Source organism: Nematostella vectensis, chromosome 6 (assembly GCF_932526225.1).
Source record: "Nematostella vectensis chromosome 6, jaNemVect1.1, whole genome shotgun sequence".
NCBI lineage: Eukaryota > Metazoa > Cnidaria > Anthozoa > Actiniaria > Edwardsiidae > Nematostella > Nematostella vectensis.
The window spans coordinates 14,455,123-14,587,944 of NC_064039.1; the positions used below are offsets into that span (position 1 = coordinate 14,455,123).

Here is a 132,822-nt window from a genome sequence, read left to right on the forward strand (position 1 = left end):
CGAACAGCACTATGATTCTTCCCTCGACAAGCGTGCCATACAATACAACGCTTATACCAGCGCCGAATGCAACAAGTACTGCAGCAACAACGATGTCACCATCATATGTAGCCAATATGACGACACTGGATTCTTCTGTTAGCTTGACGAGATCTTCATTGTCAACCACATTGATCCCAAGCATTAGCACGTCTATTTTGCCTTACAATACAACCGTCATCGCAACACCAAACACAACAAGATTGGTGACTTCAACGATCTCATCGTCTACTGTAAATGTGAGTGCTATCTCGACGACATCTTCGATTGAAAGCACAATCATGGCAAGCGTTGCTTCTTCTATCCAACTCAACATCACTTCAAACACAACGATGGCAGTTAACGACACGTTGAGGACGACATCGACAAGTGCGGTTTTCCCAACAACGATCACACCATCACCCAATATTACAAGCTACCCTTCATTGATGACGTCGGCAGTGGGTAATTTTACAAGCGCAACAAGTGTTGTCTTTGACTCGACTACTCCAAATGCAACTACGCCCGTACCAAGCATCAGTGCCTCTATCTCACCAAACGTCACAATAAACATGACTAGAGGAGCGAACAGCACTATGATTCTTCCCTCGACAAGCGTGCCATACAATACAACGCTTATACCAGCGCCGAATGCAACAAGTACTGCAGCAACAACGATGTCACCATCATATGTAGCCAATATGACGACACTGGATTCTTCTGTTAGCTTGACGAGATCTTCATTGTCAACCACATTGATCCCAAGCATTAGCACGTCTATTTTGCCTTACAATACAACCGTCATCGCAACACCAAACACAACAAGATTGGTGACTTCAACGATCTCATCGTCTACTGTAAATGTGAGTGCTATCTCGACGACATCTTTGATTGAAAGCACAATCATGGCAAGCGTTGCTTCTTCTATCCAACTCAACATCACTTCAAACACAACGATGGCAGTTAACGACACGTTGAGGACGACATCGACAAGTGCGGTTTTCCCAACAACGATCACACCATCACCCAATATTACAAGCTACCCTTCATTGATGACGTCGGCAGTGGGTAATTTTACAAGCGCAACAAGTGTTGTCTTTGACTCGACAACTCCAAATGCAACTACGCTCGTACCAAGCATCAGTGCCTCTATCTCACCAAACGTCACAACAAACATGACTAGAGAAGCGAACAGCACTATGATTCTTCCCTTGACAAGCGTGCCATACAATACAACGCTCATACCAGCGCCGAATGCAACAAGTACTGCAGCAACAACGATGTCACCATCATATGTAGCCAATATGACGACACTGGATTCTTCTGTTAGCTTGACGAGATCTTCATTGTCAACCACATTGATCCCAAGCATTAGCACGTCTATTTTGCCTTACAATACAACCGTCATCGCAACACCAAACACAACAAGATTGGTGACTTCAACGATCTCATCGTCTACTGTAAATGTGAGTGCTATCTCGACGACATCTTCGATTGAAAGCACAATCATGGCAAGCGTTGCTTCTTCTATCCAACTCAACATCACTTCAAACACAACGATGGCAGTTAACGACACGTTGAGGACGACATCGACAAGTGCGGTTTTCCCAACAACGATCACACCATCACCCAATATTACAAGCTACCCTTCATTGATGACGTCGGCAGTGGGTAATTTTACAAGCGCAACAAGTGTTGTCTTTGACTCGACTACTCCAAATGCAACTACGCCCGTACCAAGCATCAGTGCCTCTATCTCACCAAACGTCACAATAAACATGACTAGAGGAGCGAACAGCACTATGATTCTTCCCTCGACAAGCGTGCCATACAATACAACGCTTATACCAGCGCCGAATGCAACAAGTACTGCAGCAACAACGATGTCACCATCATATGTAGCCAATATGACGACACTGGATTCTTCTGTTAGCTTGACGAGATCTTCATTGTCAACCACATTGATCCCAAGCATTAGCACGTCTATTTTGCCTTACAATACAACCGTCATCGCAACACCAAACACAACAAGATTGGTGACTTCAACGATCTCATCGTCTACTGTAAATGTGAGTGCTATCTCGACGACATCTTCGATTGAAAGCACAATCATGGCAAGCGTTGCTTCTTCTATCCAACTCAACATCACTTCAAACACAACGATGGCAGTTAACGACACGTTGAGGACGACATCGACAAGTGCGGTTTTCCCAACAACGATCACACCATCACCCAATATTACAAGCTACCCTTCATTGATGACGTCGGCAGTGGGTAATTTTACAAGCGCAACAAGTGTTGTCTTTGACTCGACTACTCCAAATGCAACTACGCCCGTACCAAGCATCAGTGCCTCTATCTCACCAAACGTCACAATAAACATGACTAGAGGAGCGAACAGCACTATGATTCTTCCCTCGACAAGCGTGCCATACAATACAACGCTTATACCAGCGCCGAATGCAACAAGTACTGCAGCAACAACGATGTCACCATCATATGTAGCCAATATGACGACACTGGATTCTTCTGTTAGCTTGACGAGATCTTCATTGTCAACCACATTGATCCCAAGCATTAGCACGTCTATTTTGCCTTACAATACAACCGTCATCGCAACACCAAACACAACAAGATTGGTGACTTCAACGATCTCATCGTCTACTGTAAATGTGAGTGCTATCTCGACGACATCTTTGATTGAAAGCACAATCATGGCAAGCGTTGCTTCTTCTATCCAACTCAACATCACTTCAAACACAACGATGGCAGTTAACGACACGTTGAGGACGACATCGACAAGTGCGGTTTTCCCAACAACGATCACACCATCACCCAATATTACAAGCTACCCTTCATTGATGACGTCGGCAGTGGGTAATTTTACAAGCGCAACAAGTGTTGTCTTTGACTCGACAACTCCAAATGCAACTACGCTCGTACCAAGCATCAGTGCCTCTATCTCACCAAACGTCACAACAAACATGACTAGAGAAGCGAACAGCACTATGATTCTTCCCTTGACAAGCGTGCCATACAATACAACGCTCATACCAGCGCCGAATGCAACAAGTACTGCAGCAACAACGATGTCACCATCATATGTAGCCAATATGACGACACTGGATTCTTCTGTTAGCTTGACGAGATCTTCATTGTCAACCACATTGATCCCAAGCATTAGCACGTCTATTTTGCCTTACAATACAACCGTCATCGCAACACCAAACACAACAAGAATGGTGACTTCATCGATCTCATCGTCTACTGTAAATGTGAGTGCTATCTCGACGACATCATGGATTGAAAGCACAATCATGGCAAGCGTTGCTTCTTCTATCCAACTCAACATCACTTCAAACACAACTATAGCAGTTAACGACACGTTGAGGACGACATCGACAAGTGCGGTTTTCCCAACAACGATCACACCATCACCCAATATTACAAGCTACCCTTCATTGATGACGTCGGCAGTGGGTAATTTTACAAGCGCAACAAGTGTTGTCTTTGACTCGACTACTCCAAATGCAACTACGCCCGTACCAAGCATCAGTGCCTCTATCTCACCAAACGTCACAATAAACATGACTAGAGGAGCGAACAGCACTATGATTCTTCCCTCGACAAGCGTGCCATACAATACAACGCTTATACCAGCGCAGAATGCAACAAGTACTGCAGCAACAACGATGTCACCATCATATGTAGCCAATATGACGACACTGGATTCTTCTGTTAGCTTGACGAGATCTTCATTTTCAACCACATTGATCCCAAGCATTAGCACGTCTATTTTGCCTTACAATACAACCGTCATCGCAACACCAAACACAACAAGATTGGTGACTTCAACGATCTCTTCGTCTACTGTAAATGTGAGTGCTATCTCGACGACATCTTCGATTGAAAGCACAATCATGGCAAGCGTTGCTTCTTCTATACAACTCAACATCACTTCAAACACAACGATGGCAGTTAACGACACGTTGAGGACGACATCGACAAGTGCGGTTTTCCCAACAACGATCACACCATCACCCAATATTACAAGCTACCCTTCATTGATGACGTCGGCAGTGGGTAATTTTACAAGCGCAACAAGTGTTGTCTTTGACTCGACTACTCCAAATGCAACTACGCTCGTACCAAGCATCAGTGCCTCTATCTCACCAAACGTCACAATAAACATGACTAGAGAAGCGAACAGCACTATGATTCTTCCCTCGACAAGAGTGCCATACAATACAACGCTTATACTAGCGCCGAATGCAACAAGTACTGTAGCAACAACGATGTCACCATCATATGTAGCCAATATGACGACACTGGATTCTTCTGTTAGCTTGACAAAATCTTCATTGTCAACCACATCGATCCAAAGCATTAGCACGTCTATTTTGCCTTACAATACAACCGTCATCGCAACACCAAACACAACAAGATTGGTGACTTCAACGATCTCTTCGTCTACTGTAAATGTGAGTGCTATCTCGACGACATCTTCGATTGAAAGCACAATCATGGCAAGCGTTGCTTCTTCTATACAACTCAACATCACTTCAAACACAACGATGGCAGTTAACGACACGTTGAGGACGACATCGACAAGTGCGGTTTTCCCAACAACGATCACACCATCACCCAATATTACAAGCTACCCTTCATTGATGACGTCGGCAGTGGGTAATTTTACAAGCGCAACAAGTGTTGTCTTTGACTCGACTACTCCAAATGCAACTACGCTCGTACCAAGCATCAGTGCCTCTATCTCACCAAACGTCACAATAAACATGACTAGAGAAGCGAACAGCACTATGATTCTTCCCTCGACAAGAGTGCCATACAATACAACGCTTATACTAGCGCCGAATGCAACAAGTACTGTAGCAACAACGATGTCACCATCATATGTAGCCAATATGACGACACTGGATTCTTCTGTTAGCTTGACAAAATCTTCATTGTCAACCACATTGATCCAAAGCATTAGCACGTCTATTTTGCCTTACAATACAACCGTCATCGCAACACCAAACACAACAAGATTGGTGACTTCATCGATCTCATCGTCTACTGTAAATGTGAGTGCTATCTCGACGACATCATGGATTGAAAGCACAATCATGGCAAGCGTTGCTTCTTCTATCCAACTCAACATCACTTCAAACACAACTATAGCAGTTAACGACACGTTGAGGACGACATCGACAAGTGCGGTTTTCCCAACAACGATCACACCATCACCCAATATTACAAGCTACCCTTCATTGATGACGTCGGCAGTGGGTAATTTTACAAGCGCAACAAGTGTTGTCTTTGACTCGACTACTCCAAATGCAACTACGCCCGTACCAAGCATCAGTGCCTCTATCTCACCAAACGTCACAATAAACATGACTAGAGGAGCGAACAGCACTATGATTCTTCCCTCGACAAGCGTGCCATACAATACAACGCTTATACCAGCGCAGAATGCAACAAGTACTGCAGCAACAACGATGTCACCATCATATGTAGCCAATATGACGACACTGGATTCTTCTGTTAGCTTGACGAGATCTTCATTTTCAACCACATTGATCCCAAGCATTAGCACGTCTATTTTGCCTTACAATACAACCGTCATCGCAACACCAAACACAACAAGATTGGTGACTTCAACGATCTCTTCGTCTACTGTAAATGTGAGTGCTATCTCGACGACATCTTCGATTGAAAGCACAATCATGGCAAGCGTTGCTTCTTCTATACAACTCAACATCACTTCAAACACAACGATGGCAGTTAACGACACGTTGAGGACGACATCGACAAGTGCGGTTTTCCCAACAACGATCACACCATCACCCAATATTACAAGCTACCCCTCATTGATGACGTCGGCAGTGGGTAATTTTACAAGCGCAACAAGTGTTGTCTTTGACTCGACTACTCCAAATGCAACTACGCTCGTACCAAGCATCAGTGCCTCTATCTCACCAAACGTCACAATAAACATGACTAGAGAAGCGAACAGCACTATGATTCTTCCCTCGACAAGCGTGCCATACAATACAACGCTTATACTAGCGCCGAATGCAACAAGTACTGCAGCATTAACGATGTCACCATCATATGTAGCCAATATGACGACACTGGATTCTTCTGTTAGCTTGACGAGATCTTCATTGTCAACCACATTGATCCCAAGCATTAGCACATCTATTTTGCCTTACAATACAACCGTCATCGAAACACCAAACACAAGATTGGTGACTTCAACGATCTCATCGTCTACTGTAAATGTGAGTGCTATCTCGAAGACATCAACGATTGAAAGCACGATCATGGCAAGTGTTGCTTCTTCTATCCAACTCAACATCACCTCAAACACAAAGATGGCTGTTAACGACACCTTGAGGACGACATCAACAAGTACGGTTTTCCCAACAACGATCACACCATCACCCAATATTACAAGCTACCCCTCAATGATGACGTCGGCAGTGGGTAATTTTACAAGCGCAACAAGTGTTGTCTTTGACTCGACTACTCCAAATGCAACTACGCTCGTACCAAGCATCAGTGCCTCTATCTCACCAAACGTCACAATAAACATGACTAGAGAAGCGAACAGCACTATGATTCTTACCTCGACAAGCGTGCCATACAATACAACGCTCATACCAGCGCCGAATGCAACAAGTACTGCAGCAACAACGATGTCACCATCATATGTAGCCAATATGACGACACTGGATTCTTCTGTTAGCTTGACGAGATCTTCATTGTCAACCACATTGATCCAAAGCATTAGCACGTCTATTTTGCCTCACAATACAACTGTCATCGCAACACCAAACACAACAAGATTGGTGACTTCAACGATCTCATCCTCCACTGTAAATGTGAGTGCTATCTCGACGACATCATCGATTGAAAGCACAATCATGGCAAGCGTTGCTTCTTCTATCCAACTCAACGTCACCTCAAACACAACGATGGCAGTTAACGACACCTTGAGGACGACATCAACAAGTACGGTTTTCCCAACAACGATCACACCATCACCCAATATTACAAGCTACCCCTCAATGATGACGTCGGCAGTGGGTAATTTTACAAGCGCAACAAGTGTTGTCTTTGACTCGACTACTCCAAATGCAACTACGCTCGTACCAAGCATCATTGCCTCTATCTCACCAAACGTCACAATAAACGTGACTAGAGAAGCGAACAGCACTATGAATCTTCCCTCGACAAGAGTGCCATACAATACAACGCTCATACCAGCGCCGAATGCAACAAGTACTGCAGCAACAACGATGTCACCATCATATGTAGCCAATATGACGACACTGGATTCTTCTGTTAGCTTGACGAGATCTTCATTGTCAACCACATTGATCCCAAGCATTAGCACGTCTATTTTGCCTTACAATACAACCGTCATCGCAACACCAAACACAACAAGATTGGTGACTTCAACGATCTCATCGTCTACTGTAAATGTGAGTGCTATCTCGACGACATCTTCGATTGAAAGCACAATCATGGCAAGCGTTGCTTCTTCTATCCAACTCAACATCACTTCAAACACAACGATGGCAGTTAACGACACCTTGAGGACGACATCAACAAGTACGGTTTTCCCAACAACGATCACACCATCACCCAATATTACAAGCTACCCCTCATTGATGACGTCGGCAGTGGGTAATTTTACAAGCGCAACAAGTGTTGTCTTTGACTCGACTACTCCAAATGCAACTACGCTCGTACCAAGCATCAGTGCCTCTATCTCACCAAACGTCACAATAAACATGACTAGAGAAGCGAACAGCACTATGATTCTTCCCTCGACAAGAGTGCCATACAATACAACGCTCATACCAGCGCCGAATGCAACAAGTACTGCAGCAACAACGATGTCACCATCATATGTAGCCAATATGACGACACTGGATTCTTCTGTTAGCTTGACGAGATCTTCATTGTCAACCACATTGATCCCAAGCATTAGCACGTCTATTTTGCCTTACAATACAACCGTCATCGCAACACCAAACACAACAAGATTGGTGACTTCAACGATCTCATCGTCTACTGTAAATGTGAGTGCTATCTCGACGACATCATCGATTGAAAGCACAATCATGGCAAGCGTTGCTTCTTCTATCCAACTCAACATCACCTCAAACACAACGATGGCAGTTAACGACACCTTGAGGAAGACATCAACAAGTGCGGTTTTCCCAACAACGATCACACCATCACCCAATATTACAAGCTACCCCTCATTGATGACGTCGGCAGTGGGTAATTTTACAAGCGCAAAAAGTGTTGTCTTTGACTCGACTACTCTAAATGCAACTACGCTCGTACCAAGCATCAGTGCCTCTATCTCACCAAACGTCACAATAAACATGACTAGAGAAGCGAACAGCACTATGATTCTTCCCTCGACAAGCGTGCCATACAATACAACGCTCATACCAGCGCCGAATGCAACAAGTACTGCAGCAACAACGATGTCACCATCATATGTAGCCAATATGACGACACTGGATTCTTCTGTTAGCTTGACGAGATCTTTATTGTCAACCACATTGATCCCAAGCATTAGCACGTCTATTTTGCCTTACAATACAACCGTCATCGCAACACCAAACACAACAAGATTGGTGACTTCAACGATCTCATCGTCTACTGTAAATGTGAGTGCTATTTCGACGACATCTTCGATTGAAAGCACAATCATGGCAAGCGTTGCTTCTTCTATCCAACTCAACGTCACCTCAAACACAACGATGGCAGTTAACGACACCTTGAGGACGACATCAACAAGTACGGTTTTCCCAACAACGATCACACCATCACCCAATATTACAAGCTACCCCTCAATGATGACGTCGGCAGTGGGTAATTTTACAAGCGCAACAAGTGTTGTCTTTGACTCGACTACTCCAAATGCAACTACGCTCGTACCAAGCATCACTGCCTCTATCTCACCAAACGTCACAATAAACGTGACTAGAGAAGCGAACAGCACTATGATTCTTCCCTCGACAAGAGTGCCATACAATACAACGCTCATACCAGCAACGAATGCAACAAGTACTGCAGCAACAACGATGTCACCATCATATGTAGACAATATGACGACACTGGATTCTTCTGTTAGCTTGACGAGATCTTCATTGTCAACCACATTGATCCCAAGCATTAGCACGTCTATTTTGCCTTACAATACAACCGTCATCGCAACACGAAACACAACAAGATTGGTGACTTCAACGATCTCATCGTCTACTGTAAATGTGAGTGCTATCTCGACGACATCTTCGATTGAAAGCACAATCATGGCAAGCGTTGCTTCTTCTATCCAACTCAACATCACTTCAAACACAACGATGGCAGTTAACGACACCTTGAGGACGACATCAACAAGTACGGTTTTCCCAACAACGATCACACCATCACCCAATATTACAAGCTACCCTTCATTGATGACGTCGGCAGTGGGTAATTTTACAAGCGCAACAAGTGTTGTCTTTGACTCGACTACTCCAAATGCAACTACGCTCGTACCAAGCATCAGTGCCTCTATCTCACCAAACGTCACAATAAACATGACTAGAGAAGCGAACAGCACTATGATTCTTCCCTCGACAAGAGTGCCATACAATACAACGCTCATACCAGCGTCGAATGCAACAAGTACTGCAGCAACAACGATGTCACCATCATATGTAGCCAATATGACGACACTGGATTCTTCTGTTAGCTTGACGAGATCTTCATTGTCAACCACATTGATCCCAAGCATTAGCACGTCTATTTTGCCTTACAATACAACCGTCATCGCAACACCAAACACAACAAGATTGGTGACTTCAACGATCTCATCGTCTACTGTAAATGTGAGTGCTATCTCGACGACATCATCGATTGAAAGCACAATCATGGCAAGCGTTGCTTCTTCTATCCAACGCAACATCACCTCAAACATAACGATGGCAGTTAACGACACCTTGAGGACGACATCAACAAGTGCGGTTTTCAAAACAACGATCACACCATCACCCAATATTACAAGCTACCCCTCATTGATGACGTCGGCAGTGGGTAATTTTACAAGCGCAACAAGTGTTGTCTTTGACTCGACTACTCCAAATGCAACTTCGCTAGTACCAAGCATCAGTGCCTCTATCTCACCAAACGTCACAATAAACATGACTAAAGAAGCGAAGAGCACTATGATTTTTCCCTCGACAAGCGTGCCATACAATACAACGCTTATACTAGCGCCGAATGCAACAAGTACTGCAGCAACAACGATGTCACCATCATATGTAGCCAATATGACGACACTGGATTCTTCTGTTAGCTTGACGAGATCTTCATTGTCAACCACATTGATCCCAAGCATTAGCACGTCTATTTTGCCTTACAATACAACCGTCATCGCAACACCAAACACAACAAGATTGGTGACTTCAACGATCTCATCGTCTACTGTAAATGTGAGTGCTATCTCGACGACATCTTCGATTGAAAGCACAATCATGGCAAGCGTTGCTTCTTCTATCCAACTCAACATCACTTCAAACACAACGATGGCAGTTAACGACACGTTGAGGACGACATCGACAAGTGCGGTTTTCCCAACAACGATCACACCATCACCCAATATTACAAGCTACCCTTCATTGATGACGTCGGCAGTGGGTAATTTTACAAGCGCAACAAGTGTTGTCTTTGACTCGACTACTCCAAATGCAACTACGCCCGTACCAAGCATCAGTGCCTCTATCTCACCAAACGTCACAATAAACATGACTAGAGGAGCGAACAGCACTATGATTCTTCCCTCGACAAGCGTGCCATACAATACAACGCTTATACCAGCGCCGAATGCAACAAGTACTGCAGCAACAACGATGTCACCATCATATGTAGCCAATATGACGACACTGGATTCTTCTGTTAGCTTGACGAGATCTTCATTGTCAACCACATTGATCCCAAGCATTAGCACGTCTATTTTGCCTTACAATACAACCGTCATCGCAACACCAAACACAACAAGATTGGTGACTTCAACGATCTCATCGTCTACTGTAAATGTGAGTGCTATCTCGACGACATCTTCGATTGAAAGCACAATCATGGCAAGCGTTGCTTCTTCTATCCAACTCAACATCACTTCAAACACAACGATGGCAGTTCACGACACGTTGAGGACGACATCGACAAGTGCGGTTTTCCCAACAACGATCACACCATCACCCAATATTACAAGCTACCCTTCATTGATGACGTCGGCAGTGGGTAATTTTACAAGCGCAACAAGTGTTGTCTTTGACTCGACTACTCCAAATGCAACTACGCCCGTACCAAGCATCAGTGCCTCTATCTCACCAAACGTCACAATAAACATGACTAGAGGAGCGAACAGCACTATGATTCTTCCCTCGACAAGCGTGCCATACAATACAACGCTTATACCAGCGCCGAATGCAACAAGTACTGCAGCAACAACGATGTCACCATCATATGTAGCCAATATGACGACACTGGATTCTTCTGTTAGCTTGACGAGATCTTCATTGTCAACCACATTGATCCCAAGCATTAGCACGTCTATTTTGCCTTACAATACAACCGTCATCGCAACACCAAACACAACAAGATTGGTGACTTCAACGATCTCATCGTCTACTGTAAATGTGAGTGCTATCTCGACGACATCTTTGATTGAAAGCACAATCATGGCAAGCGTTGCTTCTTCTATCCAACTCAACATCACTTCAAACACAACGATGGCAGTTAACGACACGTTGAGGACGACATCGACAAGTGCGGTTTTCCCAACAACGATCACACCATCACCCAATATTACAAGCTACCCTTCATTGATGACGTCGGCAGTGGGTAATTTTACAAGCGCAACAAGTGTTGTCTTTGACTCGACAACTCCAAATGCAACTACGCTCGTACCAAGCATCAGTGCCTCTATCTCACCAAACGTCACAACAAACATGACTAGAGAAGCGAACAGCACTATGATTCTTCCCTTGACAAGCGTGCCATACAATACAACGCTCATACCAGCGCCGAATGCAACAAGTACTGCAGCAACAACGATGTCACCATCATATGTAGCCAATATGACGACACTGGATTCTTCTGTTAGCTTGACGAGATCTTCATTGTCAACCACATTGATCCCAAGCATTAGCACGTCTATTTTGCCTTACAATACAACCGTCATCGCAACACCAAACACAACAAGATTGGTGACTTCAACGATCTCATCGTCTACTGTAAATGTGAGTGCTATCTCGACGACATCTTCGATTGAAAGCACAATCATGGCAAGCGTTGCTTCTTCTATCCAACTCAACATCACTTCAAACACAACGATGGCAGTTAACGACACGTTGAGGACGACATCGACAAGTGCGGTTTTCCCAACAACGATCACACCATCACCCAATATTACAAGCTACCCTTCATTGATGACGTCGGCAGTGGGTAATTTTACAAGCGCAACAAGTGTTGTCTTTGACTCGACTACTCCAAATGCAACTACGCCCGTACCAAGCATCAGTGCCTCTATCTCACCAAACGTCACAATAAACATGACTAGAGGAGCGAACAGCACTATGATTCTTCCCTCGACAAGCGTGCCATACAATACAACGCTTATACCAGCGCCGAATGCAACAAGTACTGCAGCAACAACGATGTCACCATCATATGTAGCCAATATGACGACACTGGATTCTTCTGTTAGCTTGACGAGATCTTCATTGTCAACCACATTGATCCCAAGCATTAGCACGTCTATTTTGCCTTACAATACAACCGTCATCGCAACACCAAACACAACAAGATTGGTGACTTCAACGATCTCATCGTCTACTGTAAATGTGAGTGCTATCTCGACGACATCTTCGATTGAAAGCACAATCATGGCAAGCGTTGCTTCTTCTATCCAACTCAACATCACTTCAAACACAACGATGGCAGTTAACGACACGTTGAGGACGACATCGACAAGTGCGGTTTTCCCAACAACGATCACACCATCACCCAATATTACAAGCTACCCTTCATTGATGACGTCGGCAGTGGGTAATTTTACAAGCGCAACAAGTGTTGTCTTTGACTCGACTACTCCAAATGCAACTACGCCCGTACCAAGCATCAGTGCCTCTATCTCACCAAACGTCACAATAAACATGACTAGAGGAGCGAACAGCACTATGATTCTTCCCTCGACAAGCGTGCCATACAATACAACGCTTATACCAGCGCCGAATGCAACAAGTACTGCAGCAACAACGATGTCACCATCATATGTAGCCAATATGACGACACTGGATTCTTCTGTTAGCTTGACGAGATCTTCATTGTCAACCACATTGATCCCAAGCATTAGCACGTCTATTTTGCCTTACAATACAACCGTCATCGCAACACCAAACACAACAAGATTGGTGACTTCAACGATCTCATCGTCTACTGTAAATGTGAGTGCTATCTCGACGACATCTTTGATTGAAAGCACAATCATGGCAAGCGTTGCTTCTTCTATCCAACTCAACATCACTTCAAACACAACGATGGCAGTTAACGACACGTTGAGGACGACATCGACAAGTGCGGTTTTCCCAACAACGATCACACCATCACCCAATATTACAAGCTACCCTTCATTGATGACGTCGGCAGTGGGTAATTTTACAAGCGCAACAAGTGTTGTCTTTGACTCGACAACTCCAAATGCAACTACGCTCGTACCAAGCATCAGTGCCTCTATCTCACCAAACGTCACAACAAACATGACTAGAGAAGCGAACAGCACTATGATTCTTCCCTTGACAAGCGTGCCATACAATACAACGCTCATACCAGCGCCGAATGCAACAAGTACTGCAGCAACAACGATGTCACCATCATATGTAGCCAATATGACGACACTGGATTCTTCTGTTAGCTTGACGAGATCTTCATTGTCAACCACATTGATCCCAAGCATTAGCACGTCTATTTTGCCTTACAATACAACCGTCATCGCAACACCAAACACAACAAGAATGGTGACTTCATCGATCTCATCGTCTACTGTAAATGTGAGTGCTATCTCGACGACATCATGGATTGAAAGCACAATCATGGCAAGCGTTGCTTCTTCTATCCAACTCAACATCACTTCAAACACAACTATAGCAGTTAACGACACGTTGAGGACGACATCGACAAGTGCGGTTTTCCCAACAACGATCACACCATCACCCAATATTACAAGCTACCCTTCATTGATGACGTCGGCAGTGGGTAATTTTACAAGCGCAACAAGTGTTGTCTTTGACTCGACTACTCCAAATGCAACTACGCCCGTACCAAGCATCAGTGCCTCTATCTCACCAAACGTCACAATAAACATGACTAGAGGAGCGAACAGCACTATGATTCTTCCCTCGACAAGCGTGCCATACAATACAACGCTTATACCAGCGCAGAATGCAACAAGTACTGCAGCAACAACGATGTCACCATCATATGTAGCCAATATGACGACACTGGATTCTTCTGTTAGCTTGACGAGATCTTCATTTTCAACCACATTGATCCCAAGCATTAGCACGTCTATTTTGCCTTACAATACAACCGTCATCGCAACACCAAACACAACAAGATTGGTGACTTCAACGATCTCTTCGTCTACTGTAAATGTGAGTGCTATCTCGACGACATCTTCGATTGAAAGCACAATCATGGCAAGCGTTGCTTCTTCTATACAACTCAACATCACTTCAAACACAACGATGGCAGTTAACGACACGTTGAGGACGACATCGACAAGTGCGGTTTTCCCAACAACGATCACACCATCACCCAATATTACAAGCTACCCTTCATTGATGACGTCGGCAGTGGGTAATTTTACAAGCGCAACAAGTGTTGTCTTTGACTCGACTACTCCAAATGCAACTACGCTCGTACCAAGCATCAGTGCCTCTATCTCACCAAACGTCACAATAAACATGACTAGAGAAGCGAACAGCACTATGATTCTTCCCTCGACAAGAGTGCCATACAATACAACGCTTATACTAGCGCCGAATGCAACAAGTACTGTAGCAACAACGATGTCACCATCATATGTAGCCAATATGACGACACTGGATTCTTCTGTTAGCTTGACAAAATCTTCATTGTCAACCACATTGATCCAAAGCATTAGCACGTCTATTTTGCCTTACAATACAACCGTCATCGCAACACCAAACACAACAAGATTGGTGACTTCATCGATCTCATCGTCTACTGTAAATGTGAGTGCTATCTCGACGACATCATGGATTGAAAGCACAATCATGGCAAGCGTTGCTTCTTCTATCCAACTCAACATCACTTCAAACACAACTATAGCAGTTAACGACACGTTGAGGACGACATCGACAAGTGCGGTTTTCCCAACAACGATCACACCATCACCCAATATTACAAGCTACCCTTCATTGATGACGTCGGCAGTGGGTAATTTTACAAGCGCAACAAGTGTTGTCTTTGACTCGACTACTCCAAATGCAACTACGCCCGTACCAAGCATCAGTGCCTCTATCTCACCAAACGTCACAATAAACATGACTAGAGGAGCGAACAGCACTATGATTCTTCCCTCGACAAGCGTGCCATACAATACAACGCTTATACCAGCGCAGAATGCAACAAGTACTGCAGCAACAACGATGTCACCATCATATGTAGCCAATATGACGACACTGGATTCTTCTGTTAGCTTGACGAGATCTTCATTTTCAACCACATTGATCCCAAGCATTAGCACGTCTATTTTGCCTTACAATACAACCGTCATCGCAACACCAAACACAACAAGATTGGTGACTTCAACGATCTCTTCGTCTACTGTAAATGTGAGTGCTATCTCGACGACATCTTCGATTGAAAGCACAATCATGGCAAGCGTTGCTTCTTCTATCCAACTCAACATCACTTCAAACACAACGATGGCAGTTAACGACACGTTGAGGACGACATCGACAAGTGCGGTTTTCCCAACAACGATCACACCATCACCCAATATTACAAGCTACCCTTCATTGATGACGTCGGCAGTGGGTAATTTTACAAGCGCAACAAGTGTTGTCTTTGACTCGACTACTCCAAATGCAACTACGCCCGTACCAAGCATCAGTGCCTCTATCTCACCAAACGTCACAATAAACATGACTAGAGGAGCGAACAGCACTATGATTCTTCCCTCGACAAGCGTGCCATACAATACAACGCTTATACCAGCGCCGAATGCAACAAGTACTGCAGCAACAACGATGTCACCATCATATGTAGCCAATATGACGACACTGGATTCTTCTGTTAGCTTGACGAGATCTTCATTGTCAACCACATTGATCCCAAGCATTAGCACGTCTATTTTGCCTTACAATACAACCGTCATCGCAACACCAAACACAACAAGATTGGTGACTTCAACGATCTCATCGTCTACTGTAAATGTGAGTGCTATCTCGACGACATCTTCGATTGAAAGCACAATCATGGCAAGCGTTGCTTCTTCTATCCAACTCAACATCACTTCAAACACAACGATGGCAGTTAACGACACGTTGAGGACGACATCGACAAGTGCGGTTTTCCCAACAACGATCACACCATCACCCAATATTACAAGCTACCCTTCATTGATGACGTCGGCAGTGGGTAATTTTACAAGCGCAACAAGTGTTGTCTTTGACTCGACTACTCCAAATGCAACTACGCCCGTACCAAGCATCAGTGCCTCTATCTCACCAAACGTCACAATAAACATGACTAGAGGAGCGAACAGCACTATGATTCTTCCCTCGACAAGCGTGCCATACAATACAACGCTTATACCAGCGCCGAATGCAACAAGTACTGCAGCAACAACGATGTCACCATCATATGTAGCCAATATGACGACACTGGATTCTTCTGTTAGCTTGACGAGATCTTCATTGTCAACCACATTGATCCCAAGCATTAGCACGTCTATTTTGCCTTACAATACAACCGTCATCGCAACACCAAACACAACAAGATTGGTGACTTCAACGATCTCATCGTCTACTGTAAATGTGAGTGCTATCTCGACGACATCTTTGATTGAAAGCACAATCATGGCAAGCGTTGCTTCTTCTATCCAACTCAACATCACTTCAAACACAACGATGGCAGTTAACGACACGTTGAGGACGACATCGACAAGTGCGGTTTTCCCAACAACGATCACACCATCACCCAATATTACAAGCTACCCTTCATTGATGACGTCGGCAGTGGGTAATTTTACAAGCGCAACAAGTGTTGTCTTTGACTCGACAACTCCAAATGCAACTACGCTCGTACCAAGCATCAGTGCCTCTATCTCACCAAACGTCACAACAAACATGACTAGAGAAGCGAACAGCACTATGATTCTTCCCTTGACAAGCGTGCCATACAATACAACGCTCATACCAGCGCCGAATGCAACAAGTACTGCAGCAACAACGATGTCACCATCATATGTAGCCAATATGACGACACTGGATTCTTCTGTTAGCTTGACGAGATCTTCATTGTCAACCACATTGATCCCAAGCATTAGCACGTCTATTTTGCCTTACAATACAACCGTCATCGCAACACCAAACACAACAAGATTGGTGACTTCAACGATCTCATCGTCTACTGTAAATGTGAGTGCTATCTCGACGACATCTTCGATTGAAAGCACAATCATGGCAAGCGTTGCTTCTTCTATCCAACTCAACATCACTTCAAACACAACGATGGCAGTTAACGACACGTTGAGGACGACATCGACAAGTGCGGTTTTCCCAACAACGATCACACCATCACCCAATATTACAAGCTACCCTTCATTGATGACGTCGGCAGTGGGTAATTTTACAAGCGCAACAAGTGTTGTCTTTGACTCGACTACTCCAAATGCAACTACGCCCGTACCAAGCATCAGTGCCTCTATCTCACCAAACGTCACAATAAACATGACTAGAGGAGCGAACAGCACTATGATTCTTCCCTCGACAAGCGTGCCATACAATACAACGCTTATACCAGCGCCGAATGCAACAAGTACTGCAGCAACAACGATGTCACCATCATATGTAGCCAATATGACGACACTGGATTCTTCTGTTAGCTTGACGAGATCTTCATTGTCAACCACATTGATCCCAAGCATTAGCACGTCTATTTTGCCTTACAATACAACCGTCATCGCAACACCAAACACAACAAGATTGGTGACTTCAACGATCTCATCGTCTACTGTAAATGTGAGTGCTATCTCGACGACATCTTCGATTGAAAGCACAATCATGGCAAGCGTTGCTTCTTCTATCCAACTCAACATCACTTCAAACACAACGATGGCAGTTAACGACACGTTGAGGACGACATCGACAAGTGCGGTTTTCCCAACAACGATCACACCATCACCCAATATTACAAGCTACCCTTCATTGATGACGTCGGCAGTGGGTAATTTTACAAGCGCAACAAGTGTTGTCTTTGACTCGACTACTCCAAATGCAACTACGCCCGTACCAAGCATCAGTGCCTCTATCTCACCAAACGTCACAATAAACATGACTAGAGGAGCGAACAGCACTATGATTCTTCCCTCGACAAGCGTGCCATACAATACAACGCTTATACCAGCGCCGAATGCAACAAGTACTGCAGCAACAACGATGTCACCATCATATGTAGCCAATATGACGACACTGGATTCTTCTGTTAGCTTGACGAGATCTTCATTGTCAACCACATTGATCCCAAGCATTAGCACGTCTATTTTGCCTTACAATACAACCGTCATCGCAACACCAAACACAACAAGATTGGTGACTTCAACGATCTCATCGTCTACTGTAAATGTGAGTGCTATCTCGACGACATCTTTGATTGAAAGCACAATCATGGCAAGCGTTGCTTCTTCTATCCAACTCAACATCACTTCAAACACAACGATGGCAGTTAACGACACGTTGAGGACGACATCGACAAGTGCGGTTTTCCCAACAACGATCACACCATCACCCAATATTACAAGCTACCCTTCATTGATGACGTCGGCAGTGGGTAATTTTACAAGCGCAACAAGTGTTGTCTTTGACTCGACAACTCCAAATGCAACTACGCTCGTACCAAGCATCAGTGCCTCTATCTCACCAAACGTCACAACAAACATGACTAGAGAAGCGAACAGCACTATGATTCTTCCCTTGACAAGCGTGCCATACAATACAACGCTCATACCAGCGCCGAATGCAACAAGTACTGCAGCAACAACGATGTCACCATCATATGTAGCCAATATGACGACACTGGATTCTTCTGTTAGCTTGACGAGATCTTCATTGTCAACCACATTGATCCCAAGCATTAGCACGTCTATTTTGCCTTACAATACAACCGTCATCGCAACACCAAACACAACAAGAATGGTGACTTCATCGATCTCATCGTCTACTGTAAATGTGAGTGCTATCTCGACGACATCATGGATTGAAAGCACAATCATGGCAAGCGTTGCTTCTTCTATCCAACTCAACATCACTTCAAACACAACTATAGCAGTTAACGACACGTTGAGGACGACATCGACAAGTGCGGTTTTCCCAACAACGATCACACCATCACCCAATATTACAAGCTACCCTTCATTGATGACGTCGGCAGTGGGTAATTTTACAAGCGCAACAAGTGTTGTCTTTGACTCGACTACTCCAAATGCAACTACGCCCGTACCAAGCATCAGTGCCTCTATCTCACCAAACGTCACAATAAACATGACTAGAGGAGCGAACAGCACTATGATTCTTCCCTCGACAAGCGTGCCATACAATACAACGCTTATACCAGCGCAGAATGCAACAAGTACTGCAGCAACAACGATGTCACCATCATATGTAGCCAATATGACGACACTGGATTCTTCTGTTAGCTTGACGAGATCTTCATTTTCAACCACATTGATCCCAAGCATTAGCACGTCTATTTTGCCTTACAATACAACCGTCATCGCAACACCAAACACAACAAGATTGGTGACTTCAACGATCTCTTCGTCTACTGTAAATGTGAGTGCTATCTCGACGACATCTTCGATTGAAAGCACAATCATGGCAAGCGTTGCTTCTTCTATACAACTCAACATCACTTCAAACACAACGATGGCAGTTAACGACACGTTGAGGACGACATCGACAAGTGCGGTTTTCCCAACAACGATCACACCATCACCCAATATTACAAGCTACCCTTCATTGATGACGTCGGCAGTGGGTAATTTTACAAGCGCAACAAGTGTTGTCTTTGACTCGACTACTCCAAATGCAACTACGCTCGTACCAAGCATCAGTGCCTCTATCTCACCAAACGTCACAATAAACATGACTAGAGAAGCGAACAGCACTATGATTCTTCCCTCGACAAGAGTGCCATACAATACAACGCTTATACTAGCGCCGAATGCAACAAGTACTGTAGCAACAACGATGTCACCATCATATGTAGCCAATATGACGACACTGGATTCTTCTGTTAGCTTGACAAAATCTTCATTGTCAACCACATCGATCCAAAGCATTAGCACGTCTATTTTGCCTTACAATACAACCGTCATCGCAACACCAAACACAACAAGATTGGTGACTTCAACGATCTCTTCGTCTACTGTAAATGTGAGTGCTATCTCGACGACATCTTCGATTGAAAGCACAATCATGGCAAGCGTTGCTTCTTCTATACAACTCAACATCACTTCAAACACAACGATGGCAGTTAACGACACGTTGAGGACGACATCGACAAGTGCGGTTTTCCCAACAACGATCACACCATCACCCAATATTACAAGCTACCCTTCATTGATGACGTCGGCAGTGGGTAATTTTACAAGCGCAACAAGTGTTGTCTTTGACTCGACTACTCCAAATGCAACTACGCTCGTACCAAGCATCAGTGCCTCTATCTCACCAAACGTCACAATAAACATGACTAGAGAAGCGAACAGCACTATGATTCTTCCCTCGACAAGAGTGCCATACAATACAACGCTTATACTAGCGCCGAATGCAACAAGTACTGTAGCAACAACGATGTCACCATCATATGTAGCCAATATGACGACACTGGATTCTTCTGTTAGCTTGACAAAATCTTCATTGTCAACCACATTGATCCAAAGCATTAGCACGTCTATTTTGCCTTACAATACAACCGTCATCGCAACACCAAACACAACAAGATTGGTGACTTCATCGATCTCATCGTCTACTGTAAATGTGAGTGCTATCTCGACGACATCATGGATTGAAAGCACAATCATGGCAAGCGTTGCTTCTTCTATCCAACTCAACATCACTTCAAACACAACTATAGCAGTTAACGACACGTTGAGGACGACATCGACAAGTGCGGTTTTCCCAACAACGATCACACCATCACCCAATATTACAAGCTACCCTTCATTGATGACGTCGGCAGTGGGTAATTTTACAAGCGCAACAAGTGTTGTCTTTGACTCGACTACTCCAAATGCAACTACGCCCGTACCAAGCATCAGTGCCTCTATCTCACCAAACGTCACAATAAACATGACTAGAGGAGCGAACAGCACTATGATTCTTCCCTCGACAAGCGTGCCATACAATACAACGCTTATACCAGCGCAGAATGCAACAAGTACTGCAGCAACAACGATGTCACCATCATATGTAGCCAATATGACGACACTGGATTCTTCTGTTAGCTTGACGAGATCTTCATTTTCAACCACATTGATCCCAAGCATTAGCACGTCTATTTTGCCTTACAATACAACCGTCATCGCAACACCAAACACAACAAGATTGGTGACTTCAACGATCTCTTCGTCTACTGTAAATGTGAGTGCTATCTCGACGACATCTTCGATTGAAAGCACAATCATGGCAAGCGTTGCTTCTTCTATCCAACTCAACATCACTTCAAACACAACGATGGCAGTTAACGACACGTTGAGGACGACATCGACAAGTGCGGTTTTCCCAACAACGATCACACCATCACCCAATATTACAAGCTACCCTTCATTGATGACGTCGGCAGTGGGTAATTTTACAAGCGCAACAAGTGTTGTCTTTGACTCGACTACTCCAAATGCAACTACGCTCGTACCAAGCATCACTGCCTCTATCTCACCAAACGTCACAATAAACTTGACTAGAGAAGCGAACAGCACTATGATTCTTCCCTCGACAAGCGTGCCATACAATACAACGCTCATACCAGCGCCGAATGCAACAAGTACTGCAGCAACAACGATGTCACCATCATATGTAGCCAATATGACGACACTGGATTCTTCTGTTAGCTTGACGAGATCTTCATTGTCAACCACATTGATCCCAAGCATTAGCACGTCTATTTTGCCTTACAATACAACCGTCATCGCAACACCAAACACAACAAGATTGGTGACTTCAACGATCTCATCCTCCACTGTAAATGTGAGTGCTATCTCGACGACATCATCGATTGAAAGCACAATCATGGCAAGCGTTGCTTCTTCTATCCAACTCAACATCACTTCAAACACAACGATGGCAGTTAACGACACGTTGAGGACGACATCGACAAGTGCGGTTTTCCCAACAACGATCACACCATCACCCAATATTACAAGCTACCCTTCATTGATGACGTCGGCAGTGGGTAATTTTACAAGCGCAACAAGTGTTGTCTTTGACTCGACTACTCCAAATGCAACTACGCCCGTACCAAGCATCAGTGCCTCTATCTCACCAAACGTCACAATAAACATGACTAGAGGAGCGAACAGCACTATGATTCTTCCCTCGACAAGCGTGCCATACAATACAACGCTTATACCAGCGCCGAATGCAACAAGTACTGCAGCAACAACGATGTCACCATCATATGTAGCCAATATGACGACACTGGATTCTTCTGTTAGCTTGACGAGATCTTCATTGTCAACCACATTGATCCCAAGCATTAGCACGTCTATTTTGCCTTACAATACAACCGTCATCGCAACACCAAACACAACAAGATTGGTGACTTCAACAATCTCATCGTCTACTGTAAATGTGAGTGCTATCTCGACGACATCTTCGATTGAAAGCACAATCATGGCAAGCGTTGCTTCTTCTATCCAACTCAACATCACTTCAAACACAACGATGGCAGTTAACGACACGTTGAGGACGACATCGACAAGTGCGGTTTTCCCAACAACGATCACACCATCACCCAATATTACAAGCTACCCTTCATTGATGACGTCGGCAGTGGGTAATTTTACAAGCGCAACAAGTGTTGTCTTTGACTCGACTACTCCAATTGCAACTACGCTCCTACCAAGCATCAGTGCCTCTATCTCACCAAACGTCACAATAAACTTGAATAGAGGAGCGAACAGCACTATGATTCTTCCCTCGACAAGCGTGCCATACAATACAACGCTTATACCAGCGCCGAATGCAACAAGTACTGCAGCAACAACGATGTCACCATCATATGTAGCCAATATGACGACACTGGATTCTTCTGTTAGCTTGACGAGATCTTCATTGTCAACCACATTGATCCCAAGCATTAGCACGTCTATTTTGCCTTACAATACAACCGTCATCGCAACACCAAACACAACAAGAATGGTGACTTCATCGATCTCATCCTCAACTGTAAATGTGAGTGCTATCTCGACGACATCATCGATTGAAAGCACAATCATGGCAAGCGTTGCTTCTTCTATCCAACTCAACATCACTTCAAACACAACGATGGCAGTTAACGACACGTTGAGGACGACATCGACAAGTGCGGTTTTCCCAACAACGATCACACCATCACCCAATATTACAAGCTACCCTTCATTGATGACGTCGGCAGTGGGTAATTTTACAAGCGCAACAAGTGTTGTCTTTGACTCGACTACTCCAAATGCAACTACGCCCGTACCAAGCATCAGTGCCTCTATCTCACCAAACGTCACAATAAACATGACTAGAGGAGCGAACAGCACTATGATTCTTCCCTCGACAAGCGTGCCATACAATACAACGCTTATACCAGCGCCGAATGCAACAAGTACTGCAGCAACAACGATGTCACCATCATATGTAGCCAATATGACGACACTGGATTCTTCTGTTAGCTTGACGAGATCTTCATTGTCAACCACATTGATCCCAAGCATTAGCACGTCTATTTTGCCTTACAATACAACCGTCATCGCAACACCAAACACAACAAGATTGGTGACTTCAACGATCTCATCGTCCACTGTAAATGTGAGTGCTATCTCGACGACATCTTTGATTGAAAGCACAATCATGGCAAGCGTTGCTTCTTCTATCCAACTCAACATCACTTCAAACACAACGATGGCAGTTAACGACACGTTGAGGACGACATCGACAAGTGCGGTTTTCCCAACAACGATCACACCATCACCCAATATTACAAGCTACCCTTCATTGATGACGTCGGCAGTGGGTAATTTTACAAGCGCAACAAGTGTTGTCTTTGACTCGACTACTCCAAATGCAACTACGCTCGTACCAAGCATCAGTGCCTCTATCTCACCAAACGTCACAACAAACATGACTAGAGAAGCGAACAGCACTATGATTCTTCCCTTGACAAGCGTGCCATACAATACAACGCTCATACCAGCGCCGAATGCAACAAGTACTGCAGCAACAACGATGTCACCATCATATGTAGCCAATATGACGACACTGGATTCTTCTGTTAGCTTGACGAGATCTTCATTGTCAACCACATTGATCCCAAGCATTAGCACGTCTATTTTGCCTTACAATACAACCGTCATCGCAACACCAAACACAACAAGATTGGTGACTTCAACGATCTCATCGTCTACTGTAAATGTGAGTGCTATCTCGACGACATCTTTGATTGAAAGCACAATCATGGCAAGCGTTGCTTCTTCTATCCAACTCAACATCACTTCAAACACAACGATGGCAGTTAACGACACGTTGAGGACGACATCGACAAGTGCGGTTTTCCCAACAACGATCACACCATCACCCAATATTACAAGCTACCCTTCATTGATGACGTCGGCAGTGGGTAATTTTACAAGCGCAACAAGTGTTGTCTTTGACTCGACTACTCCAAATGCAACTACGCTCGTACCAAGCATCAGTGCCTCTATCTCACCAAACGTCACAACAAACATGACTAGAGAAGCGAACAGCACTATGATTCTTCCCTTGACAAGCGTGCCATACAATACAACGCTCATACCAGCGCCGAATGCAACAAGTACTGCAGCAACAACGATGTCACCATCATATGTAGCCAATATGACGACACTGGATTCTTCTGTTAGCTTGACGAGATCTTCATTGTCAACCACATTGATCCCAAGCATTAGCACGTCTATTTTGCCTTACAATACAACCGTCATCGCAACACCAAACACAACAAGAATGGTGACTTCATCGATCTCATCGTCTACTGTAAATGTGAGTGCTATCTCGACGACATCATGGATTGAAAGCACAATCATGGCAAGCGTTGCTTCTTCTATCCAACTCAACATCACTTCAAACACAACGATGGCAGTTAACGACACGTTGAGGACGACATCGACAAGTGCGGTTTTCCCAACAACGATCACACCATCACCCAATATTACAAGCTACCCTTCATTGATGACGTCGGCAGTGGGTAATTTTACAAGCGCAACAAGTGTTGTCTTTGACTCGACTACTCCAAATGCAACTACGCTCGTACCAAGCATCAGTGCCTCTATCTCACCAAACGTCACAACAAACATGACTAGAGAAGCGAACAGCACTATGATTCTTCCCTTGACAAGCGTGCCATACAATACAAGGCTCATACCAGCGCCGAATGCAACAAGTACTGCAGCAACAACGATGTCACCATCATATGTAGCCAATATGACGACACTGGATTCTTCTGTTAGCTTGACGAGATCTTCATTGTCAACCACATTGATCCCAAGCATTAGCACGTCTATTTTGCCTTACAATACAACCGTCATCGCAACACCAAACACAACAAGAATGGTGACTTCATCGATCTCATCCTCAACTGTAAATGTGAGTGCTATCTCGACGACATCATCGATTGAAAGCACAATCATGGCAAGCGTTGCTTCTTCTATCCAACTCAACATCACTTCAAACACAACGATGGCAGTTAACGACACGTTGAGGACGACATCGACAAGTGCGGTTTTCCCAACAACGATCACACCATCACCCAATATTACAAGCTACCCTTCATTGATGACGTCGGCAGTGGGTAATTTTACAAGCGCAACAAGTGTTGTCTTTGACTCGACTACTCCAAATGCAACTACGCCCGTACCAAGCATCAGTGCCTCTATCTCACCAAACGTCACAATAAACATGACTAGAGGAGCGAACAGCACTATGATTCTTCCCTCGACAAGCGTGCCATACAATACAACGCTTATACCAGCGCCGAATGCAACAAGTACTGCAGCAACAACGATGTCACCATCATATGTAGCCAATATGACGACACTGGATTCTTCTGTTAGCTTGACGAGATCTTTATTGTCGACCACATTGATCCCAAGCATTAGCACGTCTATTTTGCCTTACAATACAACCGTCATCGCAACACCAAACAAAACAAGATTGGTGACTTCAACGATCTCATCGTCTACTGTAAATGTGAGTGCTATCTCGACGACATCATTGATTGAAAGCACAATCATGGCAAGCGTTGCTTCTTCTATCCAACTCAACATCACCTCAAACACAACGATGGCAGTTAACGACACGTTGAGGACGACATCAACAAGTGCGGTATTTCCAACAACGATCACACCATCACCCAATATTACAAGCTACCCCTCATTGATGACGTCGGCAGTGGGTAATTTTACAAGCTCAACAAGTGTTGTCTTTGACTTGACTACTCCAAATGCAACTACGCCCGTACCAAGCATCAGTGCCTCTATCTCACCAAACGTCACAATAAACATGACTAGAGGAGCGAACAGCACTATGATTCTTCCCTCGACAAGCGTGCCATACAATACAACGCTTATACCAGCGCCGAATGCAACAAGAACTGCAGCAACAACGATGTCACCATCGTATGTAGCCAATATGACGACACTGGATTCTTCTGTTAGCTTGACGAGATCTTCATTGTCAACCACATTGATCCCAAGCATTAGCACGTCTATTTTGCCTTACAATACAACCGTCATCGCAACACCAAACACAACAAGAATGGTGACTTCATCGATCTCATCCTCAACTGTAAATGTGAGTGCTATCTCGACGACATCATCGATTGAAAGCACAATCATGGCAAGCGTTGCTTCTTCTATCCAACTCATCATCACTTCAAACACAACGATGGCAGTTAACGACACGTTGAGGACGACATCGACAAGTGCGGTTTTCCCAACAACGATCACACCATCACCCAATATTACAAGCTACCCTTCATTGATGACGTCGGCAGTGGGTATTTTTACAAGCGCAACAAGTGTTGTCTTTGACTCGACTACTCCAAATGCAACTACGCCCGTACCAAGCATCAGTGCCTCTATCTCACCAAACGTCACAATAAACATGACTAGAGGAGCGAACAGCACTATGATTCTTCCCTCGACAAGCGTGCCATACAATACAACGCTTATACCAGCGCCAAATGCAACAAGTACTGCAGCAACAACGATGTCACCATCATATGTAGCCAATATGACGACACTGGATTCTTCTGTTAGCTTGACGAGATCTTCATTGTCAACCACATTGATCCCAAGCATTAGCACGTCTATTTTGCCTTACAATACAACCGTTATCGCAACACCAAACACAACAAAATTGGTGACTTTAACGATCTCATCGTCTACTGTAAATGTGAGTGCTATCTCGACGACATCTTCGATTGAAAGCACAATCATGGCAAGCGTTGCTTCTTCTATCCAACTCAACATCACTTCAAACACAACGATGGCAGTTAACGACACGTTGAGGACGACATCGACAAGTGCGGTTTTCCCAACAACGATCACACCATCACCCAATATTACAAGCTACCCTTCATTGATGACGTCGGCAGTGGGTAATTTTACAAGCGCAACAAGTGTTGTCTTTGACTCGACTACTCCAAATGCAACTACGCTCGTACCAAGCATCAGTGCCTCTATCTCACCAAACGTCACAACAAACATGACTAGAGAAGCGAACAGCACTATGATTCTTCCCTTGACAAGCGTGCCATACAATACAACGCTCATACCAGCGCCGAATGCAACAAGTACTGCAGCAACAACGATGTCACCATCATATGTAGCCAATATGACGACACTGGATTCTTCTGTTAGCTTGACGAGATCTTCATTGTCAACCACATTGATCCCAAGCATTAGCACGTCTATTTTGCCTTACAATACAACCGTCATCGCAACACCAAACACAACAAGAATGGTGACTTCATCGATCTCATCGTCTACTGTAAATGTGAGTGCTATCTCGACGACATCATGGATTGAAAGCACAATCATGGCAAGCGTTGCTTCTTCTATCCAACTCAACATCACTTCAAACACAACGATGGCAGTTAACGACACGTTGAGGACGACATCGACAAGTGCGGTTTTCCCAACAACGATCACACCATCACCCAATATTACAAGCTACCCTTCATTGATGACGTCGGCAGTGGGTAATTTTACAAGCGCAACAAGTGTTGTCTTTGACTCGACTACTCCAAATGCAACTACGCCCGTACCAAGCATCAGTGCCTCTATCTCACCAAACGTCACAATAAACATGACTAGGGGAGCGAACAGCACTATGATTCTTCCCTCGACAAGCGTGCCATACAATACAACGCTTATACCAGCGCCGAATGCAACAAGTACTGCAGCAACAACGATGTCACCATCATATGTAGCCAATATGACGACACTGGATTCTTCTGTTAGCTTGACGAGATCTTCATTTTCAACCACATTGATCCCAAGCATTAGCACGTCTATTTTGCCTTACAATACAACCGTCATCGCAACACCAAACAAAACAAGATTGGTGACTTCAACGATCTCATCGTCTACTGTAAATGTGAGTGCTATCTCGACGACATCATTGATTGAAAGCACAATCATGGCAAGCGTTGCTTCTTCTATCCAACTCAACATCACCTCAAACACAACGATGGCAGTTAACGACACGTTGAGGACGACATCAACAAGTGCGGTATTTCCAACAACGATCACACCATCACCCAATATTACAAGCTACCCCTCATTGATGACGTCGGCAGTGGGTAATTTTACAAGCTCAACAAGTGTTGTCTTTGACTTGACTACTCCAAATGCAACTACGCCCGTACCAAGCATCAGTGCCTCTATCTCACCAAACGTCACAATAAACATGACTAGAGAAGCGAACAGCACTATGATTCTTCCCTCGACAAGCGTGCCATACAATACAACGCTTATACCAGCGCCGAATGCAACAAGTACTGCAGCAACAACGATGTCACCATCGTATGTAGCCAATATGACGACACTGGATTCTTCTGTTAGCTTGACGAGATCTTCATTGTCAACCACATTGATCCCAAGCATTAGCACGTCTTTTTTGCCTTACAATACAACCGTCATCGCAACACCAAACACAACAAGAATGGTGACTTCATCGATCTCATCCTCAACTGTAAATGTGAGTGCTATCTCGACGACATCATCGATTGAAAGCACAATCATGGCAAGCGTTGCTTCTTCTATCCAACTCAACATCACTTCAAACACAACGATGGCAGTTAACGACACGTTGAGGACGACATCGACAAGTGCGGTTTTCCCAACAACGATCACACCATCACCCAATATTACAAGCTACCCTTCATTGATGACGTCGGCAGTGGGTATTTTTACAAGCGCAACAAGTGTTGTCTTTGACTCGACTACTCCAAATGCAACTACGCCCGTACCAAGCATCAGTGCCTCTATCTCACCAAACGTCACAATAAACATGACTAGAGGAGCGAACAGCACTATGATTCTTCCCTCGACAAGCGTGCCATACAATACAACGCTTATACCAGCGCCAAATGCAACAAGTACAGCAGCAACAACGATGTCACCATCATATGTAGCCAATATGACGACACTGGATTCTTCTGTTAGCTTGACGAGATCTTCATTGTCAACCACATTGATCCCAAGCATTAGCACGTCTATTTTGCCTTACAATACAACCGTCATCGCAACACCAAACACAACAAAATTGGTGACTTCAACGATCTCATCGTCTACTGTAAATGTGAGTGCTATCTCGACGACATCATCGATTGAAAGCACAATCATGGCAAGCGTTGCTTCTTCTATCCAACTCAACATCACTTCAAACACAACGATGGCAGTTAACGACACGTTGAGGACGACATCGACAAGTGCGGTTTTCCCAACAACGATCACACCATCACCCAATATTACAAGCTACCCTTCATTGATGACGTCGGCAGTGGGTAATTTTACAAGCGCAACAAGTGTTGTCTTTGACTTGACTACTCCAAATGCAACTACGCCCGTACCAAGCATCAGTGCCTCTATCTCACCAAACGTCACAATAAACATGACTAGAGGAGCGAACAGCACTATGATTCTTCCCTCGACAAGCGTGCCATACAATACAACGCTTATACCAGCGCCGAATGCAACAAGTACTGCAGCAACAACGATGTCACCATCGTATGTAGCCAATATGACGACACTGGATTCTTCTGTTAGCTTGACGAGATCTTCATTGTCAACCACATTGATCCCAAGCATTAGCACGTCTATTTTGCCTTACAATACAACCGTCATCGCAACACCAAACACAACAAGATTGGTGACTTCAACCATCTCATCGTCTACTGTAAATGTGAGTGCTATCTCGACGACATCATCGATTGAAAGCACAATCATGGCAAGCGTTGCTTCTTCTATCCAACTCAACATCACTTCAAACACAACGATGGCAGTTAACGACACGTTGAGGACGACATCGACAAGTGCGGTTTTCCCAACAACGATCACACCATCACCCAATATTACAAGCTACCCTTTATTGATGACGTCGGCAGTGGGTAATTTTACAAGCGCAACAAGTGTTGTCTTTGACTCGACTACTCCAAATGCAACTACGCTCGTACCAAGCATCACTGCCTCTATCTCACCAAACGTCACAATAAACATGACTAGAGAAGCGAACAGCACTATGATTCTTCCCTCGACAAGCGTGCCATACAATACAACGCTCATACCAGCGCCGAATGCAACAAGTACTACAGCAACAACGATGTCACCATCATATGTAGCCAATATGACGACACTGGATTCTTCTGTTAGCTTGACGAGATCTTTATTGTCAACCACATTGATCCCAAGCATTAGCACGTCTATTTTGCCATACAATACAACCGTCATCGCAACACCAAACAAAACAAGATTGGTGACTTCAACGATCTCATCGTCTACTGTAAATGTGAGTGCTATCTCGACGACATCATTGATTGAAAGCACAATCATGGCAAGCGTTGCTTCTTCTATCCAACTCAACATCACCTCAAACACAACGATGGCAGTTAACGACACGTTGAGGACGACATCAACAAGTGCGGTATTTCCAACAACGATACCACCATCACCCAATATTACAAGCTACCCCTCATTGATGACGTCGGCAGTGGGTAATTTTACAAGCGCAACAAGTGTTGTCTTTGACTCGACTACTCCAAATGCAACTAGGCTCGTACCAAGCAGCAGTGCCTCTATCTCACCAAACGTCACAATAAACATGACTAGAGAAGCGAACAGCACTATGATTCTTCCCTCGACAAGCGTGCCATACAATACAACGCTTATACCAGCGCCGAATGCAACAAGTACTGCAGCAACAACGATGTCACCATCATATGTAGCCAATATGACGACACTGGATTCTTCTGTTAGCTTGACGAGATCTTCATTGTCAACCACATTGATCTCAAGCATTAGCACGTCTATTTTGCCTTACAATACAACCGTCATCGCAACACCAAACACAACAAGAATGGTGACTTCATCGATCTCATCGTCTACTGTAAATGTGAGTGCTATCTCTACGACATCATCGATTGAAAGCACAATCATGGCAAGCGTTGCTTCTTCTATCCAACTCAACATCACTTCAAACACAACGATGGCAGTTAACGACACGTTGAGGACGACATCGACAAGTGCGGTTTTCCCAACAACGATCACACCATCACCCAATATTACAAGCTACCCTTCATTGATGACGTCGGCAGTGGGTAATTTTACAAGCGCAACAAGTGTTGTCTTTGACTCGACTACTCCAAATGCAACTACGCCCGTACCAAGCATCAGTGCCTCTATCTCACCAAACGTCACAATAAACATGACTAGAGGAGCGAACAGCACTATGATTCTTCCCTCGACAAGCGTGCCATACAATACAACGCTTATACCAGCGCAGAATGCAACAAGTACTGCAGCAACAACGATGTCACCATCATATGTAGCCAATATGACGACACTGGATTCTTCTGTTAGCTTGACGAGATCTTCATTTTCAACCACATTGATCCCAAGCATTAGCACGTCTATTTTGCCTTACAATACAACCGTCATCGCAACACCAAACACAACAAGATTGGTGACTTCAACGATCTCTTCGTCTACTGTAAATGTGAGTGCTATCTCGACGACATCTTCGATTGAAAGCACAATCATGGCAAGCGTTGCTTCTTCTATCCAACTCAACATCACTTCAAACACAACGATGGCAGTTAACGACACGTTGAGGACGACATCGACAAGTGCGGTTTTCCCAACAACGATCACACCATCACCCAATATTACAAGCTACCCTTCATTGATGACGTCGGCAGTGGGTAATTTTACAAGCGCAACAAGTGTTGTCTTTGACTCGACTACTCCAAATGCAACTACGCCCGTACCAAGCATCAGTGCCTCTATCTCACCAAACGTCACAATAAACATGACTAGAGGAGCGAACAGCACTATGATTCTTCCCTCGACAAGCGTGCCATACAATACAACGCTTATACCAGCGCCGAATGCAACAAGTACTGCAGCAACAACGATGTCACCATCATATGTAGCCAATATGACGACACTGGATTCTTCTGTTAGCTTGACGAGATCTTCATTGTCAACCACATTGATCCCAAGCATTAGCACGTCTATTTTGCCTTACAATACAACCGTCATCGCAACACCAAACACAACAAGATTGGTGACTTCAACGATCTCATCGTCTACTGTAAATGTGAGTGCTATCTCGACGACATCTTCGATTGAAAGCACAATCATGGCAAGCGTTGCTTCTTCTATCCAACTCAACATCACTTCAAACACAACGATGGCAGTTAACGACACGTTGAGGACGACATCGACAAGTGCGGTTTTCCCAACAACGATCACACCATCACCCAATATTACAAGCTACCCTTCATTGATGACGTCGGCAGTGGGTAATTTTACAAGCGCAACAAGTGTTGTCTTTGACTCGACTACTCCAAATGCAACTACGCCCGTACCAAGCATCAGTGCCTCTATCTCACCAAACGTCACAATAAACATGACTAGAGGAGCGAACAGCACTATGATTCTTCCCTCGACAAGCGTGCCATACAATACAACGCTTATACCAGCGCCGAATGCAACAAGTACTGCAGCAACAACGATGTCACCATCATATGTAGCCAATATGACGACACTGGATTCTTCTGTTAGCTTGACGAGATCTTCATTGTCAACCACATTGATCCCAAGCATTAGCACGTCTATTTTGCCTTACAATACAACCGTCATCGCAACACCAAACACAACAAGATTGGTGACTTCAACGATCTCATCGTCTACTGTAAATGTGAGTGCTATCTCGACGACATCTTTGATTGAAAGCACAATCATGGCAAGCGTTGCTTCTTCTATCCAACTCAACATCACTTCAAACACAACGATGGCAGTTAACGACACGTTGAGGACGACATCGACAAGTGCGGTTTTCCCAACAACGATCACACCATCACCCAATATTACAAGCTACCCTTCATTGATGACGTCGGCAGTGGGTAATTTTACAAGCGCAACAAGTGTTGTCTTTGACTCGACAACTCCAAATGCAACTACGCTCGTACCAAGCATCAGTGCCTCTATCTCACCAAACGTCACAACAAACATGACTAGAGAAGCGAACAGCACTATGATTCTTCCCTTGACAAGCGTGCCATACAATACAACGCTCATACCAGCGCCGAATGCAACAAGTACTGCAGCAACAACGATGTCACCATCATATGTAGCCAATATGACGACACTGGATTCTTCTGTTAGCTTGACGAGATCTTCATTGTCAACCACATTGATCCCAAGCATTAGCACGTCTATTTTGCCTTACAATACAACCGTCATCGCAACACCAAACACAACAAGATTGGTGACTTCAACGATCTCATCGTCTACTGTAAATGTGAGTGCTATCTCGACGACATCTTCGATTGAAAGCACAATCATGGCAAGCGTTGCTTCTTCTATCCAACTCAACATCACTTCAAACACAACGATGGCAGTTAACGACACGTTGAGGACGACATCGACAAGTGCGGTTTTCCCAACAACGATCACACCATCACCCAATATTACAAGCTACCCTTCATTGATGACGTCGGCAGTGGGTAATTTTACAAGCGCAACAAGTGTTGTCTTTGACTCGACTACTCCAAATGCAACTACGCCCGTACCAAGCATCAGTGCCTCTATCTCACCAAACGTCACAATAAACATGACTAGAGGAGCGAACAGCACTATGATTCTTCCCTCGACAAGCGTGCCATACAATACAACGCTTATACCAGCGCCGAATGCAACAAGTACTGCAGCAACAACGATGTCACCATCATATGTAGCCAATATGACGACACTGGATTCTTCTGTTAGCTTGACGAGATCTTCATTGTCAACCACATTGATCCCAAGCATTAGCACGTCTATTTTGCCTTACAATACAACCGTCATCGCAACACCAAACACAACAAGATTGGTGACTTCAACGATCTCATCGTCTACTGTAAATGTGAGTGCTATCTCGACGACATCTTCGATTGAAAGCACAATCATGGCAAGCGTTGCTTCTTCTATCCAACTCAACATCACTTCAAACACAACGATGGCAGTTAACGACACGTTGAGGACGACATCGACAAGTGCGGTTTTCCCAACAACGATCACACCATCACCCAATATTACAAGCTACCCTTCATTGATGACGTCGGCAGTGGGTAATTTTACAAGCGCAACAAGTGTTGTCTTTGACTCGACTACTCCAAATGCAACTACGCCCGTACCAAGCATCAGTGCCTCTATCTCACCAAACGTCACAATAAACATGACTAGAGGAGCGAACAGCACTATGATTCTTCCCTCGACAAGCGTGCCATACAATACAACGCTTATACCAGCGCCGAATGCAACAAGTACTGCAGCAACAACGATGTCACCATCATATGTAGCCAATATGACGACACTGGATTCTTCTGTTAGCTTGACGAGATCTTCATTGTCAACCACATTGATCCCAAGCATTAGCACGTCTATTTTGCCTTACAATACAACCGTCATCGCAACACCAAACACAACAAGATTGGTGACTTCAACGATCTCATCGTCTACTGTAAATGTGAGTGCTATCTCGACGACATCTTTGATTGAAAGCACAATCATGGCAAGCGTTGCTTCTTCTATCCAACTCAACATCACTTCAAACACAACGATGGCAGTTAACGACACGTTGAGGACGACATCGACAAGTGCGGTTTTCCCAACAACGATCACACCATCACCCAATATTACAAGCTACCCTTCATTGATGACGTCGGCAGTGGGTAATTTTACAAGCGCAACAAGTGTTGTCTTTGACTCGACAACTCCAAATGCAACTACGCTCGTACCAAGCATCAGTGCCTCTATCTCACCAAACGTCACAACAAACATGACTAGAGAAGCGAACAGCACTATGATTCTTCCCTTGACAAGCGTGCCATACAATACAACGCTCATACCAGCGCCGAATGCAACAAGTACTGCAGCAACAACGATGTCACCATCATATGTAGCCAATATGACGACACTGGATTCTTCTGTTAGCTTGACGAGATCTTCATTGTCAACCACATTGATCCCAAGCATTAGCACGTCTATTTTGCCTTACAATACAACCGTCATCGCAACACCAAACACAACAAGAATGGTGACTTCATCGATCTCATCGTCTACTGTAAATGTGAGTGCTATCTCGACGACATCATGGATTGAAAGCACAATCATGGCAAGCGTTGCTTCTTCTATCCAACTCAACATCACTTCAAACACAACTATAGCAGTTAACGACACGTTGAGGACGACATCGACAAGTGCGGTTTTCCCAACAACGATCACACCATCACCCAATATTACAAGCTACCCTTCATTGATGACGTCGGCAGTGGGTAATTTTACAAGCGCAACAAGTGTTGTCTTTGACTCGACTACTCCAAATGCAACTACGCCCGTACCAAGCATCAGTGCCTCTATCTCACCAAACGTCACAATAAACATGACTAGAGGAGCGAACAGCACTATGATTCTTCCCTCGACAAGCGTGCCATACAATACAACGCTTATACCAGCGCAGAATGCAACAAGTACTGCAGCAACAACGATGTCACCATCATATGTAGCCAATATGACGACACTGGATTCTTCTGTTAGCTTGACGAGATCTTCATTTTCAACCACATTGATCCCAAGCATTAGCACGTCTATTTTGCCTTACAATACAACCGTCATCGCAACACCAAACACAACAAGATTGGTGACTTCAACGATCTCTTCGTCTACTGTAAATGTGAGTGCTATCTCGACGACATCTTCGATTGAAAGCACAATCATGGCAAGCGTTGCTTCTTCTATACAACTCAACATCACTTCAAACACAACGATGGCAGTTAACGACACGTTGAGGACGACATCGACAAGTGCGGTTTTCCCAACAACGATCACACCATCACCCAATATTACAAGCTACCCTTCATTGATGACGTCGGCAGTGGGTAATTTTACAAGCGCAACAAGTGTTGTCTTTGACTCGACTACTCCAAATGCAACTACGCTCGTACCAAGCATCAGTGCCTCTATCTCACCAAACGTCACAATAAACATGACTAGAGAAGCGAACAGCACTATGATTCTTCCCTCGACAAGAGTGCCATACAATACAACGCTTATACTAGCGCCGAATGCAACAAGTACTGTAGCAACAACGATGTCACCATCATATGTAGCCAATATGACGACACTGGATTCTTCTGTTAGCTTGACAAAATCTTCATTGTCAACCACATCGATCCAAAGCATTAGCACGTCTATTTTGCCTTACAATACAACCGTCATCGCAACACCAAACACAACAAGATTGGTGACTTCAACGATCTCTTCGTCTACTGTAAATGTGAGTGCTATCTCGACGACATCTTCGATTGAAAGCACAATCATGGCAAGCGTTGCTTCTTCTATACAACTCAACATCACTTCAAACACAACGATGGCAGTTAACGACACGTTGAGGACGACATCGACAAGTGCGGTTTTCCCAACAACGATCACACCATCACCCAATATTACAAGCTACCCTTCATTGATGACGTCGGCAGTGGGTAATTTTACAAGCGCAACAAGTGTTGTCTTTGACTCGACTACTCCAAATGCAACTACGCTCGTACCAAGCATCAGTGCCTCTATCTCACCAAACGTCACAATAAACATGACTAGAGAAGCGAACAGCACTATGATTCTTCCCTCGACAAGAGTGCCATACAATACAACGCTTATACTAGCGCCGAATGCAACAAGTACTGTAGCAACAACGATGTCACCATCATATGTAGCCAATATGACGACACTGGATTCTTCTGTTAGCTTGACAAAATCTTCATTGTCAACCACATTGATCCAAAGCATTAGCACGTCTATTTTGCCTTACAATACAACCGTCATCGCAACACCAAACACAACAAGATTGGTGACTTCATCGATCTCATCGTCTACTGTAAATGTGAGTGCTATCTCGACGACATCATGGATTGAAAGCACAATCATGGCAAGCGTTGCTTCTTCTATCCAACTCAACATCACTTCAAACACAACTATAGCAGTTAACGACACGTTGAGGACGACATCGACAAGTGCGGTTTTCCCAACAACGATCACACCATCACCCAATATTACAAGCTACCCTTCATTGATGACGTCGGCAGTGGGTAATTTTACAAGCGCAACAAGTGTTGTCTTTGACTCGACTACTCCAAATGCAACTACGCCCGTACCAAGCATCAGTGCCTCTATCTCACCAAACGTCACAATAAACATGACTAGAGGAGCGAACAGCACTATGATTCTTCCCTCGACAAGCGTGCCATACAATACAACGCTTATACCAGCGCAGAATGCAACAAGTACTGCAGCAACAACGATGTCACCATCATATGTAGCCAATATGACGACACTGGATTCTTCTGTTAGCTTGACGAGATCTTCATTTTCAACCACATTGATCCCAAGCATTAGCACGTCTATTTTGCCTTACAATACAACCGTCATCGCAACACCAAACACAACAAGATTGGTGACTTCAACGATCTCTTCGTCTACTGTAAATGTGAGTGCTATCTCGACGACATCTTCGATTGAAAGCACAATCATGGCAAGCGTTGCTTCTTCTATCCAACTCAACATCACTTCAAACACAACGATGGCAGTTAACGACACGTTGAGGACGACATCGACAAGTGCGGTTTTCCCAACAACGATCACACCATCACCCAATATTACAAGCTACCCTTCATTGATGACGTCGGCAGTGGGTAATTTTACAAGCGCAACAAGTGTTGTCTTTGACTCGACTACTCCAAATGCAACTACGCTCGTACCAAGCATCACTGCCTCTATCTCACCAAACGTCACAATAAACTTGACTAGAGAAGCGAACAGCACTATGATTCTTCCCTCGACAAGCGTGCCATACAATACAACGCTCATACCAGCGCCGAATGCAACAAGTACTGCAGCAACAACGATGTCACCATCATATGTAGCCAATATGACGACACTGGATTCTTCTGTTAGCTTGACGAGATCTTCATTGTCAACCACATTGATCCCAAGCATTAGCACGTCTATTTTGCCTTACAATACAACCGTCATCGCAACACCAAACACAACAAGATTGGTGACTTCAACGATCTCATCCTCCACTGTAAATGTGAGTGCTATCTCGACGACATCATCGATTGAAAGCACAATCATGGCAAGCGTTGCTTCTTCTATCCAACTCAACATCACTTCAAACACAACGATGGCAGTTAACGACACGTTGAGGACGACATCGACAAGTGCGGTTTTCCCAACAACGATCACACCATCACCCAATATTACAAGCTACCCTTCATTGATGACGTCGGCAGTGGGTAATTTTACAAGCGCAACAAGTGTTGTCTTTGACTCGACTACTCCAAATGCAACTACGCCCGTACCAAGCATCAGTGCCTCTATCTCACCAAACGTCACAATAAACATGACTAGAGGAGCGAACAGCACTATGATTCTTCCCTCGACAAGCGTGCCATACAATACAACGCTTATACCAGCGCCGAATGCAACAAGTACTGCAGCAACAACGATGTCACCATCATATGTAGCCAATATGACGACACTGGATTCTTCTGTTAGCTTGACGAGATCTTCATTGTCAACCACATTGATCCCAAGCATTAGCACGTCTATTTTGCCTTACAATACAACCGTCATCGCAACACCAAACACAACAAGATTGGTGACTTCAACAATCTCATCGTCTACTGTAAATGTGAGTGCTATCTCGACGACATCTTCGATTGAAAGCACAATCATGGCAAGCGTTGCTTCTTCTATCCAACTCAACATCACTTCAAACACAACGATGGCAGTTAACGACACGTTGAGGACGACATCGACAAGTGCGGTTTTCCCAACAACGATCACACCATCACCCAATATTACAAGCTACCCTTCATTGATGACGTCGGCAGTGGGTAATTTTACAAGCGCAACAAGTGTTGTCTTTGACTCGACTACTCCAATTGCAACTACGCTCCTACCAAGCATCAGTGCCTCTATCTCACCAAACGTCACAATAAACTTGAATAGAGGAGCGAACAGCACTATGATTCTTCCCTCGACAAGCGTGCCATACAATACAACGCTTATACCAGCGCCGAATGCAACAAGTACTGCAGCAACAACGATGTCACCATCATATGTAGCCAATATGACGACACTGGATTCTTCTGTTAGCTTGACGAGATCTTCATTGTCAACCACATTGATCCCAAGCATTAGCACGTCTATTTTGCCTTACAATACAACCGTCATCGCAACACCAAACACAACAAGAATGGTGACTTCATCGATCTCATCCTCAACTGTAAATGTGAGTGCTATCTCGACGACATCATCGATTGAAAGCACAATCATGGCAAGCGTTGCTTCTTCTATCCAACTCAACATCACTTCAAACACAACGATGGCAGTTAACGACACGTTGAGGACGACATCGACAAGTGCGGTTTTCCCAACAACGATCACACCATCACCCAATATTACAAGCTACCCTTCATTGATGACGTCGGCAGTGGGTAATTTTACAAGCGCAACAAGTGTTGTCTTTGACTCGACTACTCCAAATGCAACTACGCCCGTACCAAGCATCAGTGCCTCTATCTCACCAAACGTCACAATAAACATGACTAGAGGAGCGAACAGCACTATGATTCTTCCCTCGACAAGCGTGCCATACAATACAACGCTTATACCAGCGCCGAATGCAACAAGTACTGCAGCAACAACGATGTCACCATCATATGTAGCCAATATGACGACACTGGATTCTTCTGTTAGCTTGACGAGATCTTCATTGTCAACCACATTGATCCCAAGCATTAGCACGTCTATTTTGCCTTACAATACAACCGTCATCGCAACACCAAACACAACAAGATTGGTGACTTCAACGATCTCATCGTCCACTGTAAATGTGAGTGCTATCTCGACGACATCTTTGATTGAAAGCACAATCATGGCAAGCGTTGCTTCTTCTATCCAACTCAACATCACTTCAAACACAACGATGGCAGTTAACGACACGTTGAGGACGACATCGACAAGTGCGGTTTTCCCAACAACGATCACACCATCACCCAATATTACAAGCTACCCTTCATTGATGACGTCGGCAGTGGGTAATTTTACAAGCGCAACAAGTGTTGTCTTTGACTCGACTACTCCAAATGCAACTACGCTCGTACCAAGCATCAGTGCCTCTATCTCACCAAACGTCACAACAAACATGACTAGAGAAGCGAACAGCACTATGATTCTTCCCTTGACAAGCGTGCCATACAATACAACGCTCATACCAGCGCCGAATGCAACAAGTACTGCAGCAACAACGATGTCACCATCATATGTAGCCAATATGACGACACTGGATTCTTCTGTTAGCTTGACGAGATCTTCATTGTCAACCACATTGATCCCAAGCATTAGCACGTCTATTTTGCCTTACAATACAACCGTCATCGCAACACCAAACACAACAAGATTGGTGACTTCAACGATCTCATCGTCTACTGTAAATGTGAGTGCTATCTCGACGACATCTTTGATTGAAAGCACAATCATGGCAAGCGTTGCTTCTTCTATCCAACTCAACATCACTTCAAACACAACGATGGCAGTTAACGACACGTTGAGGACGACATCGACAAGTGCGGTTTTCCCAACAACGATCACACCATCACCCAATATTACAAGCTACCCTTCATTGATGACGTCGGCAGTGGGTAATTTTACAAGCGCAACAAGTGTTGTCTTTGACTCGACTACTCCAAATGCAACTACGCTCGTACCAAGCATCAGTGCCTCTATCTCACCAAACGTCACAACAAACATGACTAGAGAAGCGAACAGCACTATGATTCTTCCCTTGACAAGCGTGCCATACAATACAACGCTCATACCAGCGCCGAATGCAACAAGTACTGCAGCAACAACGATGTCACCATCATATGTAGCCAATATGACGACACTGGATTCTTCTGTTAGCTTGACGAGATCTTCATTGTCAACCACATTGATCCCAAGCATTAGCACGTCTATTTTGCCTTACAATACAACCGTCATCGCAACACCAAACACAACAAGAATGGTGACTTCATCGATCTCATCGTCTACTGTAAATGTGAGTGCTATCTCGACGACATCATGGATTGAAAGCACAATCATGGCAAGCGTTGCTTCTTCTATCCAACTCAACATCACTTCAAACACAACGATGGCAGTTAACGACACGTTGAGGACGACATCGACAAGTGCGGTTTTCCCAACAACGATCACACCATCACCCAATATTACAAGCTACCCTTCATTGATGACGTCGGCAGTGGGTAATTTTACAAGCGCAACAAGTGTTGTCTTTGACTCGACTACTCCAAATGCAACTACGCTCGTACCAAGCATCAGTGCCTCTATCTCACCAAACGTCACAACAAACATGACTAGAGAAGCGAACAGCACTATGATTCTTCCCTTGACAAGCGTGCCATACAATACAACGCTCATACCAGCGCCGAATGCAACAAGTACTGCAGCAACAACGATGTCACCATCATATGTAGCCAATATGACGACACTGGATTCTTCTGTTAGCTTGACGAGATCTTCATTGTCAACCACATTGATCCCAAGCATTAGCACGTCTATTTTGCCTTACAATACAACCGTCATCGCAACACCAAACACAACAAGAATGGTGACTTCATCGATCTCATCCTCAACTGTAAATGTGAGTGCTATCTCGACGACATCATCGATTGAAAGCACAATCATGGCAAGCGTTGCTTCTTCTATCCAACTCAACATCACTTCAAACACAACGATGGCAGTTAACGACACGTTGAGGACGACATCGACAAGTGCGGTTTTCCCAACAACGATCACACCATCACCCAATATTACAAGCTACCCTTCATTGATGACGTCGGCAGTGGGTAATTTTACAAGCGCAACAAGTGTTGTCTTTGACTCGACTACTCCAAATGCAACTACGCCCGTACCAAGCATCAGTGCCTCTATCTCACCAAACGTCACAATAAACATGACTAGAGGAGCGAACAGCACTATGATTCTTCCCTCGACAAGCGTGCCATACAATACAACGCTTATACCAGCGCCGAATGCAACAAGTACTGCAGCAACAACGATGTCACCATCATATGTAGCCAATATGACGACACTGGATTCTTCTGTTAGCTTGACGAGATCTTTATTGTCGACCACATTGATCCCAAGCATTAGCACGTCTATTTTGCCTTACAATACAACCGTCATCGCAACACCAAACAAAACAAGATTGGTGACTTCAACGATCTCATCGTCTACTGTAAATGTGAGTGCTATCTCGACGACATCATTGATTGAAAGCACAATCATGGCAAGCGTTGCTTCTTCTATCCAACTCAACATCACCTCAAACACAACGATGGCAGTTAACGACACGTTGAGGACGACATCAACAAGTGCGGTATTTCCAACAACGATCACACCATCACCCAATATTACAAGCTACCCCTCATTGATGACGTCGGCAGTGGGTAATTTTACAAGCTCAACAAGTGTTGTCTTTGACTTGACTACTCCAAATGCAACTACGCCCGTACCAAGCATCAGTGCCTCTATCTCACCAAACGTCACAATAAACATGACTAGAGGAGCGAACAGCACTATGATTCTTCCCTCGACAAGCGTGCCATACAATACAACGCTTATACCAGCGCCGAATGCAACAAGAACTGCAGCAACAACGATGTCACCATCGTATGTAGCCAATATGACGACACTGGATTCTTCTGTTAGCTTGACGAGATCTTCATTGTCAACCACATTGATCCCAAGCATTAGCACGTCTATTTTGCCTTACAATACAACCGTCATCGCAACACCAAACACAACAAGAATGGTGACTTCATCGATCTCATCCTCAACTGTAAATGTGAGTGCTATCTCGACGACATCATCGATTGAAAGCACAATCATGGCAAGCGTTGCTTCTTCTATCCAACTCATCATCACTTCAAACACAACGATGGCAGTTAACGACACGTTGAGGACGACATCGACAAGTGCGGTTTTCCCAACAACGATCACACCATCACCCAATATTACAAGCTACCCTTCATTGATGACGTCGGCAGTGGGTATTTTTACAAGCGCAACAAGTGTTGTCTTTGACTCGACTACTCCAAATGCAACTACGCCCGTACCAAGCATCAGTGCCTCTATCTCACCAAACGTCACAATAAACATGACTAGAGGAGCGAACAGCACTATGATTCTTCCCTCGACAAGCGTGCCATACAATACAACGCTTATACCAGCGCCAAATGCAACAAGTACTGCAGCAACAACGATGTCACCATCATATGTAGCCAATATGACGACACTGGATTCTTCTGTTAGCTTGACGAGATCTTCATTGTCAACCACATTGATCCCAAGCATTAGCACGTCTATTTTGCCTTACAATACAACCGTTATCGCAACACCAAACACAACAAAATTGGTGACTTTAACGATCTCATCGTCTACTGTAAATGTGAGTGCTATCTCGACGACATCTTCGATTGAAAGCACAATCATGGCAAGCGTTGCTTCTTCTATCCAACTCAACATCACTTCAAACACAACGATGGCAGTTAACGACACGTTGAGGACGACATCGACAAGTGCGGTTTTCCCAACAACGATCACACCATCACCCAATATTACAAGCTACCCTTCATTGATGACGTCGGCAGTGGGTAATTTTACAAGCGCAACAAGTGTTGTCTTTGACTCGACTACTCCAAATGCAACTACGCTCGTACCAAGCATCAGTGCCTCTATCTCACCAAACGTCACAACAAACATGACTAGAGAAGCGAACAGCACTATGATTCTTCCCTTGACAAGCGTGCCATACAATACAACGCTCATACCAGCGCCGAATGCAACAAGTACTGCAGCAACAACGATGTCACCATCATATGTAGCCAATATGACGACACTGGATTCTTCTGTTAGCTTGACGAGATCTTCATTGTCAACCACATTGATCCCAAGCATTAGCACGTCTATTTTGCCTTACAATACAACCGTCATCGCAACACCAAACACAACAAGAATGGTGACTTCATCGATCTCATCGTCTACTGTAAATGTGAGTGCTATCTCGACGACATCATGGATTGAAAGCACAATCATGGCAAGCGTTGCTTCTTCTATCCAACTCAACATCACTTCAAACACAACGATGGCAGTTAACGACACGTTGAGGACGACATCGACAAGTGCGGTTTTCCCAACAACGATCACACCATCACCCAATATTACAAGCTACCCTTCATTGATGACGTCGGCAGTGGGTAATTTTACAAGCGCAACAAGTGTTGTCTTTGACTCGACTACTCCAAATGCAACTACGCCCGTACCAAGCATCAGTGCCTCTATCTCACCAAACGTCACAATAAACATGACTAGGGGAGCGAACAGCACTATGATTCTTCCCTCGACAAGCGTGCCATACAATACAACGCTTATACCAGCGCCGAATGCAACAAGTACTGCAGCAACAACGATGTCACCATCATATGTAGCCAATATGACGACACTGGATTCTTCTGTTAGCTTGACGAGATCTTCATTTTCAACCACATTGATCCCAAGCATTAGCACGTCTATTTTGCCTTACAATACAACCGTCATCGCAACACCAAACAAAACAAGATTGGTGACTTCAACGATCTCATCGTCTACTGTAAATGTGAGTGCTATCTCGACGACATCATTGATTGAAAGCACAATCATGGCAAGCGTTGCTTCTTCTATCCAACTCAACATCACCTCAAACACAACGATGGCAGTTAACGACACGTTGAGGACGACATCAACAAGTGCGGTATTTCCAACAACGATCACACCATCACCCAATATTACAAGCTACCCCTCATTGATGACGTCGGCAGTGGGTAATTTTACAAGCTCAACAAGTGTTGTCTTTGACTTGACTACTCCAAATGCAACTACGCCCGTACCAAGCATCAGTGCCTCTATCTCACCAAACGTCACAATAAACATGACTAGAGAAGCGAACAGCACTATGATTCTTCCCTCGACAAGCGTGCCATACAATACAACGCTTATACCAGCGCCGAATGCAACAAGTACTGCAGCAACAACGATGTCACCATCGTATGTAGCCAATATGACGACACTGGATTCTTCTGTTAGCTTGACGAGATCTTCATTGTCAACCACATTGATCCCAAGCATTAGCACGTCTTTTTTGCCTTACAATACAACCGTCATCGCAACACCAAACACAACAAGAATGGTGACTTCATCGATCTCATCCTCAACTGTAAATGTGAGTGCTATCTCGACGACATCATCGATTGAAAGCACAATCATGGCAAGCGTTGCTTCTTCTATCCAACTCAACATCACTTCAAACACAACGATGGCAGTTAACGACACGTTGAGGACGACATCGACAAGTGCGGTTTTCCCAACAACGATCACACCATCACCCAATATTACAAGCTACCCTTCATTGATGACGTCGGCAGTGGGTATTTTTACAAGCGCAACAAGTGTTGTCTTTGACTCGACTACTCCAAATGCAACTACGCCCGTACCAAGCATCAGTGCCTCTATCTCACCAAACGTCACAATAAACATGACTAGAGGAGCGAACAGCACTATGATTCTTCCCTCGACAAGCGTGCCATACAATACAACGCTTATACCAGCGCCAAATGCAACAAGTACAGCAGCAACAACGATGTCACCATCATATGTAGCCAATATGACGACACTGGATTCTTCTGTTAGCTTGACGAGATCTTCATTGTCAACCACATTGATCCCAAGCATTAGCACGTCTATTTTGCCTTACAATACAACCGTCATCGCAACACCAAACACAACAAAATTGGTGACTTCAACGATCTCATCGTCTACTGTAAATGTGAGTGCTATCTCGACGACATCATCGATTGAAAGCACAATCATGGCAAGCGTTGCTTCTTCTATCCAACTCAACATCACTTCAAACACAACGATGGCAGTTAACGACACGTTGAGGACGACATCGACAAGTGCGGTTTTCCCAACAACGATCACACCATCACCCAATATTACAAGCTACCCTTCATTGATGACGTCGGCAGTGGGTAATTTTACAAGCGCAACAAGTGTTGTCTTTGACTTGACTACTCCAAATGCAACTACGCCCGTACCAAGCATCAGTGCCTCTATCTCACCAAACGTCACAATAAACATGACTAGAGGAGCGAACAGCACTATGATTCTTCCCTCGACAAGCGTGCCATACAATACAACGCTTATACCAGCGCCGAATGCAACAAGTACTGCAGCAACAACGATGTCACCATCGTATGTAGCCAATATGACGACACTGGATTCTTCTGTTAGCTTGACGAGATCTTCATTGTCAACCACATTGATCCCAAGCATTAGCACGTCTATTTTGCCTTACAATACAACCGTCATCGCAACACCAAACACAACAAGATTGGTGACTTCAACCATCTCATCGTCTACTGTAAATGTGAGTGCTATCTCGACGACATCATCGATTGAAAGCACAATCATGGCAAGCGTTGCTTCTTCTATCCAACTCAACATCACTTCAAACACAACGATGGCAGTTAACGACACGTTGAGGACGACATCGACAAGTGCGGTTTTCCCAACAACGATCACACCATCACCCAATATTACAAGCTACCCTTTATTGATGACGTCGGCAGTGGGTAATTTTACAAGCGCAACAAGTGTTGTCTTTGACTCGACTACTCCAAATGCAACTACGCTCGTACCAAGCATCACTGCCTCTATCTCACCAAACGTCACAATAAACATGACTAGAGAAGCGAACAGCACTATGATTCTTCCCTCGACAAGCGTGCCATACAATACAACGCTCATACCAGCGCCGAATGCAACAAGTACTACAGCAACAACGATGTCACCATCATATGTAGCCAATATGACGACACTGGATTCTTCTGTTAGCTTGACGAGATCTTTATTGTCAACCACATTGATCCCAAGCATTAGCACGTCTATTTTGCCATACAATACAACCGTCATCGCAACACCAAACAAAACAAGATTGGTGACTTCAACGATCTCATCGTCTACTGTAAATGTGAGTGCTATCTCGACGACATCATTGATTGAAAGCACAATCATGGCAAGCGTTGCTTCTTCTATCCAACTCAACATCACCTCAAACACAACGATGGCAGTTAACGACACGTTGAGGACGACATCAACAAGTGCGGTATTTCCAACAACGATACCACCATCACCCAATATTACAAGCTACCCCTCATTGATGACGTCGGCAGTGGGTAATTTTACAAGCGCAACAAGTGTTGTCTTTGACTCGACTACTCCAAATGCAACTAGGCTCGTACCAAGCAGCAGTGCCTCTATCTCACCAAACGTCACAATAAACATGACTAGAGAAGCGAACAGCACTATGATTCTTCCCTCGACAAGCGTGCCATACAATACAACGCTTATACCAGCGCCGAATGCAACAAGTACTGCAGCAACAACGATGTCACCATCATATGTAGCCAATATGACGACACTGGATTCTTCTGTTAGCTTGACGAGATCTTCATTGTCAACCACATTGATCTCAAGCATTAGCACGTCTATTTTGCCTTACAATACAACCGTCATCGCAACACCAAACACAACAAGAATGGTGACTTCATCGATCTCATCGTCTACTGTAAATGTGAGTGCTATCTCTACGACATCATCGATTGAAAGCACAATCATGGCAAGCGTTGCTTCTTCTATCCAACTCAACATCACTTCAAACACAACGATGGCAGTTAACGACACGTTGAGGACGACATCGACAAGTGCGGTTTTCCCAACAACGATCACACCATCACCCAATATTACAAGCTACCCTTCATTGATGACGTCGGCAGTGGGTAATTTTACAAGCGCAACAAGTGTTGTCTTTGACTCGACTACTCCAAATGCAACTACGCCCGTACCAAGCATCAGTGCCTCTATCTCACCAAACGTCACAATAAACATGACTAGAGGAGCGAACAGCACTATGATTCTTCCCTCGACAAGCGTGCCATACAATACAACGCTTATACCAGCGCCGAATGCAACAAGTACTGCAGCAACAACGATGTCACCATCATATGTAGCCAATATGACGACACTGGATTCTTCTGTTAGCTTGACGAGATCTTCATTGTCAACCGCATTGATCCCAAGCATTAGCACGTCTATTTTGCCTTACAATACAACTGTCATCGCAACACCAAACACAACAAGATTGGTGACTTCAACGATCTCATCGTCTACTGTAAATGTTAGTGCTATCTCGACGACATCTTCGATTGAAAGCACAATCATGGCAAGCGTTGCTTCTTCTATCCAACTCAACATCACTTCAAACACAACGATGGCAGTTAACGACACGTTGAGGACGACATCGACAAGTGCGGTTTTCCCAACAACGATCACACCATCACCCAATATTACAAGCTACCCTTCATTGATGACGTCGGCAGTGGGTAATTTTACAAGCGCAACAAGTGTTGTCTTTGACTCGACTACTCCAAATGCAACTACGCTCGTACCAAGCATCAGTGCCTCTATCTCACCAAACGTCACAATAAACATGACTAGAGAAGCGAACAGCACTATGATTCTTCCCTCGACAAGCGTGCCATACAATACAACGCTCAAACCAGCGCCGAATGCAACAAGTACTGCAGCAACAACGATGTCACCATCATATGTAGCAAATATGACGACACTGGATTCTTCTGTTAGCTTGACGAGATCTTTATTGTCAACCACATTGATCCCAAGCATTAGCACGTCTATTTTGCCTTACAATACAACCGTCATCGCAACACCAAAGACAACAAGATTGGTGACTTCAACGATCTCATCGTCTACTGTAAATGTGAGTGCTATCTCGACGACATCATCGATTGAAAGCACAATCATGGCAAGCGTTGCTTCTTCTATCCAACTTAACATCACCTCAAACACAACGATGGCAGTTAACGACACGTTGAGGACGACATCGACAAGTGCGGTTTTTCCAACAACGATCACACCATCACCCAATATTACAAGCTACATTTTATTGATGACGTCGGCAGTGGGTAATTTTACAAGCGCAACAAGTGTTGTCTTTGACTCGACTACTCCAAATGCAACTACGCTCGTACCAAGCATCAGTGCCTCTATCTCACCAAACGTCACAATAAACATGACTAGAGAAGCGAACAGCACTATGATTATTCCCTCGACAAGCGTGCCATACAATACAACGCTCATACCAGCGCCGAATGCAACAAGTACTGCAGCAACAACGATGTCACCATCATATGTAGCCAATATGACGACACTGGATTCTTCTGTTAGCTTGACGAGATCTTCATTGTCAACCACATTGATCCCAAGCATTAGCACGTCTATTTTGCCTTACAATACAACCGTCATCGCAACACCAAACACAACAAAATTGGTGACTTCAACGATCTCATCGTCTACTGTAAATGTGAGTGCTATCTCGACGACATCTTCGATTGAAAGCACAATCATGGCAAGCGTTGCTTCTTCTATCCAACTCAACATCACTTCAAACACAACGATGGCAGTTAACGACACGTTGAGGACGACATCGACAAGTGCGGTTTTCCCAACAACGATCACACCATCACCCAATATTACAAGCTACCCTTCATTGATGACGTCGGCAGTGGGTAATTTTACAAGCGCAACAAGTGTTGTCTTTGACTCGACTACTCCAAATGCAACTACGCTCGTACCAAGCATCACTGCCTCTATCTCACTAAACGTCACAATAAACATGACTAGAGAAGCGAACAGCACTATGATTCTTCCCTCGACAAGCGTGCCATACAATACAACGCTCATACCAGCGCCGAATGCAACAAGTACTGCAGCAACAACGATGTCACCATCATATGTAGCCAATATGACGACACTGGATTCTTCTGTTAGCTTGACGAGATCTTTATTGTCAACCACATTGATCCCAAGCATTAGCACGTCTATTTTGCCTTACAATACAACCGTCATCGCAACACCAAAGACAACAAGATTGGTGACTTCAACGATCTCATCGTCTACTGTAAATGTGAGTGCTATCTCTACGACATCATCGATTGAAAGCACAATCATGGCAAGCGTTGCTTCTTCTATCCAACTCAACATCACCTCAAACACAACGATGGCAGTTAACGACACGTTGAGGACGACATCGACAAGTGCGGTTTTCCCAACAACGATCACACCATCACCCAATATTACAAGCTACCCCTCATTGATGACGTCGGCAGTGGGTAATTTTACAAGCGCAACAAGTGTTGTCTTTGACTCGACTACTCCAAATGCAACTACGCTCGTACCAAGCATCAGTGCCTCTATCTCACCAAACGTCACAATAAACATGACTAGAGAAGCGAACAGCACTATGATTCTTCCCTCGACAAGCGTGCCATACAATACAACGCTTATACTAGCGCCGAATGCAACAAGTACTGCAGCAACAACGATCACACCATCACCCAATATTACAAGCTACATTTTATTGATGACGTCGGCAGTGGGTAATTTTACAAGCGCAACAAGTGTTGTCTTTGACTCGACTACTCCAAATGCAACTACGCTCGTACCAAGCATCACTGCCTCTATCTCACCAAACGTCACAATAAACGTGACTAGAGAAGCGAACAGCACTATGATTCTTCCCTCGACAAGCGTGCCATACAATACAACGCTTATACTAGCGCCGAATGCAACAAGTACTGCAGCAACAACGATGTCACCATCATATGTAGCCAATATGACGACACTGGATTCTACTGTTAGCTTGACGAGATCTTTATTGTCAACCACATTGATCCCAAGCATTAGCACGTCTATTTTGCCTTACAATACAACCGTCATCGCAACACCAAAGACAACAAGACTGGTGACTTCAACGATCTCATCGTCTACTGTAAATGTGAGTGCTATCTCTACGACACCATCGATTGAAAGCACAATCATGGCAAGCGTTGCTTCTTCTATCCAACTCAACATCACCTCAAACACAACGATGGCAGTTAACGACACGTTGAGGACGACATCGACAAGTGCGGTTTTCCCAACAACGATCACACCATCACCCAATATTACAAGCTACATTTTATTGATGACGTCGGCAGTGGGTAATTTTACAAGCGCAACAAGTGTTGTCTTTGACTCGACTACTCCAAATGCAACTACGCTCGTACCAAGCATCAGTGCCTCTATCTCACCAAACGTCACAATAAACATGACTAGAGAAGCGAACAGCACTATGATTCTTCCCTCGACAAGCGTGCCATACAATACAACGCTCATACCAGCGCCGAATGCAACAAGTACTGCAGCAACAACGATGTCACCATCATATGTAGCCAATATGACGACACTGGATTCTTCTGTTAGCTTGACGAGATCTTTATTGTCAACCACATTGATCCCAAGCATTAGCACGTCTATTTTGCCTTACAATACAACCGTCATCGCCACACCAAACACAACAAGAATTGCAACTTCGGTGATTTTGTTGTCTTCGTTAAATGACACAATAAGGACTAGATCAACAAGTGTGGTTTTCGAAACAACGATGAAACGAACGCAAATTACTACAGGCTACCCTCCATTGATGACCTCGTCGGCAGTCGCTTCATCTATAAGTGCAACCAGTGTGGTCGTTGACTCGACTACCCCAAATACAACTACACTCGTACCAAGCATCAGTGCCTCTATCCCATCGAGCATCACAATGAACAGTTCAATAGAGCAATCCATTGACACCTTGAAGCCCTCCTCAATAGCTTTCGCAACAACACCTTTATTTCAAACTTCAATAATACCAGTGACTACTCAGTCATATGAGAAAACAGTATCTGTTATAAAAAGTACAACCTTCGAAATCTTATCAAGCTTATCCTCTTTTACGAGTGCGCATGTACCAACTACGTTGTTTGAGGTAATCCTGACGCCTTCTTTGACTAGCTTTTTTGAATCAACAATACCGTATTCTACTTTGACCCTATCAACCATCAGTGATACAAATTTACCGAACATCACAACAGTTAACCGAACCACTGTGCCAACGAACAGTACCTTGGTAGAAATATTACCAAGCATGCCAACCATGAACCTCACAAGCGTTCCGATACTGAACACCTCATCTATTGTTGCCAACTTGAGCGCAACCCCTATCAGTTTCGCGTCGGTGTCAGGCTCTATAAACATTACTTGGTCAATGTCAAGCATCAGTGCATCACCTAATCGTACGTTGAACGGAACAAGCATTGTAAATAACACTATGTACATGAATGCAACGAGTGTACAGTCAGAGACAATGATCACAAGTGCGGCGAATATAACGATCATCCCAACAAAACCATTATACACAACTGCAAATATTTCAAGCACCAGTCCATTCTTTGCACCAAACGACACTATGTACATGAATGCAACGAGTGTACAATCAGAGACAATGATCACAAGTGCGTCGAATATAACGATCATCTCAACAACACCATTATACACAACTGCAAATATTTCAAGCACCAGTCCATCCTTTGCACCAAACGATACACTAATCCAAACCCTGAACAGCAGCTGGACACCAGCAACAACAAAGATCACATCCTATATCACAGGTTACCCCTCCGTGATGACATCGCCGGCAGCCGCAAACTCTACAAGTTCAACAATGAGAAGCTCTGTTACATTTACTACCCTTTTCCTACTCTATAATTCCTCCATTATCACAACAACTTCGACAATCGAAGCAAACGAATCGTACCCGTCAGTTGACATCGCGTCCATACTACCAACACCTCCATTGTTATCATCATCATTGGGTGTCAAGGCGACCACGAGTGTGACCAGCCCTGCAAGTTCTAAATTTATCGACTTAGCGGTTACCGAGACATATATTCCTTCCCTGGAGACGGTCGTTATAACTCTATCGCAGTCTTCAATCAACCCGACAGGCGTTTCAACAGCTCGAAGAGTACCCACTTCAAGTTTAGCATCGTCTCTGTCTGAATTGTGGACAACAACGACGGCATTGATGCAGTCTACACAAGTGACTTCAAAAACAAGTGGCATACATCCTTCGCTATCAACAAATCAAAAGACGCCTTCAACGATTGCTACCGAAACAAGTAAAATTCTGACAATCCAGCCTTCACTGTCATCAACGCCAAGGCCTTCATCCTATTACGTGACCACCGTTATGTCTATACCAAGTTATTCAACAGTAAAGTCTTTATCCCTTGTCGTAACTTCTCCAGCATCATCAATACCACATGCAACATCATCAATCGCACCAACGTCTGGGCCTACAACAGCGCCATACGCGCAAGAGTTTAAAGGAGAACTGACGATACTCAACGAGATTTACGTGTCATCGCTAAGTGACCGAGAAAGCAGAGAGTACATTAATCTTTCCAATAACATCAAGCGAGTGTTTACTAAAATCTACAAGCGCGATGTTCCTGGATTCTCGCACATGGAGATTCGAGGTTTTCAGGAGGCAGTTAACGGTCAGTTACTGTGCGAGGTGACGGTCTATGCTCGTTTCGAAGCCCAAGTGACGGGGTCACAACTTGAGGACGTCACATACGCAGCCACTCGGTCAGGGCGCTCCAAGCCTTATGAACTCTCCAAGGTCAAGTTCACTGACCAGACAGAGCCAGACAGAAAAATATTTGACGGGACGGCAACCGTGGAGAACAGGGTCTACGAGGAAGAGCTAGCGGATCCGGAAAGCGTAGTATTCAGGAAACAGGCCATGGAGATTGAAGCTGTGTTCAACGATGTTTTTATAGCAATTGAAGGGTTTCTTTTCTGTAGAATTTCGTCATTCCGTCAAGGAAGTGTTATAGTTGAATTCAAGGCGTACACTACGCGCACGTCGCCTGCGACGGAAAAGGACTTTGTCCTTTATTTGAGGAATGCGAACAATGAGACGCTTCGAGGGCTTGTGATCAGGAAGGATTCCGTGGTGGTGACCAAGGCGTCAAGCAAACCCACTGAGGGTGGCTGGGATTGGTGGCTTATCGTGGTGTGCGCGGCGTGTGGATTTTTCATCGTGATCATCACAGTTCTGGTGGTCTACTGTGTACGTATCATTTAGAGAAGGTTGGAAAAAGTCTGATAGTGTAGACTTGAAGCATGAATGTGTGGGAGTACGGGGCCTCTATCGACACCCCGTCCAGATATGTAGAGACTATTTCTGTATCTTGGTCCTGAAGATGACTTGTTGGACGTATAAGAGTTTTACTAGAAGCCTGTGTTCCCCAGTTTAACAAGGCTTTTTTTTAACAGGTTGAGCGCTTAGAACATGGCTAATATAAGTGCCATATAAATGCTTTTTATCTTTAATCAATAACTCACAATTCATGAAAACTTGATTTCGATTATTAGGTGCGCCGCCATCGCAAACGTACAACTCTGGAATGGGATCCAACGTACGATAACAGGAGTTATGACATCTGGGCAGAGGACCCAGGGTTGGAAATGTCCGGCTTCAGGACGACAGGAACACTAAGGCGGGGCGCGCCAGCGGTAGAAATCAACCCACATGTATCATCCGAGGTCATAGAGCAGGTGAACAGCTTGAACACTGTTTCAAAGAATCAACCCTATCCCTTATTGAACTAACCTATGGGGGAAGGGGGGTGGAAAGCTGTTCTAGAGTTCTCGATGACTAGGAGGAACTATCCCAACCCTGGAACTCTTGAAATAACTTAATTAGAAGCCTAGGAAGCGTTTTTTCCTGAGCGTCAGCAAGAACAGTTATGTTCTGTACACAATCTAAGCCTGTTCACATTTGGAGTAACACATTATTCCAGAGATCGGCAGTTGTTCCTGCTGTTAGTGAAAACATTTATACAGAAGCGCAATGGTACAGGAGTAACATGTAGGACAATCTATCCTCGACCATGGCGACCATGCAACTACATAGGCGCGCCCATTCATAATTCCGTATGTTAAGCCCGAAATAACGACATGCAAATAATAACATAAACGAAAAAAACATGTAGAGCTTATGTCTTTATTTGAAACCATTCACACTTGAACATAAGAGTGCGCGCGCCCATGTCGTCATGTCTAGTGTGCAGCAAGCATAACAAGTGAGAGCTTAGAAAAGCCATCACAAGCAAATATATCCGCATTAAAACAATTGGGTCTAAAGGGTGCTTTTAGATATCTTGAAGGGCTGCCTCTTAATATGGTATTCTCTAAGATCTAGTTGAACCTCTGCTTAAAAATGACTTCATTTTATATCATGATTAAAAAGCATTTGTTGTTTCTTTTTCTTGTTCTGCAGATCGATGAGGAAGTTTAGTATTTGCTGGTAGCGTTGCTCGGATTAATTACAAACAAGATGCCACAGAAGACGAGAAAAACGGCAGAGGAAACGCAATACGCTTTATTAACAAATATGACAAAATATATGTCTTAATAGATCTCTCAATAAATATCTTACATGTCTTATTTCTTACAAACTATAATCGGAAATTACTTTCATTAAAAAAGGTTAGGTTAGTTAGGAAGGTATTTTATCTACATCATCATCATCATGACCATCATTTAACCATCAAAATCATCTCAAAATCACAAAAAAAAACATCACATAAAAACTTTGAAAATTGAAGAAGCCTTTTTTATTTCTGTTCGAATTTGAAGCATTTATATACATTAGTGGTAGATAATATTTTTGTGGCACTTCACATGGCTGTTGTGCCTTATTATCGCAAATGCAAGATGAAAAGTATTTACAAATTGAAACAAAAATGCAATGCCAATTGTTTGAAATGGCATGAGAATTACAATAAACAAGGGAAAATTTGTTTACATTATGAAATAATGCTTTGTAATAACATATACTCCAGAATTCCGTTAATGTATGTATGTGTAACTAGAAAGATTTTATAGCAGAGCATTTTGCAGCATTTATTAAGACAAGATATCACAAGGTTCACAAGATATAAATAGATACATAGATATAATTAAGATATTTCTAGAAATACATTATGATGTACCTTGGAATGGAATAAGAGTAAAAAAAAGAAGATATAAAAATCTTTTTCATTAAAAGACTCTTTAGTTTTACCAACACAATGGGAATGCTCAAAGAATATACCTAGACAACCTCCACTCTCACAATGAACTACCAATCCTGGGCTTAATCTCCGCTTACCACGATTCTGTCTAAAGTTGCCCACATTCAACAAAGAAATATACAACATACATAGCTCTTTAACACGTCCATAATCCATAAAGCATGAATAGCGTTGTAGGCACCCTCACAAATAATGTTAAAGCTACAGTTATTAGTGTAGATACTTCAACAGCTAAGATTATAGAATCTTTCTGATGTGACGTCATGTGATGACGGCATTGCCTGATGACGTCAACAAAATTTAGATATTCATAAGCAATGATGTCATGCCCAAATTTACTCCATTTGACAAATGTTTGGCGGATTCATAGCGTCTGGAATATTTCCGGCCCTTACAGATATGTCCCAACACCCTTAAAGCAAAGAATTATATGCGAAAAAAATGTCGTTTTGTTGTAGGTTTCAAAAACGCTCGAGGGAATGTCGTTATTCTTGATGGCCCATGCAGTGCGCGCGCAAAATGCAAAAACAACTCACAGACTACTAGATTTTGCATATTTGTTTCCTGGAGTTAAATAATTAGTTGACTACCAGGTTGAGATATAATGATGACAAAAAACGGCAAAACTTGTAGCCACACAACAATCTTCAGCAATAATATTCTCATGTAATTTTATTGATTTCTAGATCTACACCATAAATGACTGGACCAGAGCTTTTCAGTTCATGGCCTTTCGAAGGTTGACCATAATACCTCAATACTGCAGATTTTAGTTATTCGCATGAACGCGCGTTTTATAATATCCATACTAACCACATACCCTTTGGAAGATGAAAATATAAAGAATTGACCAAATCTATCAAATCTTAAAGGTTTACGGACATGAACTTAAACATTACAAAAATCAGTGGGTTGAGTCATTATTTTCATTGAAGACACTTAGAAGTATCATCAAGAAATTTATTTGATGTATTTGCTGTATTTACCTTTCATACGCTCTGTAAGCATGCAATCCTTAACCTACAGCAGCCTTTCTAATTGTAGTGAACCCAACATGACATCTAGTACAGCATCCCGCAGTGTTACAAAGAAGTAGACACCTCTGTTGCTGCTCTGCCCGTTCACAGCTTCTTACTGTTACTTGTGAGAGCACCCTTTGGCCGTGCAGATTTGGGTCTGTTGTTTGAACTAGAATGGGTAGATAGTGTGATAAGCGTTGGCTAAATTTTTAGTGGTTCCATAAAGCTTGCAACTGGCTACATTTTCTCCCTCAAAAAGCAACTACATACAAACATTGACAAGCAACTACAAACATCAAGATTTATATTGTCGATTGATGTTTGTTAGTATGACACTTCCATCAGATATGAAAGACCACTCAAGAAACCACAAAGAAATAAGCCAAACGAGAACTGAGTAACTCTGTGTTGTTAGGGGCTATGTCACATGTTTTCTCTAGTGCCTGGTTTGCTCAACAACCCATCATTAACAATTAGAGAGGCAAGAAAGGCTGCACACCCCACTCAGCAAATCCTGGGTAAGGGCCTGGACACCACATAAATCTTTCTGGTTCTCAGGCCATTATCCCTATTTACCAGCATTCCATATATATATATATTGTGAGATGCCTGTCACCTGTTTAACTCCTGGTCAGTCTCCTCCATACTTGCAGCTTTTTCTGGGGGTGTTCCTGGGTGTGATAAAGATGCAATGTAATCAGAGTACTTGACATTCTTACAACTACACCACTACTTTAGGCTAAATGTGCTTCCTTGAAAGTGCACATCAGTAGGATTAATTTGTTGTCCTATGGTTTTGTTTTAACAGACATCATACGAAATTGTTCAGCCAATCAGATTCTAAGGATATTATTTCAATTGCACTATTAGCAGTAGGTTTGTAATCTATGGAAGATGACTTTTTTCCCTGGAAGTCAAGGCTCCAACAAGGATAACAAGCTCAAGCAACATAGTAAAATATAGCTGTCACAGGACTTACCAATGTTGTTATTAGCACCATCATGCTTGGAGAGAGCCATCAAAAACCCATAGAAAGTGACCCTCTCAACGGTTGACAAGATGTGCTTTACTACTGTGACTGATGGACAACTGAAAACATTGAAAGTATTATCATTTAATTAACCTACCAAGACACCGATTTGTATGTTGGGCAACAATGTTTCTTCATCAGATGACACACTAAACAAGTGAAGCAATCAAATTAAAAATAAGGAAATGAAACATTGACATGCACATTGTCGGTCAATAAGAGACATACACAAAGTAATATTTTTATATCGCAGCCATGTTTTTACTTGGTAGAAGATAACTATTTCATAAAAGATATATACCAAATATCATAAGGTCATTTTCTAACATTTTATTGAATTTTCCATCGGGAAGAGGAAATCTACAATAAGAACAAGGTGATCCTTAGAACAAGCATGGTAAAATTCAGATTTTTTGGCAACACAGCTATACACTTTAAATTCACCTGAACAAATGGCTGCTGGTGTGAGCTATCTGTAGAGTGGCTTCTAAGAAGGTATGTACATCAACACAGTCCATGCCATTAGTGCCAGCCCCCTCTCCTGTGGGGGCAGGTGCTTGTCTTGGCCGGGACAGTGTTGGTACAACTACAACCTGTCCAGGGCGGTAGGAACCAGATTGTATTGCCTGGTATGCTGCCTGAAGCTTTTCTATAAACTCTGGAAGATGAAGAGATATTGCATTTTACAAAAGGTATTCCAGTTTACTGTACAGTATAACAACAGCAGAACCCCTTACCTCTGAAGGGGAGTCAAGTTAACAGGGTTTAAGAATAATATTTCAGATGAATCATAAAATATTAATATAGTGATGAAACTCACTAATGAAAAATAGAAATGGAGCACTTGAGCAATTTGAGTTATACAAGTAAAAATGTAAGAATTGGGTCCAAATCCCAGGGGAATCAAAGTCTGTTCAAGTTAATAGGGATTCTGAGTTTTCCTTGTTTGCTTAGTTTTGCTTTATCTCTAAATGATTACACCATATCTGTTTACTGTATTTTTTTCTTCAGAAAGTGAGATTGTGTTGAACTATCATGGGCAGATGCAGGGTTGGGCAGATGCAGGGTTGGCCAGAAAAAGTATGAATAAGGAAATCCATGAAAGAACAATGATTACTGCCCCCTAATACTAAAATATCTGCCCCCTGACCCCTATTGGGGCTCCTGGAGCCACCCATTCCACCATTTTAGGAAATACGTGTATATCACTTTACAGTACATGCCTTCATAGTAGAACTGTATCTGGAAAGCATACAGGAAATCAGCAAATGAAATAAGGCAGTCCATTGCATCATCCATCAAGATAATCCTATTTAACAAATAACATTTGAATTCTCAAACAATCACAATCCAAACAAATAGCAACAAAATGCTTTTTATGTAATTTCTGAGAGGATGTATTTCATTTTTAAATATTACTGCAAACATGTTGTTCATCATTTTAAGGATGTCAGTGATAACTGTCTGGGAGAAACCGGCGCGAAGGAGGAGCTGGTGCTCACGTCAGAATGCAGCAAATATGCTACTTATTTATGAAGTTTGTGCTAAAAGTAAACAGAGCCTGATTTATTCAAGATTTGATAAATTGGGCTTCTGCAAATAAATAAATAAATGAACAAATGAACGATCAATCAAATATATACAAACAAACAAACAAACAAAAATGGTATTTCATAATATCTCAACTGGTTCATAACCTCTTAGCTTGTTAATAACATTATACATATAATTATCATAATTTAAAAAGTGAGACAGCATACATATATCTGCTACAGATGATACCTGGCAGTCTTCTGAACAGGCTCAAATGGAAAGTCAGGGCACAGAAGGCAAATCAAGGAGTGGTATTCTCTAACGGTTAGCAGGTCTGTAAAAGACAGTCTATTGATTAGAACTTTAAACTTTTGATTAGAAACTCAAAAGTAATACTAACTATGGAAAACTAGCTCATCCAATCTAACTCCCACAAAGTTCTCAAAAAAGATTTTTGAGTCATCTCTACAGGGATAACACAGACTGGTCACTAGCTTGAACCGTTTTTTTTTTCCTGAAGACTGCTCTTAGCTGTTCTTCTGACAATGTCTTGGGTTGTGGTAGCAATTTTAATCTGTACTGTGTAAGGGATGGAGAGGAAGAGAGGGTTGTTTCTCCCTTTCGCCAACTCTCATCCCTAGTTCTTGTGCATCCAAATAAATGGAGATGGAGTTCGATTCACAGAGGCCAACTGTAAGAGGGAACAACAGAAATGTACCTCCATTTTTCCCTATGTGTCGGAATGCCTTCCAAAATGTTCTGATGAAGGCTGCTCTGTTGTGTGGAGTTGTCTTGATGTATGGAAACTCTCTGAACAGCACATGGTTCCCTTGCACCACACTTCTAAAACTGAAAGATAAATCACCATCAACATCCTGAACCAAGGTAAGGTGGGGGCAGACCCACTGTTGTACCATTTCCATATATTCATTTGGAAACAACTCTCAAATCACATGCTCTGATGGTTAACGGGTCCATGTGTTATAAGAGGACATAAGCACACTCATGCCTGCACTCCCCAAATGAGCATGTTTTGGGAGGTGACTAAACAAAAAATATATTCATAAAACATGAGCATGTGCACTCTTTCTGTTATGATTATGCGAGAAATTACTGTGGTGGCACAAGAATTATGAGCTGTGATTGGATAAAAGAATGAAGCATTCAACAAAAAAGTTTGATAAAAAATGTTTTGATCTGGTTCAAACATCTGGAAGAGTTGAAGCCAATCGGGTGCCACGTTTTGAGGCTGGTTGTACAAATAATTGCATCCAAACAAACATGTTTGAATGTTTAGCCAGGCTTTAAGAAAACATTTTATTTTTTGATGAAACAAATAGATCTCATTGTTGGGGGCTTGTATTAGACTTGGCTCGTATTTAATGTTATAACTAGAAAGACTACAGAAAAGCTGTAGAACAACTACAGATGGTCTGTGTAGATGTGGTGTAGAGAAGGTGTAAATCAACACATGGAAAGTTTTGTTAACGTCTCTATGAATCGGAGTAGCTGCGCTGACGTTTCTAGCATTAGCCCTTCATCGAAGCTCCAAATAGTTCAACACAAGGTTGAAAATCAACACAATGTTGAAAATCAACACAATGTTGAAAATCAACACAATGTTGAAAACCAACACAATGTTGAAAATCAACACAATGTTGAAAATCAACACAATGTTGAAACAAAGTAGTTGTACTGATGGTCCGAGCGTTTGACAGTCGGAGCTACAAGGAAGGGCTAACGCTTGAAGCGTCAGCACAACTACTCTGTTTCAACATGCCTTTTTAACCTTGAAAAGGTATGTTGATTTTTACCTCGACTTGTATTAGACTGTTCTTTAACCCATTGAATTCTGGCTATTTTTTAGCTAAATTTACAAAAAAACAGACTGAAAACAGATACCTCCCCCCTATTTTAAGTTTTTTACAGCCCGTCAAAGTCAAACACAGCTGCACCTAGTCAGCGGTATCCTGGCTTTCCAACAGTGCTTTGCAGTCCCATTTTTAATCCCTTGTAGCTGCGCTTATTCGAGCACAAGTTGATGGTTGCTTGTATTTTTCATCAAAAATACAGCTAAAAGCATATTGGGAGAGTGTCCTAGGACCTCATGAAGTCTATTGGGACATTGTGTTTTGAGGCCATGGAAATGAACCTGGAGGATCAGAATAAAGGTATCTATTTGTGTCTTGGGGTGTGTTCGTGATCTCTCTCCATTGTGTGGTATTTTCTGTGTTTTATTGAAAAGGGTGATTCTGCTTTTTTTCCTTGTTTGATTTGAAGTTTGTCAAAGAATCTAAGCTATTATTTGGCTAAAGAGTAGTTGCTATCACCTTGGTTGAATACATATTTTTAAGACCATTTATCCCTTACACTGATGCCTGAGTATCTTCATCTTGTTGTGTTTATTTTGCATTTATGAATTTTTTGGGTTGTGGGTACTTCCCAAAGCCGGTACAGGCTGGTTGAGGGGTCAATGTGTTAAACATGGTATCTCATTCAGATTGCCATTATATATTATCTAATAACTTACTAATCACTGAGAAAACTTGCAGGAACAACACGCGGATTGTCTTCCTTATGTTCCAACAATTGACTTACAGCGTCCTACATGAGAAAAAAACGATAGAAAACAAAGGGGCGATTAGATACACAGAAAAGAAGTTAACAAATCATTATAATTAGTTTTCTGCAGACTGGAAATCATGCTTAGACATGCCTGCTTACCTCTAGATATGTATTAACGTGGTATTTTTCTGTAATGATAAGATGAATAAAATGAACTTTTAACTCGAGCAAGTTTTTATCGATCAACAAGCAAGGTAGTCACAGCACAAAACTCTCACCTAAATATTGGTCCGTAGTCAGTGAGAAACGGTCGGCTCCTCCAGAACTCATTACTGCCTAAAACAGACTACCCTCGAACGTGAAAGCCATAAGACAATGCGCACACTGGAGTTTGATTTAGGATTGCCATTTTGCGAAAACAAGGTTGGAGTGTTTACCGAAAACAAATCTCGCGGGCACTCAGCGGTAGTCCACCTATGCCACTAGCACCAAATGATGGCGGGAATTCTCGCATTGCATGATGGTTAGTAACATCCAAGATGGCGGACGAAACACTTCCTGAAATCGACGAGGCGGAATTTTACCGAAGCTTGCTGCTAGAACAGGCCATGAAAACACACCAAGAGGAGGATAAAGACTTTATAGAGTTCTTCCCTGATCATGGCTTTGTCTTCAAGTCTAAAGTTACCGCCGATGCAGGAGTGAAAAAAGTATTCGTCAATATCTGCACATCTGAGCACATCCCAAAGGCGAAAGACATCTCTGAGCAAGAGCTCGCTGAAATCCTCGACTCTGAAGACCCGATGAGGTACCGTGTTCCACTCAGCCTTGGAGAGCCACACGCCGAGATGGATAAAAGTGGCAATGGTAGGGTATTTTTACTGGTTATCATATTTGCACGATTGGTATTGCTGCTGCTGCGATTATTATTATTTTGGCCCTTCTTGTTATTCTGTGGTGGCTTCTGTTTACAAGATTCACTCAAATAAAAGATGATCCTTTAGGGACCTTGCCTGATGTTTTTTCTTATGTTTGTCATTTTTGTTAAATTGATTGCACTAGTATGTTAGCGATTCGCTGTCCCTTGACTTGAAAACTAGTTTGTTGGGAAGAATTGTGTTAAATGTCCAGCAAAATTAGCCTACGTGCATTTGGTTACACAATTCTTATTGTATAACCGTCTGCATGTTACCGGCTATTTGTCCGTTCAACTAGCACGGATATGTAAAGCGATTTCTGATTGGCTACTATTTGGGGATTGTTTGTTCTGATTCTAAAATGCTCTTTGATTGGCTCACATTCTAAAGAGGTGTTATGTTTTGATTCTCCACGTGAGTTTGACAGTTTGCCGGGCGCAAATGTACAATGTTTTTAAACGCTCTACATGGATTCACCTGTTTGCGGTCTTTGCTGATTGTATGTCTTGTTGTTTAGTTTAGTTTTAGTTTAATCTTTGTTTATCGAGGGTAGCATATTTAACCGAATATACAGTTTTCTAACATATGGCCCTCGGTCACTGCCATAGGGTTTATTGCGTCCCCAGTGGTTCTTTTACGTCCCTTCGGTTCAGGTTAGTGTAGTGCAGCTGGAAGAGACGGGACCTCCGGTTTAGTGTCCTTATCCGAGAAGACACGGGAGAATAACTTCAACTCACTTGTGACACAAATTTGAATCAAGGCAGGAACCCGAAAAAATCCCCAGTTTGAGCCAGGATTTTAACCTGGGCCACAGCGGTGAGAGGCTGACGCGCTTACACACTTCGCCACCCGTGTTGCCACTTGATCATCCATCAGAGGGGTGAGCAGAGATATGACTACTTCTAGGCTTGATCCTCTAGGTTTCCCGTTCAAGAACACCTGCTACGATTATCAATAACTTGCCGTAGCCTTTAAGGATGTTTACAAATAATGTTTCCCACTTCCAAAAAATGTTTGATACTTTCTCCTTGCTCTGGCATAAGGGTTTTAATGTTAAATTGGTCTTGGACAGCTGAGAGCTTTGAATGCAGTATTCCAAGGACTTCACAAAAAATGTCACATTCCGCCATTGTTGATTACGAGAGAAATGCAATACTCAATTTGCCTGTCACACACTTATCAGAATATGAGCCAATCAGAGAGCATTTAGAATCAGAACAAACAATGCCCAAATAGTAGCCAATCAGAAATCGCTTTACATATCCCTGCTAGTTGAACAGACAAATAGCTGGTAACACGCAGATTGTTATACAATAAGAATTTTGAAACCAGGTGCATGCAGGCTAATTTTGCTGGACATTTTACCATATGTATAAGTGGCTATTTGGAGCATGTTCACACACACTTTAAATCTAACCTAGGTTGGGTAGTTTCTCCACCTACTGTAGGTTGGAGGCTCAAGTGTTAACACGGCATAAGCAAAATGGAAAAAAAATATACATTGTTTAGTGCCCTGCATGTGACCTGGGATAATGCCACTGACCAAGATATCCATTGAGATAATTATTTCAGAAATAGTTAGAGTGGTTTCAAGCTTCTGTTTGCAATTCTTATTATGATATTATTCAGATTTAGTATTTAGGATTTAGCATTGGTGACTTTGAATGCCATTAGTTGGTCGTGAATGAAATGCAAAACCACTACAAAGTTGTCCTTATTAAGCTTGGTACCAAGCAGCCGCTTATTTAAAGGTCCTGTAAGCCCCTTACAGCAAACACATTTTTCTGTTGATATCTAACGTAAATTCTAGCATAGAATAAAAATATCAGGTTCTTTTTGTATGTCTCGACCTAGAAGTTAACCTTTTTGGCGATTGCAATTTTACTTCCAGTTGAATATATGGCAGAAAACTAAAAACTAAAACCCCCTAAAAGGCAAACAATTGTAAACCTATTAAAGCAGATATTCTAGTGATAAAATGGTAGTAGTTGCATAATAGTGATAAAGCCCCATTGGCAACCAAAGCCCCATTGGCAAAAAGCGTTTGTTGTTGTTTGGAAATAGTGCCATTGTTTTGCGGGCGATTTGATTGGAGGACTATAATATACATAATTAATCACTACCGACACTTGAGGTGCATGTTTTATCTTGTTTTTGCCACTGTTTCCACAGTATTTAGGAAGACAAGAACATAAGGTAACGAAGAAACGACCAAGCAATGCGTGATTCAGGATAAGGATCATCTACAAATAGAGATTGATGGCATTGGGAAAGATTTTGGTTTATTCCAAGCAATCACTCAAACTCGAAACTATTCTTTGTTTTATCACTAATAAGTACTAAAACCTGTAATTAAAACACTGGGTTAATAACCAGGAAGCAAGAAGTCGAGGAGAATATATGCCAAACACATAGGAAGTATATATTTCATTGCTATGATTTGCAAATTCGACTCACCGCAAAACTTCTACATTTTGTTTGTTCCTCTTGCATTTTCAGGGTTGCATCGAGGCTTACCTTAGAATTGAACCTGCTATTTTCATTCCCTCTACATGTGAATGAGTGGCTCAGAGTCTGAAAAACTTTGACTTCCAGGAAAACTAAACCCAAATTCCTTTGTAGTCGTTGTGATTGTTATCATGCAATGCGTACAAGTAGGGAAGATACTGACATAGACACGAACAGAAAAAAAGCGAAGATTGTTCTCATCTTGTGTTATACTCATAAAATGCAAAAGGAATTATGTATTGTTCTTGGACTTCAGTGAATGATTAATACAAGTTTCACAAACCTTTTTACATCAATTTTCCCGTGACCTTCGTCCTCCAGCTCGAGGTTGTAAAACTGCTTTTATATGACATCGCATAAATGCCAGAATATAGATAAATCTTAGAATTATTTGCCAGGTATTGATGTAAAACAATAAAGTAATAACTATTTAAAACTTTGAGCCGCATATCGATGATTTTAACGCGGTTTTAACAACAATAGAAGAGGTTTTTTAAATTTTTAAAACAATTTGATGACTTACTATTTTAGCGCAGCGCTAAAATAGAGCCTCTATCTGATGTAGGCTTGGTTGCTTATGGGCCTTTAAGTTGTGTTAACAAAATCTACCATTTTATTAAGTAAATTGAGCCTATCCACTACATTTGGGGGGCCTTGCAAAGGGGTATCCACCAGGCAAGACATTAAAAGACACAAAAAGCTTTTACCAGGCATGTTTTCTGAACAACCATAGGTGAACTTTTTTATTATTGTATATTCAATCAGAAGTAATATTGCAATTATCAAAAGGCCAACTTGTGGCATAAACAGGCAAAAACACCTTGATATTTGTATTCTATGCCAGATTTTCTATCATACCCCCAAAATGACCCCCGGGGTGTTTACAGGAGTTATTATTATGTTTTTTAAAAACAACTTTTATATGATTTCCAGGTTGCACTGTTTATGACATTGTCATTAACCCAACATTTTTAAAGAAAGTGCAAGAAAACACATTTTTCAAAAACTTCTTCCTAACTGTGGTGTTCCAAGGGCTTGAAGAGAAATATGGCTTGGATTTAGACCGAAGTTGGACAATTTTAAAGAACAAAAAATATATGGGAAAGCCACAAATGCATTATGTTAGAAAGAAAAGCAAACCTGTCATCATGGACTTGACAAATTCTGCGGACAAGGAGGAAAGCAGTAAATCAACATCTCAATTGATATCAACCCTGGAGCCAAGCATACCTCAGCCTATGTATAATATATTAACAGAACCATCTGATGACAAACCAGAGTTTATTGTACTTGAAATATCTTTACCAGGATTGGTAAGTGGTTTTGCATATTGTTAATCACTAAATTTGTTTTATTGTGACAATCCACAGTCAAGTTTACCCAACAACTTTTTTGGGATATTTTGTGCTTCCAATAAGTCAGAGTCAGTTTTTTTATCTAAGCTAGCAGTGTGTGTATTTGAATTATGGTACATGCATTGATTTGAGAGTCATAATAGCAATTTGTAAAAACAAGTATAAGAAAACCAGTAAGAGTATATTGAACCTTGAATACTCCAAAAATAAGATTGACCCATTTGTAACTGAAAATGAGACATTCTTTTTTTTCTAGTAAAAAACATAAATAATATAAATTACTCTCCTTTCCAACAGACATTTTATGTGTCCAAGAATGTTTTCAGCAAATCAATACATAACAGCACAAAATTTGCCTTCACTATAACCTATAACTTTCAATAATCAATAGATACATTGAGTACTCCTGCTAACACTAGCAGATACAGGAATCTCAGTGGGGTGGGCTATGGATTGAAATCAAATCTCGAAAAAATATAGATTGATGGAAGTTGGCAGATGGGAAGATGGAGTATTTGCCTCCCTAACCTATTCCCTTTACCCATGCACAAATATACTTAAATGTGCAGGTTGAATCCATACTGTAAGACAGTTTTTGTCAAATTTAATTGTAGTTAAGTGCCGATTGGTTATACTAACTTTCAGTCTGCTTTACAGAAATCCATCAAAGATACAGCACTAGATGTTGGCGAAGACAGACTACTATTACATGTTGATCCTAACAGATACCACCTTGATCTTGACCTTCCTCATAATGTTGACGTTGAGACATGTGGGGCACAGTTCAATAAAAAAACAAAGGTAAAAATGTTACGCTGCCAGGGAAAGCCTCTTTCATCTGTTTCTCTTCAAATTTAAATATGCTTATGTTTAGTGTAATTGAAATGTCATGTGACTAAGTTCAGGTAAACTCAGTAGGTTTAGAAAGAGTAAGTTTCTTAGACCTGATTGGTGTTTCACGCTTCTGCTGTGCCGAATCTTATTGTCTATTTGTATCATCACAAATACATTGGAATCAGCATTGATAAAAGTTGCACTAACTTAGTCATGTTTAACAGATTGCGAGTGATGAAAGTGGAATAGGTGTGAAGTTTCTGTTGCTCAAAACCAGAATGGCTATGGTGTTTGATTTGGCACATCAAAGGCTTGACATTTGAGTCGGTGTCCAGCTTTTGCCATGCAGCATGAGTGGTGAGGCTGTGCTTGGCACCCTGCAGAACCTAGTTCTACCCCGCCAAACTTAATTGATTTCAGACGAACTGTTCATATGTGAAATCCAAACAATTCGATTTGGCATGGACCCTTGCAAATGCAAAAATTCTACCGATTGTTTTTTGAGGATGATTATTTTTGCATCTGACAGTCCACCTTAGCCCCTTTCAAGCCAAACTCCCCTCCCTGAATACAGATGTAAATAGACACATTAGATTCAAGCTGATGTGAGACAGGGTATCATCTATTAAAATATATTTCGTAAAATAATCTTTGTAAATGTGCTAAAATTGGACCCTAATACAAGGAACACAGGCCTGTAGCCTGGGGGCTTCAGGGTGTTTGAAAGAACCCCCAACTCGACTGTAAAGTCTACTCTAATAAAGGAAAATTAAGTACCACTAAGATAAAATGGTCCACTTTATGGGTAAACAAACCCCCTGCTCAAAATCCTGGCTTAGGCCTGGTAGGGTACAAGGTAACATGATAAAGTTTTTTTTAGCTTAGAAGTACTTGAGCTATAGCATAGCAATTAAATTAAAACTGTAGTTTTTTGAAAAATGTGCTGGCATGTGCTGTTTTTGCTTGCTTTCAATACAAAAAAAGACAAAACCTTTGCTTAGGAGAGCAGGGCATAGCCAGGATTTAAACAGTCGGTTTATTCTTATTAAGAAATGGCTGCTTTTTGGTAGTCGGGGCAGAGTTTGAGGCAAACCAAGGCACTTGCCCCAGCCATAATCTCAGCGAGTTTGAGGCAAACTGAGGCCCTTCTTTTAGTCATGATCATTATGTATACAATAATCTTCACATTTTGTGAAGAATTTTCACCACAATAACATAACATAAGAACATAATTATTTATCCTATATCAGTCTGACTGTGGCTCAGTCATGATTCTGGACTAGGTACAATGCTTATTTGAATACTTCAAAAGTGACAAATCCCCCTTTTTACTGCAGAGCTTTTGTAATTTAGGCACAATGATTTTTGCTGGCTCTAATTTGTCTCTACCTTTATGAGAAACATCAGAGTGAATAGTATCAGATTTTGAGAATTTGGGGCACCAAATTAATGTGTGTAAATAATCAAAACCAAAAAGAATAGTGACTTGTTTTCCACTCCAAAAAATCTCTTGGTACTGTTTAATTAATTGGACTCATCCTTTTTTTTCAGTTGCTTACAGTAACTCTAGCAGTCAAATTCCAAGAAAGCTGATAACCTTCCAAGGTGAATCTCATCTAACTGTCATCAGTGGTATTCAAGTTAAGTTGTTTGTCAGGCAAGTGAGTGACAGCGCACCATATGAAAACAAAGACAACAAACAATATGCACTATGGCTGGTATTTATTACACTTCCATGTGAGTCTCCTGAGATAAATAATGACATGTTATGAATAGGGCATGAACTTTGTGGATAAAATGCTGGCTGGTAGGACAAGTCTCAAGTTTCCAGAGGAAGAATTTTGCACGAAATATTATTTCTCTCAATTCTCATTCAAACTTCATGTTATCAGCTTCATTCAAAGGAAAAAATACTTGAATAGGGTCACACTTTTCTTATCATTGTATCCTTTTTGTATTATATCCTTTTTACTTTATTCTTAATAATTACGACCAAAGGAATGAGTATGAAAATCTCCTACTTGTTCTCTACGTAAATTGATGTCAATTGCTTCTGAAGAAAAAAAATATTTCATCTCTTTTTTTTAATGTTCCATGTTTTGTTACCTTGTTACCTTATATTAAAATATATGTTGAAAAAGAAATATTAAAGAGACTAAGTTTTATTGTTCTTTTTGTATAAATTGGCTATTAGTCGCACTGAGGCAAATGCTAGACTTACCGTCTCTATTCAATTTAAGTAAATTACTTAGTTAAAAATTGATTTGATTTGGGATAACTCTGTTCTATCCGTATTTTTCCCAGGTTATCATGTTCACTTTTTATACCAATAACATACTGATATTCTACTTTTCGGCTTTTCTTATCTAAAAGAGCGCCCCAGACAAATTAAGTAATTGCATAGAAAGAGCATTTTCTTTCTCTTCCTTGTGTTATTTCAGTGTTTTCGCCTTATTGTCTGCGAAGTGCAGTTCTCTAAATAAACTAATTACTCACTTCCGTCGGCCGATACAATTAAGTGGTTTTTGATGAGCCAAATTGATCAAATTCTTTTAATTGCAAAACCTCGTCCATTTTATCACATAATGCGCAGATGCGGTCCATCTTCAAAAGAATGAAAATTCATATCCCAAAATCTCATCAGATACAAAAGCCAACTAGTTACGTTTAAAAGAGTAAAAAAGAAAGAGTAAAAAAGTAGTAATCAGTAAAACAACGGCGAATAGGACTATATACATATTTAGAATATTCAAAGGTAAGGTTGGTTTTAGCTCGTGGTTTTCGAGGAATCGCTTATTCATCGCTCTTGTTGAGTGGGTGAGCGTAAAATAAAAGGAAATGAAGAAATATCGGGAGAATTTCTATAAGGTCTGGTAAAACTCGATCAATAATTGATCGATAGTGAGTAAAATTTCAATTTGTGGTCACTTAAGGTTTATGAAAAAAATGCCTTTTGATGAATGTATTTTTCAATCTTTTTAAAGGGATATCTGACAGTATTTAATATGTGTCGAGATGATCAAAAAAGCTTCAAAATCCAATTGGCAGCCCAGTATTTGATGACTTTCCCGTCTCTTTATTGCTGTCAATTGATAGCAAAAGTAAAATGTTTCAGAAAATATGACTTGTGAAAAACGCACCGGTTTCTTTTCGTACATTCTTCTTTAATATCCAGCCCGGAGTATTTATATAATAACATCAGTTATTGGCCCTAAGCACATATTGAAAATATTTTCAAATTTATCCCCTGATCTTTTATTGGATATCTTATCCCAGATGTCGGACCTGTATTTTTATCTGACATATGAATTGATTGTTGAGCCTGAATTTTTTTCAGCGCGACAAGTTCATGGTCTCCGGTTCGCTTACCAGACAATCATAAAAGGTTATTTCGATAGAAAGCAGAAGCAATTACAGAAATGTAAATCTGTCAAGAAAACAACGCATGTTTATACCAATCCTATTAGGAGAAGACATAATAGATAATCTGAGCTTTTTCGCTATGATTTGAACATCTCTGTTTTTCATCCGGGGGGAACATTTTAAGCGGAGATCAATTCTCCTTTAATCTTACCGCTAAATATCATTCAATTCTCTCTCACTTATCAAAGCAATCTGAAAGAATCTGCAAATACAAATAAACACCAAAGCAACCTCTGCACCTGGGAGAATTGATGGAAGCCTTGGCGTTATCAAGTTTTCCCAGCTCTTTCAAGTTTTGTTTTTATTGCAAACATGAATGGTTTCGTGCGTAGATTGGGCCAAATGCGGCGGTTTTGGGTTTCAGCTGTTTTCCCCAAGGCTGTTTTCATTATTGAGAACAAAAAGCCAAAAGAACCCCTTAACCGACCGAGCATGGATGCTCTTGGTTCGTTTGTTATATTGTCTAGCTGTTACTGGCAATTTAGTTAATCTATTGACTGTGAACTTCACAGTGTGAGGTCGGTTTAGGTTTTCGTGCTAAGCCATTCTTAGCTCTGTAAGAGTCTGTTTGTTCAGTGGAAAAACACCACATTCATGTCAACACAAGCATGCCTTTCGCGTCGCCTCAGCGTTATAATAATAACTGGAATAGCCCCTAGCTATTTAGCTTCTAGCTGTGAAAAGGGCCAATAATGCCTAAACCAGGCTTTTGTTATGGTTTTCGCGTCGGTTGACGAGGTTCATGATCATAACTTCCATATTCTTCCTCCTAGGGACCTGTAACTTTAAGCTGAATTACACGTGTGTTCACACACAATAAACTTGCATGTACGCTTTGTATTTGAGTACACAAACACACTCTTGACATTATAAATTCGCAGAGAATAGAAACCGTGCGCAATTAACATATAGACCATATTTTTTTCCTTCTCTTTCCGCAGGCTAGAAAGATTTCCTACTGACGTGGTAAATTTTTTTATTGTTTCCTTTTGAAACGCCAAAGAAAAATTTCAGCTCAGTCAACGCTTTACTCGAGTATTCGAGATGACTTCGATTTATTCTGTCTTGCTTCAGACTAATCCTAGATTGTGATAAAGGTGCCGAAAGTCTTTAAGCAGATTAGCCAGCGAAAACGCTCGTTAAATGTTCTTTTGTAGGGCAGTTTATTTGGGGTAAAGACTCCAGATTTTTGGCAACTTTCTTGGAAAGGAATCACATACGACAATACAATTACGTTATCTGCTTTGAGACGTTCTACGGCACATATACGAATCTCTTACTCCGCGAAAATTGTACATCGCCTGATTTGCGGGCACTCGAGCGCAGATCTACTAATCCATTTATCGAAAAAGACATTTATATTTTCAATATAACTTAAGTCGTCTATAAAAGAGTCAATATACTCCGTTGATTCGTATAAAAAATACTTAGATTGAAGTTATCAATTCGATCTCAGTCTAAGAGCGCCGCTCGCTTGCGTTCGCCGTGCGATCTGTTCTGACGGGATTATGATTCGGGCACAAGTTAACCGCCTCGTCGTAACTTGGCGGCAGTTCGTGATCCAAGCAAACACTGTGATACGATGGCGGTCCGCGAAAAAGATTACATGCAAGAGGTCTCGGTAAATCAGTGCCTGTTCCCGTGCTGCTGAATCCGTAAAGCCCCGGGAATAAAGCCCATGAAGCCGCGACACGGAACACGCTCGGGTCCGTATCTGTCTGAGTGTGTTGTTCTGCGCTTGTGCGCTCAATCTGTGCTGTCTCATTTGTGCACGGACTATTGTACGGGCTGGCACTTTGTCGCGTTCTATATCCTCGTAAGCTAATGTATTTCGACTCCCGGAGGAAACAACAACACATAACAATGAGAAAAACAGCTGCAGTTAAAATGGCTGCCGATAAAAAACCGGCCCTTGATAGAGTATTCGCAGACTTTTCTAAAGTACTCGTCTCTGTCACTTCGATAGGGGTACAAGAGCTGTTCCTGCAATCGACCCCGCTGTTGTGCTCTTGTCTGGTGGTATTAGACCTTGTAATCGGCCTAGCAGTCGTACTCAGGTTAAATAAGTGGCAATCCTTCGCCTTTATACATTTGTGTCCGCAACATTTTCTCCCGTGAAGGTTATTTGGTGAGTCTGCGTGCTTAGCGTAATCGCGGCAGTCCGCGTCCGTTTGACATGAGCTCGTTCTTGATTCTATCGGTTTACACTCGTGTTTTACGCACACTGCTCCCTTGATGCAATGAGTATCATAATAGCACTCTTTCTCGCTTTTTAAAAAGCATTTAGGCCAAGAGCGGCATCGATTGTCGCAGCAAACTTGGTGCGGTTTGCAGTTGGAGTCGCGATCACAAGCCCTTACTCCCTGATGCACCAACCTCAACGAAACCTGTAGCACGAAAAATGTCATCATTAATTCTCTGCTCGCTCCGAACACGACCATACTCGAAAACAAACCACAGAGTCTTCCGGGGGATTTTGAAGGTTCTTTTATGGCTTAGATTAATAGCTCTTGAGGCTCCAAATAATCCTTGAGAACATGACAAGTCGCCGTACGGCCTCGTCAAGGCTACCTGAAGTACCAAATGAACGCTCCACACGGGCGCACAGCCATTTGTGTCTGTTTTCGTGACGTGCCCGTGGCGCGGCGGCAGTGGTATTTGTGACGCACCAATGTGCTGTCAGATCGCCCGCCGTGCGCCTGTCACATTAGCATAATAAGGTAAACATTTTTGGCCATCAGAGAGCTCTAGGGAGCACCGGAACGAGCTGTTGTTCCTTTTCCAAACATATCATTGGCAGGCGGCTTAGATCACTAATGGGACTCTATTACTGTGCAACTCTCGCGTTTTTCGGTTGTTTTGGTCGATTTTTCCTCATGAGCGTTTAAACAAGGCAGGCTTTTGCTTTTACATGTTTATATTACTCAATCAAGACATTCCTAAACGTTCCCAATACTATTGCTCTAAAGTGCTCAGCTATTCGCGCCTTTCGTACAATATGTAAAACATTCAATTGATTGCTAAGTAAACTTCACTTTTACACTTTTTAAATAATAACGAGGTGTCGATTGCGTGACAAAGAGGGATAGAGTCACGAGCGATTTTCGCTATCTGCCGTTTGCCAAAGTTTGACAACCTTTTTCGAGAATGTTAATCGCAAGAGTCATTTTAGGTCAACATCGGCTCTCTGGCGCTATTAGCATAAAAGACATAACACTTAGAACAAGCGACAGGCGAAGAATCGACTTACTTTTCTCTCAGAAACTTTTCTCTCAGAATACCCAAATAAAAGATGTCGACTCTTGTCTGGGCTAGACCTGGCAAACATTGCATTAATGAGCACTTTTATAGCCTCAAGAAAAATAAACAGTTTAATTAAAGGAGTACTTATCAAGCTTGTGGTCAGACGAGCGTACTAAAACTTAAAGTATCTCATCAAATATACCCATTCTCTCTACACCTCGATCTCTTGTGTTTTAATTATTTTCAGATTCAAACTCAAAGAAAACAGTCTCCGTCATTCGAGATGCCCCTAATGCCAAAAATCAACCTTGCTACCGTTTATTCCGGCTGCTATAAACCTTAATTTTTCTCCACAAACAGACGAAATTCGTCCACAACATAGCCAGCGTTGTATTGTTATTATACAAACCCTAGACTAGGCCGGAACGGAAACAAAAACATCTAGCCTAGCCCTCCAAAAAAATAATAATACGATCAAGATAGGCAACTCGAAAAGTTTTATACATGCTTTTAAAGAGTTTAGAGTGATAAGAATTTTGTGATATATTTTTTTAACTACATTCGTCGCATCGAAGCGAAATGATCCCCTACGATTCCTCTGTATTGTGACGGCTAGGGAAAAAACGTGGACTAGATAAAAAGCTCCAGTTTATCGGTAATCGTTCTTGTTAGTAATCTCTCTTACGGCTCTAGTGCTTTATTACTGAAATACCTAATCAAGGCAATAAAACACTCCATTCAAGCGGAACTTGTTACCCTGGAGGCCTTTTTGAGACTAAGGTCGCGAGAAAGTGCGATCTGGCTAACTAGTGCCTGTGAACTGAACGCACGCTTCCTGTCAAAAAATGTGTTTCAGTTCCAACCTTTGCTACTCGCTTTTCGGCATCCTTTGGAGTTTTGTTTTTCCGGTTTGATGATAATAGAGTCTCAAAATACATTTTAATTGGATTGCAAAGGCGCGTCTTTCCCCAGGGTACATTTGCTTGTCTGGGCGCAAGCGGTTTTTCAACCGAACTTTTGGACCAAATGAAATCATTCGTAAGGCGCTTTTAATCTAAGTTATGATCTCCCCGAAACATCATATAGAATTTCATTGACTAAGTAGATTGCAGTATGAAAACTTACTAACTAGAAAAAAAACGTAATCCTTTTATACTTGCCTATTCTTTTCCATACCCTACCCTATAAGGAACTCTATACAGGCTAGCTCACAGACATGCAAGCGCCTAAGTAGATCGTTTTCACCTAAACGGTTTAAAAAAGGCTTAAGCGGAATGAATTCGCTTCTGTCGGTCCCTTTGATAGGTATTCCTCCCTCGGGGCATGATCGCTTCGAGGCTCTTAATGCAATATAAACCTGCCGCCGTATTTTTTCATCATGGTTTCTTCTGCGCCATTCTTGTCGTACCACATGATTGCATATCGCCGGTGTGAGGACTTGTCGGTAATATTTGTAAACAACAAGCGTGACACGATCACGCACTTAACTAAAGAGTGATAAATTAAAGGTAAAATGAGCGTTTTTTCTTCTCTTTTATCGGCAACCTCTTTGTTTGTACCTTTTGCCGACCAACTACCTACAGGTCTATTGTATTGTTACTGTCGTTTCGCCATTTTGCAGTGTTAACGTCAAAGCTAATATCAGCTTTCGTATCTATGTTTATTCAGTAGAGAAAACTAGTAGCATCATGAAAACATTTCGAGTCTACAGTATAAATGTAAAAAAAAAACAATGGCTAATTATATTACCCAGCAGATATCTCTGATGATGAGCGCTGAGGTCTGTTTTGCGTCTTGCGCTGTCTAACCACAGGTAGCCCATGCAATAGTGTCGGAGCTTGTTCGTAGCTAGGAATCGACTGTTCTCAGAGGTAAAACAATGTGACGAGTGGATTTAAGTAGCCATTTATTTTGTGTGTGAAATGTTGTCAATACAATAGCCTTAAAACTTAGAATATGTCTTGGTTGTCAAATTTGGGGGTGGAAATGGAAATTAATTCTGTGTTACTTGACTCTCGCCCGATTGTGATCGGTAAAATTGCTAAACGATCTTGGCGTTGGCGACAGGGAACAATCACGTCATTTTTCCAGCCACAGTAGTAAAAGTACACTACTTACTTCTTTGCTAACAGGACATCTACAGTTTCGATATAATTTAATGTTATCTATAATGTATTCTCTTGGCTTCGCGAACAAAGATTTCACGGCGATGGTCCACGACACGTCCATTTTATGGCAGTACTGTTGTGGTTTCAGGTAAAGTATAAGTAGTAAATCCTGCTGCTGTTCATCGACTCTAAGGTCCAGTTGGTTAAAATCAGAAATAATTGTTAATATTGCCGAAAAGCGTCTGAGATTGTCACCGACACTCGACTCGAAACTCGAAATGTCCCCTCCAGAGCGGTCGAAAACCGCTATGCACTGATTTAGTCCTCATAATGAGTACTCATTTAACGAGAACAAGCGGGCTTAGGCTCAATAAAAGCTTGTTTATTCAGGTTTTCAAAAATATCTTGGCGGCCATGTGGAATGGTAGCTTTCATATAGAAAATCGAGTGTTAAGTGACCTTGGACAATGTCGCACCCGCCGCCATTTGCAGAATGCTTTTCTACACAGCCCGTTTAAGAAAAGTGAATAATAACACCTAATTTCACTTGAAATGCCGATATTTTTTGTCAATAGTAGGAAGAATAATCACAAAATCATACTCTTTATATACTTTTCGAAGTTTTACAAAGAGTTTAAGTTTAGTCGGTTTTTATGTTCGGTGACGTTTTTACACCAGTGCGCCGCTAATTAATTTCAATTTCTAGCGCTTTTCTATTATAAACTGTAAATTGGACAACAATAGCAGGCCTCAAATTTTGGAGGGGTACAATGCAATAAGATTATTAGGGAAGGGGAGGGGGGGGGGGGGGGGCAGTGAAGCAAGGATCACCAAACAATTATAGTGCGTTCACGCGCATCACATAACCAAACTAATTGAGCCGGTTTATAACATGGTATATTTTCGAGCCGCGGGGTTATCGAGAATAGGCGTGTCGCAATCGCAATTCAAGAACTTCCTGTTAGTCTAGTGTTTAACAAACAAATTGTGTATTTGTTTACCTCGTAAACATCAAGTGAACAAATCAGTAAGTAACTTTCTCGAGTCAGACCCTACTTAGTTTGTGAAGCTGCTCCATAACGGTCTAAGCCGCCTGAGAAAATAAAACCTTCAGTCAACAAGTACAAACCTTCAGCACTGGACACCTTTGTGACGATTCTATTGTCAGGTCAGTGTATGGGGAGGGGCGTGTCGGAAAGAACGATATTTTTTAGAGCAAGATATGTACGCCGTTTCGAACTCGGTGCTATCAACCTTCCTAAAGACGTGCTTCTTTGACAGTAATCAAAGCTTTTTGTAACGACACAGACATTGTAGAAACGATAAGTTTAATTTATTAATATGATGTATCAGGCGCGTACATCAGACGCGTACACAGGGGGTGCGCAGCATGATTGCGCACATCCTCCCCCTTGGCCACAAGAAGTGGGCCATTTTTTTAATCGTGCCGTTAAACACAATCCTTGTCCATATGAAACCTATGACTGCGAACCCCCCATCCTCGAGAACACAGGGCGTCGCAGTTCTGCCACCTCGCTCTCGCGCCTCGAACGCTGACCGCGACGTCCTGGGTTCTCGAGGATGCGCACCTCCCCTCAGCCAATCCTGGGTAAGCGCCTGTAAGCGATAACCACACTTTGACCGAAATTGAAACTGAACTCATCAGAAAGAGAGGTATAATCGAATTCAAGAGTGCGCGAACCCTGCAAGAGGGATGTAGAGATACGAAGGAGAGGCTTGCAGGGATACGAGGGAGAGGGTTTTAAGGATACGAGGGAGGTGCTTGAAGGGATACGAGAGGGAGGGGCTTGTAGGGATACGAGGGAGGGGCTTGTAGGGATACGAGGGGGAGGGGCTTGTAGAGATACGATGGAGACCATCATGGTCTCTTGTCGAATTAGAAATCCCTCTGGACTAACTTCATGTTAGTCGTGAGGGTGTCCATCTCTCACTGTCACCGTAACAACGAGAGTTACCGGGAGAACTCTCTCGTTACTGAAAGCAGACAGATCATACAAGACGATGAACCCGGCCCGTGCAATCAACAGATACTAGCTAAACGCCCATGCAGGCGTGCCTTGTTGAAAGTGGTCGTAACAAGACACATACCACAATGCCACGGTGGAAGAAGGGTAGGGTCAGAAGTGCAATACGTAGATCTCGCCTTCTTATGCTCGAATAAGGTAAATGGAATCAAAATACAGGCGAGGACAGGTGTCTGTACGTTACCATAGAGATCCAGATTGCTGGAAAATACTAGGTGTGTATCCAAGATTTGCAGAGGGGGAGGGGAGGGGGTGCGCAGTCTTAGGTATCATATGGAAAAGGATAGTATTACTTAAAAGGAATTACCTTTTTTTGGGCAGCCAAGATAGGCAGAGGGTTTGCGCGAACCCTGCAAGAGGGAGAGGCTTGACGGGATACGAGGGAGAGGCTTGTAGAGATACGAGGGAGAAGCTTGTAGGGATACGAGGGAGAGGCTTGTAAGGATACGAGGGAGGTGCTTGAAGGGATACGAGGGGGAGGGGCTTGTAGGGATACGAGGGAGGGGCTTGTAGGGATACGAGGGGGAGGGGCTTGTAGAGATACGATGGAGAGGCTTATGGGGATACGAGGGAGAGTCTTGAAGGGATACTAGGGAGGGGCTTGTAGGGATACGAGGGAAAGGCTTGTAAGGATACGAGGGAGAGGCTTGAAGGAATATGAGGGAGAGGCTTGTAGGGATACGAGGGAGAGAATTGAAGGAATACGAGGAAAAGTCTTGTAGGGATACGGGGGAAAGGCTTGTAAGGATACGAGGGAAAGGCTTGAAGGAATATGAGGGAGAGGCTTGTAGGGATACACGAAGGAGAGGCTCATTTCGGGGACTGCTCATCGGGATTGTTTCGTCTCCCGGGATCGATTTTAGGTCTTCCTCGCTTTCTTTTTTCGTCGGGTACCCATGTCATGGCTATATAACAAAGACGTTCTAGATCTTGTCTAAGCACATTTAGGACTCCTCATTCTCGATGTGATCTTTTTCAGCAAAAGAAGTATTCCTTTTCCAGCATTATCTCCCTTCCAGGTCTCACAACCTTGTAACAAAACTGAGGTTACTGTGTGCCTGGTACAACTTCATCTTCATTCTTCCAGTGATCTTTTTTTAAGCTACATATTCTTCTTAGTCTAGTGTAAGCAACCCTTGCTTTAAACAGCCTATGCTTGAGGTCTTTTACTCAATTAAAGCGACATATACAGACTACTACATATAACGGCTATATGACGAAACAACAGTTTTTAAAACAAAACTGACTGAACGCAGGCTAGCGCTGGCTCTCCTTTCTGCCGGCGCAACGACGTAATGGTAGCCCATGGTAGCCCACTTGCGAAATCTGCAAAGACAGGAACAGAAGAACACTTTTGATTTTGATTAAGTCATCTGTATAGCTCCTTCCCTTTTGAAATTTTATACCGAAATCGAAGAGAAAAGAGAGCTATGGGAAGCTCCAAGTCTTCCATGGGATCATCCCCAAACGGAGAGAACCTCAAACGGGTTTCCCTTTCAAATAAAACGCTGAAACTGGAATTTAAAGACACCAAGGAGTTTGGTCTCTTTACAGAAGGTAAAGCATCTGATCTGTTAGAGAGATACGCAAAGAAAAGAGAGTCACAATTACCGCCACATATGCTGTTGCAAAATATAAGCGTGGACGAGCATGGCGATCCCCAATATCGCAGGAATGTCGGCGAACGAATCGCTACTCTCGGATCACAAGACGATATTATTGTCACCGAAGATGTTGGGATTTTCGCCGCCATTGTGACGGCGTATAACTACCATTGGATACTTCGTACTTGCCCCGAGGACTGGTGGTTCTGTGTGATTAAGAAAGTTTCTCAAGCAATTGATAATCACTCAAAAGAGCAAACAGTGCGCACGTTTTTTGTGAACCACGAAGGCAAAAAGACAATAACAGTGAACGTGCCAACTCTAAGTATCTATGGCATCGACTATGAATGGTTTTTTGACGAAATTTCCAAACAAATAGACCAGAGTATCAAAGTTCCTGGTTATGTGAAAACAATGACTGCAGATTTTTCCTCGACCACCGCTGTTCATAAGATAGTATCACAAGTAACTGTAATGTCCTCAGTTCAAGAGTACTTTGATTTCGAATGCATGCTGTGTTGTGGTATACCTGCGATTGAAATGCTAGGCTCTAAGGAAGACTGGGAAAATCTCCTCAGAAAAGCGAAACAATTGAGAAATCAACTGAAGCCTCTCAGAGATGTCCTACACCTGGAGAAGTGGTGGGAAACTGTTGAAAATGTGTTTAGGAAACTGCTTGCTACCTTCCAGAATAACCCTGACAAGAAATGGTGGAGTCACATTCTAAGCTGGAAAGTTGGCTTTATGTCTGGTGAAGCGTCAGGGTGGGAAGGGTGGCTTGTTGATTTTCTTGATCACCCTGGAAGCCGCAAGGAAGATCATGCACTTCCCGGCGGGCTAGTGACAGTACCACTCATCTTCAGCACTCCTTGTGGCAAAAAGGATACGGCCGCTCTAGTGGCAGGTATGCTGGGTTTTACAGTACACAAGATAGATCATGAAGAGAGACCTTCAGTACAGCCATTCCAGGGTTGGTCTCTCCTGCTCGAAAAAAGATCTCCATTTCGTAATTAGATTAATAGCATTATGAAATATAATGCAAAACCAAAATGTCATGAGTTACAGGAACTCTTTTTTAGCTGCCCTGAAGGAGGACTAAAATAAAAGTCTGAGACATTGACATACCATAAAAGCTCTAAGTCCCCCCTTTCCTCCATTATAGGTACATGACTGTTACCAGGAATTAAAGATACTTACATAAACACAAATGGGGGTGCTCCTCAGCAAAATCGATTTTAACACTAAGGAATACCATTTTGGGGTGTGGTCAACAGCAATTCTTAACCCCAAAGGTTAGCACAGTTGAGTGTGCTCAAAGCAATTTCTAACCCTAAGAGATACCACTGCGGGAACACATTTTAAATTTAGAATTTTATCTAGCAAGTCCATATTGTGACAACTTTTGAGTCCAGTTGTTATTGGATAGGATGATCCATCCATGAAAACGCTGTAAAAAAGCAGAATAAAAAAAAACACCCTCTAGGAGATAGTAGTATTTTATCTCTTAAAGATAGGACAATCATCCCAATCTAGTTTTATGGAGAGTTCTCTCCTGAGGTAAAATTGTTATCTATATATATAATTTACATTTTTTAATGGATAAAAAAGCTGCAAAAAACTGTGTGTCATATGTCAAGTCTGAAGTAGATAAGTTATGCATTAACATAAAAAAACAGAATAAATACAATGAATATAGTGTTTTATTTCCAGTCAATATTAAAATAATTTATTTACCTTTTGATGCTGATATTTACTCTAGAGGCTGGATTCTTATATTCCCCCCATCCCTCTCCTAGAAGATATAGCTATACATTTTTGTCATTATGAAGATGAGTGTTATACAGGGCTAAAAACCTAGTTTGAAACCCCCATTGGTTTTGGAAGTATTTTCCTGGGGCAGCCAGTTCAATGAGGTAAAAAAAAAAAACAAATTTAAAAGCAAATATATATTTGTGCTGAATGTGTTATTGTATACACCTATTTCAAATAAGGTTGCACTTGGAGAATCTGTGTATCGTAACCTGCAGTGCTTCATGGGTATCAAGTAAATAAGCGTAAAAGAAATACAAATCCAGGTTTCAAAAGCTGTAGAATTCTTGTTTACATTTTTATGAACATTCACATAGCATTCAGAAACAAGGTTTCAGCCATTTATACGCCACCCATCAGCCACCCCGGGTTACGACGCATGGATTCTCGATTGCAACCTTATTTGAAATAGGTGTATACAATGTAACAAATGCCACTATTCTACTCTAAATACATTAACTCCCTGGCCCATATCACTTTATTTACAAATAATAAATTGTTTTGTATGACCAAATTGTAATTTATCATTCATAAAAACTGTTCTCATAGAATACAACATTTCTAAAACAGTATATGCACAATAATGATCAACACTTCAGTTTGCTTATGTTTTGGTTCTCCTCTAATGTTTTGTTAGTGGCAGTGGTCTAATGGCCAAATGCCAGTAAAAAATCATTTCCAAGGAAAGGTTGCGTTGTAAGAAACCAACAACATATCAAATAAATAAGCAGTGCCCACATCTGCCACAGTCTTGGATGTACAGTAGCCTATGAGACAAAATACAGAGTACTCTATACAGAACCTTATTAATTGAAATACATGTTTCCTTGGCTATTTTGGCATTCTGTTTATATGAACAACCCATATCTTGGCTTTCAGAATTATTATTATTTTTTATAATACTTAAGGTGTTGCCTAAAATCTAAAATACAAAACTAGCCATATGATCAGATCATACACGACTCAGACTATTCTGTGAATTACGCAGTGCTTCCTGGTATGTAGGAGGGGCTTGTTCAGGCACATCATTGAAGGTTATTGAGTGGTATGGGGGTGGGGCATCAGCTGGAAGCGGAAGTGTATTGATGTCTGGGGTAGGTTCTGGATCTCTAGTCAGATGATCTTGTGGCTGGGAAGTGACTGCTGGAGCTGGCTGAGGGGTATGTGCAGAACTCTGAGGTGGATGGTTTCTTCTTTTGCCACATATTTTATATAAGGTAGCAGAAAAGATGCCTCCAATCACCAAGATAATAAGAAAGCCCACAATAGAACCTGGGCTAAAACTAAGTGTACTATCACTAGAACTGTTCTTTTCGCACTTTCCATCTATGCATACTTCATCCCGGCCACAATCATTGCATGGATTTCTGTCAACACATTGATTCGCGTGAATGTCGCACTGCTGTTTCGCAGGGCAATCGGAGGAGAATCGACAGAAGCCTTTGGGCCTAGTTGCCACATTGTCTTTATGATAGCACTGGCTACTAAGTGAACATACTTCATCCTTGGTTTCATCACAGTGTCTATCGTAGACACAGTAGCCGTTACAATAAGCTCGTCTCGAGCATTTCCCCTCACAGCAGTTAACGTAGTTTTCGGTGGAAGTTTTTAAACAATCCTGTAATCTACTACAGTAAGCAACTTCGTCAGCCTTGCAGTTGCTCGTAAAAAGCACAGTCGCAAGATGTAGCAGCAAAACAAGCCCAAAACATCCCGATACCTTTATACCCATGGATCCTTTGTTTTCTTTTAGTAGTACCACTCTCAGTCAAATTTGAAACTAATAAAATATCGATGGACTCGTGGGATAGTAGCAGAGTAGTAGAATAGAAAGTTGTTTGATAAGCAAGCCTCGTTTCGAAGCTGAGGCTTTACGCAGATAGCCAAATGACGTAATGGGATATTTCTGTAGGGCTGACGTCTTCAAATGCGGTGCGTCATACAAATATACAAGAAGTTTAATTTTTGACCCTGCTCTACATAGGAGTGTAATGTATATGTAACGCAATTATAAAACATACAAACATATCCATTTATCAACTTAGCCGACAACTGGGGAAAATAAGCCCGAAAAAAAACGACACTAATTGATACCCTTTTTAAAGAAAGGTGTAAGTCATGCACTAGACAATTTAACCCCCCACCCCATAAACCGACATAAAACGACACTAATTGATACCCTTTTTAAAAAAAGGTGTAAATCATGCACTAGACAATTTAACCCCCACCCCATAAACCTGGGGAAGGGTGGGGATTAGACTTTTTAACACTGAACAAATGTAATAAAAGCCCACACCAGGGGCTCATAAGTAAGGGCAATCAACTTCCCCACATTCTGGTACTATATAGGTGTCACGGCGTTTCCTAGGATCAGGCTGTTTTAAGGCGGAGGTTAACCTAAACTTTAGTCATTGAGGATATGTTGCACTTGTGGGCTTATAACTTTTTAAATATTTATTGAAAGTATAGCAAACTATACATTTTTGTGTTGACGTTTTGGCTGAGCTCTACTGCACGCGCAGTCTCAGGCAAAATGCTATGTTCTTTCTTCGGTACTTTGACTTTTGTTGCTCTATTCTTTTATATTAATCCAACCCTACTTACGACTTTCAATTCTAGCTTGCAATTATTTTGGTAAACAAACAAAACAGACGGATGATGGATAAAAAATAAACTTCCTCACTGCAATTTGAGCGTGCAGCTAAATACCCAATAAATACTCAATAAAGATCGTAGATTTGCCGGTGTCTGTAGACAACTGGTACCCCAAACACTGCTGTGGCATCGGCACTTTTCGAAAAAAGACAGAACAAGTAGATAAAGTCATTTTGTAGCAAACTTCCAATACCTTCGCAAAGTTGTTTACATTTTTTAGGCGCACGGTGACAGCTAAATGTCAAATCATTTGACAGAAAAGAAACCTGATTGGCTGGTAGGGAATCCCGTAAAATGATGTTAGCCGTGATTGGCCCACTTCTTTCCGGGCAGTGATATGGTTTCCTCGAGTGATGAAAATTTAGGCCAAAATTTACTACAACTCGACACAACTTGAGAATGGCGAGATTTAATCGGAAAAAAAGCACCAAATTGGATAGTTCAACTTGGCTAATTCTAGATGAATAGTTGATCTATAAATTCAGCTGAAAATATTAAGGAAAAACATTGTTTTGGGTATCAATTATCGCATTAAAAGTAATTCCCGGTAAGTTAACGGGGGCTCTTGAGCTCCCGTGAGTTACCGGGATTTTTTCCGGGCCCGACATTAACGGGCGTTTTGAGAAACACCCGTAAAGTTTATCGGGGGCTTACCGGGTGACTTCCCGGGTTTCCGGGTTTATCGGGACTTTTGAGAACCGACCCCCTGGTTGGCCCGTTCGTGCGCGCGTCAAAAAATAGCCTGATCTTGGGAAACGTCGTGACATATATTTATATTACAGATGATTGCCCCTACTTATGAGCCCTGCCCCCACACATTGGAATACAAACCGATGGACTCCGGTCGTCGATCATCAGATTCCGGTGGTGTAACGGGGCTTCCTGCGGTATTTTATCCTGACTCGGTTTTATTCTGATAACGGGATTCCCTGTGGAATTTATTATCCTGATGTGGCTTCCTGTGGTATTTTATTGCGGCTCCATCTGCACACCGGGTTCCCTGTGGTACTTTCTTCGTTGGGGAAAGGGATCTACGAAACCCAGCAGCAATGGAGGCACTTAGGGTTACATAATCGACACCCCTTGGGACAAATTCTGATTCAAAAGTGCTATAACCCCCGTATTAACCCCAAACCTCCCAGGAACCATAAGGTGATTGGTTAAAATAGTTTGTGATTAAAAGAAAGTTTTTTCGTTTAACTACATATTTGTTTTGAACTACATATTTTGTTTAAGGTAATTCCCTTGAAATAGTTCTACAACCCAGAATTTTTTAAAACTTGGCATAAACAATATTGGAGTTAAGGGCTTTCAAAAAATGTAATTAAAAAAAATGGGGGTACCGACCTCGTTTTCACAACAGAGGGGCGTAGAGATGACGCGTTTTTACTGATCGCGCAAGGAAAAATCCCAACTCTTAGTTTTCAAAAAGAGTGCCTATAGTCTTTAGAAAATTAAGTTATGTTTGTCGAACTGCCAAAATCCAATCTCCTAAACAATAACCCGTAGTAGCTAATGTTTAAAACAAATTAAATTTTAAGAGATCGCACTAAAAGACATTATTTTCGCCACTATTCATACGGTAAAAAACACCATTTTGAAGTATTTTTACGGCTTTTAAGAAAAATAACAAAACTTCCACAACCCAACTTTTTTTCTTCTTTCAGTATATCATTTTTCCGTATATATTTAACTATTAAGCAAATAAAAAATGGGGGTAACCGGCTTCGTTTTTCTTTCAAAGCGATTTTAAGTAAAAAACGCGCGCCTTTTGCTGTGTTTTTTTTTGTACAACTGTGGCGCGCACGCGCACTTAATACCGGAAAATTCAAACAAACAGCGCGCGCCACTATGCGCAGAAGGGGTGCGCAGTGCAATTCAAGGGAATTACCTTAATTGTTATCCATGAGTTTAAACCCAGATGGACATTTTAGGGCAACCTTATTTGAGGTGTAGGCCTTTTTCATGTCATTACAATTTGCAAGCTCCTCTATAAAGAATGATATCACTACTACTATTATCTCAGACAAGTAGCAAAAATCTAATATGAAAAGAAAAAAAGCACAAAAGATTCTGAAAGTTTTGGTATTATTTTTTTATAGAGAAACACACATTTCATATAATATTCTAAGCCATATACCTTTCAAGGTTCCTTTTTGCGTGTTATAAGAAATAAGGTTAGACCTGGAAACTCTCTTGCTTCAGATTTTAAATAATTCTGTGGCATCTTTCCAAAAAGAGTCACCTGTTACAAGTTTGGCACATATCTAGGTAAAAATACAATCGTCTCATTCAAATCAAATAGCTAGGTGTGGCCACAGGGAGCCAATGCACCCTTCCTCAATCACCCAAAAGCAATTTGTTTTTATTTAAGAATGGTCTCCTCTCCTTTTCCACTTAGAAAACCCTGGCTAAGCCCTTCTGTCTTGGCAAAAGTATAGGGTTGTGGCTTCATCCACTGCAACAGCATTAACAATAATCAAATTATTAAATACATACATAATTATATCAACCATGGTTTCACAATACTTTTAACTTTACGATAACCACTATCTAATTTGAGACTTTCTACTAATTGGCTAACTTCTTTCCTGTGGCGATAATCTACAGCCAGTACAAGTCCCAATGGCCTCATAGTAGCTAGGTGGCACTGCAAGACCATCACTGCTATCTGGTGGGTTAAGCGGTAATGATGAACTATAAGTGGGTGGTGGTCCAACTACAGTAGCAATAAACTCTTCTTCCTCAATGTCTGCTCTTACGTCAGACATTTGAATGCATGGATTTAAAGGTTCATTAGGATTCCCACTAGCTGGACCTTCGATTGGGGCTTGGATTTGAGTTCTTCTCAGCCCGTGAATATGTAAACATTTCCGTCTATAGCAATAAATAGTTGTACCAATTACAAACAACAAAAAGACTGACCCAGAAGCTAGTACAATTATAATCCAAGTAGATAAGCGCTCTGAATGATCAGGAGGCGAGGTAGATCTTTGAGTGCATCGGTTCTGTTCACATCGACCACCTGCTTCGCAGTCCGCATCAATGGAGCAAATCTGTGGGAACTGACCTCCCGGATAAGTGACGCTGTCTTCGGTACATCTGTGCAAATGGCAAATTTGGTTTCTACTTGAATCACAATCTTTGTTGTTTTTACAGCTCTGAGAACAGTTTTTCCAGTGAAGGCAAGTGTTATCGCAGCACAAGTGGATTTGAGATTCGGTTCTTCTCGGACAATCGTTGTCAGTCTTGCAGCACAAATTGTTATCGATAAATACAATGATCAACAGAAATAAAAGTATTTCATTTGTAGCCATCTGTTCAAACTCCACTTATTTGTTCTTCATGTAAGGTGAGATAGCAATTCATGGCGTTGTATCGATACTGGCGCAGTTTGCGAGTAAAAGTAATGAACAATCAATGCGGAAAGAACCGCCATCTTCGTTTTGACGTTACAGATGTGACGTCACAACACACAATCAAGAGACCGCTCTTCACCCCCAGGGGGAGGGGATGAGGAATAGTATTGTACACTGGCTCCTAGCCTGAGTATCAGGCCCCCCCTCCCCTGAGGGCCTGATACTCAGGCTAACTGGCTCCCTGTCCTGTTATAAAAAGACTACAAAGGAAAGTTTGAGTTAATAAAAAATATATTCTGCCAAAGTATGTCTTAAAACAAATGGAGACCCAGAAAACTGGTGATGAATAATTTCTATCTGAAATTACTGGAGGGAAACAACATTTTGTCGGTCAGATAATACTTTACTCCCGCGCAGCAGTTCTGGGGACCGGACAAAAGTTATCTGTTGTATAGGATTTGTTCCGGATTTATGAGTAAGTACGCAGCTGCTTTGTCTCCTGTTATCTTTGTTCTACAAAGGAGTTCTTTTGTCTCAATTCTTCTCGTTCTTTGTGTCGAGGTGCGGATATTGTTCATTTGCCCAATCAAATTGCAGCTTGTAAGAGCTGCGTACTGACCCGGATTTATCCGTTGGATAAACATTTATCTACAGATAACTCTTATCTGTCCTTCTAGGAAACGGCCCCTGAGCGTTGCGTGACCGACACAAAGAACGGCTGCGCGGGATCCTAAAGTACTTTAAATTAACGGAAAATCGAGTTATCGAAAACTTATAACGGTGTTTTGGTTCGAGTTAGCAGGCTATCCTCTCTTGCCATGACCAACCCCTTACATAAATCCCAAGGGCATCCTCACTCGTCATGATTCACCCCCCCCCCCCCCAGTCACAATAGGCCACCCCTCAAACACGGTATCCTTCTTTACCATGGCCCACCCCTTACAAACAACCCAAGGGACGAATCCATCCTAATTCATATAGGTTTTGTTCACATTTACGGCTCTACTACTCGTTTCCCAATTACAGCAAAATAAACTAATAACCTCTTTGTAGGTTTATTGTCATTTTATTTTACAAATCATAGTAAATAAACGATGAGCTTAACCTCCTTCTTGACAATGATTCTCGTGAAATTCGGCGTGTGTTATTAAGAAAACATAGGTAACGTCTGTGATTTTTACGGTATTTACAAATCTGATATAGAAGTGATATTTTTTTGTGGGGCTCGGCAGCACTGGCCTAAACATCACACTGGGATATATGACAGCTAATACGTAATATTTTTCAAAAATACAATCTCTCACATCAGGGAATAAACGTTTGAAAATTCGAAAACAGCTTGATACAATGAGTTGAGTGCACTCACACTTTTACACGATAAACATAAGCATCAGTAGCAACATGCTATGTCCTCGCACAGACACTGCGAATGGCTGGTATGATCATCATATGCTGGTTTCTGTAATATGGTTATTGCTTCAATAAACTGTTACTGTGCTGCTCCTGGTCTATCTAGCACTTCACTCGGCCGTGGGTTTATTAACTCTCTATTCGTTAATCATTTCTTCCAGTTCGAGCAGTAAGTCATCCTCGTTTACGGCTTCATCCAAGTGTTCGGATGATCCAGGAGATAGGTTAGCAATCGCTTCATCTAAGTCAAGATCAAAATCGTCCTTTCCAGCTTCTTCATCACTGCAAAGCATAACAACACAATGTCTAAATAAAAAGTAATGTAATCTGATCGACTAACAATAGTGATTTCAAGATATTTCTTACTTTATTCGATTTAACTTTCAAGAATATTTTTAATCATTTGTACTCAGACAGAATGAGAGACTTGAACAACAATAACACAAATAGTATAAATATTAGAGTTTTTTACGGTTCTAATATGACAGTTCAAATACTTACACAGCCCTCTCTATGTCCTCGTATGTTGGGGGCGTAGTCCTGGCACGCTTAGCGGGACTTTCGCTCTCCTCATCTTCGTCCCCGTCATCATCCTCTTCGTCCTGAACATCTTTAAGGGTATCACTCACTTCATCATCTGTACAATAGAAGGTGTATTTTGTCATGGAAACTAAACAAGTCAACTTTTGACTCTTAAGTACGCAGCCTCACCTCCCCACCCCCTTTCTCTGTATACAGTATTTATTCGCCTGCAGTAATCTGAGTCATAGAAACACAATATAGTAAACTGTTGCTGTGTCTTATAGTTGCAGCTTCTATGCAAACTTTAAACAGTTCATCCTTACACGTAAGCAGTAATTTCATAGACATCGTTCAAAAAAAGGGAAGAATGATAATAAGCAAGTACCTTCTTGTTCTTCACTTGCTGCTTTCTCTTCTTCCATACTTGGTTCAAAAGTCTATAAAATGACACAAAGTAAACATTATTTGACTGTATTACACCATCAAGTGTAACCGCCTTCATTAAAAAGAATCTGCTTTCCCACTAAGTAGCCAATATCCTATAAAGGACACTTGCTATCTTTATTAAAACACACAAACCATTCTATTTAAAATCCAGTTTTCATAGTGAACGAGGTCTACCACCCCAGTCAATATAAAAACTTATCTTCCTTTTACTGCCTAAGTAAAGAGATCTACCGTTCTTGTTAAGGAAATCTACCATCCAGTTAGAGAATTCCTATAAACAAATGCCTTCAAATAAAGAATTCTCACCATAAAAAAATCTTTAAAATCACATCGTCGTACCTCCTGCTTGGAGAGGTTTTGCTTACACACAGCACATTACAAAACATAACTTACATTGTTTTCCATGACGACTGGTATTTGCTGGTTGAATGACCTCTCCTTGCCCATCAAGCCATGTTCAGTGCTACGTTCTGCTGGTTTCTCTTCTCTTATAGGGTCACTACTCCAGCTGTAATCCCCGTCATCTGGGGGCAAGTCTTCCTCTGCAATGATTGGTGGTTCCATAAACTCAGCAGGTTTCTCTTGAGTTAATAAGGAGCTGTTATCTTTGTCTGCAATCAACTGTGGCTCTACTACATCAGCAGGCTTGTCTTGAGCGAATGTGGAGCTGTCTCCACTCTCTAACGTGGATACTAGATCTGTGCTGTGCTGTGATATGCTTGAATCAGTTGATGGTCCAGACTCTTTGGGCAAATTTGACAGTAGAGCTGCCTTTGATTCGGCCAGTTTTTCTTGAATGAATGTGAACCTGTCGGCACTGTCGAGAGGGGATACCAGATCTGAGCTGTGGGGTGACGTGGATGACATGGGTGAGGTTGTTGACAGTTCAGACTGTTGTGGTACAGGTGATGTCAGCGCAGCCTCGGATCCCTGTAAGGACAATGGCGATGTTGGAGACTTGGATGACTCAGCAGGCGATTCTGGTCTAGAGTTGTCACTACTGGCTTCAGGTAATCTGGAGTATGTGGCAGTTTTTGAAGAGTCATCTGCAAGGAAGAGAGGCATTATATGTAAATTAAATGACAAAGAATATAGCCTTGTAAATATATATACATAACAAAATATCTAAAAAAAAAACATAAAGGCAGCTCAAGATGTTGTATATTTGACAATAAATTACCTTCAGTATTTATTCTTGAGATGCCCACAGCTTTACGCTTTAATTTCCGTCTGTTTAGAGGCCTTGGATTCACTAAAGATACCCAACATGCATAAAGTCAATTAGCTATACAGTAAACATTTACTGTCACATACCACATAGGCCTATTGCCAGGAAGTTTCCAGGGTTATCACATACCACATAGGCCTATTGCCAGGAAGGTTCAAGGGTTTGAAAGAACCACCCTACTAAGGGACCCCTCAGCAGGGAAATTGGGTGTATATTCATCCCCCTCTTTCAGTAAAAGAAAAGCCTCTTTCTTTTGTATAAAATCAATAAAACATAATTTCCAAGTCTGGACATTACCCCACTCGTCCTTCTCCCTTTGTAACATTCTGAATCAACCACTCCTGCCACTAGACTGGAAGGCATAGCCTCTTACGACAAGAAAAAAAAAATACCAGTTAGACAAGATACTTGTCCGCTATTCTGGTAAACAACCTTCCCACCCAACCCTCTTCTCCCCCACCCACACACACTGCTTAAATCCGGGCTACAGGCCTGCCATTGTCAACTGTCACAGTAGTTGGATGAGCAAAGAGTACACTAAAGAACATGGAATCAAAGTGTGTTTGTCAAGTTTACCAAGGTTAGCCATAGAAATTACCTGTGATAGGAGATGGGTTTCTTTGGAGTTTTATTCCAATTGACTTTTTTTCTGTCATATCATCACTCTTTGCTGTTGTTTGTTGTTGTCTTCGCTCCTTCTTTTCACGCATTATTTCCTCGAATGATTTAACCTTTACCCCAGATTTCACTGCCTCCAATACAGGCTTCTCTTCATCCTCAGCAGCTTTTTTGAGACCAGTACTTGTAGTGGAAACTGTTACAGTCTTCTTTTGCAACAGGCTCTGTTTAGTATCAATTTGTGAAGAAGGTTCGGTTCCATCATCTGAAGCCACACTGCTAGTTTCTGATTGAATGTTCTTGGATACTACCCGGATTTTTCGGGTTTTTGATGGTTTCATATCAATAGTCTTTTTCGTAGTATGCAAGACTGGATTTGTTTTACCACCAAGTCGAGATGCTATCCCAGTTACTTTAGCAGCATTGGCCATGATGGTTTTTTGTAAGAGTTTATTACCAAGCTTCAATGACGCACTAGTCATGGGTTTAGCAGTTTCAATTTTGGCAAGTTCTTTATCAGTCAATTCTCCATTTGCATCAATTTCCTTCTTGTTGCCAAGCCTTGAAGCTACACCAATTACTGGAGAACTGCCCTTTTTTAATTTGGTCAACTTTCTATTGCCAAGACGTGATTCAATACCGACTACAGTTTTCACTGGCTTACTTTTGCTGCCTCCAGCATCACCAATTTGTGCTTTCCGTAGTCTTTTTTCTTCCATTATTTCCTCAAATGTCTTCACCTTTACACTAGGTTCAGCTACTATGGGCGCTGCTAGGGTTGCAACTTTTGCCACTAGCTCTGGCTTCACTTCTTCCACAATTTCTACTGTCCGTGTGATACCTAATTTCGGTTCTCCATCCAGGCTGTTCTTTTCATCCTCCACCTCCTTGACAGTACGCACAGTTTTTTTTGGTGAAGTACTCACAGGCTTGTTACCTTTGTCGACCCCCACAACACTACTTGGCACCTTTTTGGAGTTCTCACTGGATTTTACAATCTCTTCTGTCTCGGCTTTGGGTGTGGACATTGAAACTACACTTTTAAGTGTTGGCGACGATGGTTCTTCTTCATTGTCCGCATCTTTATCATCTTTGGCTTTAGTTCCTTCTTGCTGTTGCTGTTTTTTCTTTGCAGCTGTTCTCTCATAAAGCTTTTTCAGGGCCTTTTCTCTGAGAATTTCCTCAAGGGATTTAATCTTGATATCCTCTGTTTTTTCACTTTCATCATTATCAGACTTTTTGTCAGATGAGCTGTCTTTTTTGGTTTTGGAATCACTTGCATCAGGCTTTTCATTCTTCTTCTTTCTTTGTCTCTTTGATGGTGAAGAATCTGTTGATGAGAAAGGTTTATTACTGGGTTCTTATTACCAACCACTTTTATTTTCATGTTCAATAGCAGCAATTCATATCTATACTGGCATGCAGTCAGATGCTACATGCAAAGTGCCTTAAATAGCTAGCTAAACAGACATTCAAATCTTATTAACTAGATTGAACTTATTTTTTTAGTTGATTTTTTTTAATTGATTGTACCTGGACTTTTGGAGGGATGCCTGTCCAAACCAGAGTGTTTCTTTTCTCGATTTTCCCTATTGTTGTTGTCTCTGCTTTTTCCTTGTTCTCTCTGCCTGTCCCTATCTTTAGTGCTTTGTCCTGGTTATCAATAAAAGGTGATACATAAGTCTACTGTTACAGACAGATAAAGAAGGATTGCTGTTAGTTTGTGATGAAGGTTTTTTTACATACTTTCATTAGATGTTTTGGATGAGGGCTTGTGTCGTTCACTATGTCTCACATCTCTTCGCTGTGTTCCTCTGCTGGGTTTGACTACTCTTCTCCGAGAAGATCGTTCTTTTAGCTGTCTTTCTCTGTATTCATCATCATCACTATCATCATCACTCAGGGAAACATCTGAGAAATCTGTATGATAATATTGATTGCATCAAAGGTTGTCCACTCACTGAAAGCTTTATGATGTGCAAGAAAACAAAGAAATACATACCAGAAGAGCTAAACTCATCGTCCTCATTATCAAAGTCTCTATAAGAAGGTATCACATATCCTGAAAATCAACCAAACAGTGAGTTGTAAAGGCAATTTATATAAATCTAAATATATCAAAAAAAAGAGAAGAAACAAGAACTACGTAGAGGATGTATTACTTTTATTTTCTGTTAACCAGTTAAGTTAGGTTATTCGTTCTTCAACTACCGAATTTTTGCACAATGGTTTTAAAAGCTGTCAATAAAATACTGTTCTCCTGATATATAGAAATATCATCAAAATTGTATAGCTACAGTACAGCAGTTAAAACAAACGTTATCAATATACTCCTGTTAAAATGGACAACAGGTTTCAATTAATGTGTGATAAGAAAGTGACAAGTCAAATTTTAGATAAATAGTCAAGTACTACAGTATTTACCTCTGTTATGGCCAATCATGTGTGCCGATCCCATCATCTGCTGGCCAAATGCCACGCCCATGCCGGGGAACTGCATGCCAGCAGGAAGCATCCGAGCATCTTCAAGCATCAATACATATTATACGCATTCACATTCGAATATTACCACACAGCACATTTTTTAGTACATGCCACATGTTTCAAATTGAATTATTCAACTTACTGTTCGGCTGCATGGTATACATTGCAGGATGAGTAGTCATGGGCCTCATGGATGACATTCCTATGAGAACAAGACACCAGAATTAATGAAAATAGAACAAAAAAGTACAATTCCACACTGCAGCTAAAACTTGAAATTGGCTGCACACATGTACCTTGAAAACTCAACAATCTTCGAGCCCTGCCAACCCTTAATAACTTACAATAATTGATTAATTTACGACTAGTGTACCTCCACCATACTGCATTGGCCTTGCCATTGCCATGTAGGGACCCTGGCTATATGGCATCCCCGGAGGGGGTCCAGAAAATGGTGGATGCTGCATCTGCACAGGAGGCATGTTTCTGGGCGGGGCATTAGGGTGCATGGGCCTGTAGTTTGGTGGCGGGTTCCCCATTCTTGTGTTGCTGCCAATGGTCTGAATAGGTCCCCTTGGAGCTTGGCTCTGGGAGTTAGGGGGTTGCATCCGAGAGTCCCCTTTGCTTATGGGGGGGCCAGCACCACCAGGCAGATTGCGAGGTTTCAGGTGCATATACTGGCACTGAGGTTTGGTGCATCTTCCTAAGGTGGATTCCCAGTAGCAGGCAATCTGCCGAGTGTCTCTCTGATAATGGAAATGATATCGTCATGCTTAGGAAAAACACGTCCTACACAATTCATGCAGAAAATAAGTACATCATTCTACACATATATACCACTTATGTAGGATCAGTTCAGACACAACAATATTCATGGGATTTGATGCATTGCTTCATCATCATGAGATTATTTGCTAGTTACAGCTTCAAGGTTTCCCTAAGATAATAGGAATGATAAAAGTAACATAGAAGCATTAACCAAGTGTTAACCAGCATAGTTCAGATGCTGATTGCAGCGTTCTCATCTTTCCAAGCCAGCACTTGCGGTCAACCCTGCAACTCATGGAGCTCAGAATTTGGAATGGGCCATTGTTACAGTATATTAGTCATACCTCAATCACCATGTGCCTGAAGTTGCAGCCTTTCTTGAAGCATTTCCCTTGCTCCCACAGTTTACATGTGATCTCGCAGCCAACAGCGGCAGGTTCGTGACGGAAGGGGCAATCATCTCCCTGATGAAAAGAATGTTTTAATGATTGCAGACCTAGCTGTATTAAATAAGTCACTTAAAAAAACTACTAAATAAAAAAAATAATAATAAAGAAAATAAAAATAAGTAATAATAAATGCCATTGACCAACTTTTAGCGATAACATTATTTTACTTCCATATTGGCCTGGCCTATAAAATATTACTAATGTAACAAGGTCTACCTTGGGGCACTGGGAGTAGTAAAAAAAGTAGCAGTCATCCCTGTTTGTAGTCATGGCTCAGCCCTACTGGACTCCTTGTAACCTGAGACATAAGAACTCTAGATTGTACCTACTTACTATACATTTGACATTTGAAATAGTTTATTGCTAAATTTCATGGCAAAAAAGCACTCACTAAAAAGTCCACACACTTCACAATAAAAAATCCGAACAAATCTTAATGGCTCGATACCTCCCCCCCTCTCCCGGTAAATGATCCAATTGTCTGTCTCTGATAGTGTGAACAATGACTGAGGAAAATTATGCAATGAGTTACTGTCATTTTAAATATCCTGCTAACAATTTCCAACATCTAAATAGTCTTAGATTGTTTTTTTAATTTTTTATTATTCAAACCAACAGAGTTAAATTTAGTACTTTTTTATTGGTCAGGGCCTTGCAGAAAGGAACTAGATTTGAAACCATTTTAGTGCTGGCCATTGCATATGCTTCAAGGATTTTGAATGGCTGAAGCCAGAATGCAATTCAGCTGTTGCAAATCGTCGGAGAGAGTTAGCAGAACATTGAAAACTGATGTACTGAAGTACATCATTTCTTGATTATAAAGATTATGCCAAAACTTACCTTTCAGTCTTCTTGCTTCTGCGAGAGAACCAATAAAGAAGAAAGGATTCAGAATTCCATTAGTAATAACAATATCTATGGCCCAGCTAATGTATGCCACACAGGATGATGCTTCACAAGTTATTCATCAACTTTAGGCTGTTTTGGTTTTCAGTCTTTTATCATCAGATATCATAGGTTGCCATCCATCACAGAAACAAGGTCCAATCTGTGTCCTCTTGGTAAGGGAATTCGGAAGTGTCCCTGACTGATAGAAGATAGGTTTGCTATAGGCATGATTGACCAATCCAACCAGTGGAGACAGGGAGAGACACCAGCGTTGAACACACAGTAGTAGCTCAGTTACCCAACGTGTTTCCTTGCCTCTTAGCAATGCATAAGTATAAAGTCCTTTTGCATTTTACAAGCATTTAAATGACTCTACATAAATCAAGCTGCAATAAAAACATCTATCACATGTTATCTACCTGCATCATATCTACAGAATATGAAATCCCATCAATAGCACAAAGGTTTTCTAAATAAATACACTATTATAAGAAAATAAACAGTCAACCTTTTAAAATTATCTTGTCTCAAATATTACAAAGGCTATTAAAGTAGGATTATTTTAGGAATATGTGAAGTAAATAATTAAATCAAGAGGTATATAAAATATTGTGTAATCATAACAGTAAACACTTTATTTACTTTTTGCTTTGAGTGTTTGAGGAGTTTGAATATAAAATTTCCAGCATTTTTCTTAAATTCATAAACAAATCAAATACACTAAGAAAAGGATGGTAATGGCAAGTATCATATTATTTTTATGTAGTCTGTTTTTCTCCCCTGAAATACTGACTGTTTAACTTTTCCTGTACTCTCTTTCCTCCCATAAATTCATGGACTCCCTCGACTACTTTTCAAGGCCTCAACATCCTAAAAATTGACATTACATTTCCCCAAAATACATTTAATCTAAAAACTGTAACAAAATAATTATCAATTTCAGATATTTATGACAATCATTATAGTTTTAAGTTTGTTAAACTGCTATTTGCAGTGTGTGAAGTCAAATGGCTCTTTCAGAACCTGTGCTTAGTCTTCTAAAGAAAGCCATTGTCACCAAGAATTAAGCAAAACCTTGGATTATGATGGGTCTTCTTAAAACAACACTGATAAGATTTCACATTCAACTATTTTTAAATGATACATGCATGACATCCGCTGTTTCATTTGATGTAGGAATCAATCTGAAAGGTAATTTTTTTCACAAGAAAGAACAAGTCCACTCAAGAAAGAACAAGTCCACTCAATAATATTTTGTCACCAGTAAAAAATAATAAAATAGAGAATGTTTCTTGCATCTGTCTTGTTGTTTTCTTGTTGGTTGTCACTGTTGGTTGATGCAGGGAGTTGTGAGACAACAAAACCCCTGATTGATGTTAAAATTTTGATTTTGTTCTGTTTAACACAGATAATTTTCTACAGAAGAATCACATTGCGTAGGTTTTTGTGTCAACGATATTCATTTTCCCTTTTCAGTTGGATCACGACAAGGTCTATTTAGTGGTTCAGGTCTGTTTTCGTGAAACGATAAAAATATATGATGCAGGTGAAATATGGAATGTTTGGGAACTGGTACGAAGACCCATCTATCAGAACATGGGTCAGAATTCGCCTCCATAGTAAAGCCAACAAACATAAATGTACACTACAGATAAAAAGAGCTGGTTACCCCACAACCAATGGAAAATAGTAAGAAAAGCTGTTGGTTTAGGAGAGGATAAAAATTGTTCGATTGTGAATGAAGAGAAGACCACGACTTTTCACGATAACACAAACACTCACAATCCAACGCTAACACGGTAAGAAACCAAAAAAAATGTAGAATTACTTCGGTGTAGTACTTGGAGTCTTGACTTGTCCTACTTCATGAATAAATCTTGGATGATTCTCGTCGGAAAACGGACAAACTTGGGTTGATTTATTACACAAATCGGATCAAAGATGGCGTCGAACAACCAACATGAAGAGGCCCTGTATTCTAAGCGGGACGCCCCGATAATATTACTTCAAAGTGAGGCTATATATGACCAGGCCTCTCATATATACACAGGCAAACCGCGTCTCTCGCACAGCTTCTTTTGCATTGCTAGGAGCAGAGTCATGTCTTCCCCGGTTTTGCAGAAAGTTTTTGAGTAAGTGTTTAAAGATTGCGTTGATTACTGTATATAAGTGGTAAATACAAACATAAACACCCCTTCTTGTTATTTTCAGGCACATTGAGAAAAATGAGGTAAGACATTGGCATGTTTTTTCTATTTCCTTTACTCTGTTTACACGTCTTCGTACGGGACAAGGGCGTTGAAACCCTTGTATTCATAAAAGAGCAAAAATCACTTATGAATTTTGAATAAATATAGCTACCTTTATTGATAGTAGATGTATAAATGATGGCTAGCGTGAATTTGATGTTTAGTAGATAACATTTCCGGGAAGAAACTTGAAAAAATTGAGATTAAAATTGCACGTGATCTAAACCATAAAACGGAAACGTTAGTTGAGGGATCGTATGACATGACTCCCTAAGAAATAAGAAATAACATTGACTTAAAGTAAATTCTGACAAATTGCAGCCAGAATTAGACAAACAATAATTTTCTAACTATAGGATACGGTAATGTGTTTCATTCATATTGTTTGTTGTAAAGTTAGCATGTCACACAATCTATAAACATGACAGCAATAAGGAATTATAGAAACACAAGACCTATTGTTTTTGCACACAAAAATTGAAATTCCAATATCACCTCCAATAGCAAAGAATTAAACTGCCAATGTAAATGCAAGAATCTCTTTAATCAGCTGAACTGTCCATAGTCCCATCAATGTCTTTACATTGAGGAAATGTTCAAAGTGGTCTACGCCATATAAGCTTAAGTTTTTCTTTTTTAAGTAGACTACTTATCAGACTACTATATACTTTTGAAAATATTTAAATCCCTACTTGTTGATGAAATAAACTTGATTGATTGATATATACTAAATGTGGATGTGATTGGATGTGGAATTAAACTGTCATATGGCTTGCCTTGTTCAACATGTCGTTATGTTTCAAGCAAATCCTTAAAGTAAAGCACCCACACCCTTACATCCTCTTGCTAAAGTATCTGACAAGAGACAAAAGTTTCTTATAAAAATCATAGGAGATTGTTACATGATAAGACCAGAAGTAAACCAGTGACATTGTCCCTTTAAGATTTGAAGTTCTATATGATATCCAGGAAAGAGGTATTTTTGTTTTTGTTTATTCACAGGAACTGTATATCAAGCGTCTGGCTGATGCAGTCGCCATCAAGAGTGTGTCAGCATGGCCAGAAACAAGAGGAGAAATCACAAAGATGGTCAACCATGTTGCAGAGGTACAGCAGTGACAATAATTAATATACAGTAAAGTCTATTAGAACTTTGAGCAGCCCACAGCCAACAATCACACACCAAGATGATTTAATGATTTTATATAGTTTTAGGGTGAAGCTTTGGAAAAATGATATAAAATGATCAAATCGTTCTTTTTTCTCTCTTCACCTTGTCCAAGATGGCGGTAATTGCTGTGAACGAACACAAGCTCGCATTTCGATGTTCTATGTGAAAATACAAATGTTCAGCGATAAGAATAACAGCTTTACAGATGCTAAGATGCACTGCTTATGCATAAGTGATTATCACCTTCAAGTTAAGATGTATAAAAGCATTTAGCGTACTTATGTATAAATAAATGAACTGTGAATCGAAACATTTATCTTATCTTGATACTTTTGTTTCTTTTTTGGTTGTTTCTTATTCCCTTCTATTTCTATTGGGGTGCCTATTATACGCGGGTTTCGAATTTTCTTTTAAAAAAGGCCTTGAAAATTGGGGTGCGGATTATACGCAGGTGCGCATTATATGCCTGTAAATATGGTAATTTTTTTTAATGTTTGTAAAGTTAGACATGTAGGCCACATACTGTATGCCCATTGATGTACCACCTCCACCCCAAAATTAAATTTTAGCTTCAAATTACAGTAGCCATACAACACAATTTTTTTCAACTTTTTTCTAGTTTATGGCCTTCCCAACAACGTTTTCATCTTTTTTTTACACCTTTTTTTTATCTGAAAACACCCTTCCTTTTTCTAGAAAATTAGATGTAAGATATATAAGGTGTATCGTGTCCTAATGGTAAGTTTCCCAGAAAACGTAAAGAGGTGCTTTCCTTGCAGCATCTCCCCCGATCCCCCGAGCATGAGTACAGTAGATGATAGTTCCTTATGAATTTACAGTACTACTGTATCTTTAAAAAGTCTTTTTGTTTATATTAAAATAATTTATCTTTGTTTTAGGAATTAAAAAAGCTTGGTACAGAGGTTGAACTTGTTGATGTTGGAACTGAAACCCTCCCTGATGGTTCCACTTTACCACTTCCACCAGTTCTGCTTGGAATCTTGGGTAGCAACCCAGCTAAGAAGACAGTAAGCTCAATTAGACAAGTTATAAATTGATGTAACCTATACCATAAAGTGAGATCTATTCAATTATATAATTTCAAATATACAGTATAATGTTTTTTAGGTCAAGGTCATTTCATCGCATATATTCTCTGGAGAGATAAGATTTTAACTTATGAGTTGTTTTTCTAGATTTAGTTTTTCTATTTGATTACTAAAATTCTAAAATTTAGGTTTAAGCTTTCCTGAAAAAAAAATAGACATACATTTTCACTCACTGTATCCTTTTGCTTCTAATTTTCAGCTCAGCATTGGAAGTTTTTGAATCAATGTTATGTCACGTTTTTATTTTTATTCTCCTAAGCACAGGGCTCCAATTTCTAAAATCTGAGTCTCTGGATCCAACTTGTTCAACAATGGATAAGACTGCTGCTAATTCGGTCATGTTGAAATATGTTTTATTTGAAAAAAAAGTCCATAGATTATTTTATGTTTTATGCTTTGTGATCCAGAGTTTCTAACCTAAATTTCAAACTAAAGCATTCATAAGTAATTTTTAACAATTATTTTATCCTGTTTTAGGTCTGCATTTATGGTCATCTAGATGTACAACCTGCTCTCAAGGCATGTAATACTGATTTTTCTTCTTGAATCACCTGTTTTTAATTCTAATCAGCATGCATGTGTCTTTATTAGGAAGATGGCTGGGACACAGAACCATTTACACTGCAAGAAATTGATGGCAAACTTTATGGGCGTGGCTCAACAGATGACAAGGTACACCCACAGGATATATATTGCATTAACAGTAATAGCTATGATCACAGGCTTCCCACCTGCATCAGTGAAGAATTTTTAAGGACATACAAATTCACATGAATAAACATCTACCAGTTATATCAGGGAAGTACACTTCCCTGGTTATATCTTCATTCTCTAATTTATGAAATAAACTTAGTTTGGATATAAAATATATCCATCTGTGGTGTTTTTCTTACCTGGAAGCTCAATTTTAAAAGTTTATTGCAATATTAGTTTGTCTCTTATTTTGTGTCGATACTAAGTATGCTAATGACACAAGGTTTGAAACTTAATTCTCATTCCCTCAGCTTCAGTGCTATTTTCTGCTGGATTTTAAGCAGTACCAAAACACTGACACCTGTACAGGATGTGAGAGGGACGAAACTATCCTCGAATCAAGTTTTTAAGCAATCCGCTTACAAACCTGCGAGAAATGATTTTATGAACAGGAAACTGTGAGAAAGACAAGTCGGGTCTAGGGTGGTGTGGGGCTACGCTGTCTATGCAAATTACATTCCAAGGATGCCATTTGACCAGCTGCTATGTTTCGATCATCGGCGGAAAGCTAAAATTGACATTCAAAAAATCATTTCCTGCTGGTTTTTAGGGGATTCGGTGGTAGTTCCACCCCTCTCCCATCCTGTACCAGTGTCCGTGATTTCGCGATTTTCTGCCGGATTTTAAGCAGTACCAAAACACTGACACTGGTACAGGATGTGAGAGGGACAGAACTATCTGCGAATCAAGTTTTTAAGCAACCCGCTTACAAACCTGCGACAAATGATTTTATGAACAGGAAACTCACAGGAAACTGTGAGAAAGAAAAGTCGGTCTAGGGTAGTGTGGGGCTACGCTGTCTATGCAAATTACATTCCAAGGATGCCATTCGACCTATGTCCTTAGAAATCATTCACTGATGCAGGTGGGAAGCTATGATAACTATATTTTACTTCCTTCTGTATGATTTGCTGGTTATTTTTACTATATTTGGTTATTTTGATGATGTTTCCTCAGGGTCCTGTTCTTTGCTGGCTGCATGTAATAGAGGCTTATAAGGCAATTGGGGAAGATCTACCTATCAATATCAGAGTAAGTATAGAAAACAGGTCACAGGGGAATATCAAGCTTCTCTTGAATGGACTAGTCTATAGACACATAAAGTAGGTGATTTTTTTTATTCTAGCCCCTTTACATTTTTTTCTAAAATTTCAGTCAAAACAAGGAAGCCCTCTTTGTTTTTCTGTCTACGAATGGCAAATTGCAAAGAAGATGCCAAAGAATTTAGTAGAATTTATAACACATAACTCTTCCCAGGGAATACCTTCACAGCTTGGATTTTAATGGAATGGATCCTTATTTAAAATCATAGGCTGGGTTTGTTAACAACTTTACTTTTGATGCAATGTTATGTGAATACAAACAAGTCACAATAAAAAGCAGGGAGTAAGCCTACTGTAGCCCATCACCATAAGGCTTTATTTGCTAAGAGCAAAGCTTCACAAGCAATGCAATGTAAATATAAAAAGCTATAGCAAGATTATCTCAAGTTATTAACATTATTCACGGTCCCCCTGAGGTTGCATATGTAAGATGATGCTTAATTTTAGCCTCTATTTCCAGTTCTGTCTTGAGGGAATGGAGGAGTCAGGCAGCGAGGGACTAGATGACATGATTTCCAAGAAAAAAGACACCTTCTTCAAGGTTTATGCTCCAAACATGATTAAATGAGATCCTCATACTTTTTTTCTTGCAATGGTCCTTGAAAGGATTATCTAATAAATAAAAAAGAAAGTAGTGTTTACATCCAACCTTCTTTTTTTTTTTACTGTGGTACTTTGCCGTATCATAGTCATCAGCATATTTCTTCTGTTGAAATTCCTTCCTCAAGGCTCTAGTGTAGGGAACCATAAGAAGCACTTATCCCTGAAATGCTGTTATTTTTATTTGTTTCCAGCCGGTTGACTATGTATGCATATCTGATAACTACTGGCTTGGAAAAGAGAAGCCATGTATTACTTATGGACTCCGGTAAGTTGAACAGGATTGAACTGCAATTATAATATAGTTAAAAGCTTATTCAAAACTCGGTGGTCATAAGTCAATGCATTTTAAAATATTTCTGATCTATTTTTCAGTGGCATCTGCTATTTCTTTATCGAAGTGTCATGTGCCGACAAGGATCTCCACTCTGGCGTGTTTGGTGGTTCTGTGTAAGTATTTAAAACAGTTCATTGCCCCATTACAGTAAGCTCAACCCTGCTACTGTAGCTATGGTAATGATTATCCCATCCTCCATTCTCTCGATATATTGTTGATTTCTCAAAGTTCATTGATTGTCTGGGGCTGATTGTGCAGGCATACATTTATATTCAGAAACTCTACGCTTGCAATTTCCAGTTACAACAGACTGCAGAAAAGGGTGAAGTGTGTTTGCCCCATGCATCACTCCTAGGTACATGGCTATGGGTAGCTGCCTCTTTCTCCCCGCTAGCTGCGGCTATAGACCATGTTTTGTCAATGTTTGATTTGATTGAGGCAAATTTTCAAAAACCATCTCTGTCTCCACTATGTACCTCACCCCTGTACTCATTATTTTCGTTAACTTCAAAGGCATGAAGCCATGACTGATGTTATCGCCATGCTGAACTCCCTTGTGGATGTGAAAGGCAACATTCTAGTGCCAGGAGTGAACGATCGGGTAGCGGACCTTACCGATGACGAGAAGGCACTTTATGACCCGATTGATTTTAATATGGTAAAGAAGTCAACATGACACAATGACACAACATTTAGTATTTTTCCTGTATACTTTCTATGCAACCATCTTCTGGTAGTTTCTGTGCAGCTATCCTTTTAGTCTTGTAGCGGGAGAGATTGTCCTAAGTATGGAGTGATTGTCCTTAGTGTCATTAGGGAGTGATTGTCCTTACTGTCATTAGGGAGTGATTGTCCTTAGTGTCATTAGGGAGTGATTGTCCTTAGTGTCGTATGGAGTGATTGTCCTTAGTGTCATTAGGGAGTGATTGTCCTTAGTGTTGTAGGGAGTGGTTGTCCTTAGTGTTGTAGGGAGTGATTGTCCTTAGTGTCATTAGGGAGTGATTGTCCTTAGTGTCGTAGGGAGTGATTGTCCTTAGTGTCATTAGGGAGTGATTGTCCTTAGTGTCATTAGGGAGTGATTGTCCTTAGTGTCGTAGGGAGTGATTGTCCTTAGTGTTGTAGGGAGTGATTGTCCTTAGTGTCATTAGGGAGTGATTGTCCTTAGTTTTGTAGGGAGTGATTGTCCTTAGTGTCATTAGGGAGTGATTGTCCTTAGTGTCATTAGGGAGTGATTGTCCTTAGTGTCGTATGGAGTGATTGTCCTTAGTGTCGTAGGGAGTAATTGTCCTTAGTGTTGTAGGGAGTGATTGTCCTTAGTGTCATTAGGGAGTGATTGTCCTTAGTTTTGTAGGGAGTGATTGTCCTTAGTGTCATAGGGAGTGGTTGTCCTTAGTGTTGTAGGGAGTGATTGTCCTTAGTGTCGTAGTGAGTGATTGTCCTTAGTGTTGTAGGGAGTGATTGTCCTTAGTGTTGTAGGGAGTGATTGTCCTTAGTGTTGTAGGGAGTGATTGTCCTTAGTGTTGTAGGGAGTGATTGTCCTTAGTGTTGTAGGGAGTGATTGTCCTTAGTGTTGTAGGGAGTGATTGTCCTTAGTGTTGTAGGGAGTGATTGTCCTTAGTGTCATTAGGGAGTGATTGTCCTTAGTGTCATTAGGGAGTGATTGTCCTTAGTGTCGTAGGGAGTGATTGTCCTTAGTGTCATTAGGGAGTGATTGTCCTTAGTGTCGTAGGGAGTGATTGTCCTTAGTGTCATTAGGGAGTGATTGTCCTTAGTGTCGTAGGGAGTGATTGTCCTTAGTGTCGTAGGGACTGGAGTGATTGTCCTTTGTGTCATAAGGAGGGATTTTAGACTGACATTTAAAACTGCTGCTGGGAGAGTAATCCCAAAGGGGTGGTCTAATGTATAATGTCGTTTTACAGAAAATTCCAAATAGAATATAGTTGGTTTTTTTTCCAGTAACTATACACTCCATGGGAACTACGTCTGAATTTAAAATATTTATCACACAGGACGAGTATCGTGAAGACATCGGTACTTCCAAGCTCATGCACGAAACCAAGGAAGAGCTCCTAATGCACCGTTGGCGCTATCCTTCTCTCTCCATTCACGGTAAGTATTGGCAACTTTAAGGGCCACCATGCAATTCTATTCTTTCTCAATTCACTGTAAGTATCGGCGACCATATAATTCTCTCTCATTTAAGTAACGGTAAGTAACAGCATGGACCGCGCTTTCCTCTCTCTTTTCTTTTGGGGGTAAAAAAGAAAGACCACTGGAGAACACTGCAGACTATTGTCTTCATAGATAGTGGCTTTGGAGCTAAGTGCTGACCATTTACAATTTGTGTAATTCCAGGTATCGAAGGTGCTTTCTATGAGCCTGGGGCTAAGACTGTTATCCCGCGCAAGGTGCGTTTAAAACACACTTGTTTTCTGAATATTTACTTTAACATTACCGCCCTCCCTTTCATTTTTTTCACCATACCCACCATAGCCCCTCGCACGCAAAAACGAACAGCAAAATGGAACCTTTACGAGAACTTTGCATGGCTTTACGCGGAAATTATAACTTTTGAAGCGTAGTCAGTTTGCTCAGTTTGTCTTTTTCGGACAGGTGATTGGCAAGTTCTCCATCCGATTGGTGCCCAATCAGATACCAGATGAGATTATAAATCACGTGATCACTTATCTAAACAAGGTTCACGCTGACCGCGGGAGCCCGAACCCTGTCAAGTAAGAAATGATGCGCAAGAGCTCGCCCCCTCCTCATTTTTCTAGTAATTCCACTGACGTTTACTGTGGGGACTTGATGAATATTATCCTTATTTTGCCACTTCTGAATTCACCTTCTTTTTACCAAAATTGAAATACTAAAACTTCCCTTATCCTTCGCTCAGTTTTTGTCATCTCAGCGCATTCCATACATCAGACAAAATAAGACCCATACAATTTTAAATTCAGAGAAAAAGGCGACTTGCACTAAGAAATCACATGACTTTTTGGGTGTCCAATTCCCGCGCGGTCCTTTTTGCGGCAAAATAACAACAGCTAAAAGCAAGCGCTTACGAACCAGCAAGAAAGTTTATATGTCAGAAAGAGCTAATTTTTAATGAAAGATTTTGTTTTTCGTCGCTTTCTTCGTGACGCCGCAGCCATTTCTGTGTTTAATTTGGCACGAGTTTGCTACTCAAAAGGTCACGTGATCTCTTAGAGCAAGTTGCGTTTTCAACCTAAGGCTGCGATTCTAAATAAAGTCGATTCTTCTCCCTCTTCTTTTTTTGACCAATCGATATAGTTTTTTTTCTTTTTACTCACCAAGTGCACTGACGGATTTACAAGGGGTGTTTATTCTTCCATTTCAAGACATGAAACTGATGCTTGTGGACCCAGCGGTCATTTCGGGCGTTGTTTTCTTGAGCAACGAGTGTAGATATCATTAGAAATCTCTTTTTTGCTGTAACCCACTAATATAGTGTCACCTCTTGTATCTGGTGACATATAGTGTCACCCATTAGCAGAACAGCTCTAACGCGTTTGTATATTTTAACTTATGATATCTTGTCTCAACAGAGTTTCGTGTGGGCATGGCGGCAAGCCGTGGATGAGCGACTTTGACCACCCGCATTATCAGGCGGGACGAAACGCAATGAAGACAGGTAATTCGCTGGCCCTCTTCAACTATATAAGATGATAAAAGATACACCTATTTCAATGAAGTGCAAATGTCAGTGCAAATGGCGATTGGCGAATGGCAGTAACAGTAACCATGCGTCTCGAAGAATATGGATAAATCAAGACAATTATCCATTAAAGGTTACCAATGCTTGGCTCTGACATTGCTGGGCTTTATTTAACAACTTTAATTTTACGAAAAATTAGTATCCAAAAGCCATTTACCATTAGCCATTTGCATCGACAACTTTGTGTGAAATAAGTGTATGTTTAAGTGGTTCAAGGTTCTTTGGCTAGAATGAACTGCCAAGGGTTTTAAAGTTTTTCGTGGCCCACAGCACAGTCTGTTTAACCAATATGAAGCTTCGACTTAGTAATCGCTGACATTCGAGTATTTTTTTTGCCTAATATTTTAGTGTTCGGTGTCGACCCTGACCTGACCCGTGAAGGCGGAAGTATACCGGTCACCCTGTCTCTACAGGAAGCCACTGGCAAGAATGTGATGTTACTGCCCGTGGGCGCATGTGACGATGGCGCGCATTCGCAGAACGAGAAGATTAACCGCTCTAACTACATCAACGGGGTGAGTATTAAAAAAACATTGGTTGTCATCCAAAAAAAAAATTCCAGATACAAGAGAGCATCCGTTTCCATCCGTTGATTTGTGGGAGCTATTGCGATATTTATTATTGAGTTTGGTAAATGAAGTTTAACACTTTTCAGGCGCGTACCCAGGGTTGGCTGAGGGGGAGGGGGTGCGTAGTCATAGGTATCATCACAGGGAGCCCAAGCTCACAGTTAGTCGTTTTGGGGTTTTGTGACAAATACTTAATAAAAATACGAACTTCACCGAGCGGTTACAAGTGATCATTTTAATTACCTCTGTGTTTCGTAAAATTCGGTCACCCCTACCTCACTCTACATAATATTGGGCTCCCTGTGGTATCATATGGAAAAAGCATAGCATTTGAAGATTCCATTATAAGAAACGACCCAAATTTTAGCTGTGTTTAAGCATGTGTTTTATTCCAACGAGTTCAAGATATCGCGTACATCGAACTATGATCCTAGCGACAACATGGCCGCTCACGAATGACCGCATGGGGCCTGGTGCCGAGTGCAAAGTGTTTCTGGTCACGAATAGCAGGAATACAACAAAGGGCAAGGGAGCACGACAGAATGTATTTCTATTTAACGAGCGATTGAAATTATTTCGAAAATAAACCACTTTGTTATGCAATAACACAATCCACTTCGTAATTCGCGCCCAAACCCCCAACAGCGTAACTGATTATATCCCCCCTTACAAAACAAGCACACATGACCCTCCTCCACAGGCATCGCTTGGCCCAGAAAGCAGCAGAAAAGAAACTCATGCGCTAGGGATTCCTGTGGTGATGCGTCAAGCGGTGTCCCCTCCCCCCCTCAACAAAGGAATTTGTCGACCACAGGAATCCCGAGTCTCGGTTTGTAACGTTCAGGGACGCCTGCGGAGGAGGCTACCGTGCTTTCTTGCAGGGTTGGTGCGCGCTCACCCTGCGCGCCTGCTTTTAGATGGTTATTACGAAATTTTGTGATTTGTCTTTGAATGTTGAATGAGAACAAAGGAGATTTTCCTGTTGTACAATTCGCTGCACGATGATTGTTTTAAACAAATTGTCTTTATTAAGTCAAATATGTTCCGATATCTTCAGTTAAAATGTATTTGTTATAATTATTTTTCAGCATAAAGTCGTTGCAGCGTACTTTGAGGAGGTTGCCAAACTGGGATAAAACACTCATCAGCAATAAACCATCAAAGCACTACAAGAAAATTCAAAATACAGTAGTTTATATGATAGGGAAATATAGATTAAATAAATTGTTATAAAGAATTGGGATGACTTTATCTTTTATAGGCTATGCTAATTGAATAGGATGATAAAGTAATTCGTGTTATTTGTTTGTGATTTTTCGTAATTATTACTTCCTGTTCCATTGTGGCCCACGCTTACGTAACTATAGTAAGATTTTAGTCTCCTAAATTATATCTGCTGTGATTTTAATGAATGTCTGTTATATGTCATATACCAGAATCCTTCTCACAAACTGTATTTATGAATAAAATATGTCTTGATTCGTCTCCGCTACCAATCAAACGCTGGTATTAGTGCCATAGTGACAAATTTATTGCTGCCTTTATAAATGAAAATTACACCTATTTAGGGCGAGTTCTTTTTACAATAAGATATAAATCCACGCGGTTCGCTAAATGTATGTGACATTTTAGCTATCCGAAACAGTAAATTTGTCAAATGTTTTAGTAATTCCATGAGCGTTATAAAAGATTGACAGTTACAACCAGTCTCGCGCTGCATGACGTTTCTTTTATGTTGCCACAAGATTTGCATTCAGCTAAAGCAGTCCACAACGAAACGACACCATCAACTTCAGAGCGAGCACTTCTACGCTTAATGGACACCTATAAACAAAAATATGCTGCTAAACGATCCTTAAAGTAAGTGGGCTGAATAAAAACAACCCGTAAACCCGTATAATCAAACTCTCCTCTAGGCTATTCAACGTCTGCTTGTCTCGACAGCGTTTTTACATAGATAAGACTCTTCGAGAGAAGTATTGGAGAATTTCAAAGGAGAAGAATTGAAAACTTGGCGTTGGAATATGGGCCTGTTGGCAGATTGGCTTCGACAGTAAAACAGGTAACGCTAGCCACGTGTTTCAAGTGAGGCGCCGAACAATAGCATCGAAAATGTTTCATTTACTGTTCGTGTCGTATTTATAATTAGAAACACGAGTCTAGAAAACTTATACGAGAAAAAAAGTTAGGCGAGTGAGGCTTGTGGTTTCTCGTCTGTTTTCTCTTCTCGTCATTTCCATAGCAAGGTTTGTCTCCCGAATCAGCACGAAAACAATATCAACGTCAACAAAGAAACAAAATCGCCACACGAGAATTGAATTATTCCCCAGGAAAGTTAAAAAAAAAAAAAAAAGAATAATTAGTCTACTTGAATACAGACCACAAGATCTGAACCAGAAGATAATTGCTTTAATCACTCAGCGCGGCGGTTAGGATAAAAAGATCTCAAAGAGTTGCAGTCCGTGTTATTTTGCCATCTGTGGAAATAGGCAAAATTTGTTGTCATACGGGAATTTAAAGGAATTGTGAGACATCAAGAACCACATTTGCCGCGGGGATCGCGCAAATATGACATTTACTTCTGGTTTACTATTCGCGCAAATATGGACATAAAAGGCTCAACAAGCTAAAGGGAACAAAAACATCTTGTGGTGTTGTTTGCCAGAACAGCCCTTCACTATGTTATCAGAATGGTTAATAACCGTCTTCCCTATCACTGGACTTTTCATTATAACTCTCGTATTAGTATGCTTGTGTAACCGTCGTAAACCACCTTCCACCGTGCTTCGACCTCGCCCGCCAGAATCGCCACCACCACAACCCCCCTCAGATCCAAACGCGTGTATTCATGACCCCGGGGTACCGGACCACACTCAAACACCGGGAGTCCAAAGACCCGTCTATACGATACCCGGATCAGCGTTCATGCCTTATACTGGCGAACGACCAAGTAGTTTTGTCCTAACGACATGTCCTAGCTTTATCAGTATAACATCTGAGATGATAGCTGGAGACTTAGAGGGAGGTGAAGGAGGAACTAGAAGTGTAGACGGAAGGGATAATTTCGGTTTAACCCCAGAGGAGGGATCGATAAACGGATCTAGTTTATCCGATGATATGCCTCCACCGCATTATGGCTCTTTGTATTTTTACCCGCCTCCGAATTATGAAGAAATAGCAGATGGACAAACGCCTGACTTGACAAGGTAAAGTCTTACAAACTCAAGTGCACTGCGGAGCACCGCGGTATATTGGATTTATTTTCGTGCGGAGCGTGGCATGTGCATCAATACACAAAGGCTAACCAAGTGAAGGGATTTTGGCGTAGCTGTGCGAGTTTTAGGTCAATAGTTAATGTTATTAGAAAAACATTTAAAGTGTCAACTTTTATTTCTGAGACAGTTTGGCTTCAGCCTGAGAAGTAGAGTATATATAAGTTTTGATAAGATAATTATAAAAGAAAAATATTGCAGACCTATCTGTTACCATGTTTAAGTTTTTGTGTGTTTTTTTTAATCCATATGAATTTAGCTAAGAATTGTCAAGCATGTCGAACGCAAGGACTTCAACATAAGGAAAAAGATCAATTCCAAAAAGGAAGCTCGCCTTATTATTTGCGCAGTCAGTCTTGCTCATTAACTTCTAATCGGTTTCTTTCATTGGCTTCTCAAAGGCATATAACGAGCCCACCTTCCCGAAACACGTTAAAATGGCATTTCGTTTGAATATGTTCTAAGGGGGGGGGGGGGGGGGGGGGGGGTGAATAGGTTCGCGGATTTAGCCCCGAAATGCTCACGGATTACGGATTTTGATGATTATTTCAGCGGATTGGCAGATTTTGGAAATACAGCGGATCACGGATCTGTTGACATTTGGGCACGGATTTCAGATTTTGACTGCTTTGATGGTCGAATTTCGGATTTTAAATGAATTTCAATCGATGCTATTGTTTATCTGTCAAACCATGCGGATCTAAAAATATCTGCGGATCCACGGATTTGCCCCGATAATGTTGCGGATCGGCGGATTTACATACCCCTATTCACCCCCCTTCTAATGCCGAAGATATCCATTTTAAAAGTTGATGGGTAAAAGTTATTTGTTCCTTTTTTCCGGGAGGGACCTTTTTTTTTCCAGCCAGCATTGGTTATTCATTTTAGCACTTGAATAATTGCCCGTATAACCGATCGAGATTTTTCCCCCAAGCATCCCTTCCATCGCGTCCAAAAATATTCCCAGCGCAACTAGTTCAACTGCACAAATTTGCCAGCAGAACCATTGGGGACGATTTTTTCCCAAGCAATCAAGGGGTCAAACATCTTCTCAGCCAGCAAAAAAATAGGCTGCGGAACAGATATTTTACGGTGCAGATCCGTTTTGTGCACTTGTTTTCCTTTCCCTCAAAACACACAGGGACGCTTGCTATTTCCGTGTGGTGGATTTAAACTTTCTCGGTACCACATCCCCATAATGGGGACAACTATTTCTGCCTCAGTCGACCCCGGACGACACCGAAGAAGGCAGAGGTTGGAAGATGTTATGTAAGCGTTAAGTCATCGATGATTTCATAAAAAAACGAAAATATTTTTATGATAAAAACATAGTCAGACAATCAATTGGAACTTGTGGCAACTATTAAAATTTTTTTAAAGCAACTCGTTGGTCTGTGACAAAGCCCCCTATTAAATCTATCTCTATCTTTTAAACGTCGAAATACGCGATGATTGCAATTAATCGCAAATTCATAAGATATAAAGTTAAAATACACAGTGCCACTCTAAGCCGCCATCTTGGATGACCGGGAGGGGGAGTGGGTCGAGCTTTGAAAACTAAATAAACCGTTATATTATAGTCAACGACAATTTTATCTTGCAAAAATAAAAGAATAATATTTATGAAATAATCAGTTATTTAGCCTTAGTTTTGGAAATACAAGGTATTTTAAATTTCACCACTGTGAACTGTACAGGACCCGAAAAGATCCCAGGACCCGAAACGATCCCAGGACCTGAAATGATCCCCAAAAGTACCCCAACTGATCCCGGGACCCGAAACGATACCGAGGAGTCCCCGAAATGAACCCCAAGGAATTGCAGTAATGGACAAACAAAAGGAATGTGGAAGGATTGGCTTTCAGTTTTAAAAACATATAAAACATTTTAGTGTCATTTTTGTTACTATCCAGAAATTTGAATTAACTAAAACAATAGTATTGAGATTTTTATATACGACTGCGCGGGAAATACAGCTTTCGACAGCTTGGTTGAGTCAGCAATTGGGGTCAAATAAAAATTCCCGTGATGGTAATTTGAAGAACCAGGCGTGAATAAATAATTTATAAATAACAAGCTATAAACGAATGTCTCCAAAGATTAGACATGCCTCTGCTTTCCCGTAGAAAAATGTTTGTTTGTGTTCGGTGAATGAAAGACAAGAGAGATAGAGAGAAATCATGCAGTGGTGTACGCACTACCACAGAAATTCAAAACTAACATATTGCTTTCAACAAAAGCCACATCTCTTAATATTTTGCAACGGTAGTAAAAGGGTTGTTTGAGTGCATTACTCAGTCTGCTTTTGTCATTCCATCTTCTCGGCCAAACCGGCTGTCGGTAAATATTCGCTCGTGTGAACATGGATTTCGTGGTGAAAAACACGTTTGGTTGTCAAATTAATATAGATTTTTAGGGGTGATGTTTACCGGGAACGAGATTTATAGTGTCAGAGTCATGTGTTGGAACTGCAAATGTTTCGAAGGTCAAAAGTTTGGTTGTTCTGAGCAAGGCTGTGCTATGTTTATGTTGTACTCCTTTCAGAAGCAATTAAAGGTTGTGTATTTGTTTAGGACTCTGTTTATGAATTTACCGCCGGGGCAATGTGATAAATAGAAGTATTGTATTGGAATTTAAGTTTTTTAAGTCATGTTATTTAGAAATAGATTCGCTGTCAACCCTTAATTATGCTTTAAGAATTGGAAGTGCTTTCTTCTGCTTTCTCTTTTTCCATTACCGCAATACCGTGGGGTTGATTTCGGGGACTCCTCGGTATCGTTTCGGGTCCCGGGATCAGTTGGGGTACTTTTGGGGATCATTTCGGGTCCTGAGATCGTTTCGGGTCCTGGGATCTTTTCGGGTCCTGTACAGAACCAGTGACTTATTTCCTGATTCCACGAAATCCTCAAATGGTGCCGGTGGACAGCGGTCTCAATATTTAGTAAAATTGGTTACGGATAGGGTTATTAAGATGAAGCCAGTTAATGGCGTCTTACATGACGTACTAACCAGCAACCGAGTGAATTCGCCACCCAACCACTCGTTCGTTCATAATCTCAAATATAACGATGAAATATCAGGTGAGGCTAAGGAGTAAAATTCAGATAAACAAATTTAGCAAAAGCTAATCATTTATTTTGTCATGGTAGCATTGAATCTCTTGATTTACATTTTTTTTTAAAGTTTCCTAGTATGTACATGTTATACAGATAGCACACCCATGATGCAAATCGCGGCGCATCATGTTCATTTCAAATTTACAATCAATTAATTTGATTTCTATATAAATTGTTGATAAAATTACCTATTTGAAAATAACATATGAAAAATGTATGAAACTATATACGTTTTGTCTATACTGTAAGCCTGAACACTACACGAGTACTATGAGTGTCAATTTGTTCGTAAACATCACATAGGCACTCAACACTAGGAGAGAGTACATGACCACAATTCGACTATATCTTGTCAGACGAAGACAGATTTCTGTCTATGACATGACACGAACAATGTGCGGGACCTAAAAAAATTTGTGACCGGTTGCACTGAAATGTTATGAAATGTTGGTGCCTACAGTTTTGAATAAATACACAGGTGAAGTAACTAAAGAATAATCTTCCTATAAAAAGACTCGTCGAAAACATGGCCATTTCTCACTAGCCCACAAACTTTTAAAATTATAGGACTACATAATAACCATGGTAACGGATATATGGTTGCTATGGTATCACGTGCATTGAAACACATAGGGAGTCACACTTAACACACCAGACACACTATTGAATTCAGAAAATCCTATCCAAACGGCTTCGGTTGCACTATATTTTGACATTCCTATAAAAGATGTACAACTATTGTACACAAGAATGAAACAAGTTGTCCTTGTGATCGGTCATAATAAAGTATGAAATCTACGCTAAAAAACATTCTGGTAGACCCAGCGTACTTTGCGGTCGTTCTCACCGCAAGGCGCCCGGTTTTGCAGAATGGCCCTGAATCAATGATCATACGAATATATTAAGGCAAGTTTCTCTGATTCGGCTAATCTATTCTGATTCAAAACGTGTAAATGAATCATGGAAACTTAAAAACTCTTTATACCTAGAACTCTATATCTTTTGTAAGACCTAATTTACAATGACAGCAGCTATGAATGCGTTACGCGCGCTACCGTGGCCACTAAAGTATCAAAGTTTTGAAAGAACTACACAAATTCAGAACTACGAAGCTTCTGTCATGTTTAGGTTCGCATTGAGGTCTTTCTAAAAAGCCGATTTGCTGGTGGAAATCATTTCAATCAGAATGTACGTTTTTCACTTAAAAAAAAATATTAAGATGGCCACGGTAGCGCGCGTCGCACAGTAACACAATAACACACATGATCCTTAGACGCAAATACGTATAAAGTAAAGGTAGTAGTCGTGGAAGCTGCCGTCGCTTGTCTTGGTAAAACAGTCAGCTTCTTGCTGAACGGACGGCTGTGATGTATTGGACGATGGCAGGATAATCCTGAAATGATACGAGCTCCAGAAATAGTACGCACTAGACAGTTGCCATCTGTGACTAGTGGACCAGATGTCCTATAGAACGAGAAAAACAGGGTTAGTATGCAATCAACTGTGTGTCTTGTGTCTTATCACACAAGAATTATGGCATCGCAACTAAGGACTGATGTCAATCCGCCTCAAAAAGGGGGTCGCTGTGTTGTGCCTTCCGCATGCCTGGTGGGAGTTAAAACAAGTTACCTGTGCAATAGCTGTGCTTTGGGTTGGCTGCGCGCTAGGCTCGGGACATCCCTCTGATGTCGATGTTGAACACAGTAACATCTTAGTGCTAAACGTTGAACTAAACAAGAAAAAGAAACGACGTCTAATAAAGATCACGAACAAGTACAAACTAACACTTTAATAATGATGTTACTTACTTAAGCTCTATTGTGATTGGCTGGAACGGGATTGCTGCGCTATATGGTACATAGAAAGACGAGTTTCTCGAGCTGTCAACGAATCCAACGAAAAAACGTTACCGTAATGGAACAAGAGCATTGTAAAGAGTAAACATATTTCAAAGAGCAAACTTACCAACAATCGTCGCAACTAAGATCAAAGTCTTTGTCTATTATCCTGAAATCGAACTCTGGCGTCGAAGACTTTGTCCCTATAAGTAGAGACAAAAAGCACGACGCTTACAAGTACGCAGTTGGGCGGATTGATAGACGAACAAAAAGAGTAGGTACGAAGACACAGCAAACAAGGATACTGACAGACAGACAAACAAAACGTTTGGTGGGCAGACAGACCTGACAGACGGACGGACAGACAGACAGACAGACAGACAGACAGACAGACAGGCAGGCAGACAGACAGACAGACAGACAGACAGACAGACAAAACGTTTGGCGGACAGACAGACGGACGGACAGACAGACCTGACAGACGGATAGACAGACAGAGTTGTGGACCGACCTTGCGGCTGGGGAATGTTATTCATGTCATAATAAATGGCTTTCCCCGTCAACACATTGCTAGGGACGTCGCCGCATTTCTCCTTGTGTCCGCAGCACTTGCATCTGTTTATCGAGGAAGTTGGAGTTTTGCTAAGGTACGGATCGCTTCCAAGTGGTGCGGAAGTCTGAGAACCGGTACCCATCGGTGTCCCGGGACGGACATAAGGACCCTCAGTCAGGGCATCCCCTCCTTCTGAAAGAGACAACAGCCATAGTAGAATAAATTCGCTGTTCAATGCAAGAGGGAACTACTACTAGAATCAACCACATGCCACCTATGTTTTTCCATGGAGCGCATTTTTGAATTTTTAATGTGAATTTAAAAAATCTTAAAAAGAGGAAAAAAGGAACTAAGACAGCTTAGTTGTGGTATAATGTCTTTGTAGAGGGAACCGCTAATTCTACATCCTGCTAACTCACATCTCATGTAGACTTTCAGGGGGACTATATAGAGGCATATTTTCGATATATATTTTCGATAACTGGCATTACTCAATTGCCTAGGAACTAGGTTTTAGAGTATTCAATTCCTGGTCATTCGAATTCCCCAGCTCACCGGAAGGACGTTTCCGCGTAGCACTTGTAGGGCTTTTCGGAAATGAATCTGTGGGCGTGCTCGCTTCTGGGGGCACAGTCGAGAGTCTTGGTCTTCCTGTGGTAGTATTAGTGGGGGATAGTGGTAAGGTTGGCAAAGGTTTTTCATACTCGGCGAAAGAGTTCCTTGGAGAGCTGTCACGGTCTTTGTCCTGCATGGCGTAAAGCGTTGCCATGGCAGCCACACTAAGACACATGACAAGCACGAGGATGACGATAAGGAATTGCATGAAGCGTGGTGAGCACCAGGTCTGCTCGTCCGCTCCCGCAACAGGAATCCTGACGTCTTGAGGTTGTTTCTGGCCAGCGAAAAAGAGAAAAAGAAATGCCGTTTAGATAATCAAAAAAAGTAATGTCCAACCGCGATTAGATTGTGTTTCGCGGCTCAAGGTCAACAGGATCTAGGATCACAATCAATTGCGCCGCACTTTTTCAACACTAAAAAAAGTAATTCAGCCCCTTTGACACATTTTGTTTAACAAAAAAAGCTTGTTCTTTCTGATGACATCTGACGAACAAGCATATCATGTAATCACCTGTTGGTGGCAGTTATGGGTGTGGTGCTTGTGTTGGCAGTGGTGACGGGGGGTGTGTGGCGGCCTTCGCTCTCCATCCGTAGAGATATTTGATGTGCTTTTCTTACTGCAAATCGACGAGGTTCGACTGGAAGATAAACAAACCCTTTTTGAAAATCTACCATCGCGAATAGAACATCCCACTATCACAGACATTAACCCCCCTCCTACTAAATTTTAAGGGGACGCAATCCAACACGGCGTCGAACGATGCTATTGTTTAGAATCTAACTAACGAATATGTTTCGGATATTCCAAAATCCACCATTTTCTAGCTTTCATTCAGTATCACACCAACTTGTTCACGACGCCATGTTGAATGGCGTCCCTTAAAATCGTCCCAGCATGCTGTTCGCTTATCAACTCGACCCCCATTGCAACGTAAGAAGGGCAAATAGATATGATCATTCCCTTATCCATCGAGTACCTGAGTGAGCTGACGGTGTAGCAACTTGAAGTAGTATCAGCGCGCCGCCGTGTCTGTAGTTTTTTACTGACAAGCTCCAACTCGTCTATGCGTGTCTCGAGATTATCTGTCAGCTTACAAAGCTCTTTGACAGCTCCGACATTCTCCATGAAAATTCGCTCCTACCGATAGATAACACAATTAGTGCCATTTATGATGCTTTCTCATTCAATTTTTCTGTGGCCACTACCCAGCAGTTTTAGGTTAATCTTGGTCAATTTGACCTGTAGACGACTAAGGTTCTTGATGGTTTTGCTCACGTACCTTGTTGACGACTAATAGCTTTTCGATGGTTTTGCCATCAGCAAGCACGAGATCCTCCTAAGGACATGTAAAAGAAATAAAAATTACCGCACACACAACCATAAAATGGCAGAATCTCTTTACACTGGAGCTCATTTCCACTGACGAGTATCTGTGGAGTGATTCGAGCTGCGGGGTAACTCCAGTAAACGGGTAGTAACAGGTGACAAGTCATTCTGACGAGCAGCCAGCTGAAGTTGACGAGTAACTCCAGCAGACGGGCAACATAAGATGACGGGTATTTCCAGCAACCGGGTAATTTTATCAACATTAGTAACTTAAGCCAGCGGGTAATTCGCACTCACCTTCTAACGTACTAAAACTAGCTATTAATGACGCATTAAGGTACCATTACAGCCCGGTAATTCCCCGCTTATTTTAGAAATTTCCCCGTGAACAGAAGTCATTGTTTGAAGAGGAGCTCCCCATAGGAATGTTTGAAAAAAGTCTCACATCTTAAACAAACTAAGGATCTGCCACTAACCGATTCCCGGACAGCGTCCGGAAGGACTTCCTTGACCTCTTGGGCTAGCACGCCGGTGTCCGGATCGGTGTTGAGTCCGGCCACCTCGAGGTAGTCTTGGCTGTAACTGTACCGATAGAGCTTCATCCGGGACACGTTACGTAGCTGCTCTCTAGTGTCAATCTGAAAATCACGTGAAATGACGTGATGGTGAATAGGAAAAATTATGTGATACGCTAAATCTGAAAAATCACGTGATATGGTGAATGTGGAAAATCACGTGATATGGTAAATCTGAAGAATCACGTGATATGGTGAATGTGAAAAATCACGTGATATGGTGAATCTAAGAAAAATCACGTGGAATGGTGAATCTGAAAAATCACGTGATATGGTTATTCTGAAAAAAATCACGTGATATGGTGAATGTGAAAAATCACGTGATATGGTAAATCTGAAAAAATCACATGACATGGTAAATTTAAAATATAACGTAAATGGTCTAAAATTTCAATGTTAATTTCAGTGTCAATCTCCATATTATGTGATGATATCAATAATGCGTCAAAGAAAACATTACACTGCATCATTGTGTCGTTTTTAACATAACGTCGAATATAACATTTGAACATGCTCGACAAACCCCTACCTCTATGATGTTCTCTTTGACCCGGATGTCGGACGGGTGCACCATGTGTCCGGTCAGCTTCATATTTCCATGTACGGACAACGATTCGTCCGGACGGTCCGTGTTAATCCCGACACGTCCCTGAAGAAAAACAAGTAGAGTGATGATAAGTAGAGACATGTTCGTGTAAAACCCGGAAAGTGGCGATGTGAATATGTAAAGACCACTTGAAAACACCGTGAAAACATAGCCGTATATTTTACCATCCAGAGAATGGTAATGAGTCCGTGTAAACACCATGCAAAGTTCGTTGAAACATAGCACTAAAACTTACCATGCGGAAAACGGAATCGGCTGTAAAACCACGAGACCAAACAACTTCTACGTCATTTTCAAACTGGCCCGGGTTTGATGCCTAAAATTAGAAAATCAGTATTTTTTGCCAAAGAACAGGTACAAATGACATATAAGCAAAAGCTTAGATCCACCCCTTTTCTACAAGGGTCGTGAAGGGGCCCTAGATCATCGGAATCGAACGTACAGGGTGTCCCAAAAGTTCGTTCCTCTACTTTATATGCTTATATCTTATGAACGAAGCCTTATTTCTAATCAAAATTTACACAAAGTGATTTGTTTTTCAACTAAGAACACGCCTGCCAAAGCTTAATAACCTGAGTGCCCCCCCCCCCCCCCACACACACACACACACACTCACACGTAGATCATCTGCTAATATATAGCTAAGGAAACGCCGGAATCACTCGTATATCATCGTAAACATGTAGATATTCTATTAGTAGGTAGCAACTATGACATATCTATCTAATGTCTTACCCGCACAATGATTCTTTCTGAGGCACTTCCGCAAATCAGGAAGCTTTCGTGTTTAACATACGCGTAGATCGCCACCACCAGGTTGAAGTATCTACGCGGCAGACAACATGCGTAAATAGTTACGTTATGTGAAACCATACCCATGCTTAGTTTATTCAGCGCTATTTCTAGAGTAATCATGCTTTCCTTTTGATTTGCTTTACCGAATATAGATGTATTATTATTAATGATGTTTTATGCAAGTAAAATTTCCGAAAAAAATTAAAGGTAAAATAGGAGACCGAACTTTACCTCTGATCAGGGTTGGGTTTGCCCTTCTTTCTCATGTTATTGGATGTGGTTTCGCTGTGTGATTAAAAAATAATGTCATTAGTGAGATCGTCCGCTTAAGGGTGTATGTAAAGAGATTACGTGGGCAACGGTTTATTCAACAATCCACCATTAGAGGAAAAATCGAAGGTTATAAATTAAAGGGGTGGTGTCATGAGTTTTCCGTGGGCCACGGATTACACAATAATCCAGCATTACAGACAGGGCATCTGGTAAAGTGTGGCCGTGCGATTCCGCACTATTGACCAAAAAACGCACTTTTCCGCATTTTCACACTTTTTCTCGAAAAAAATTCTCTCTCGAAAAATAATAATGTGTGAAAAACTTGCTAAAAATATGGCCAATTTGAAGGTCAGCGTGTAAATACCTGGTTCAAACCGTTGAATCTCAAACAATTAACGTCAAAACACCGTAAATTGCAAGCGAATTGAAGCCTATCGTACGTAGATTGCATAATCAAAAAACAAATACCAGGCGTTCCTCGCAGATGAAGCAGGCCTGAGAACCAGCAGCTACAGAAGAACAAGGCTTGTGATTGAATATAATTTGTCCAATAGCTGATCTTGTAAGAACATGTTTGGCGGGCTTTCAAAAAAAAAATCGGTTTCCATTTTATTTTTTTGCTATTCCGTCTTTGCTCTGTACTTATTATATTTCAATGCAATAATGGATAAATTCTTGATTCAGGAAAACGATTTTTCAGTCTTCTCCGCAAGTATCATTTACTTTTTCAGCTTTTCTATTGTTGCAGGGGTAGTGATTCAGAGAGTATGGTTGTGTTTGGAAAACTAAAAGAAAAAACGAGAAAACTTGCGTTCATTCATTGTTCAATGGAATAAAGTGGCTTTCATTTTAAAGGGTCTCTCCTCCTAATTTAAAGAAACGAAAGCATATTTCGCCCCAAAAAGCTAAACTCACGGAAAATGTTGTTTTTACTTACCGCACTATCGCTAATTTTACCGCACTATTCTAAAAAAAATGCCGCACTATTTTCCGATTTTGAAAAGAAGGGAGCTATAAATTAAAGGGGTAGTGTCTTGAGTTTTCCGTGGGCCACGGATTACTCAATAATCCAGCATAAGAGAAGGGAGCTATCAATTAAAGGGGTGGTGTCATGATTGCCATACCTAAAGTGCAGTCTTCCCACGGTCAGTTTGGTCTCGTCTTTTGAGGTGAGAGGCAAACTGGTGATGAAATGAGAACCACGTTATAAAAAACAATGCCCATATAAGATAAATCTCAAACGTTGTTTTTCTCTGTAAGGCCGTTACGGAACTTACTATGGAACTATAGAACTTACACGGGAGGGTCGTAGGGCCGTTTGCTTCGGTCCGCTTGAGACTGCTCGATCTTGATGGAAGACCCTTGCGACTCCATCTAAAACACAATGACGCACCTTCTCAATATATGAGAACCTACGCGAAGGTCTCCTAGAGGTCTTGTGACTCTTTATTAGCATAAAGGTAAGGCGGTACCCATGACTCGTAGCGCGAAGGGGGAGGGCGAGGTGTGGTGGACAGCGCAGGCATCTCTAGTCACGTGCATCTCTAGTCACGTGCATCTCTAGTCACGTGCATCGTTAGGAGACACACATTGATCTCACCTTGATCCCAAATAAGTGTAACTTGAATCTATCGACGCTTTTACAGACATCCTGAAAAAAAAAAACAGCATTTGCTATTATACCCATTACTGTAACTGCACTAGTCAAGATGAGGGAGATGCGCAGGGCCCTTTGCGGCCAAAATGTGGGTCACTTCTTATTGAAGCATCGTCAAGTACTATCCTTTTTCGATATGATGCCTATGACTGCGCATCCCCATCCCCCAATTCCTTGGTACGCGCATGTTTTTTTGGCTAGTAGACCTAAATAAACCCTTGCGTTTACTAGCTAGCTAACTAAGCTAACTAACTAGGGGCCATGCTCTGCGCTAGGCGGCTCAATAAACGCTTTTCACCATTCCTTCTTTATCAGAACCATCCCAAAGTGGAATTCCCTCCCAGCATGAGCCGTTGAGGCTGACTCTGTAGTTGTTTTTAAGGCTAGGCTCAAAGCATGTAAATAAGCCCGTGACACCGCTCCCCCATCCATTGAGCTATTAGTACCCATTACTATATGAGCAATTATCACAATTAAAGATTAAAGTAATAGATAACAAAGGAATAGCTGATAGACATACGTAAACGCAATTGCTGACAAAAAACTACAGACGGATAATCGACACAAACCTTGACTTTTATAAACGCGGGAGTCGTGGCAGTCTTGAGACTCACTGTGATCTGCGGGAAATGTTGACAAGAGTTCATTAGCATAGCAAGGGAGGGCAAGGTGCGTCAAGTATACAAAGTCCGTCATAGAATGCACAGTGCGTCATAGAATGCACAGTGCGTCAATGAATGCAAAGTCCGTCAATGAATGCAAAGTGCGTCAATGAATGCAAAGTGCGTCAATTAATACAAAGTGCGTCAATGAATGCAAAACGCGTCAATGAATGCAAAGTGCGTCAATGAATGCAAAGTGCGTCAATGAATGCAAAGTACGTCAATGAATGCAAAGTGCGTCAATAAATGCAAAGTGCGTCAATGAATGCAAAGTGCGTCAATGAATGCAAAGTGCGTCAATGAATGCAAGTGCGTCAATGAATGCAAAGTGCGTCAATAAATGCAAAGTGCGTCAATAAATGCACAGTGCGTCAATAAATGCAAAGTGCGTCAATGAATGCAAAGTGCGACAATGAATGCAAAGTGCTTCAACGAATGCAAAGTGCGTCAATAAATGCAAAGTGTGCCAATAAATGCAAAGTGCGTCATTGAATGCAAAATGCGTCAATAAATGCACAGTGCGTCAATGAATGCAAAGTGCGTCAACGAATGCAAAGTGCGTCAACGAATGCAAAGTGCGTCAATAAATGCAAAGTGCGTCAATAAATGCAAAGTGCGTCAATTAATGCAAAGTGCGTCAATAAATGCAAAGTGCGTCAATAAATGCACAGTTCGTCAATGAATACAAAGTGCGTCAATTAATGCAAAGTGCGTCAATAAATGCAAAGTGTGTCAATGAATGCAAAGTGTGCCAATAAATGCACAATGGGTCAATAAATGCAAAGTGCGTCAATGAATTCACCGTGCGTCAAAAATGTTTAAAAGGAATCTACCTGGAAATGGTTCTTCTTTTGACAAACGAAAGCATCGTCGGCGAATGAGAAGTTGAACCCTTTGTCTGCATCCACACGGAAATCAGGCGGCGGTCTGAAACACGTAGAGAGAGAGAGAGAGAGAGAGAGAGAGAGAGAGAGAGAGAGAGAGAGAGAGAGAGAGAGAGAGAGAGAGAGAGAGAGAGAGAGAGAGAGAGAGAGAGAGAGAGAGAGGGTGGCATTTAATGTGTTATTGAATGTGTATGTGTGTGTGTGTGTGGGGGGGGGGGCTCTAAATATGATCTTGCCTTCATCAGAGGTATAAATCTCTGTTGAATTTAAACGACATATCCTCGGGGACGAGAAAGTTTTTCAGCCACACTTTTTGTACGTAATTGGGGGAGGAGGATGGGGGGAGGGGGGTGGACGTTAAAAGCCCCGTTCAACGCTTGTCAGAAACTCACAGTAGGCTGTTGTTCTCGTCGTACAAGTCGGACCACTGGCCTTGTTTGAAGGGCTTCCACTTGAGACACTGGTAGGACGTGTCCATGTCAGCGGATGCCAGGGTCTCGCTACTGTCCATGCTGTCTGAGTCTTCACATAAATCATCGAGACCTTTAGAGAAGGCGGTTTGCAGTAAGTCTCGAAAAGTCCCGAGTAGTACCGAGTAATTCACGAATAAAACCGGTAAGACCTTTTAAGGTCTATTAAAATAGTCCCTAGTTCGTCCTGAATAGTACCGAGTAATTCACGAACACTATACCGAGTACCTCACGAACAGTACCGAGTAACTCACGAACAGTACCAAGTAACTCACGAAGAGAACCCTTAAGGCTGAATAGTCCCCAGTTCGTCCTGAATAGTACCGAGTAATTCACGAACAGTACCGAGTAACTCACGAACAGTACCGAGTAACTCACGAACAGAACCCTTTAGGCTGGATAGTCCCCAGTTCGTCCTGAATAGTACCGAGTAATTCACGAACAGTACCGAGTAACCCACGAACAGTACCGAGTAACTCACGAACAGTAACGAGTAACTCACGAACAGAACCCTTAAGGCTGAATAGTCCCCAGTTCGTCCTGAATAGTACCGAGTAATTCACGAACAGTACCGAGTAACTCACGAACAGTACCGAGTAACTCACGAACAGAACCCTTAAGGCTGAATAGTCCCAGTTCGTCCCGATTGGTACCGAGTTATTTTTGCATAGAACAGAGTAAGTCCAAATACAGTGGAACCTGGATTTTACGATATTGGATTTTACGATTACCTCGATTTTACGATGGCGTTCCTTTCTCCCGGCGGGAATACATTGAAGTGTATAAGAAATTACCTCGAGTATCAATCGCGAGAGGTACTGAGTGGCGCATAACTAGTATAACTAGCAGAAAACAGAAAAAATCGAATACCTCTCCACCCTAAAGTTAGATTCCGCGCGGATATTTTGTACCTGGTTCTGTCTTGATTGTCGCCAAGCCAAGTACTGATGGGTTTGTGATCACACTGTCAGAATCCACGGTTCGCCTCCTCTTTCGACAAGGCTCTGCTTTACTAAAAGAAGAAAACAGACATTCAGAAAGGGACTGATAGAAATGCGGTTTGAAAGGACCTTAGATGAGCTGTGCCGGGTTTCCAGAGAGCAGGTTGACGCTAACCCAGAAATGAAGCCCCTTTTTATCCATCAAATGTCAAAAAAGCCGTATTTATCCCTACAATCGGCAATTTAATGGTTGATAAAATGATTTCTGCATCAGTTATATATTCAATATGCTATTTTTTAGTGAAAACACAAAAATTCCCCCTCCCCCAATTCAGTGTTGGGGACTAAGGTCGCAGGGGGGGGGGTCCTAGGAAAGGAGAGGTGGGGTAAAAAGGCGTCATACTAAAAATATGACATGAACACATGAAAATCGTTTTCCACTGGAAAAAATATCAACATATAATTCACCGATTGTAGGTTAGCACTAACTTGCTTTCTAGTTCCTTGATATACATTAGTGGGACATGGTACAAAATGTGCTGCCGTTGTTTACATACCATGTATTAGGGAGGAAGAGCACGCTGTTGGCGGTACCATTACAAGCATACTGGCCATCTCTACCGGACAATTTGGCCAACTCTGCCTGGTCTATCGTGGCGACAGACGATGAGCTTCGACAAAGAACTGTAAAGGAAAATGGTAATCGCGTGCGTTATATTGCGCTGGAGAAAAAATTCAGAGGAGACAGGGAGAGGAGCACCAGGCAAATGACAATAATCATGATAAAACTGTTTTTCGTGGTGATGGTGATGATGATGAAAGCGATGGTGGTGACGGTTTCGATGAAGCTGAAGGTGTTGGTGGTGATCGTGATAAAGATGATGATGACGATGAAAGCGATGGTGGTGATGTTGATGATGAGTTTGATGAAGCTGAAGGTGTTGGTGGTGATGGTGATGATGACGAAAGTGAATGTTGATGGAGATGCTGATGTTGAAAATGATAATGATAATAATAACAGTAATAATCATTATAATGATGAGGATGAAGAAGAAAATATCAACGATGGATGTTACAACATCAAATAAAAATAATAAGTTGAAAGAAGGCGAAAAGGAAATGAAAAAGAAGAAAAGGTTATCAAAGGAGAAAAAGAAAAAAACAGAAAAAAAGAAGACAAAGAATAAAAATGTATAGTTTTTAACCCTTAGCAAAAGACATTCTTACTATGTTCTTCCATGGGCGAGTCTCCGCAGTCACTGTACGGCGGTGTCAAGGGCAGCGGTTGATGTTTTGAATGAAGACATCTCGGGATATCAATTGGTCTACGAAAGTCCACAATAACAAACAAATATCAAGTAAAGGAAGTTTATAAAACAATAAGATACGCAATCAGGAAACGTACGGTCTAGAACAATGTCCCAATTCATCGCTCAACAATCTTTGACCTAGAAAGGGAAAAGAAGAAAACATCAGTTTGAGTGTTTACCAAAAATAGCAAGACAAAACAAAGCTAACCAATGACCTACCAGAGCAAAACATGACCTCCGGCTGATTGACTTGAGCATGCGCGGATGAGAAGTGCTGCTGATCAGCAGCTGAGAACCCAAAATTGACGTTTCCATTTTCCTCGAGATACCTGAGAAGAAATATGTGGGGTATAAATGAGGATGCGCGTTACTTCGTGCTTACATTTTCTTTATTTATTTCTCCACATGTGGCAGTACAGGGTCACCACAACGGTGCCATTTACTCATTTAAAAAAACTGTATGATTATAATATGATGAACAGAGAATGCAAAAAGCAAAAGACTATTTTGTTACAGATTACAACAAGTTACAGGTTACAAGTTACTCAGTTTTGTACGCGGATTTTCTGTGTCGTAACAATTTAGGACGACAAAGTAACAGGCGCGTACACAGGGGGGTGCACGCATCTTCCCCCTTGGCGGCCAAAAAGTGGGTCATTTTTTATAAAGGAATCTTCAAATACTATGCTTTTTCCATATATGTATGACTGCGCACCCCCCCCCCCCCCCCCCCTGCAATCCTGGGTACGCGCCTGAGTAATATTCCAGTATGGCAGATTTTAAAGAGTTTATAGCGGTAAGTGGTGAGAGGATCATTTGATCATCGACATTAGCATGCTCTTAGAATTTGGCGAAATCTCACGCTAGACGTTCTTATAAAAAGGATTCTTATAAAAACAGAGGAATTTATACAAAACGAGATGTCCATGTTTGTTTGGTTAGAAATCAGTTTCACTGGAGGTCACACAATTCAAAAATATAGCGACTGTGCTACTTGATCTGGGGCACAAGACACAAGATAAGGACTTTACATGCATTGTCGTCTGTTGTGTCAAACACGTGTCAAGGTTAGCGTGCGTAACTGCACGCGAGGCCAAAACGCCTACTATTAAATATAGTCTTCAATCGGACTAAAAATCTCCCAAAATTGTTACAAATGCTGTTACTCGAGCTAACCTATGACATCAACGCCTGCTTTTCACGTAGTAATAGTGGACACTACAGTGCTTATCCTCTAAATTATTGTTACAGTGCAGGATGCAGCTATGGTTTGTTTGGGTTAATAAAACATAATATGGCGTAATGGTTTGCATTTAGAAGACTGAAAAAACAACCACAAACTGCGGGGGGGGGGGGGGGGGTTTCTTTCCGTAAAAAAAGCCACATATGCTCATCGGCTCACTGCTATTTCTAACGGTCATTTCGGCTTGTTTCCTGCTATCTTGGGTGTTGTTTGTGGAGAAGAAATAATTGCGATTAGCTAACCGAATATTATTTGTGCATAATGTGAATATAATTAAACAAAGTAAAACTGAGTGTAGAAACCAAAATAATTTCCTGTTTAGGGGTTTAAATTTCTGTTGAACACACCATTTTGCTATCCCGTAGGGTGAAAACAAACTAGAAAGCCTTGATGTAGGCAATAGGAGCATGGCGAAGAAAAAGAACCACGGAAACGAGACGCCAAAGGCGAGAAATGACCCTACTCTAGTTATGTCATGAGCGTGTATGTATAGACCGGAATTACCAAGACTTTCACTATTACACTCTTTTTTTTTTATAAGAACGTCTGCATTTTAGAACGCATCAGGATTAAAATAGCAACATTTCTCTGATATCTGAGCCTCGGCATTTTCTTAGCATGTTTAGCATGAGTTTATTCATCAAAGCGGAAAGAAAAAAGCAACGTGAGCTTCAAGCTCTCGTTATGCAATATATACACGGTACGAGCTATCAAGGGTTGATGTAGACTCCCTGGCTAAGATTCTGGACTCGTCACGCTAGGCGGCGCTAGAGCTCCAGCATGACGAGTCCACGGCTGCGAGGGAGACGTTAGGGTTAAAGTTACTGGGTGCAAAGATAAAAAAGTAGGAAGAAACCTCAAGGGGACCATAAGGATATGAATTGGATAAAAAAACGTTCATGCTACCGAGTTTACGGGTGTAGATTTTAGAATACCTGGATTCGTGTTGACAGTTATAATCATTTCGAGGGGGTGCGAAAACCGCAAAAACGCACATAAACCGCACAGAAAAACGCTTAAAACCACAAAACCGTCAAAATAAGCCAATAACCGTAAACCGCGCATTCTAGAGAAACCACAATACTGCTGAATAAAAAAAGAAAAGCAGCGCCAGATTTTAGGCCAAACCACATCACCGCAAACCCTTACATCCCCCTCCATTTCGTGTCACCGTTTTCGTGTCTTGATTAAAAAAAACTCTTGAATAAATATCTGTAGAATATCGAGAACGTGAGAAAAAGGCGATTAATAAAACAAAGACAACGAATAGTCGAATCATAGAACGGAGAAAAAATATAACACAACCGTGATATAGCAGAAACCTCATTCGATACATTTCAAAAGTTAACACCATCTCCTGTGAACCTCCCAGAAGCAAAGAGGACTCTTTTAAAGACTTTTTTTTTCTGAAAACATTCGGCCTAGATTTTCTTTTTTTCCCCAGTATCCTAGGGTAGGGCTATATTCCGCGCCCGCCACTCAAGTTATGCGAATATGTGGTTAATCAGTTGTATCTCAGCACATTTTACTTGCCTTCAAAAGAGATTACGCAAAATTCCGGACCGATAAATTGGCTATTTAGTCAGCGGATATAATTCCAGCCTCGGTCAAAAATCAATATATGTTATTTATGGTAGTCGAAAAGCTCATCACAAAAAGAAAGTTCACGTGTTTTCTTCCTCTTTTGAAGTTGTATGCTTCACAACGTTACGATAGCAATATAACTTTTATTTTTTTTACTGGCTTCCAAGTTTCATAAAGGGTTACTTTATTTATTGACATAATAAAATCAGACATAATAATGTCTGTTTCCGATTGAAATGGAAAGGGTTTCCAGAAGACTACCAGTTAATCCACATCTAGACATTAGATGAATTTGAAATGAGAAACTATCACTTATACGGCTGTCAGTTTCTCTTTGAAAATACAAAAAAGTAAAATATATTAGTAAAGAATCGCGCAAAACATAAAACGAAAGACGTCTTTCATTTTTTGTCGCAATAACACCCGCGCATAATACCAAGAAACCTCCCTAAGACGCGATAACCGTCACAAACAACCTGTCGATTATATCATTAGGGGATTTCGAAGGAATTCACATTTCCATGAGAAGATTACTTTAAAAAACATAAAATAAACAATATATATTTTTTTTCATTATTAGGGAGAATAATTTGTAGTAGTGGCTCATTTTTAACAAGTAACAAGCTTTAAGTAGTAACAAGCTTTAACAAGTAACAAGTTTGAGAATTTGGAAAGTGTTTTTGTTGTCTTTAAAAAAATGTGGAGTCATTCAGGTCTTAATGCTATCGTGACCTAAAACCCAAAAGATTGACAAAACAATCCAGATCTTAGGGAGTTAGTGTATCGATATCGTATGCAACCTGTCAAATACAACTTCTAATGTCAGCCTAGTTTAATGAAAAAGTTAATTTCACAGGACATTGAAGTAGCGAAGACCCGTATATCGTAAAAACGTGCGAACGAAAACTACGAATATTCAATGAGCTTGATATGCAAACATTACTTATCCTCAACTTAACATCTTAAGCTGTTTTGAATTTTAAAGATGTCCAATTTACTAAATGTGGCTTGCGTGTCTCCTTTTTAAAAGTTTCTTTAACCTTTTCAACTTCTGGTTTAGACAATGTTACTTG

General features: G+C 41.5%; 9 protein-coding genes across 13 annotated transcripts in view; 5 read left to right on the forward strand and 4 right to left on the reverse strand.

The window, feature by feature from the left end:
• Positions 1–44,150: 44,150 nt before the first annotated feature.
• LOC125567934 (putative GPI-anchored protein pfl2) lies at positions 44,151–53,020 on the forward strand. The gene is made up of 4 exons (XM_048728982.1): positions 44,151–44,378; positions 50,274–50,588; positions 52,218–52,496; positions 53,015–53,020. Exons 1-4 carry the CDS (start codon positions 44,259–44,261, stop codon positions 53,018–53,020), a joined length of 720 nt encoding a protein of 239 aa, XP_048584939.1. The 5' UTR covers positions 44,151–44,258.
• LOC116619742 (mucin-5AC-like) lies at positions 52,860–57,547 on the forward strand. The gene is made up of 3 exons (XM_032384830.2): positions 52,860–55,565; positions 55,871–56,053; positions 56,778–57,547. Exons 1-3 carry the CDS (start codon positions 53,049–53,051, stop codon positions 56,793–56,795), a joined length of 2,718 nt encoding a protein of 905 aa, XP_032240721.2. The 5' UTR covers positions 52,860–53,048; the 3' UTR covers positions 56,796–57,547.
• Positions 57,548–58,230: 683 nt separating this feature from the next.
• LOC5515148 (centriolar satellite-associated tubulin polyglutamylase complex regulator 1) lies at positions 58,231–64,193 on the reverse strand. The gene is made up of 10 exons (XM_032384829.2): positions 63,999–64,193; positions 63,880–63,908; positions 63,686–63,759; positions 61,874–62,004; positions 61,405–61,489; positions 60,846–60,931; positions 60,067–60,280; positions 59,572–59,681; positions 59,209–59,263; positions 58,231–58,761 (listed from the first exon to the last, which is right to left on the reverse strand). The coding sequence occupies exons 1-10, from the start codon at positions 64,048–64,050 to the stop codon at positions 58,695–58,697; spliced, it is 903 nt and encodes a 300-aa protein (XP_032240720.2). The 5' UTR covers positions 64,051–64,193; the 3' UTR covers positions 58,231–58,694.
• Positions 64,194–64,233: 40 nt separating this feature from the next.
• On the forward strand, positions 64,234–72,163 carry LOC5515172 (PIH1 domain-containing protein 1). The gene is made up of 4 exons (XM_001635267.3): positions 64,234–64,587; positions 68,079–68,458; positions 69,158–69,301; positions 70,886–72,163. Exons 1-4 carry the CDS (start codon positions 64,260–64,262, stop codon positions 70,925–70,927), a joined length of 894 nt encoding a protein of 297 aa, XP_001635317.3. The 5' UTR covers positions 64,234–64,259; the 3' UTR covers positions 70,928–72,163.
• An 878-nt stretch (positions 72,164–73,041) lies between these two features.
• LOC5515147 lies at positions 73,042–75,420 on the reverse strand. The gene has a single exon (XM_032384828.2). The coding sequence runs from the start codon at positions 75,196–75,198 to the stop codon at positions 74,215–74,217; it is 984 nt and encodes a 327-aa protein (XP_032240719.2). The 5' UTR covers positions 75,199–75,420; the 3' UTR covers positions 73,042–74,214.
• Positions 75,421–80,728: 5,308 nt separating this feature from the next.
• LOC5515145 lies at positions 80,729–83,220 on the forward strand. The gene has a single exon (XM_001635266.3). It carries the CDS (start codon positions 81,584–81,586, stop codon positions 82,769–82,771), a length of 1,188 nt encoding a protein of 395 aa, XP_001635316.2. The 5' UTR covers positions 80,729–81,583; the 3' UTR covers positions 82,772–83,220.
• Positions 83,221–90,630: 7,410 nt separating this feature from the next.
• LOC5515143 (muscle M-line assembly protein unc-89) lies at positions 90,631–100,360 on the reverse strand. 5 transcript variants are annotated; one of them, XM_001635225.3, is made up of 16 exons: positions 100,223–100,360; positions 98,347–98,593; positions 97,723–97,804; positions 97,402–97,521; positions 96,663–97,035; positions 96,432–96,491; positions 96,230–96,328; positions 95,808–95,867; positions 95,552–95,725; positions 95,339–95,458; positions 93,786–95,135; positions 93,140–93,211; positions 92,353–93,005; positions 91,898–91,949; positions 91,492–91,627; positions 90,631–91,272 (listed from the first exon to the last, which is right to left on the reverse strand). In XM_001635225.3, the coding sequence occupies exons 3-16, from the start codon at positions 97,774–97,776 to the stop codon at positions 91,128–91,130; spliced, it is 3,468 nt and encodes a 1,155-aa protein (XP_001635275.3). In that variant the 5' UTR covers positions 97,777–97,804; positions 98,347–98,593; positions 100,223–100,360; the 3' UTR covers positions 90,631–91,127. The 5 variants fall into 5 exon arrangements, with proteins under 5 accessions (XP_001635275.3, XP_048585538.1, XP_048585537.1 ...); XM_048729581.1 differs by having other exon boundaries at positions 98,347–98,364; positions 100,223–100,354; XM_048729580.1 differs by having other exon boundaries at positions 98,347–98,780; positions 100,223–100,350.
• LOC5515142 (cytosolic non-specific dipeptidase) lies at positions 100,336–112,360 on the forward strand. The gene is made up of 17 exons (XM_032384850.2): positions 100,336–100,526; positions 100,606–100,624; positions 101,646–101,750; positions 102,714–102,842; positions 103,401–103,442; positions 103,515–103,595; positions 104,634–104,708; positions 105,240–105,320; positions 105,574–105,647; positions 105,755–105,829; positions 106,230–106,374; positions 107,726–107,825; positions 108,072–108,124; positions 108,330–108,448; positions 109,286–109,371; positions 109,804–109,970; positions 111,113–112,360. The coding sequence occupies exons 1-17, from the start codon at positions 100,336–100,338 to the stop codon at positions 111,158–111,160; spliced, it is 1,590 nt and encodes a 529-aa protein (XP_032240741.2). The 3' UTR covers positions 111,161–112,360.
• Positions 112,361–116,409: 4,049 nt separating this feature from the next.
• The window catches only part of LOC5515141 (myelin regulatory factor), a 17,674-nt gene continuing 1,261 nt past the window's right edge, over positions 116,410–132,822 (reverse strand). Inside the window, exons 3-27 of the mRNA XM_032384789.2 lie at positions 129,142–129,251; positions 129,018–129,060; positions 128,840–128,937; positions 128,170–128,296; positions 127,583–127,683; positions 126,594–126,744; positions 126,151–126,244; positions 125,225–125,275; positions 124,599–124,649; positions 124,296–124,372; positions 124,123–124,179; positions 122,957–123,010; positions 122,666–122,756; positions 122,166–122,246; positions 121,853–121,972; positions 121,225–121,386; positions 120,702–120,758; positions 120,399–120,559; positions 119,933–120,059; positions 119,359–119,695; positions 118,762–118,995; positions 118,378–118,453; positions 118,221–118,292; positions 118,042–118,141; positions 116,410–117,876 (exon numbers count right to left, since the gene is read on the reverse strand). Coding sequence (XP_032240680.2) covers positions 117,682–117,876; positions 118,042–118,141; positions 118,221–118,292; positions 118,378–118,453; positions 118,762–118,995; positions 119,359–119,695; positions 119,933–120,059; positions 120,399–120,559; positions 120,702–120,758; positions 121,225–121,386; positions 121,853–121,972; positions 122,166–122,246; positions 122,666–122,756; positions 122,957–123,010; positions 124,123–124,179; positions 124,296–124,372; positions 124,599–124,649; positions 125,225–125,275; positions 126,151–126,244; positions 126,594–126,744; positions 127,583–127,683; positions 128,170–128,296; positions 128,840–128,937; positions 129,018–129,060; positions 129,142–129,251 — 2,827 coding nt within the window. The 3' untranslated portion in view covers positions 116,410–117,681. The remainder of the gene's footprint in view (positions 117,877–118,041; positions 118,142–118,220; positions 118,293–118,377; positions 118,454–118,761; positions 118,996–119,358; positions 119,696–119,932; positions 120,060–120,398; positions 120,560–120,701; positions 120,759–121,224; positions 121,387–121,852; positions 121,973–122,165; positions 122,247–122,665; positions 122,757–122,956; positions 123,011–124,122; positions 124,180–124,295; positions 124,373–124,598; positions 124,650–125,224; positions 125,276–126,150; positions 126,245–126,593; positions 126,745–127,582; positions 127,684–128,169; positions 128,297–128,839; positions 128,938–129,017; positions 129,061–129,141; positions 129,252–132,822) is intronic.

Bases quoted from the DNA above. Each gene is read 5' to 3' on its own strand.
- LOC125567934 (XM_048728982.1), top strand. From the start codon at position 44,259: ATGGTGACTTCATCGATCTCATCCTCAACTGTAAATGTGAGTGCTATC. The intron at 44,379-50,273 runs AACACAACGATG...GTCATCGCAACA, and splicing joins TCCAACTCATCATCACTTCA to CCAAAGACAACAAGATTGGT. The intron at 50,589-52,217 runs CTCGTACCAAGC...GCAACAACGATG, and splicing joins CTACTCCAAATGCAACTACG to TCACCATCATATGTAGCCAA.
- LOC116619742 (XM_032384830.2), top strand. From the start codon at position 53,049: ATGAAACGAACGCAAATTACTACAGGCTACCCTCCATTGATGACCTCG. The intron at 55,566-55,870 runs GTACGTATCATT...TTCGATTATTAG, and splicing joins CAGTTCTGGTGGTCTACTGT to GTGCGCCGCCATCGCAAACG.
- LOC5515148 (XM_032384829.2), bottom strand. From the start codon at position 64,050: ATGAGTTCTGGAGGAGCCGACCGTTTCTCACTGACTACGGACCAATAT. The intron at 63,760-63,879 runs GTAAGCAGGCAT...TTTCTCATGTAG, and splicing joins ACGTTAATACATATCTAGAG to GACGCTGTAAGTCAATTGTT. The intron at 61,490-61,873 runs GTACATTTCTGT...TGTCTTTTACAG, and splicing joins ACACATAGGGAAAAATGGAG to ACCTGCTAACCGTTAGAGAA.
- LOC5515172 (XM_001635267.3), top strand. From the start codon at position 64,260: ATGGCGGACGAAACACTTCCTGAAATCGACGAGGCGGAATTTTACCGA. The intron at 64,588-68,078 runs GTAGGGTATTTT...TATGATTTCCAG, and splicing joins GATGGATAAAAGTGGCAATG to GTTGCACTGTTTATGACATT. The intron at 69,302-70,885 runs GTAAAAATGTTA...CTTTTTTTTCAG, and splicing joins AGTTCAATAAAAAAACAAAG to TTGCTTACAGTAACTCTAGC.
- LOC5515147 (XM_032384828.2), bottom strand. From the start codon at position 75,198: ATGGTCGTGTTCGGAGCGAGCAGAGAATTAATGATGACATTTTTCGTG.
- LOC5515145 (XM_001635266.3), top strand. From the start codon at position 81,584: ATGGGAAGCTCCAAGTCTTCCATGGGATCATCCCCAAACGGAGAGAAC.
- LOC5515143 (XM_001635225.3), bottom strand. From the start codon at position 97,776: ATGACTACAAACAGGGATGACTGCTACTTTTTTTACTACTCCCAGTGC. The intron at 96,492-96,662 runs GTACACTAGTCG...TTGTTCTCATAG, and splicing joins GCCAATGCAGTATGGTGGAG to GAATGTCATCCATGAGGCCC. The intron at 95,726-95,807 runs GTATGTATTTCT...ATTATCATACAG, and splicing joins CGATGAGTTTAGCTCTTCTG to ATTTCTCAGATGTTTCCCTG.
- LOC5515142 (XM_032384850.2), top strand. From the start codon at position 100,336: ATGGCGTCGAACAACCAACATGAAGAGGCCCTGTATTCTAAGCGGGAC. The intron at 105,321-105,573 runs GTTTATGCTCCA...ATTTGTTTCCAG, and splicing joins AAAAAGACACCTTCTTCAAG to CCGGTTGACTATGTATGCAT. The intron at 108,125-108,329 runs GTGCGTTTAAAA...TTTTTCGGACAG, and splicing joins AGACTGTTATCCCGCGCAAG to GTGATTGGCAAGTTCTCCAT.